This window comes from Hyaena hyaena, unplaced genomic scaffold (genome assembly GCF_003009895.1).
Source record: "Hyaena hyaena isolate Hyena2069 unplaced genomic scaffold, ASM300989v1 scaffold_96, whole genome shotgun sequence".
Lineage (NCBI taxonomy): Eukaryota > Metazoa > Chordata > Mammalia > Carnivora > Hyaenidae > Hyaena > Hyaena hyaena.
This window is the reverse complement of record NW_024080729.1, coordinates 3,698,700-3,811,789: the sequence shown is the minus strand read 5'-3', so window position 1 is coordinate 3,811,789 and position 113,090 is coordinate 3,698,700. Positions and strand designations below refer to the sequence as shown.

At 51.8% G+C, this 113,090-nt stretch overlaps 5 protein-coding genes across 8 annotated transcripts; 3 read left to right on the top strand and 2 right to left on the bottom strand.

The window, feature by feature from the left end:
* Positions 1-12,570: 12,570 nt before the first annotated feature.
* Positions 12,571-17,499, top strand: LOC120233820 (probable E3 ubiquitin-protein ligase makorin-1). Its single transcript, XM_039235294.1, has 6 exons — positions 12,571-12,682; positions 14,665-14,768; positions 14,939-15,111; positions 15,197-15,307; positions 17,000-17,144; positions 17,362-17,499. The coding sequence occupies exons 1-6, from the start codon at positions 12,571-12,573 to the stop codon at positions 17,497-17,499; spliced, it is 783 nt and encodes a 260-aa protein (XP_039091225.1).
* A 1,393-nt stretch (positions 17,500-18,892) lies between these two features.
* On the top strand, positions 18,893-31,116 carry FANCE (FA complementation group E). Of its 2 annotated transcripts, none has more exons than XM_039235252.1 (10): positions 18,893-18,968; positions 22,966-23,608; positions 24,158-24,202; positions 24,493-24,552; positions 24,847-24,990; positions 25,556-25,679; positions 25,859-25,937; positions 27,228-27,294; positions 28,528-28,653; positions 30,606-31,116. In XM_039235252.1, exons 2-10 carry the CDS (start codon positions 23,012-23,014, stop codon positions 30,705-30,707), a joined length of 1,344 nt encoding a protein of 447 aa, XP_039091183.1. In that variant the 5' UTR covers positions 18,893-18,968; positions 22,966-23,011; the 3' UTR covers positions 30,708-31,116. The 2 variants fall into 2 exon arrangements, with proteins under 2 accessions (XP_039091183.1, XP_039091182.1); XM_039235251.1 differs by lacking the exon at positions 18,893-18,968 and adding an exon at positions 20,021-20,441.
* Positions 31,117-32,050: 934 nt separating this feature from the next.
* RPL10A (ribosomal protein L10a) lies at positions 32,051-34,613 on the top strand. Its single transcript, XM_039235328.1, has 6 exons — positions 32,051-32,153; positions 32,524-32,598; positions 32,690-32,770; positions 33,126-33,274; positions 33,909-34,081; positions 34,409-34,613. The coding sequence occupies exons 1-6, from the start codon at positions 32,149-32,151 to the stop codon at positions 34,577-34,579; spliced, it is 654 nt and encodes a 217-aa protein (XP_039091259.1). The 5' UTR covers positions 32,051-32,148; the 3' UTR covers positions 34,580-34,613.
* A 4,316-nt stretch (positions 34,614-38,929) lies between these two features.
* On the bottom strand, positions 38,930-60,543 carry TEAD3 (TEA domain transcription factor 3). Of its 2 annotated transcripts, none has more exons than XM_039235315.1 (13): positions 60,312-60,543; positions 52,194-52,445; positions 50,349-50,413; positions 45,015-45,077; positions 43,972-43,983; positions 43,241-43,378; positions 43,079-43,128; positions 42,428-42,489; positions 41,579-41,712; positions 41,245-41,418; positions 40,889-41,029; positions 40,657-40,809; positions 38,930-40,477 (listed from the first exon to the last, which is right to left on the bottom strand). In XM_039235315.1, the coding sequence occupies exons 1-13, from the start codon at positions 60,325-60,327 to the stop codon at positions 40,364-40,366; spliced, it is 1,374 nt and encodes a 457-aa protein (XP_039091246.1). In that variant the 5' UTR covers positions 60,328-60,543; the 3' UTR covers positions 38,930-40,363. The 2 variants fall into 2 exon arrangements, with proteins under 2 accessions (XP_039091246.1, XP_039091247.1); XM_039235316.1 differs by having other exon boundaries at positions 41,579-41,682; positions 60,312-60,542.
* Positions 60,544-63,153: 2,610 nt separating this feature from the next.
* On the bottom strand, positions 63,154-76,815 carry TULP1 (TUB like protein 1). Of its 2 annotated transcripts, XM_039235254.1 has the most exons (15): positions 76,769-76,815; positions 76,604-76,649; positions 76,109-76,202; positions 75,706-75,854; positions 74,871-75,027; positions 73,997-74,098; positions 73,803-73,922; positions 73,404-73,522; positions 70,104-70,109; positions 69,832-70,002; positions 69,537-69,649; positions 67,886-68,000; positions 67,711-67,809; positions 65,428-65,599; positions 63,154-63,833 (listed from the first exon to the last, which is right to left on the bottom strand). In XM_039235254.1, the coding sequence occupies exons 1-15, from the start codon at positions 76,813-76,815 to the stop codon at positions 63,700-63,702; spliced, it is 1,644 nt and encodes a 547-aa protein (XP_039091185.1). In that variant the 3' UTR covers positions 63,154-63,699. The 2 variants fall into 2 exon arrangements, with proteins under 2 accessions (XP_039091185.1, XP_039091186.1); XM_039235255.1 differs by lacking the exon at positions 75,706-75,854 and having other exon boundaries at positions 74,871-75,032.
* Between the last annotated feature and the right edge of the window lie 36,275 nt (positions 76,816-113,090).

Sequence of the window (113,090 nt, the reverse complement as noted above, 5' to 3'; positions counted from 1 at the left end):
CTTGCTGACCCCAGCGACCAGAACTCTGTCAGGTCCCGTGAGGTTCATCTCAGCCAGGAGCGTGACCCCCCCCAGGCATCAGGAGGAAGTGAGGAGCAGGAAGAGGAATGCTTGGGACAGGGGCATCTCTGACATTGATAGCCTTGTGACGATGGAGTCTGATCTGCTTCGTTTCTTTTTCTCACCTCCCTCTCCTTTCCCACACATCGGGCAGTAGAAAAAGAGTTAGCTGTTAAAGGCCGGTCCTCTTCCCAGTGCTAAAGAGGTAGGACAGGGGCGCCTGGGGGGCTCAGTTGGTTGAGCGTCCGACTTCAGCTCAGGTCATGATCTCACGGTTCGTGGGTTCAGGCCCCGCACCGGGATCTGTGCTGCCAGCTCAGAGCCTGCTTCAGATTCTGTATCTCCCTCTCTCTCTGACCCTCCCCTGCTCACGCTGTCTCTCTCTCTCTCAGAAAGAAATAAAAAACATTAAATAAAAATTTTTAAAAAAATAAAGAGGTAAGGACAGAGGAGACCAAATAACTCAATAACACTTGGTTCAGGGAAGAGAAGGTAAGTCTCTGTACCGGTTTTCTTTATTTTTGTAAGATTTTATTTATTTCTAATGTACTCTCCACACCCAATGCGGGTCTCAAACTCACACCCCCCCGAGATCAAGAGTCGCATATTCTACCAACGGAGCCAAGCAGGTGCCCCACGAGCTTTCTGTTGTTACCTGCCTTCTGGTGCTGCAAATAGATAGCATCACTCTTTGCTCTGGCACCTTATTATTACTACCACTTTATTAAGCACCTATGTTGAGCTAGGCATTCTATAGACATCTCCACCTAATTGTTACCACTACCCTAAGGTAAATATTATCACCTGCTATTTTATAGGTGAGGCACAATGAGACATTAGCAAGTGTGGAGGAGGGGGGTCACTGGGAAACAGGCACGCTGCCCTTAGGCCTTCTGCTTTGGACCCGTGAGCAAAATAGGGAGCAGTAGTAGTCGCCTGGTCTCCTTTTATTGATGCTCAGGGCAAGTGAATCAACTATTTAGACTAAAGGAGAAGAAAGCAAACTTAAGAGAATTAGAAAATGACTATACTTGTGATAATGCTTTAAAACTTCTGAAATAAGTTCACTTTCTTAAAAAGAAAGAAAGGGGTGCTTGGGTGGCTCAGCCAACGAAGCTCTTGATTTTGGCTGTGTACATGATCTCGTGGTTCCTGGGATCGAGGCCCATGTTAGGGGCTCTTGCCCTGACAGTGTGGAGCCTGCTTGGGATTCTCTCTCTCTTCCTGTCTCTCTGCCCCTCTCCTCTGTCTCCTTCTCTGTCTCAAAAATAAGTAAACATTAAAAAAAAAAAAAAAGTTTAAAAAGAAAATACCTGGAACTTCCAGAAAAAAAAAAAAGAATGAGTTAAAAAAACAACAGGTTAGACACCATCAAAGAGATCATTTTTGCACCTTAAGAAGGACCAATGGAAATACCCCAGAATTTAGTATGGAAAACCAAGATTGAAAATGTCAATAGAGGGGGCACCTGGGTGGCTCAGTGGGTTGAGCTTCTGACTTGGGCTCAGGTCATGATCTCACAGTTCATGCATTCGGGCCCCGCATCGGGCTCTGTGTTGACAGCTCAGAGCCTGGAGCCTGTTTCAGATTCTGTGTCTCCCACTCTCTCTGACCCTCCTCTGCTCACGCGGTCTCTCTCTCTCTCTCAGAAATAAAACATTAAAAAAATTAAAAAGAAAATGTCAATAGAAAAAATAGCAGTACAAATTCTTACATACTGGGGACTGAGCAGAAATTGGTATAGTCCAGTTGAAAAACAACTTGGCAAAACCTAGAAGAGCTGGAGGCCCCCAGGTGGCTTAGTCACTTGAACAGCTGACTTCAGCCCCGGTCATGGTCTCCTGGTTCATGGGTTCGAGCCCGGCGTCGGGCTCTGTGCTGACAGCTCGGAGCCTGGATCCTGCTTTGGATCCTCTGTTCTCCTTCTCCCCCCACCCCCTCAACAACAACGACAACTAGAAAAGCTAAAATGTGCTGAAGACTGTGAGGCATCCAAGAGGCTCCATCCCCCAGAACCCAGGCACTGGTTTCCATGCCCGCTGGGCTCACAGCTGACTTCCTCTTAGGAAAGTGCTCTGGCTGAAAGGAGCTGCCTTACCCCGGATAAGCACATCCCCAGGGGCAGCCCGTAGCCAACACCAGGCTAAGAGGCAAGCTACCCTGAACTAGTTTTTTTTTTTTTTAATGTTTATTTTTGAGAGAAAGAGAGAAAGACAGAGCACGAGCAGGGGAGGGGCAGAGAGAGAGGGAGACACTGAATCCGAAGCAGGCTCCAGGCTCCGAGCTGTCAGCACAGAGCCCGACACATGGCTCGAACTCAGGAATGGCAAGATCATGACCTGAGCTGAAGTTGGACGCTTAACCGACTGAGTCCCCCAGGCGCCCCTACCCTGAACTAGTTGGGGACAGCTTGAAGAATCACCCCCACTCCAGATTTGAGGCTTCTGTTGTAACTACAGTGCAGTTTAACTTCTCTCCTTATCAAATCCTGCTTCCTTCCCATTCCCTACAGCTGTTGTTCCAAAGAGCACTCCCTAGTGAGTGTCCTGCAAGTAAGCGTCCTCATGTATTTACTGGAGAAGCCAACCCGACACACACCCTGGAGTGGGACCCGCTACGTTATACAGAGACTCCTACGCCTTTTCACCGCAGCAATAACAAAAACTTGGAAACAAAATAGGGTTCATCAACAGGAAAACGGATATACTTGATATATTTATACAATGTTTAAAAAAAAAAAAAGAAAGAACTCGGTACGCCTGAGTGTCTCACTCGGTTAAGGGTCCGACTTCTTCGGCTCAGGTCATGATCTCATAGTTCGTGGGTTCGAGCCCAGCGTCAGGCTCTGTGCTGACAGCTCAAGGCCTGGGGCCTGCTTCTGATTCTGTCTCTCTGTCTCTCTGCCCCTCCCCCACTCACTCTCAGACTCTCTCACTCTCAAAAATGAAAGAACTTAAAAAAAATGTTTTTAAAGAACTAGAAGAAACACATGGGGAAAGATTTTTATATAATCTTAAAATGGATAGATAAACCAAAGTATTGTATACATAAAGCTTTCTAATTTTCGGGGCGCCTGGGTGGCTTAGTCTATTAAGTGTCCGACTTTCGCTTAGGTCATGATCTCGCGGTTCGTAGGTTCGAGCCCCGCGTCGGGCTCTGTGCTGACTGCTAGCTCAGAGCCTGGAGCCTGTTTCAGAGTCTGTGACTCCCTCTCTCTCTGACCCTCCCCTGCTCACGCTGTCTCTCTCTCTCTCTCTCTCTCCTAGAAATAAAACATTTTTTAAAAAAAATTAGAAACTTTCTAATTTTCATGCAGTATATACAAAACTTAAAATCTATCAAATAAGAAATGAAAAATCTTACTATATATGCATCTTAAAATTTTCTTCGTGAGGCAAAAACCATAAAACAGTTTAAGTCAACCATGTGAAAAAAGGTGTGAAATAATCAAAGAATTAATTTCCTTAATATATAAAGAACACCTATAAATCAATGAGTAAAAGGTCAACACCCTGTTAGAAAAATAGGCAAAGGAAATGAATAGAGAAAGAAAGGGCTCTGAAACGTATGAAGAGTTACTAGGAGGCGCCTGGCTGGCTCAGTTGGTGGAGTGTATGCCTCTTGATCTCTGGATCGTGAGTTCAAGCCCCATGCTGGGTGTAGAGATTACTTTAAAAACAAACATATGAAAAGATGCTTAATTTGATTCATAGAGAAATCCAAATTCAAACTAAGTGAGATATTGCTTTTTTAAATTACCAAACTAACAAATACTAACAGGTTTGATAGCATTGTGTTGGCAAGGGTATAGAAAAACAGGTACTCTATATTATTGGTAGGAGTATTAATGGACAGACACAGCCTCCAGAGAGGGAAGATTGGCAGCACCTATAAAACATTTTTAAAGTTTTACTTATTTATTTAAAGAAAGAGAGAGAATGGGAGAGGAGCAGAGAGAGAGAGGAGAGAAACCCAAGCAGGCTCCTCGTTGTTAGCTCAGAGCCCTGTGTGGGGCTCAATCCCATGAACCCTGAGATCATGACCTGAGCGGACACCAAGAGTTGATGCTTAACCAATTAAGCTGCCCAAGCAACCCCCCAAATTTTTAAAAATTTTGATCCATTTGCAACAATGTGGATGAAGCTAGGCAAAATAAGTCAGTCAGAGAAAGACAAATACCACACAATCTCACTCATATATGGAATTCAAGAAACAAAGGAACAAAGAGAAAAAAAGAGACAAACCAAGAAGCAGACTCTTAATTATAGAGAAGAAACTGACGGTTACTGGAGGGGAGGGGAGTGGGGAGATGGGTGAAACAGATGATGGGAATTAAGGAGGCCGCTTGTAATGAGTGAGGTACGGAAGTGTTGAATCATTATATTGTACACCTGAAACTAATATGGTATGCTAACTAAATGGAATTAAAATTAAAAAATAATAATTTTGATCCAAAATGGGCTCCATAGCTCAGTGCTTAGAGCAGTGGTCTTATAAATAATTTTGATCAGCAAAAGTAAAAGAAATGTTTAAAATTTCTCCTTTAACTTTTAAAATATGTTTACTTACTTATTTTGAGAGAGAGTGAGCAGGGGAAGGGCAGAGAGAAGGGAGAGAGAGAGAACCTCCAGCAGATTCTGTGCTGTCAGTGGGGCTCGAACCGACGAACTGTGACCTGAGCAGAAATGAGCAGAACATGACCTGAGCAGAAATCAAGAGTCAGATGCTCAACTTTCTGAGCCACCCAGGCACCCCTCTCCTTTAACTTTTAAGTGCATTCCTCTCGTTTGGTCTTTTTAAACTTCTCTTCCACCCAGGGCAGTGCAGGATAGTGGAGAGAGCACAGGCTTTACAGGAGTTAAGGGGGTATCAGATGGGACTTGGAAGTAGAATCGGGGGTGCCTGGGTGGCTCAGGGTTCATGGGTTTGAGCCCCGTGTTGGGTTCACTGCTGTCCGGGCAGAGCCCACTTTGGATCCTCCGTCCCCCTCTCTTTCTGCCCCACCCACTTTCTCTCTCAAAAATAAGTAAACATTTAAAAATTTAAGAAAAGAAGAAAGAAATAGAACCAGAGGGGCGCCTGGCTGGCTCAGTCAGTGAGACATGCAACTCTTGATCTTGGGGTTTGAGTTCAAGCCCCACGTTGGGTGTACGGATTACTTTGAAAAAATGAAAAAATAGAGTTGGAAGGGAAAGACTCTTAAAGCTCATGGTCCCCCTTCCCCTATTTCCCCATCATCAATGGGCCCAGCCCCCCTTTCTCCCCTCTGCAAGCTGTGAACCCACCAGGGCTTTATACTGCCCAAGAGAGAGGCTCCGCTTGGCCGATTTACTATCATCCAGTCCAGGGTGTCCTCATTGGATAAAGCCTTGGGCAAGCCCCCTCCTGTCCACCTCTCATGGGAGCCCTTTCTGAGGCACCTTCTAATTTCTTATGATCAGGATAGCAAACTGGCTTCGATGGAAACAGACCAGACTACGGTGACTTTTTGTAGATAGAACATCTTGGTCCTGGAAGCAGGTCCCCAGAGCCGCTTGGATCTGTCCAGTACCTACCCCTCGGGAACAGACCTCCCTGCACCCCATGCCTGGCTTACACCGTCTCCTGAAGCCTCCAGAGGCTTCCAGCCAACCCTGATTTCTCTACCAACCTGAGCTCCACGTGTGGTTTATGTCGTCCGGAGTCGGGGGAAGCCCCACGTTGGCCTCAGTTATAAACTCCCCTCCCACAAGTGAGTTCCTCAGCCCCAAAACTCCCAGCATCCCAGGGCTTTGGTCCTGGGTCCCAGGTCCTTACATCTCCTCCCAAGTCACCCTGCCTTCCTGGACCCTTAACGTTTTAACCCATTCCCCAGTTTCCTTCAGTGATCACCTAGGGATCCCTGAGGCTCCTCGTGCCCCTCCCCACTCGCATCCTGGAGCCTGGACTGGGCGCCCCCTCCCCAGCCTCCCCACCATCCCGCCTCAGCCCTCCAGCCCACCAGCCCTCCTTCCTGCAGGCCTGAAGCCCCTCCTCCTTTGGGCCCTGCCCGGAGAAGGAGGGATAAAGGGGCACGGGAGCAGGCCTGCTTTATGCTCACTAGTGGCTACAGCTGGAATGGACAGACAGTCAGATGGCAGCGGCCATGGTAGAGAGAGCAGCCCCCACTCCCAGCGGCCATGCAGGTAGGGGTATGGGCCTCAGGGGTACCCAGGGAAGGTGGGAGAAAAGCCTTTGCGGTTCGGCCTGGCCCTTGAAAGCCCAGTCTTTAAGAATTTGGGGTGCATCAGGAAGAGGAGGGGTTTCCTTGCACCCACCCCAGTGTTGGAATGGTCGAGAGATCATTCCCATGCCCTCGTAGTCCAGAGGAGACTGAGACCAGAGAGGAGAAAAGACATACCAAGGCCGCACAGCTGAGTCAGGGCTAACTCAGGGTCTGATCATTTAGAACAGGTTTTCCCCCACTTGCCTTCTTTTCCACCCAGCAAAGGTTTCTCTGCCAAGGAATACCCAGTAGCTCCCTGCGGGTGGGATCCAATGCCCTGGTCACCTCTCTAGCCCCAGAACTTAGCATGAAGCCAGGCGTTCATAAACATGTAAATGGAAACACAGCAGACTGAACATTACACCATTAGAGAGTCATTTTTTGGGGCATGCTCGCTCAAACGTTCATACCTTAGCATAACTTCATTTTACCAATAGTTTGAAGAGATCGGTTCCCCCAGAGAGAACTGAAATCTGGGTAAGGATGGGATGCTTGTAGCCCTTAGGGTCTCAGAGGGAAGTCGTTTTCCCAGGCTAGGAAGAAAGGCAGCTAGGTAGCAAGAGGGAGGCACTGATGTTTACCGAAGATTATCCGTTGTTCCTTCCTGAGCTTTGGGCAGGGCCAGGACGATGGCAGCCTAGACTAAGTTTGGGCCCTCGGGTTTTAAAAACCCCAGTCAGGGGGCACCTTACACTCCTTCGTCCCTCCCCCTGCACCCAGCCCCCCCACAGGGCAGTCCTGATTGCCCAGGCTAACGGCTCAGGGGTCCCTGGGGCTGCCTCCCCAGGCCTGGATTACCTATGGCCTTCTGCTGCTCCCTTCCTCCCTCCTTCTTGGCCTCAGAACTTGACCTGGGACATTTCCCAAAGCAGGCGGCCCTCACCCCCGACAAGTCAATCTTGGTTACTTAGAGAATAATTGGGCTGAATGAGGGCACCTGGGTTACAGGATCCTGGCCCTTTTTCCAAGGCCCAGGCCAGTTACTTTACTTCTCTGAGGCTCAGCTTTCGAAAACAAACAAACCAAAAGAAAATGACTCCTCACTTTTAAGGCTTGTTTTGAGGATTCAGTGAACTAATATGACGTTTCCACAAACAAAAAGGTGTTTCATCGGTGTTTAGAGTGTGGGGGTGGAGGCCTAAACAAATAACAATACAAACAGGTTTAAGCAATGCTGGGTTAAATCCAACAGGTTCCTTTGCGGGGCTTCCCAGGGCCTTTAATACATTCACACACACAGGGGTGCCTGGCTGGCTCAGTCGGTTAAGCATCCGACTTCAATTAACCGACTTCAACTCGGGGCATGATCTCACGGTTAGTGGGTTCGAGCCCCACATCGGGCTCTGTGCTGACAGCGCAGAGCCTGGAGCCTGCTTCAGATTCTGTGTCTCCCTCTCTCCCTGCCCCTTCCCCCTTCCCCCTTACTCTCTGTCTCTCAGAAATAAATAAATGTTAAAAAAAAATTTTTTTAAAATACGTTCACACACAGTAAGCGATATACAACAGGACCCTGAAAAAATCTAGAAGAGCTACTCAAATGGGATTGATCACAAAGCCCCTAGCCCCCCTCTTCTTGCGGCTCATCAAAGGGGCTGAGCCCCCCGTGGACGTGCTTGGAGACCTCTTGTCACTGAGCCTCTCAGAAGGAGTTCGTTGGGTGGCCCCGGTCTCCGCAGTCCTGGAGGTTGGCCTCCCTGGTGCTCTTCAGGGAAAGGCAGAACTTTCCCAGCACCTCTCCCCTTCTGGAGGCTTCCATTGTTGAAGAGGAGACCTGCAAGCCCTTCCTCTGAGGGCTACTGGCTCCTGCTCTAGGATCACCCCCTTTCCGTGGCGATTCTCCTTTCCACCTCTGCCCTCCCCAACCCTGCTGAACTTTGGTTATCACCCACTGGTCTGGTCCCTGCACCCGCCCAGCCTTTTTGTGTTTACTCCCCGAACATTGTAACTGGGAGCAGAAACATAGCAGACTAGGCACCACTCCACACACTTCCTAAGAGAAATTTGGAAAATCGCTTGTCCCTCCACACTTCAAGTTACCTACTGGTTTATGTCATAATATAAATTGTTGCAAAAGATTATCTTCTCTTAAGTATTACAAATAGTCCCACTTTAAAATAAAACAAAATAGGGGCATCTGGGTGGCTCAGTCGGTTAAGTATCCAACTTTAGCTCAGGTCGTGATCTTGTGGTTTATGAGTTCGAGCCCCGCATCAGGCTCTGTGCTGACGGCTCAGAGCCTGGAGCCTGCTTCCAATTCTGTGTCTCCCTCCCTCTCTCTAACCCTCCCCCACTTGCACTCTGTCTCTCTGTCTCTCTCAAAAATAAATAAAAAACATTTTTAAAAACTTAAAAAAATGAAACAATTACTTTAAAAAAATTCAAGAAGAGCTTTTTAAGAGATGTCTTCAGAGAGAAGTTACATCACTAAATCAAATGCGATTTGTCATTTCTGAATCTTTCTTTTCCAAGGCTGGCGCTTCAGGCAAGATTTTGAGGGATGTGTTCCAAGCCCACAAGAACTTGCCCTCAATCTTCCTGCAGCAGCTTCTCATGTTTCCAAGCCAGGCAGTGAGAACGATTATAAGGCACCACAGAGCACTGGGCTGGGGCAGGTTGTCCCTCTGGGTAGAAATTTCAATCCTGCCAGTGAACTTGCTGTGTAGGCAGGCAGCTGACCAAGAAGGCAGGTGAGCGGGGCAGGCGTAAGTCCATTCTTTTCTCCATGTATCCAGTGGCATCGAAATACCAGAGAGATTTGACACATAATGTCATCCATCTAAAAAAAAAAAAAATTCATTTTTTTCCCTTGCATGCCTCCTCCGTTTCACTTCCCCCCCAAAATTTATCCTAACATATTTTTATTCCCAGATTCTGTCTTTTGCTCACCACAATGTTATATATGTTCCTGCAACAAAGATACTTGTGAAACAAAATTAGGTTTTTTCCTCTGGATTTAGTTATCGGTACTACTCAATTGATCAAAACAACCTGAAGAGTTAATTACTAAATAGCAAAAAATTTTCTTCAGAGAATTCTCTCCTGAGGTGGATAGGACAGTTGCTTTTTTTTTTTTCTTCTCCCCAAAGAGCTCATGTATCCATGGATATAAGTATTACTTATTGGTAGAATAAGCCAAAGTTCAACATCAATTTCTTTTAAATTTTTTAAAATGCTTATTTTTGAGAGCGAGAGAGAGAAAAAAACTTGTGGGAATGGGGGAAGGTGGGGAGCGGGTAGCAGAGAGAGAGGGAGACACAGAATCTGAAGCAGGCTCCAGGCTCTGAGCTGTCAACACAGAACCCGATGCGGGGCTTGAACCCACGGACCTCGAGATCATGACCTGAGCCGAAGTCAGACTTAACTGACTGAGCCACCCAGGTGCCCCAACATCAGTTTCTATTTTTAATTTTTGTTAAAGGAAGCACTGTGAAATCTTGTTCACGTAAATAAGTGGATGGGAATGAAAGGTGATTTGTTATGCGGGGGCACTCGATTCTTTGCCTTTCCTCTGAATTAAATGGCAAAAATTACACAATGGCCTATCACCAAAACCTACTGTTTAGTGATCTTTAACATTACAGTCCAGGGCCTCACAATAGCTTCCATGAAAATAACAACCAGTATTATTATTAGAAGTATACTGTTATATAATAATATAATAACCACCACTGTGGTCACGATTGCACGGTTACACTACCACCTTCTCAAAGGCCTTCTGACCACCCTCTTGAGTCCCCACCTTGCCAACCATTTCTTTCTGTCTAGCCCTTTCCGCGGTCTGCATGGACGGAGTGGGTGGAGGCAAATAGTTTGTGTGGGGTTGAACTCTCCCTTTGTTTTAAAGGTGGATAGTTCGTTTGCTGAGGATTTTTTTTTTTGCATTAATTTTGATCTTTAAAATATTTCTTTTATTGGTGAGGTGTTTGTTTGTTTTGGCGCCCCCTGAGATGCTCCGTGTGAGGGGAGTGTCCCAACGCCCCTCCTGCTAGTCTTGACCCTGGTGCCTAGGTTCTCTGCTCTGTCACCGCAGCAGGAGCGCCGCAGGCAGGTTCTCATCCAGGGGCTCCCCACCACTGTTGTAGATGCAGGACCGCGTGCCCCACTATCCAGAACCCTCACCCACAAGTCCTGTGGCTTGTCTTCCCTCCCTCGGCCTGCTTCTCTGCCGGGACCGGTCACCATTGGACACTCTTGAGGGAGTGGTGCTGACCAGTCTATGGCAGACCCTTAGCTCGGGACTAGAATAAGGCCTCTGTCCCCATCCCTGATGCCCTGGCCACCTCAGGTGTGGCCTCATTTGCTCTCCAGGCAAGGAAGCACATGACAAGAGAGGACCACTGTCCCAGAGCCCTGGCCCCGGGCCTGAGCCTGTAGTAGATTAATAAATCCACTCCAACCCAGCCTCCTCCTTCCTTTCTCCATCTCCAACCTTGACCCTCAAAACTCCCTGTAGTTAGTGATGATGAGGAAGACGGCAGCTATTATTTATTGAAGACTTGCTATGGGCCAGGTGTCTCACGTATATTAGCTCATTTACATTTGACATCACCTTGGGAAATAGGTACTAATATTATCCCCATTTTACAGATGAAGGAACTGAGGCACCTCCAAGACGTAGCTGTATCAGGCAGAGCAGGCTATGTAATTTGTGGGCCCCCATTCAAAATCAACATCACGGCCCTTGTTAAAAAATGTAATCATTTCAGGTGGGCAACAGCAGGTCATTAAAGCAAGCGTGGGGCCCCTGTGTGACTGCACATGTCCACGCCGTGAAGCTGGCCCTAGTACCAGAGTTTGAACCAGAGTTCTGACTCCAGAACCCACAAGACTCTACTTGGAGAACAGAATAGTAATCACTGTGATTAACTGAGCATTCACTCAGTGTGTCGTGCAAACTGTTAAAAAAAAAAAAAAAAACACACACACACAAACTCTTGCAGGGCGTCTGGGTGGCTCAGTTGGTTAAGGGTCTGACTTCAGGTCATGATCGTACAGTTCATGGGTTCAAGCCCCATTTTGGGTTCAGTGCTGACAGCTTAGAGCCTGGAGCCTGCTTCACGTTCTGTGTCTCTGCCTCTCTCTGCCCCTCCCCCACTCACACTAGGTCTCTCTCTCTTAAAAATAAACAAACATTTAAAAAAATTTTTTAAACCCTCGCAACAACTCTGAGGTAACAAAGCATTGTTAACCTTCTTTTTTTTTAATGTTTGTTTATTTTGAAAGAGAGAGAGAGGGTGTGTGTGTGTGTGTGTAAGCACTGGAGAGGCAGAGAGAGAATCCCAAGCAGCTTCCCCTCTGTCAACACAGGGCTCAATCTCATGAACTGTGAAATCACTACCTGAGCTGAAATCAAGAGTCAGATGCTTAACTGACAAAGCTACCCAGGTGCCCCATGAACCTTAAGAGTGAGAAAACCAAGGGGTGATTGGGGGGCTGTTAGTTAAGCATCTGACTTCAGCTCAAGTCATGATCTCCTGTTTCGTGGGTTCGAGCCCCACATTGGGCTCAGTGCTGACAGCTCAGAGCCTGAGGCCTGCTTCGGGTTCTGTATCTCCCTCTCTCTCTTTGTCCCTCCCCCACTCACACTCTCTCTCTCTCTGTCTCTCAAAAAATGAGTAAGTGTTTTAAAAATTAAAAAAAAAAAAAAAAGAGTGAGGAAACCAAGCTTTAAGAGAGTTTGAGGTATCCACCCAGGGCTCCCCAGAGGGGCAGGATTTGAACACAGGACCCACTCCAGAGCCTGTGTTCAGCTATCCTGCAGCCTTTCTCTCTAAGGATCACAAAGGCAGGAACTGAAACGGGGGGCTGAGCATGACTCAGACAATCTCTTAGGACATTTGCCCGAGGGGCCTGTCGCTGGGGGTTGAGCTGCTACTTCGCTCAAGACAGGAAGGCGTCCCAGGTCTGCAGATACTTCCAGCGAGGCTTCTGTCTCCATGGGGATCAGTGCAGGTAAGCAGCCCTTGTCCTTGAACGGGGAGTAGGGTGGGGGGCACAGGAAGGTCATCCCTTCCTGGACTGCGCATCTTCCCAAAGCCCCTTCTCCCCTCTCCGTTCCAAGTTCTAGGCTGAGCTGGCCCCGAGCCCTGGCGGGTCTGTCTGCGTCTCCTTACTCTTCTCTTTCCCTCTGCAGCTATCGGCACCCTCAGCCCCCTGGCCACCTGGAATGGGGCCGGCGCCATTCGGAGCCACGTGTCACCCTGCCAAGACCCCGGCTGGGGCTGACCCGCAGGGGCTCCGAGCCTGCCTACCTGCCATCTGGGGCTATGGGCTGGGACTGGCCGGGGCCCTGCTGGGGCACGGAGCCTGGCTTGGTGGGGTTGGCCGGCAAGGCCGAGGAGGTTGGTGGCAGTTCCTGGAAGTCCCTGTCACCATCATGTGAGTCATCAGGTGGGCCCACGTGGGGTCTGAGACCAGGCTTCCTGTGCGGTCTCTGAGCAAGGTTTATATCTCCTTTTACCTTTTTCCCGCCTCAAGATCCCCAGCTAGAGGGAAACTTTCCTCCAGCTCTGTTGTCTGTGTTCTAGAAACAGAATGTCATGGTGCCTGTGGAGTCAAACCACCTAGTTTCAAATGCCAGCTCTGCCACTTAGTGGCTGTGTGATTTTGGATAAGTCGCTTAACCTCTCTGGACCTCTGGGTCCTCAGTGATAACAGTTCCTGCCTCACGGGGTCCTGTGAGAGTACAGTGAGTTCATAAATGTGATGTGCTTAGCACACATTACGCAGCACAGAATAAACACGAAACGTTAGTTATTTTTCAAATGCTTGACCTAATTCAGTGCTGTCCAGCGGAAACACAAGTCACCTATATATAATTTTTTAACAGCTTTAGTGAGATATAATTCACAAATTCTCCAAAAACGTGCCCTGAAGGGGCACCTGTGTGGCTCATTGGTTAAGCGATGTTCTAGACATATAATGTTCTAGACATTCATATAAACAGAATCCCACCATACAACCCTTCGTGCCTGGCTCCTTGGACGTAGCATCACATTTTCTAGGTTCATCCATTGTTGTAGCACGGATCAGTACTTCATTCTTTTTTATGGCTGAATACTATTCTGTTATATGAAAATACTGCCCTTTATTTTATTAATTCATCAGTTGATGGACCTTTGGGTTGTTTTGTTTTTTGGCTTTTACGAATAATGTTGCTGTAAGCAGGCACGTATGGATGTGGATTTGTGTGGATGTGCGTTTCATTTCTTGGGTATATACGTACGAGTAGAATTGGAGTAGAATTGCTGGATTGTGTGCTAACTCCATGTTTAATATTTTGAGAAAGTGCCCAGCTGTTTCCAAAGTGGTTGCAATTCACCTATGCAATTTACATTTTTTATTTAAAATTGTTTTTTCAATGTTTGTTTATTTTGAGATAGAGGGAGAGATAGAGAGAGAGAGAGAGAGGATCCCAAGCAGAATCTATCAGCACAGACCTTGATGCAGGGCTCAAATTCACGAACCCGTGAAATCATGACCTGAGCTGAAATCAAGAGTCGGAATGCCTAACTGACTGAGCCATCCAGGTGCCCTGCAATTTACATTTTTCTAGGAGCCACATTAAAAAAGTAAAAAGCAACAGATGAAATTTATGTTTAATACTCTATTTAGCCCAATATATCAAAAATTATATACCCAAAATCATCCCAACATGTAATCAATATAAAAAGTTATTAATGGAATATTTTAGAGTCTTTTCTGGTACTGAGCTTCAAAATCTCAGTTCACACTAGCTGCATTTCAGGTGCTCCATAACCTACATGTGGCCAGCGGCTGCTGTGTTAGACAGCAGAGTTATAAATGGTTGTATTAGAGACTTACACTCCTTTTTTTTTTTCTTTTTTCTATAATTTATTTATTTTTAATTTATTTCTAGGAGAGAGAGAGAGACAGCGTGAGCAGGGGAAGGTCAGAGAGAGAGGGAGATACAGACTCTGAAACAGGCTCCAGGCTCTGAGCCGGCAGTCAGCACAGAGCCCAATGTGGGGCCCGAACCCACGAACCGCGAGATCATGACCTAAGCGAAAGTCGGACGCTCAACCGACTAAGCCACCCAGGCGCCCCTAATTCATTTATTTTTTATAATTTACATCCAAGTTAGTTAGCACATGGTGCAACGGTGACTTCAGGAGTAGCTTCCTTAAGCCCCTTACCCTTTTAGCCCATTCTCCCTCCCACAACCCCTCCAGCACCCCTCTGTTCTCTATATTTAAGTGTTAGAGACTTACACTTCTGACCGGATTCAAGCTACTTGGGGGCAGGACCTTGTGAGCCCATAGAGCCCTGTGTGCAGTGGACACTCAGTAGATGCTGCACGAATGAGTAAATGAATGAACGGATCCAGTTTTCTCCAACAGCTGCTGAAGACGATCACAGCTACCCCCGGGAGCCTCAGCTTAAGTCAGACCCTGTCCGGGAGCTCACGGCCCCGCTTCAGAGCCTGGACCTGGAGCTGCAGCAGGTAGCAGGGGAGGGGCAGGGCAGAGGATGCCAATGCTGGACCCCTGAGATGCCCAGGCCAGCTGGAGGAGGGCTCTGGTCTCCAGGCTGTATTTGGGACGGCGGTGTATATGTGTGTGTCAGGGGTGGGGGGTGGACATGGATGTGCCCCGACCCTGTGTGTGGCTGCAGAGGGAGCAAGACAGTCGGGACATCGTGTGTGGCATCTGCATGGACAAGGTGTGGGACAAGCCAGAGGCCGAGCGGATCTTCGGCATCCTGCCCAACTGCACCCACGCCCACTGCCTGGGCTGCCTGCGCACCTGGCGGAAAAGCCAGCACAACTTCCCGCTGGCCGTTATCAAGTCAGTGGCAGCGGGGAGCCGACAGGGAGGGAGGGAAACCCCTCAGAGAAGTGAGGGCTGGTGACTATTCTCCCCCCTTCGGCAGGGCCTGTCCCCAGTGCCGGGTCCATTCCAGCTACATCATTCCCCACAAGTTCTGGGTGAGCAAGGGGGCTGAGAAGGAGCAACTCATCAGGAACTTCAAGGCTCGGACCAGGTGAGGCTGGCCCAGGGACCGAGACCCAGGTTAGGGAAGGGGGAGGATGGTCTCTGCTCCGTTCCGGCCCAGCCTTGGATCCCAGCCTTCCCCCAAATCCTAGAAGTTCAGAGTGATTGAGGTGGCAGACGAGGATGTGAGCAACAACTTCAGAAAGCCCAGGAAATGATGATGAGTGACCAAGACAACAGCAGCAGATCAAGCCCACGTTTCTCCTCCAGCCTGGCTCAAGGTCAATGCAGGGCACCTCTGGTTTTCTCAGCGCCATGAGAAACCCTGCTTGGCTTTTACTTCTGATTTTTTTTTTTTTTTTTTAAACAAGAAGGTGAATGGATATGAATGTTGTTTGTGTAGATCATCTTTTACAATGTGAGGTCTCTGAGAAAGAGACCAAAAGGCAGCCCACGGAGACAGGGAAAAGGTCAGGAGGTTTTACTCTCTTGTGGAGGGTGGGCACATATCCAGATCTGGAATTAACTACAATTCCAGGTTCTTAATTTCACCTTCCTGAAGGGTTTATTGTATGCCACCTATGCAAAGTCTATTTGGATAAAGGGTGGGATAAAAAAAGATCTTGTCTCTACTTGTGAGACATTCCACCTTCTTGCGAAGGCACCTGGATTTTGCTGGGAACTGTTAAGAGCTGGATCAACAAAGTGGGGAAAAGCTCTTGGGTGAGTCTCACAGAGGAAGAAGTATTTGAGCTGTGTGTCGGAAGAGAAGTAGGGGGCTCCTTGAGAGGAGAAAAATGAGAGCGCTCCAGGCAGAGACAGGTCAAAGTGGGGAGATACTGGCATCTGCGGTTCCGGTCGGGAGTCATTAGAAATCGTCTAAGCCAGAAGGGAGCACCCAGGCCCAGATAGGAGAGGAGACGATGTAGGTGAAGGGCTTATTACATATGACAGACTTTGCACATTATAAACTCTGCAAAGTAAGGCGCCTTACGATCCTCACGCTGCAGAAGAAGAAACTGAGGCATGATCTGTATGACTCAAGTGAGAAAGGGATTTGAAGGCAGGCATTCCAACTCCTGGTGCATACTGGAAGGCATGGGGGTGGGCACTGAGAGGAAGTGGCCAACCGACCATGAGGATAGAAGGAAGATTTAAGATGCCTAATATTTGCAGCATAGGAGACCCCAGGACTGTCACTGTCACATGAGGGCGAAAAAAGGGAAGCCGATGGGGATGTAGATAGGTTGCGTGTGGGGTTTTTGTAGGCTATCCGGGTGGAAGGGGTCCTGATGCCACGTTTGGGTAAATAGGAGGAGGAAGAAAAAGGGCATCAATTTCATTTCATTAGCCAGCAATTGCCCAGTCATAAGCCCAGTCCTCAGAACTGTTCTAACTTGTTTACAGAGACACATTTTAGGATTATCTCTTTTGGTGGTATTGTTGAAACTTCGTTCAAAGAAGGAAAAGAGATGCCCAGGGTCACTGCGAGCCCCAATGGACTTTGTGAGGCTCTGAGTAAAGGTACCCACCTTAGGACACTTGACTGCCATCTGCCGGAATGTAGTTGTAATAACTGTAAAATCTACACTGTCTATGATGCCAGTGGTGGCTGCGTACAAGTAGTGCCTTTGTGCTGTTTGCGACCTGCCCAGCCTTACACGTCAGCCTTGAGAGCTCCTTGTTCCTGGTGCAACAGGGCTTGAAGGCAATGGTCTTCTCTCCTTCTGTCCTCTCCTAGCCAGATCCGATGTCGGTTCTTCGTGCAGGGGAATGGCCGCTGCCCCTTCAAGTCTGATTGTATTTATCTGCACCAGCTACCGGATAAAGCCCTGTCCTCTGATTCTCCCTGGACTGAGAGTATGCAGCTGACCTCTGGGAGTGAGGTGGTAACAGCAGGAATATGGGACAGGGAGGCTACTTGTCCTGTTTATAACAAATATCTGATAAATGTAAGACATATACATGATGTCCATGAGGATAATGGTGCCTGCTTGGATGGGGCAACCTACCCAACCTTATGGGTCAGCCTTGATTTTCTTGTACTTGGGGCAAGTGGGTTGAAGCTGATGGGTTTTCATTGATTTCATTCTCTACTCCCAGGTGCCGGGCCCAACAGGGTACCCAGGGGGCATCGAGCCGAAGGACGAAGCATTCCTCGTGGACTGTGCCCTGGCCATGGCCTTCTGGGGTTCAGAACTCTTACCGGATCCCAATAATTCCTGCCTTGGCCTGTTGTGACCAGGATCAACATGTGGGGGACGGGGTCGAGGGGCACGCTGTTGCTAGGTGGTAGGTCTTTTCCCTTTCTGGACTTGATGGGGGGGGGGGTGAAAGTGGCAAGCCCTCCATGCCCCAGGAGGCTAGTACTGACACAGCAAGGGGAAGAGGGGGAGGGCTCTCGGCAGAGAGGAAGTGTTCACTCTCTTGCCAGGGACTTGGTTTTTAACGTTGCTTTTTGTAGGATTCTGGATGAAACTAATAAAATGCACCTAAGCCGTTACCGCTGGTGTCTGAGGAATGTCTGCTCCTAGTCTGGATGCCCTCCCCCTAAACCAGCGGGGGTTTCTGCATTCATTCTGTTGCAATATCACCCATCACTTAGCCTCTGGAAAACTTCACTTTATGCTCATTAGAATAAGAGACTGGAAAGGGCAAGTAACATCTTAGTATTATAAAAATAGTAATGACTTCGTGGGTCCCATGAAAGTTCTTGAACCGCGCTGAGAACGTTCCTCTCCACTCTCCTTCCCATGGGCTAGCATGCAGACCTTGTGGGCATGAGCCAGAGCCACAGCCACAGGGTAATGCTGGTAGTTGAGGGTCGGCAAGTCACTGAAGGCTCTTTAGCATTCCTGACCCTACCCACTACTTGTCAGGGCCAGTCCCTCCACCAGCCGGTCATTTGAAGACCAAAAACATCCCCTATGAAGTTAGAACAGCTGACCTGAGACAGAGATCTCTGTGCAAAACTCTTGCTGCTGTGGTGTCTGCAAAGCCGTCACTATCCAAGTGATACTCCTTAGTGTTTCTCAACAGCTCCCTTGAAATTATTTTGGAAAAAACCAAAAATTTGGCTCCAATGAAAATCAGATCCAGCTCAGAACATTCCTATGGCTTACCATACCATTACCACGCCCGCCTAACCAGCTCAGGTGGTGGAACGTACAACCCTTGATCTCAAGGCCATGAGTTCAAGCCCCATATTGGGTGTAGAGATTACTTAAGAAACAAACAAACCAAATATTCCTATGCTTACCATGCTACTTTGAGTGAAAACCGAAGTCCTCTCTCTGATCTCAAGGCCACACAAGATCTGGCCCAGTTACCTCTCTGATCTCTTCTCTGATTATTCTCCAAGTACATTCTGCTGCAGCCATGCTTATGCCTTGGGGCCTTTGCACATGCTGCTCCTTCTGCATGAAATGATCTGCCCACAGATCTCTACCTGGCTTGCTCCCTTAACTTCTTCAGATTCATCTTGCCTGACTACCTATTTAAGTTTACCTCCCTGTCCTCTTGCTTCCCTGCTATATATTTTCTTGAAAGTACTCACCACAGTCAAACATTCTAATGTTTACTTATTAGTTGTCTCTCCTCACTGGAGGAGGAGGGGTTTGTTTTGTTCCCTGAAGCCCCAGCCCTAGGTGCTCAGCACAGATTTATTGAATGAATGGATATTGTGTGTAACCGCAGAAACTGGAAGAATGGTAAGTACTAACTGGAACCCCAAGTGGCGGTAGTGGGGTGCTGTAGACCTCTTCTCCCCTCTCTTTAGTCTTATCCTCTGTAGTGATTCCTCCTCGCCCCCTAGTTCTCTAGAACCCTGCCTCCTCCAGCAAATTTCCTTAAAACTGAAACCTTGGGGCGTGAAGCCACTCCCTGGTCCTTGTAAACAACCAGAGCAAGTCCGCTTCTAGGACTTTGTGAGGATGTTCACAGCAAGGCCTTTGGCCAAATAGTGTTAGGTTTTACTACGACCCCATTCTAGGGGATAGTTGTGCATCAAATATTTCTAGAGGACTGAAACCCTAATAATGGTAACTGATGGCCTGTGGAAGAGGTGACATCAACGTGCGTTGGTAAACAGTGATCAAATCCTATCATAGTTTCTGATCTACACATAACATGGACACCAGATAAAATTAAATGATGCTTGGATCCTGAAGAACAATAGGATTCCAGGGGGCTCAGTCAGTCAAGCTTTGGGCTTCAGTTCAGGTCATGATCTCATGATTCGTAGGTTCAAGCCCCGCGTTGGGGAGTTGTGTGACAGCCTGGAGCCTGCCTCAGATTCTTTGTCTCCCTGTCTCTCTGTCCCTCCCTTGCTCCCGCTCTATCTTCCTCTAAACATTTAAAAATATATATATTTAAAAAAAAAACAACACGATCCCTGACATCCAATCAGCACCCCATCTTCCGCCCTCCTACTTCAGGGAGCATAAGGAGGGCGGAGGAAGAAAGGTGTAGGTCAGCAGGCAAGGATCCACCCCTCCACCAAGCCCCGCCCCCCTCCGCTCCCTCCGGCGTGACCCCTCCTACGAGCGAATTCCCACCTCGTGGCCCTACCCTCACTGCGGTCCCGCCCCACCCGCGGATCTCACGGGGCCTTCCTCCCGCCCCCTTACTCCGTTCCCCGACTCTCCGGCCCGGACCATTGCTAGCCCCGCCCCTTCCGGCCTGCCGCGGCCCCTCGCTCCACGTCCGGCCCCGCCCCTAGCCACACCCCACTCAGTACCTTTCTAACTTCGCGCGCGAATCTCGCCGGCTACGGCCCGCGGGGCTCAGTGTGCGTCTCCGAGCGCCGAGCGGGGCAAGTGGCAGGTGCGGGCGGGGGCTCGCCGCGACGTCGGGGCAGGCGCCAGGGTCCTCCTGCCTTTCCCCAGTTATCTAGGCCGAGGCCAACCAGATCGGCAGCCGGCGCGGCACCCGGGCATGGCAGCCTCGGAGGCTGCACCCGCCGTGGCTGAGGGCTCGGGGGAGGCGCCCTGGGCGCACCTGGAGGCCCCCGCCCGGCTCCTGCTGCAGGCGCTGCAGGCGGGGCCGGATGGGGCGCGGCGCGGCCTGGGCCTGCTGCGGGCGCTGGGCAGTCGCGGCGGGGAGCCCTTCGGCTGGGGCCACGTCCTCGAGGCGCTGTGCCAGGAGGAGCCCGTCGTGGAGGGCCCGGACTGTCGCCTTGAGCTGTAAGTCGTCTGGTCGAGGGGCGCGGCGTTTCATCCTCCGAGGTGGTGTGAGGCAGGGGCTGGCATCCGCCCACTTTTCTAAACGAAGAGACCGAATCCCGGAGAGGTTAATTAGTTCCCCGCGGCCGCGCACCCTGTAGGTCTGGGGGTCCGACAGACCTTTACTGAGAACCTGCCTGGAAGACATACGTCTTCGGCTGAGTGTAAATGAATAATTAGAAGCCGGTGGGCTCGGGGCGCCTGGCTGGCTCAGCTGGGTTTGCGTCCCGCTTCGGCTCAGGTCAGGTCCTGATCTAGTGGTGGCTTCTGAGTTCTAGTCCCGCCTCGGGCTCTGTGCTGACAGCTCAGAGCCTGGAGCCTGCTTCGGATTCTGTGTCTCCCTCTCTCTCTCTGCCCCTCTCTGGCTCATGCTCTCTTCCTCTCAAAAAAAAAACAAAAAAAACCCCACAATTTTTTTTAAAAAGCCAGTGGACTCAAATAGATTCTGATCGCAGACTCCCATCTCTAAAGAAATGGAACTCCTACCTCCAGCATAGGGATACTTAGGTATAACAAAGTGTACATAAGTGTAAAAATAATGCCCAAGGGGTGCCTGGGTGGCTCAGTTCAGCCTCTGACTCGAATTGGACTCAAGTCATGGTCTCAAGTCACGGTCTCGTGGTTTATGGGATCCAACCCCCTGTCGCACTCGGTGCTGACTTAGTGGAGCCTGCTTGGGGTTCTCTCCCCCTCTCTGCCCACCACTCCCCTCCAAATAAATAAAACTTTTTAAAAAGTAACTCATAAAGTATACAAAAATTTAAAACGTGGTGACAGAAGGGACATCTGTTGGCGTGGCTTTAGAATGTCAAATTTTCAAAGCGCAGTGTACATTCTAGGGCAAAATCACTTTCCTTAAGGATGGTGTTCTTGATAGTTTATGGTCTTTGGGATGACTTTGAACTTTTTTTTATGTGGCAATTTCTGCCAGAAGGGTCAGCTCTGCCAAAGGTGTGCATCCTTTACTGGTATTCAGTTTCTTTTCAGTCATCCTTATAAGCCGTGTGTCCATTTAGTGAGGTTGGTGTTGTTAAAAAAACAATACTGTATTCATAAACTCCTCTGATTATCATAATTAAAGTACACAGAAAGTTTAAAAAGTGACTGATGTGCCTCCTTCAGCCTCTAGGGGGCTCTGCACTCTTGGATACCCCTCTCTCAAAATTGGGCTGGAGACTTGAAGATGAAGGGACATTCCATTCATTAAATATTTGTGATACTTAAATTCTTGTGTTTTAGATAAGTAGAAATATAAGTTCTAATGTTGTCTTCCCACACCACACTTAAATTTCTTTCAAGAAATGAGTCAGGAGAACTTTCTGCATCCCCAAATTGGAGGTCAGAGAAATGTTTGTCCAGCTGTCTGGCTTTTTCTGGACAGAATAAGAGGAGGGGGTCTTAATCTAAAGTCCCTGGGTACAACTTTACTTCAGTATAATTGATTTCTTTCATAATGTCATGTGTTTTATTTTGTGCATTTAACACTTCTTTTGATAAGGGGGTTCATGCACACAAAAATGTTAAAAGCTCTTGAAGTAGGGTCTTCCTGACCTCTACTTCTAAACATCCTCGACCACAAATTGACCATCTTTTAAAAAAAATTTTTTTAATGTTTATTTTTGAGAGAGAGACCGAGCACGAGGGGAGAGAGAGGGGCAGAAAGAGAGACACAGAATCTGAAGCCGACTCCAGACTCTGAGCTGTCAGCACAGAGCCTGACATGGGGCTCGAACACATGAACCATGAGATCATGACGTAAGCTGAAGTCAGTCGCTTAACCGACTGAGCCACCCAGGCGCCCCAGATTGACCACCTTTTTAACTTTTACTTTAGTTTTCTCTCTCAGTTAATGTTTGTTTTTCACAAAGAAATAAAAGTCAGACTTTTTCCTCTTTCACACATCCCAGGTGCCCGGCGTGTACGGTGATAAGCGGTCCTGCAAAGTCCCATAGAGAGTTGGGTGTAGACTTAAATAAATACATAAATGAAATCTTTTTACAAAATTAAAAAAAAAAAGAGTCCCCTGCTCTGCTGCCTGAGTCAGCCAGACGCGCCTGACGTATTATTTTTATGTAAAGTTTGGGAAGGGACTTTTTTTTGTTATGTAAAACAAGGATAGATCTTTTCTAGAGTAGGTTTCAACATGAATTTTGAGCTGAACTAGATGTCAAAGAGCAGAGCCTAGCATAGAATACGTGAATCCATGCTCAATTTTTTAAAATATTGCATTGTTCCGAGAACTTCTGGCTGTTTCGTAATAGTAAAATGAACTCAAGCCGGCTTAACAGCAGCAGCAACGTAAAAGACACGCTCAGTGAATGCGTGTTGAATGGCTGTCACGCCGTCCCCCTCCATCCACATGGACTCGCAGGTGCTGCCTCCCAGCCACCCTGTCTGTCCGTCGCCATCTAGCCTGTAGCTCTTTGCTGTCTGTCCTGTGCTCCTTACGGCAAGACTCCTGACTGCTTGTCCTTCTGCTGCCCAGGAAACCGCTGCTGCTGCGATTGCCCCGGTTATGCCAGAGGAACCTGATGTCCCTGCTGATGGCTGTTTGGCCGTCGCTGCCTGAAAGCGGACTGCTGTCTGTGCTGCGGATTGCGCGGCAAGACCAAAGCTCTGACCCTGACGCCTGGCTCCGGGCCCTGGGGGAATTGCTGCAAAGGGATCTGGACGTTGGGGTGTCGATTGCTGCGGGGACATCCCCGCTGTCTGAAAGCTGCCGGGGACAGCTCCAAGGCCTGTGTAGGCGGCTGGGCCCAGGGGGCAGGAGGCTGAAGTCGCCCCAGGCTCTGGATCCTGGAGAGGAGGAAGAGGAGGAGGACCTCCAGCGGCCTGGGAAACGCAGAAAGGAGCCAGAGGAAGAGCCTGCCCGGCCCGAGGGAGAGAGGGCTCCCAAAAGGTTCCGATATGTAGAAAGGGAGGAAGAAGGTAACGAGGAGGAGGGACACGAACCTGAATCTTTGGAATCCCTGGCAGATGGAAAAGGTGCATCGCCCAGTAAGAACCAGCCTGTCGGGGCTGAGCCCAGTGTGGCTGAGCCCAGTGTGGCTGAGCCCAGTGCGTCTGGTCAGAGGCTGGAGGATGCCAAGGGCCTCGCTGAGAATATGGAGCTGCCCAAAGCTATCCAGGTACTAGAGCGGGGAGACTGGGTTTAGAGGGATCCTCCAAGAGCGGGGGGTGTTATCCGGGGTGAAAGCTGGTTGGGAGACTATTTCCCAACTGGGACAGCTGTGGTCCATGGAGCAAGGGGTTTGGGGGTGGGGTCCACAGACTCTGAGGACAAGGTAGGAAGGGAGTTATTGCAGGTGGGGAACCTTTGGCCTAATAATGTACAGTGTGAGGTTAAATGGTGCCGGGCCAAAAGAGAAGCTCCAGAACTATCCGATGGAGAGGGGGTGGGACTGTGCCAGCCTGTCCTCCCAACCCAAGGCCTGGGTCTACCCCATTAGGGTGGGTGCAGAGAGGTCAAGTCTAGACAGCTGGATTTCCATGGGCCTTGTCTGCTTTGAGTTCTTAAGTACTTTTCAAGGCTAGGCTTTTTGTTCTTGGTCCTCATAAATCATCTTCGCCCCCTATCTCCCTCTGACCCAGGGCCTTCTCGGGAGAGGAAACTAGGGCTGGGCTAAGGGCCTGCTGGGCTGGTAGGGACTCGGCAGTGATCGGGTTCTCCTCTGCAGGACCGGGTTCCCAGGCTGCAGCAGCTGCTCAAGACCTTCAGGGAGGTAACTGGGCCCTGCTCCCCATTGCCCTTCTACCACCTTCTGCCTGGACCTGAGCCATGCCCAGGAGAGCACAGGCTGTTTGGGCGACGAGGGTCAGAGTGAAGGTCTGAGGACCGTCACCACAAGGGCTCTCCTCGACCCAAGTACAGCGACGTCGTCTAACCCCAGAGCAGTCCCTCCCCTCTGGTAGCATCCAGGGCCCTCACCCACCTGCCGTGCCAGACAAAGGGGTGGTCTCTGACTTGTCACCCGGGGCCCCGCCAGCCCTAACACTGGATTTGTCTTTCCAGGGCTTGGAGGGCGCCCCTCCAGTGGAGCTGCAGCTTCTCCATGAATGCAGTCCGAGCCAGGTGAGTCCAGGAAGACGGCCTGGCCCCGAGGGTACGCACCCTCGCCCCAGCCTTCTTCCATGTAAGTTTGTTTCCTGGCCTCGTGTGGGAATTCAGGGAGGCGATTTTATTGGGTTTTTTGGTCTCTTGGGCAGGGGTCACCCCATGTGCTTCCTTTTAGCCCTTGGCTCCTCACCATGGGGCCGCTCTCCCAGCCTTGTCTTCGCTCGGCATGTCCTTGCCCCCCCATTCTGCTGCCCAGCTGGCTTGAGACGGCCTAGCAGAGGGTGTTTCTGTTTCCCTCCTACCCGCCAGCTGGAGCTGCTGTGTGCCCAGCTGCAGCTGCCACAGCTCCCGGACACAGCTCTCCTGCAGTTCTGCACCTGGCTTCTGTCCCTCTCACCAGATCTTAGCCTCAGCAGTGCCACCATTCTGACCAAGAGCCTCTTTCTTAGACGGGTAGGTGCACCGGGGTACACTTGGCATGCTGGCAACAGTGGGGGAGAGAATGTGAGCCCGCGGAAGGGTGTGCTTGGGAGAGGGGGTTCCCAGGGGGCACGGGAAGGGCCTGGACCTCCAGGCCATCTCTCCACATGGCATCTCAGGCCTCCCTCGCGGGCCCCACACCCTTCCAGAAGCTGAAGGGATTTGGGAGCTGGGGAAGGGAGCTTTGTGTCTTCCCATGTGAGTTCCAGATAAAAGAACTTTTGTTTTTTCTTTGTAATGTCTATCACCATCTAAATACGTGTCTGGGGGCGCCTGGGTGGCTCAGTCGGTTAAGTGTCCGACTTCGGCTCAGGTCATGATCTCACAGTTCGGGAGTTTGAGCCCTGTGTCGGGCTCTGTGCTGCCAGCTCAGAGCCTGGAGACTGCTTTGGATTCGGTGACTCCTTCTCTCACTGTCTCTCTCTCAAAAATAAACAAACATAAAAAAATAAAAAATAAATAAATACATGTCTGATGAGCATTTATTACAGGGAAGACGAAAGGAATGAATGAACATTTTCCTTCCCTCTGGCTGTAGATTCTGTCCCTGACCTCCTCAGCCTCCCGCCTGCTCCTGACGGCGCTGACCTCCTTCTGTGCCAAGTATGCCTACGCTGTCTGCAGAACCCTTCTTGGCCCCGTGCTCCAGGCCCCAGGAACTGGTAATTCTGGAACCAGCCCCAGCCCAGTGGCTCTCCCCTCTGTTCCCAGCACCCTTCCCTCCAGGGTGGCCCCAGCAGTTGCGTATTCAGTCCGTAAAGTTACCTGCTGCTTCCCTGACGATGCCCCCTGTAATGAGCCAGGCCTTCTGTTCCATCCTCTCCTGCTGTCCCCTACCCAGGTCCAGCTCAAACAGAGTTACTCTGCGGCCTTATGAAGGACGAGGCCCTGGAGCCAGACACACGGGTTCTAATGCTGGGGTGAGTGTGCGGGCCTCCGCCCCCTCCCACTGGCCAAGCCGGCTCCCTGCATGCCGGGGCTGGAGCTGGAGCTGGCTGGGTACCGGCGCTGTGCCTGAAAGACACGCAGCTGCACAGTGGTGCCCCTCTCGCTGCTGCCTCCCTCCCGTGGGTGCCCATTGCCATCCCGTGAACCTTCCCAAGGCCAATGTTTCAGCCTTCCATGCCGGGTGCCTTGGAGAAGGCAGAGAAGAGGCCGGTGGTCCCTGCTCCTGAATAGTGCACCGTGGAGTCGGAGCACGGCACTGTGGTTAAGAGCCCTGGGGTCGGACAGACAGCACATCTCCACGTTGCCTTGGCTGCATCCAAACAGGTCATCCCATCTCTCTGAGCCTCTGTTTCCGCATATGAAAAATGGAGATGATACTCGCTCCGTGGGATTTTTCTAGCTATCAAATGTGATGATGCACATAGAGCTCGGCATAGGACTTGGCCCCTAGTTAGTGCTCAAACGTTGTTAGTAAATTGGCGTCAGGTTTGGGTATTAAACCTGCGGAGTCCCGATCCAGACGTGTAGGAACAATGGGTAGCTAAGACCCCATTGGACATGAATGTGAACTATAAAACGCTAACTGTAACATGAGAAGGGGGCAGCCCGAAAACAACGTTGGCCACCACTTATCCAGTACGTTCTCTGTGCTTTAGATTCCTTATCTCAGTCTTCATGCAGTCCTGTGAGGTAAGTGCTCTTGCCGCCGTAGAGATGGAAAAACCGACGCTCAGAGTAGTTCAGGGACGTGGCCAGAGGTCACCCAGCCAGCTGGTGATAAAGCCTGGGATCCGACTCAAGACCGTGCACCCATGAAGCCACACTGTTTCCATGTGACGCGCTGCCTTTGCACGCAAGCAGGGGACTGCTCAGTAGGACAGGCACACAGGGGGTGGACCTCACCGTGGGACACGCTCCGCTGGGCAGGCCACCCTCTCTAGAAAGCCTCATGGGTGTCATCTCACTGCATCCCTGCGTCACCCGCACCTTTTGTTCCCGGGGTGCACTCTCCACTCCTGCTTATTTTTCAGGGAACCTTTTACCCCTTGCACCACATCCTTCACCATCCCTTCCAGAAGTCTCAGGCTGTAGTCTTCCCGGCACCAAGTATGGGCTGGCGACCGAACGGCTGCTGGCAGCGGGGGCTCTGAGTCCTTCTCAGTTGGCTGGGGTCTTGGCTGTCTCCAGGGCCTGGCCCTGCCTTGTAGGAGCAGTGGATTCCCAGGCTTGGCCGGGCTCACCAGGGCCTGTGCTTTTTGCAGACAGATCTTGGAGCTGCCCTGGAAAGAGGAAGTGTTCCTGGTGTTGCAGTCTCTCCTGGAGCGGCAGGTGAGCCAGCTGCCTGGGGAAGGGTGGACGCAGAAGTGCTGCAGCGCTGTGGGGGGGGGGGGGGGGAGGGGCTCCTGGGTTTCCGATCCCTCCAGTGGGGGGGGGGCAAGCAGAACGGGTGTCTCCCTGACAGTGGGGGAGACCTGGGGCCGGAAAGGCTGGTAGCAGAGAGCCGACTGCCTGGTAAGTCCCAGCCCTGTCTCTTCCTAGCTGTGTGGCCTTGGGGAGGGACTTTCTGATGTGTTTATGTGTACATTTAATTTTATTTTTGAATAGGTTATAGATTCATTTATTTGCAAATAAAAAAAATTGTAATCTTTATTTTTGAGACAGAGACAGAGCACAAGCGGGGGAGGGGCAGAGAGAGAGGGAGACACAGAATCTGAAACAGGCTCCAGGCTCTGAGCTGTCAGCACAGAACCCAATGCGGGTCTCAAACTCACAAACCGTGAGATGACCCGAGCTGAAGTCAGATGCTTAACCGACTGAGCCACCCAGGTGCTCCATTTGTTCACAAATTTTAAAGATCAAAGGATATGGTGAAAATTATTTCCCCAGCCATCCAGATTCCCTTCTCCAGAGCTAGTCACGGTTGCCAGTTCTGGGGGAACCCTCCCAGCACTGTCCTTCTACGTAGGGGACATGATGAAGTGCACTTTTCCCCTGCTTTTTATATAGATGGTAACACACCAAGCTCAGTTCTCTGTACTTTGCTTTTTTAACCTGACAGTATATTTTGGCGACTTTTCCATATCACTGCCTGAAGTTCTCCCTCATTTGTTTATAACTTAGGGAGTTGACCTGACCTCTTTGTGCCTCAGTTTCCCTATCTACAAAATGAAAGTGATGACAGTACCTACACCCAAAGCCGGAGTGAGGTTGAAACGGATAATTGGTGTAAAGTGCTCAGAACAGTGCCTGATGCATAATAAGGATTGATCACATTATTACTGAGAGCTGTTGTTATTACGCTGGCCACACCCCTGGGGACTCCTCACTCCTTTATACCTGCAACCGCCAAGCCAAGGCCTGTGTGCCAGGCTTTATGTTCGTTGTCTCATTTAATCTTCTTAACCGTCTTTAGCGTTAGATATCATGAACCTCATTTTACAGATGCAGAAGTGGAGGCTTTGGTTAAGTCACCTGCCCAGGGTTACCTAGTTAGGAAATGGTAGAGTTGGGAATTGAATCCGGGGCCCCTTCTGATTATGTCCCGTCCCCCCATGTGTGCAGGTGGAGATGACCCCTGAGAAGTTCAGTGTGTTGATGGAGAAGCTCTGTAAAGAGGGGCCAGCGGCTGCCACGTCCGTGGCCTATGCCAAGCTCACGCTGACAGTGATGACCAAGTATCAGGCCGATGTGAGTATCGGGAGGGCCACGAAGGCTGGTCCTGATGCCGCAAGATGTCTGTCGGGGAAGACACCCTGAGTGTTAGCCAGGGAAACTATGAGTTCAAGCCTAGGACTGGGAAGTGAGACTGCTTAGGAGTTCATCCAGCAACACCACTGTGGGCCAGATGTTACACGGGGCCGTGGGGAATGAATAGTGACCAGGACGCAGTCCCTGTCCTTGACACTCTCCACTGGTGCCAGGCTAGTGAGGCAGGAGAGAGGTGATAACCAGATCACTGTAATATCTGGGAGGAGCCAGGGGGGAGGTGTTTGTGCCGGGCATTGGGTAGCAGAGGAAGGGCAACCAAACCTGTTTGTGGTTGGGAAATGGGACAGTCTTCTCAACTCTGAAAGGCTGAGTGGTGGGCAGGGGCCAACCCCGAGGAAAGGGCATTTCAGGCCATTGAAACAGTTTAAGCAGTGAGTGTCCAAAGGGTCTACAGGTGGTTCGCTGTAGCTGCAGCCTAAAAACACAACAGTGGATGGTGGTCGGGTGAGGTTCGAGGCTAGAGTTAAACTACTGAGAGCTAATACTGCGTAGCCCCTGCTCCGTCTTAGGCACTGCTCTAAGCCCTTTGCTTATGTTAACTTGCTAGTTTAGTCCCTGTGTTAGTGCATTGAGAAGGTACCATTATTAGCTCCATTTTATAGATGAGGAAATTGAGACCCACATTGCCAGGCCAGGCTAGCATCTTATGGAAGACCCTGTAAGTTATGATGAGGAGCATGGAGTTATTTATCTTGAAGGCCAGGCATCCTTGGCTGTTGGCTCTTTAGCTTTTTGGGGTAGTCACAGGCCCATCTGATGACTTGATGAAAGCTATCGATCCTCCCCGGAAATGAACACATGAACACACATCTTGTGCACAGTTTCAGGGGCCTCCTGGACCCATTGGAGATCCTGGGTAGATCCTGGAAGGAGGACCTCCAATGCGAGGCATCAGAGTTATCCCAGGCCTTCAGCTGCAGTGACTTGGTCAGATGTACATTTTGTAAAGAAGCCTCAGACATCTGTAAGGAGTGGGGATTCGACAGAAGACAGGCCAGAGACCTGTCAGGAAGTTGTAGCAACAGGTCAGGGAAGAAATAGCCCAGGAGGAATGTGGCGGCCACACTGGAGTATCTCTGACCCTCAGTTTTCTCTTTTGTAAAATAGGAGGGTTATACAGATTTTATGAAGTCATGGTTATAAAGCATTCCAACACAGAAAGCACCCAAAAAGTGTCAACTGTTATTAACGTGGCTGACTTAGGCGGCTGCCTGGGTTGCTCACTCATCTAAGCACCTGACTCTTGATTTCGGCTCAGGTCATGATCTCAGTTCCTGAGTTCGAGCCCCGCATCAGGTTCTGTACTGTCAGATTTTTTCTGTCTCCTGTCTCCCTCTCTTTGCCCCTTCCCTGCTCGAGTGCATATGCACACACACACTCAAAAATAAATACATAAACCTTTTAAAAAAACTTTTTTTAAATGTTTTTATTTATTTTTGAGAGAGAGTGACAGAGTGCAAGCAGGGGAGGGGCAGAGAGAGAGGGAGACACAGAATCAGAAGGAGGCTCCACGCTCAAGCTGTCAGGACAGAGCCTGACGTGGGGCTTGAACTCACAAACCGCGAGATCATGACCTGAGCTGAAGTCGGACGCTTAATCGACTGAGCCGCCCAGGCGCCCCTAAACATTTTTCTTTCTTTCTTTCTTTCTTTTTTTTTTTTTTTTTTAACATGTGGCTGACTTAGTAAGCTGTTCAGTTAACATTTGACCCCTGGTCCACTGGAACCCGAAGACCTTGCTTAAGTGGGTTTAGATATCTCCTCCATTGTCTTGTGTGCTAGATTCCTTTCTCCTTCGTAAACAGTGCCAGGGGGCAGAGGGGGAAGAGATCAGCTGCTGGAGTCCTGATCATGATTCCTCCTTCTCCCCAGATCACTGAGATCCAGAGGCTGGGCCTGGCCACAGCGCTAGAGCTCAATACCACTTTCCTAAGGAAGTCCCTGCAAGCTGCCCTGAGACGTCTGGCTCCCTGACCATCCACCAAGGGACTGTATTCCTGAGGCTCCCTCACCAGCTTCCTGAAGGACGTTTCTGCCCTCAGAACCTCTCCCAGACCCCTTGCCTGGGGGAAAAGGCTGAGCCTGGCCATCACTGCTCTGGGATACAGAGAGGCCATCTTGGCCTTCCAGCCAGCAGGCAGGGTCCTGGGCTCGAGGGGTTGGATGGGCTCACTCCTTGTCGCTTTTACTTCAGGCTGCAGGGACAGAAACTTTCTGATAGGCCTCAGTAGGGTCAAAGCAGACCCAGAATAGATGAATGATGTTTCAGGAGCCCTGGCGTGCCCTGTGTGCTCAGCACACATATCTTACACTCAAGTGTATGTTACGACTCTCTGTGTTCTTTCTGACTTGGATAATAATTTATTAAAAAGCGGGTATTTCATCAGAAGCAGGAAGTTTACTGTCTTATTTGAAGCAGTGTCTGCCTTCCTATTGACTCTGGGTGTTTGTTGGAAACTAACACGCCCCGCAGCCACCCACCTACTCAGTGACAAGGGGCATCCTTCTGGTGAAATATTCTGTGAGGGGAAGGTGACAGAGTTCTCAAGTTCATTGATTCACGTTCTGTGCGATAAGGTGTGATGCCACTCACCTCAGCCCTATGAAGAGCTGTCTGTCGAGAAGGTGAAGGGCACCGGAGAATGGGGCCGTGAAGGTGGGGGCAGCTCCGTCTGGAGGTGGAGAAGGCTTTTGAAGAGTCTGTAGGGCTCCTGGGGTTTCTGTGGGCAGAGAAGAGGATGGGGGCCGGTTGGACAGAGGAAAGGGTAGAAGGGGGTGTGCAATGCTGGGCGCGTTTGTCCTAGTAGCTAAGGAGGCACCTGTCCATAGTCAATGTTCTGATGACATTGAAACAGCTATCAAGTGAAAGTTCATTACAGCCCCTTCGCAGCTCTGCCCCACCGCAGGCTTTGAGGGGCCAGGAACTGAAATTTCGTGACATTTCCCTTCTCAACAACGTCCTCTGAAGCCCTGAGCCCCAGAGCAAGATGGTGAGGGAGAGGTCAGGGGCAAAGCCTGCTTTTGAGACCTGAAGCAGGTGCTGACGGCAGGAGGAAGAGGGCAGAAAAAGCCGGAGGGACAAACGCGGGGCAACTGCACGCTCTCAGCGGCCAGTACGGTGCGGTGCCCAGTACCAGCCTCTTAAGGGTCTGGCAGTAGCTGGCACGAACGAGAATATTTTTCGGGGGCCACGGGGCGCCCAGGACCGCGGAATCTCTCGGTGTTCGAGCCAGTCTAGCTGTGCAGCGCGCGGCAGCGCCCTCCAGCGGCCGCAGACGGCAGCGCTCCCCGGGATTGCGAGTCTCGGCCGCTGCGCTTGAGGAGGAAAGCTGCATCTCGCGAGACCAGGAGCCTTATTTGAGCGCATGCGCGAGCCAAATTGCTCTCTTTTCCTGCTTTTGCGTTGTGAGGCACCATGAGGTGAGTGGCACTTAAGGAGCCATCCACGCTCATCCGCGCCACCTTGGTACCCTGGTGTTGAGGAACTTGCGGGCTGCATCGGGGGGGATCTTTGCCTCCGCTTCGCTGAGGGGCATGTCTTGCCGGATGCCGCCCTGCAGGCCTGGCGTTCGATTTCGCGCGCCCGGCCCGGCCGCTAGGAGGGTAGCTCTTCTCCCCGGCTTCCATCTTTATCGCACCCAAAGCTCCCGATTTGGTGTCCGAAATCCCCTGGGCGTACGTCGTGAACCATTCCCCCCCCAACTCGACCCCGGAGGCTTTGGGCTACGCCGAGGGCGTTGAAAGGCGCCTCCCGGGTCCTGAGCGCCTGTTTTGCTTCTCTCTCTTGCAGCAGCAAAGTCTCCCGCGACACCCTGTACGAGGCGGTGCGGGAAGTCCTGCACGGGAACCAGCGCAAGCGCAGGAAGTAAGCGCGCGTGGCCGCGGGGAGGGCAGGCCCGGAGCGCGGTGGCTTTGGCAGTCGCGGGCGGCTGGCTAACTCGGTTTCCTTTTCTAAGGTTTTTGGAGACCGTGGAGCTGCAGATCAGTTTGAAGAACTATGACCCTCAGAAGGACAAACGCTTCTCGGGCACCGTCAGGTTGGCACCGTTCTGATCCCACCCAGCCCTCCGTGTCCCCGTGTCCGTCGCTTGCCTTCGGGCTCCCGATTGAGCTTGAGGCGGCGGGCAAGTGCGGCACTGACACGCTTGGGTAGTTCAGACCCCCTGCTCCGGGCAGGCGTGGCTGGACGGACCCTTACCCTGGGTCTTAAAATAAGAGGGGAGGCGTGGGGAGGCCTTGGCCGAACCCGCCGGCTAGTTTGAGAAGCCAGACTAGCTGTTGGTGAATGTGGACCTTCTGGGTAAGGCTCCGTGGCTGCAGCGATCCCAGACCCCTTCACCTGCCCTTGGACGCCCAGGCTGGGTTTGACCTGTTCTGTCCCCCAAAACGCAGGCTTAAGTCCACTCCCCGCCCCAAGTTCTCCGTATGTGTCCTGGGGGACCAGCAGCACTGTGACGAAGCCAAGGCTGTGGATATTCCCCACATGGACATTGAGGCACTGAAGAAACTCAACAAGAATAAAAAACTAGTGAAGAAGCTGGGTGAGTGAGCTTTGGTGGGGTTTTGTGTTCCTAAAGTGGTATTTCCATTTGTTTTTTATAATGTTTAGTTTTGAGAGCAAACGGAGCATAGGGGAAGCCCAGAAAGAGGGAAGATCCAAAATGAGCTCTGCTCACAGCAGAGCCTGATGTGGGGCTTGAACTCTATATTTTATATTTGTTTTGAGGATTCTTTCTAATTGGGTGAGCTCCCCCAAGTGACTAGTAGGTGCTGATATGTTTTGAATAGGGATTTCTATCTAAAGCTCTGATTTCTTTTTCATCTTTATCCAATGTGGTGTAAGCATTTTACACATAGGAAATCGATGCTGTACTTCCCGTGTAACTAGAAAGGCGGAAGGCAGGATTTGAACTGGTTCTTAACGAGCATGTGCATTTTTTCTATTGGAACATAATGGGTCAGCCTCGGCTTCTGACCAGGTTTCATGTGAATGTTGGAGCAGTAAAAGTCCCAACAGGATAGAAAGTTGAGTGAAAGGATTAAAAAGACTTGGTATATATGGAGAGGGCTAGAGGGGGTGGTAAGAGGCCACTTCTGTGGTTGGTTGACAGAGCCCTGGTTGGCCATTGCCTTCAGGGGCCAGATCCTAAGCATCCAATTTCTTCTCTTTACCAGCCAAGAAGTATGATGCCTTTTTGGCTTCCGAATCTCTGATCAAGCAGATCCCACGAATCCTGGGCCCTGGCCTGAATAAGGCTGGCAAGTTCCCTTCCTTGCTGACCCACAATGAGAACATGGTGGCCAAAGTGGATGAAGTGAAGTCCACGATTAAATTCCAGATGAAGAAGGTAAGGAGGTCTGGTTGGGCTGCGGTAGGTTATGCCCTGGTGAGGGTGGCACCACCAGTCCCGAAGTCCTCTAATAAGTTTTCATTTGTTTTATCTGAACTCTGAATTCTCTAAATGGGAGCCCTGGTTTGCTTTTCTGCGAATACTTCGGGCATGTGACAGTCACTGAGCAGGGTTGAAACTTTTCTCACATAGCCCCGGGTCTTCCTGGCCTGGGGTCAGGCTGTTAGTGACTGGAGGGCAAATCAGACCATCTGGCTTGTAGCTGTGCCTACTCTTCCTCTGTTGCTCTAGCCACCAACCTGATTGACTTTACTCTTTACACAGGTGCTGTGTCTGGCAGTGGCTGTTGGCCACGTGAAGATGACAGATGATGAGCTTGTGTACAACATCCACTTAGCTGTCAACTTCCTGGTGTCACTGCTCAAGAAGAATTGGCAGAATGTCCGGGCTTTATACATCAAGAGCACCATGGGCAAGCCCCAGCGCCTGTACTAAGGCACAGCTTAATAAACCCTAGTGCTACCTACCACTACCTGTCTGCCTATGACTAGGGGAGGGGGGTGCTCTGTGAGCTGACATTACGCCAGAGCGCCGTTCTAATGTTTCAGCTCCTGGCACCCAGTGATGACCAGTCAGTTCTCCATACTGCCCACCAGGAAGTGCATTCTGTCTACCTTCAAAACCGTGGAGTCTTAGTCGGTAGATCACTTGGATACTTAACAACCTGTGACAGTAGGGCTCCTAACCAGGACTAGAGCTTTTCTGTACCGAGAGGGGCAGACCTGGGTTAGGATTCCAGCCTGCAGTGATTCTGGTTAGGACCTTCACATGGAGGACAATCACTCTGTCCTTGGTAGCGAGCTCAACCTGTGGCCTGAAGTTCCTTCCCTTTTACACCATTGGTTTCTTTTTGTGGGCTTTTTGTTTAATTCCTCTAAATGGTGTGTTTAGGCTCAGTCTATAGGGATCACAAGGAATGTTACTAGTGGGGATTAGATTTCCTGGATTCTGGTCTGTAACCCTGATCTATCTAGTATTTGCTTGTATGACCCCAAGTTGAATACTGTATATTCAGGGGTAGTAATTTATTGGGTAGAATCAGGCTCTGTAAACTTTCAGGCCCTTTGTACTGGGTAGACTGCTGCCACCTGACCCAAAGTAGGCAGTTCCCTGTAATTGCCTCCAGCACCCAGTCCAGGAATGTTGGTTTTTGGTATGGGAAACACCTATGATTTAACATTAGCCTTGAACCTGCTTCAGGTAACTTTGTTAAGTAGGTTCATCCCTCCATCTCTTAATACAGCTGAAAGGCTAATCCAAAGCATAAATTAAAATGCCTTCTTGAAACAAACTTGTACCATGAACAATAGAAGGTTTTCACCAAAGATCTTAGGTTTTTTTGAGCATTTAAGTTAGTAACTGTTAAGTAGCTTTGCTTACAGGTAAAATAGCTGTGGTCTGGTCTTGTGATGAGCCCCGAATATGGGTTCTCAAGGTTAACAGGCCTAGATTGCTCCTTACTCTGGTCTGTTACTATAGTATTAGGAGTGATAAAATACTCTAGGCATGTCTGTTCTCTATAGGTGAGGCGAGAAAAGAGCTGGTGTAATGAACTAGCTGTGACCTGCCTATGCATGGTAAAGGTGATTAAAAGTTTACCTAACAGTGTTATGCCATGTTTAATTCCGGAAGTAAAATGGTTATCAGATTTCCTGGAGTTCAGTAATCTTTGTGACCAGAAGAAAAAAGGCAATACTAACGGTGAGAAAGTTTGATACTTTGATGACTAGAGGAATGTGATTGAAAATTACAAGTGTAAGTACATTGGGGTGCCTGGGTGGCTTAGTCGGTTAAGTGTCTGACTTCTGCTTAGGTTATGATCTCGCGGTTCGTGGGTTCGAGCCCCGCGTCGGGCTCGGTGCTGACTGCCAGCTCAGAGCCTGGAGCCTGTTTCAGTCTGTGACTCCCTCTCTCTCTGACCCTCCCCTGCTCACGCTGTCTCTTCTCTCTCTCTCTCCTAGAAATAAATTTAAAAAAAAAAAAGTGTAAGTACATCTCCACACTGGGCCTCACACTGCTGTGTGTCAGGCACTGAATACAGCAACCCAAAAGGCAGAGGCATAAAACAAGTCCTGCCTGGAGTTGGCCAAGATGGGTCCCAGCTGCGTCTCTAGTGGTCAGTCCCAAGGGCCCCGGTGGGCAGGGCTTCTAAGAACTGCAAACCACCCCAGAGCCTAAGACCAGAGGGACCTTTCTGTACCTGCCAGCAGTGGCCCGGGCGTAAGCAATGTCCGAGGGTTTTAGAGGCAGCCCGTGCGTTCAACCATTAGTTGGGCATAAGGAGACCAGCTATGTGATTGCCTGTGGGCAGAGCCCGCTCCCCTCCCCTCCCTTCTCAGGTCACCTGAGTTCCAGTCCCAGGTCTACCAACCAGGAGGCATGTGAGCTTGAGCAAGTCTGTTCTCTTTAAGTGATTTCTCATCTGACGTTGCAGACGATGTACCAGCCTAAAAGGCAGGGGTGCCCACTTAAAAGCATGACATGCTTTGCACGGGGCCAGGCACTTAGTATAAAACGGCAGTTGTTAAATGGCGATCACGTGCAGCTACCTACATAAAGGTTCCAGACCTAGTGCGTAAAATCTGCTTATCTAGCTCCGTTGGATTTAGATGCTGACAAACGGGAAGAACAAGGTGGCTTCAGAGGTAGCCACACCATCCTTTTTGAAATGAGCCAAGGATTAAGAAATTTTTTGGAAGTTTGGAAACTAGGGAAAGGCAAATGGGTATTTTAGAAATGCTTAGGGACTTGATCCTTCCTGGGTTGATCTGAATCACCTGGATTTAAATCAAACCCATTTGATAAGCCTTATTGGGGTAGGAATCTGTAAAAACCAACATACTAAACAAATGTTGACCCACTACTGGGCAGTGGGGAACCTGTTTAGAGCCATGGGGCCTGCTCTCAAGAGGCCCATGGCACAATAAAGAGCAGGCAGCAGAAGGGAAAGCAAATGGAAAGCAGGTGTGGAGTCAGACAGCTTCCGTTGTGAAAGAAAGTTGAGCTCTTCTCATCAAATTCCAGCCTCTGGGATGATCAGTGTAAAGCTTAGTGTGCACCTGAGAATTCAGGGTTCAGCTATCTGGGGAGCCCCAGTTCTCCAGCATTAGGGCTACAGGGGAATAAAGAGCCCCTAAGAAACCTCAGAGTGGCTCCTAGGTCTTGACTGTGGAATTGACAAAAGATGGCATTCCTCCCTTAGGAACATCAGAACAGAAACGGGCAGGAAAGGCAGAATTACGGTCCCAGGTCCCAGTCTGAGGGCCAGCCATCCTGGCCCTTTACGGTTTCACACAGGACCCTGAGCAGGTAAGAGCCACTCCCAGGAGAGAGTCCTGGGCTTCAGGCTCACAAGACTCCCCTTATCTGATTCCTGCCTTACTTAGGGACCTCTAGATCTGTTACATTTGCATGTGGGGGCAAGGAGATGGGGAGATGGCGGGGCAGGGGAGACAGGCAAGGAGTCTAGCCGTATCTCTCTCGAACTTTCTGCAGGAGACCTACATGATTTTAAGTCACCCCGAGGCTGTTTACTCTGGGAGAGGGAAGGCAGCAACACAGGTGATGATGCCTCAAGCATCCAATAGATAGAATGACCTATTAAGCCCAGAGATAGGCTTTTGCATCCAGTCCTCGGCAGGGCACATGGTGGGTCCTTCATAAACCAATTTTTATTTTTATGTTTTTTTATGTTTTATTTTTGAGAGAGAAAGAGGCAGCGTGAGCAGGGGAGGGTCAGAGAGAGAGGGAGACACAGAATCTGAAGACAGGCTCTGAGCTAGCGGTCAGCACAGAGCCTGAAGCAGGGCTCGAACCCACGAACCGTGAGATGATGACCTGAGCCAAAGTCGGATGCTTTACTGACTGAGCCACCCAGGCGCCCCCTTCATAAACCAATTTCTGACTCTAGGATCCTCAACCACCTGGCTGGGGCTCCAGGCACCCTCCCCATCCTGCAAGTGACTGTCTGGGCCGGCCGGCCAATGCTATGGACTAAGACAAAAAGCTACCAGATTATTTAAATAGTCTACCAGGTGCATGGTCTTGGAGTCAGGCCGACCACATTCAAATCTCGGTGTTGCCCCTGACTGGCTAAGTGGAGAGAGCACTTAACTTCAGTGTTTCCCCATCTGCAAATTTGGAGGTTGGAACAGAATGGATCTAGAAGATAAGACTCTAGAGCAGGGTCGCCAGATTGAGCACATGAAAATACAGGATGCTTATTTAAATCTGAATTTCAGATAAACAGTGCATATCCATTGAGGATACCATCTCCTCACCATCCCCGCTCTGGTCCCTGCTGTATGAGCACAAGATGGTTCAGCGGGGAGAGCAGGGCTTTCCCAGGCAGACGAGAACGGGTTGGAATCTGGCTTCCCCTGCTAGCAGCCATCCACTTGGGAGAGCACTGCTCCTCCCTGAGAAGCCTCTGGTGTAAAGTGAGGACAGGACAGAGAACCAGCGGTGGCCACCGCGAAGACTGGGGATTTAGCAGGGGGCCCATCTCAGCAGTTGTGTGACCTTGGGCAGGTCACTTCAAAGAGACAAAGCAACAGCAGAACCTAGGCCAGCACGGGGCACATTTCAGCACTCGACTCCTGGCAGGAGGAGGCGGGGAGAAAGGGAGTCTGCAAAACTTTCACGGGACCTTGGCTTGGGGGCCCCCCAGCAGAGACGGAGTAGGGTAGGGTGACCCAGCAGGAGCTAACCCAGCAGGAGCACCCACTGGAAGCTTATCCAACCCAGAGAAGTCTAGCACACACTGGTCACAAACCAACCCACAAATAACTTTAATTTTTTTTTGGCGGGGGGGGGGAAACAGTGGCTGGGCCTTGAGGGCCCCTGCCCCCACCCCACGTTTATGATATAACCCATCACAGCTGGATTTAAAAAATACACAAAAAAATATAATATACATTATAAAACCTAGGTTGGGTTTGGAAGTGGCCTGAGCGATATGCAAATTGTGAGGACCTTCAGGAAGCTCGGGCGGGCGGTGTAAGGAAGGGAAGGGGCACAGTACTTCATATGAAACTCATGGATGCCCAGAGGCGGCTGGTAGACAGGCCAAGCTGGCGGAGGGGCCTGGGTGTTGGGAAGGGCCAGCAGGGGAAGGGTTAACCTTCGGTCCCAGAACTGATTCTGGGGGGCTGCTGTCCCAGGCCTGGGAGACTGAGATGGAGAAAAACATAAGGGAGTGCCGCCCACCGAGGGTTCACCAAACCCAAGTCTTGGGCTTTAGAAAATACCAAAGCCTTTCTGCTACCCTTTGTCCCCGGGACACCGGTCTGCCCAGAGGCTGGGACTCCCATCTTCCTACCTGACCCTCCAAGCTATTTTGGAGACTGCCCCCGGGGGGCCTTCTCCCATCAGGAAGCTGCCGACTTCAGGCAGCTGGACCTGGGCTCAGGCACTGGACCTGGGCCACGGCAGCTTGGGGGAGGTCAGCACAGGGACCTACAGAGGGCACCTAACAGGTGCCAAGTACCCGCTGCTCCTCTTTTCCTTTCTGGCCAGAAGCAGCTGCTCCCTGGGAGGGGGCTCCCAACCTGGCTGGCCCCAGCCCCCAGTACAGACCCTCTTTCCCACCCCCTCCAGGGAGGTAGTGTAAACCTGGGTTCTGGGGACAGGCAGCCCCGGGGGAGAATTCCAACTCTGCTCCCACCCTGCTCGGGTGGCTCAAGTTTAAGTCTCAGCACATCATGAGACACCGAGACCCACGACCCACGCTCGCCTCACACAGTCTGAGAATGGCACTGGGTACGCATGGGCCTAGCACCGGGCCTGGCACACAGCAGGTGCAAGAAAGCGTGGGGCCCTCTCTCTTCTCAACTTTAACCCCTACTCGACACTCTCCTTCCTGGGGCCTCTGCAGTCTGACTCCCTCGGTCTCCGTCCCACCCTCCCCTGCCGGCCACACGTGCCTGAGCCCAGAGGGGTCCTCCCATTCACCGGAGGCCGGGCAGAGCTGTGCGAAGTTCAGCATCACAGGTGGGCTGCCCCACCACTGAGCCCCCCTCTCCCCTCCCACAATTAAAGCGCAGAACAGTGGCAGGAGGCGTGTGTGCTGGGGGTGGGTGGGGAGGCCTCCTGGGTCCTGGGCCTGAGGCCTGGCAGGCGGGGAGTCCTCAATCCCAGACTTCCAGGGGGGGGGCCAGGCAGGTGTGTGGAACAGATGCTTGTCCTGGATCCTGGTGGGGTGGGGGGGCAGAGGGCAGCCTAGTCTTTGACGAGCTTGTAGACATGGTGCTGGGCCCCGTGCTCGCTGGTGGAGACTTCGAAGACGAAAGCAATGACAAGCAGGGTCTCCTGGGAGTCCCGGCTCGTGACCACCTGGGGGCCAGGCAGGAGGATTCAAGGGGTCAGGAGGCATAGGGCCCCAGGGCATAGGGGCCGAGGAGACCTCCCTTCTGGATAGCAGTCTCCTCGCCTGAGCGATGGGTCTGGCTACCCCCGCTTTGAGGCCCCTGTGTTCCCCCCCCCCCCTACAGTCCCCCGCCCCCCCCCCCCACCTGCAGGATGGTGAAGTTCTCCAGGACGCTGTTCATCATGTACTTCTCCGGCATGTGCTTCAGCTTGTGGATGAAGTTGATCATGTACTCGCACATGGGGGAGCGGTGGATGCGGTACACGAAACGCCCGTTCTCCAGCCTGGCGTACTCCGTCTGCGGGAGGCCAGCGGTGGGGGCGTCACCCAGCGCGTCTGCCCCCGGCCCCACCGTGCCGCCCCAGGCCCTCACTCACCTCCACCTTCTCCACCACTTGCTTGCCAAAGGAGCACACCTTGGTGGAGACGCTGATGGTCATGCTGTCGGCCGAGCTGTACTGGGAGCTGACCCCATAGAAGGCTCCCGGGCCCTCCTGGATGGTGCTGTTGAGGTCGGCCTAGATGGGGGGGAGGCAAGCGTGGTGTCCGGTTGGGGCGGAGGCCAGGCGGAGGCTTCCGGGCGGGCCACAGCGGCGTTTCCCCCAAGGACCCGTCCCCAGCGGTCTGCCCACAGGCCACAGGGAGAGAGGGCAGGGGTCAATGGGCGGGGGAGACCCAGGGGCACTGCACATCTGGGGGGAGGGAGTGGTCGGGAGCAGAGAGGGGGGCTCACCCAGAACTTGACAAGGAAGAAGGCATTAGGGGGCCCTTTCTCATAGAGTTCCTTCAGTCCCCCCTTCTTCTCTGGGAACTTGTCATAGATCTGACGCACGTCGACGGCCTCCAGAGGCGGGTCCGAAAAGGCAGGGTTCGTCTGGCCGATGTGCACAAATAGGTGTTTGCTGTACTGTGGGGAGGGCCCAGCACTGGGTCAGGGGGTACTCGAGTGTGCAGGCCTGAGAGCCGCACGGCACCGGGGCGCCCCGTGGCTTCCCTGCCCCGGGTCCTGAGCTGGGACCCCGGACCACGACTGCACTACCCCCCACCCCCACCCCCAGCCACATTACCGTGTCGGGGTCTCGCTGCACCTCCATGAAGGCAGAGTACTCGAGGAGCCGCAGCCGGGAGGAAGCGATGGTGCGGTCCTGCCACACGGGCACAGAGGCAGCAGCTGGGGGGAGCGGGGTCAGGGGCTCGTAACCTGGGAGGGCGAGACGGACCCTCATCTGCATGGCTGTGTGTGCATGGCTACACACAGAGCTGCCCCCGGCTGCACAGAGTGCTGTGCAAACTGGAAAATGGCATCCCTTTCGGGTAGGAACCCGGGTTGGATTTTGAGTCCCCTGCCACGGCTTCTTGCACAGTGTACGACCTGCACAACTGTTGGCAGTGGCCCAGGAGTACACATCAGTGGGAGTTTTATATCACTATTAATGTGTGTTCAAACAGAAAATATAGGCAAGTAATAAGGGGCTCAGAAGAGCATGTGACTCTTGATCTCGAGGTCATGGGTTTGAGCCCCACGTAGGATGTGGAGATAAATGAATACTTTTTTAAAAAAAAGGGGGGGTAGTAAAAACTACCCAGAACCCCAACACCTAGAGAGTGAAATTCTGTTAAGATTTTGGTGTATTTCCACACAAGAATTTTATAAACACACACTCATATACATGTAGTATTTTTGCTGGTACTAGTGTACTACTAGAACTCTGCTGTGTACTAGTAGCAGAGTTCTGGAAGCTACACTGTAGAAGGTAAGGGGCCTCTTCCCCACCTGCCCCAATCCCCTATAGACACCACCCCCTCCTCCCTCCCAGCGCAAACACATGCACAGCCCCGGCCCCACTCTCCTCAGCAGACGGGCAGGTGCCCAGGGGCGGAGGGGACTCTGCGGCAGTCTGGCGTGGGGCACTTACTGCTGAGCGTTGGCGGCAGGGGCGGCTGGATGGGGTAGGCTGGTTGTGCAAAGGGCTTGATGCTGCAGACAGGAGCACAGCCTGGTTAGAGGGTCACCCCTGAACCCCACCTTCCACCTGGTCCAGTCACTTGGAGTCTCATCTGGTCTCAATAGGGAGCCACCCGGCCTTTATGCAAAGGCCCAGAAATGCACACTGACAAGCTAACTCACCAGCTTTTTGTTTTCTCCACATTTTAGTGTTCACAAAATCCTGCTGCATCTGACAGCTGATGTGCACATTTAATGTAGCCCTTCGACCTCACCCTGAGAGCTGCTTGTTACACTGAGGGTGTGTCTGAGGCTGAAAGTCCTCTTAGAATTGAGGGAACCAAGCTCACTCGACTACCCAACATGCTGACCTGGGGACCAACCGGGAGAGCAAGTGAATGAGAAAGAACTGAAGGGCAGGCGACAGGCGGGGGAGGGGGTGGATGATGAGTGCACACACACAGGAATGAGCAGACAGATGCACTGCTCTCTTGCTGGCGCTCTCCAGCCTCTAGTTTTGCATTAAAACTTTGCTCCGCTGCTGCTGGAACCCGGATCAGAGGGGAAGTCCCACGTGGCCGCCAGGGACGAGGGTGTGGGAAGAATGTGCCACAATACTCACTCCTGAGAGGGTCCAGGCTGCTGTCCCAGGAGAGGGGGGCTGCTCCAGAACTGCAGAGATGGGACAAAACCCAGGGGCCCCTCAGCATCCACGACCCCCACCACGGCCCCGCCCCAAAGGCACGCCCTCACCTCAGCCCCAGCCCGGGAGGGCCCCCTGTACCCGGGAGGAAGTGGAGAAGACGGCCTGGGGCAGAGGGGAGGGAGGGCTGAACTTGTTCTGGAGGACACTGGCTGAGACGATCTGGGCGGATGACATGGATGCCATGCTCTGGAGGGCTTTGTCCTTGGAGACCTGGTCCTGGGAGGGGAGAGGCAGTGTGAGGCTGGGCCAGGCCAGAGACAGGGTTGGGGGTTGTCTCGGGGCCCCTCCCCGGCCCTCGGGGCTCAGCTATGGGTGCTCAGGGGAGTCCCAGCCCCGACCTGGGCCTGTCTCCTAAGTATGTACCACCCCTCTGAGCACAATCCTTGAGGGGAAATGATTTTATTTTGTTCTGTAACCCAGTGTATACCCAAACACTTCCCCTTATGCTGTGTGTCACGCACTCGTATTTTCTATTCTTTCACCAGCGGTTCTCAAAGTGTGGTCTGTGGACCAACAGCACCAGCATCACCTGGAAGCTTGTTAGAAATGCAAATTCTCAGGCCCCGGCCCAGACCCACTGAATCAGAGACTCTGAGGGTGAAGCCCGGAAGTCTGTCTTCGACCAGCCCTCCAGATGAGTCTGCTGCGTGCTGAAGTCTGAGAACCACTACAAGTGTTCGTTTCCAAAACATGCTGGGTGCAAACCTAGTAAGCTGGTGGCACAATTCATCATTTGAAAATCCTGTATTAGGTGCTCCCCCCCCCGATTCTACCCCACCCCCCGCCCTAGGGAGGGGCAGGCTACTTACCAGGTTCATGGCCTGTGAAAGAGAGGGAGGTGGATTAGAAGAGGCGCACATGAGGGCGATGCAGGGTGGGGACGTGTCTCCTCACCCTCTCACCTGCCTCTCGGGTCTGAGGAACCAAGGGGGCTCGGGGGCCACTGTGGACCCTCACCCCACCCCACTGCTACCCAGAACAAGAGCTTGCTAGCTGGGCGTGCCCTGGAGAGGACACGCTGGAGACCTAGAGGGTGGACCAAGCTGGTGCCCCTGGGGGCTGCCCAAGTCCTCTGGAACTGTGATATGGGCACGGGGCCTAGAGTGACAGGCTCAGCCTGTTGGGGGCTATGAAGCAGGGAGAAGCCTACAGGGGCCCAAAGCCCTATGCTCTGGGATCCTGGGCTGTAGGGCTGTCAGCACTGAGCGTCCAATGCAAGTAACAGCCATGCCCAGCACAACAGCTCTGCCAGCTGATGCCCCCCACCCCACCCGTCTCCCCCGCCCACCGAAGACCCCATGCAATTAACAAGCAGCAATCAGGAGGAAGGAGAAAAAGGAAAATGAAGAAGAGTGGTGGGCCTCAGTGGCCCCCAGATGGTCTCTCTCTCCCTCGTTGTAGGGCTGGCTGTCCCCCTGGGCTTCTGCCTAGTTTCCAGGGCTGTGGCCCTCTGCAGCCTGAAGAGGCCTTTAGACTTCATGCTGCTGCTGGTGTTTCTGAGACACCCTCCACCCATCCATACTCTTCAGCCACCTGTCGTCTGCCCTGGGCTGGGCTCAGAAAACAGCAGGGCCAGGCCAAGAGGCGGGGGACGCCCTACCTTCAGCTTGGACTGAATCTCTCGAGATTTCCGCCTGGCTAGAACCTGCAAGTGGCTAGAGACCTGTAGAAAGAGAAAGAAAAGAGAGAAAAAGAGCAGAAAGGGCAGAAGAAGAGGCAAGAACAGAGCTTCAGCCAGAAAGGAGGCACAGTGGGGCCAGAGGGCCGGCTGAGGCAGAGGCCTGAGCTGTGCAGAGATAGCGGTGGAGGCGCCGAGGAGGGACTGGAGGCCCTGGTCAGGCGCCCAACATACCTTGATGCCAACCTGGTATTCCCGCACCTTCTTCCGAGCTAGAACCTGTATGTGGCTGGACACCTAGGGGCCGCCCCGCGCCCCGCCAGAGAGGAAAACACAGAGAGTGAGGAGGCACGGCAGGGACAGCTGTGGGCAAGGAGCATCCCAGCCCTGTCTCTGGGACCAAATGGAAGTTGGGGGGGCTATGGGGCCTTTGTGAGCAGACAGGGCCCCTGGGGCCCTGAGCCCTGCCAGTTCTTTGCTCTCTTCTTGGCCCTGTTTTGATTAAGAGCCTATGGTAGCCTCCAGGACCACCATGTACAGTTGTATAGGTTGTTCACTGCACAAGAGGACCTAAATCAGCAAGGATTCGGGGCGCCTGGGTGGCTCAGTCAGTTAAGTGTCCGACTTCGGCTCAGGCCATGATCTCACAGTTGTAGGTTCAAGCCCCACATCAGGCCAGATGTGTGCTGACAGCTTGGAGCCTGGAGCCTGCTTCTGATTCTGTCTCCCTCTCCTTTGCCCCTCCCCCATTCATGCTCTCTCTCTCTCTCTCTCTCTCTCTCTCTCTCAAAAAATAAATTTAAAAAATTTTTTAAAACTTTTAAAATAAATGAATAATCAATCGATCAATCAATCAATCAGCAAGGACTAAAATGCAGCCCAAGATCTGTTGCTCAAGTTATGTGCCCTGGAGCAGGGCTGCCTCTAACCCAGTATCTTTTCCAAAACAGGGTGACTTTTTCTCTCTGATATCCTCAGAGGAGACACTTTTTCTCTTTCTTTTTTTTTAAATGTTTATTTGTTTTTGAGGGAGAGTGGAAGACAGCAGGGGAGGGGCAGGGAGAGAGGGAGACAGAGGATCCAAAGCAGCTCTGCACTGTCAGCACAGAGCCCTATTGATGTAGGGCTTGAACTCACGAACTGTGAGATCATGACCTGAGTCAAAGTCAGATGCTTAACTGACTGAGCCCCTCAGGTGCCCCTCTCTCTCTCTTTTTAAAATAGATGTATGTATATATGTATACATACATATGTATTTGTGTACGTATATGTGTGTATGTATGTATATGTGTGTGTATGTATGTATGTATGTATGTATATATATATATATGTATGTAAGTAATCTCAACACTCAGTGTGGGGCTTGAACTCATGACCTGACTGAGATTAAGTCACATGCTCTACCGACTGAACCAGCCAGGTGCCCTGAGACTTGTTTCTGACTGGCATCACCAATGGCCGTAATGCTCCTCCTGGCCATCAGATTATACATCGAGGCCACATCCTCTATGAGAGATCTCCCCTGTACCCCCGCCGAAGTCCCGTGTCAACCCCAACAGCTTGCCAGCCTCGAGAACCAGCCTGACCCCGCTCCTGCCCCGCTCATTCAGCTTCCTCCCCCAGCACGCCTTCCTTCTCCTTGGACAAATATGTCTGTACACAGTAGGTGCCCTTAATAGCATCTCTTCTCCAGCGTATTTCCAAGGGTCTGCCCCTAAGCCTGAGAGAACCTAAATGTCACTGCTTCCCCACAAAACACAAGGGGACACATGGATCCTTCCAGGTGGCTTCACGCAGGCCTTAGCAGCAATGGCTGCCGGCTTTCTCTGCAAGTTGTTTTCATCCCCCCAAAGAAACGGTTTCTATTTCTTTTTAATCATATACCGCAAGTTACTATGTCAGTGATGCCAGGCCGCCCCCTGCTACTGGGTTAGGACCCAGGCTGGGTGCTCCTCATACTGTCTCACTGGGCACAGGAACCAGACACGTGTCTGGCAAGATTACCGATCACTTCATATCACGACAATGAAAATAAGTGATGTTTACCGGACACCGCGATTATTGCTCTCAGCCTTTTACACGCCCCTCCTCTGACCTTCACAACGACGCTGAGAAGTCAGTATTCGCATTATCCCTCGAGTTACAGACGATGAAACCAAAGCACAGAGAGATGAAGCAGCTTATCTGAGGTCACACAGCGGGGGCTAGCACTGGGATTTGAACCAGGGTGGCCTGACTCCAGAGCCCACTGGCTCCACCACTGAGCTATGGTGCCAGGCTTCTTTGGACCCTCAGCATAGAGGACACTGCCAAACGGTCAACTCGGTGACAGCTGAGAGTCACATGGAACTTGATCCTAATATGATAGTCAGCCGTTTTTTCAACGGGGAGGCATTGTACTTACTATTAATTGCCGTATGTATCTGTAAAAACCCTAAAACTGCATTTTTTAACCAAAAGTAAAATAAAAACCACCAAAGAAAACCCCCTGCCTGTCATCTCGTTGCTCTCTGCAACACAGAAAGACGTGCTTTGTCCTCAAAACCATAGGCTGGCTTGTCTGTCTTATCTATCTGTCCATCCATACATCTATTTTGTTAACATTTTTTTAATTTTATTTTAAAGTCCATTTACTGGGGCGCCTGGGTGGCTCAGTCGGTTAAGCGTCCGACTTTGGCTCAGGTCAAAATGATCTCACAGTTTGTGAGTTCAAGCCCTACATCGGGTTCTGTGCTGACAGCTCAGAGCCTGGAGCCTGCTTCGGATTCTGTGTCTCCCTCTCTCTCTGACCCTCCCCTGCTCACACTGCCTCTCTCTCTTTCAGAAATAAATAAAACATTTTAAAAACTTATAAAAAAAATAAATAAATACAATAAAGTCTATTTATCTTGTGTGCGCACGTGCAGAGAGAGGGGGAGAGAGAATTCCAAGCCGGCTCAGCGTAGAGCCTGACACGGAGCTCGAACCCATGACCTCAGCCAAAATCAAGGGTCATGTGCTCAACTGACTGGGCCACCCAGGCAACCTAAATTTTATTTTTTTCACGTAATCTCCATGCCCAACGTGGGGCTCCAACTCATAACTCTGAGACCAAGAGTCGCACGTTCTTCCAACTGAGCCGGCCAGGCGTTCCAGGATGGATCCTCTTTTAAGGAGATATTAGACATCAGAGGTCTAAGAAAGAATAAAAGTAGAGGACCGCCATCCCTGCAACACGGCCGAATTTTTAAATTCCGAGCTTGCCACCGGCCGGCCTGTAACATGGCATTGCACGCCAGCCTTCTTGGGCCACCCGGCCAGGAGCAGGTATAATGTTCCTCTGAATCGAGAGCCTCTGCTACCCTCCCGACATCTCAGGTCAAAGCGACTAAGCTTAAAGGCCCCTTGACCCCTTCCCGCTCTGACAAACACATTCCTATAAACATTCCTTTCACGTGAAGCAGGAGACGGTGCCCTTCTCCTGTGTCTGAGATAACTTTCTGTTTAGTCTCTTTTTTTTTTTAAATTCAGTAAGCTCTACACCCTACATGGGACCTAAAGTCGTGACCTGAGATCAAGAGTCACAAGCTCCTGGGGCGCCCAAGTGGCTCAGGCGGTTAAACGTCCGACTTCAGATCAGGTCATGATCTCGTGGTTCACGGGCTCGAGTCCTGCATCCAGCTCTCTGCTGTCAGCACAAAGTCCGCTTGGGATCCTCGGTCCCCTCTCTCTCCGCCCTTCCTCTGCTTGTGCGCTCTCGCGCTCTCTCTCTCACTCTCTCTCTCTCTCTCAAAAATGAATGAGTGACACGCTCCTCCAAATGAGCCAGTCAGGAGCCCTGACTTTCCGCTTATAAAGACAGAATAGCAATAGCAGCAGCAATTCCTCCACAGCACCCACTCTGTTCTAAGTGTCTTCACATATTCGCTAATTTAATGGGAGTGGAACAGAGCCTGAGAGGCAAAGCACCCCTTCCCTGCAGGTAGTGGTGAGGGTATCTGAACCTGGGGCCATGGTTAGTCAGCGCCTCTGATAGAACAGGGACCTTATCTGTCTGGTTCCCTGCTGTATCCCTAATGCCTAGAACATAGTAGTAGCTCACTAATTCGCTGAATGAGTAAATGTGGTACAGTATGAACTGGCCCAGGGAGAGTGGTTACTAAATCCCTGAATGGGGCGCCTGGCTGGCTCAGTTGGTTAAGTGTCCAACTTCTGCTCCGGTCACGGTCTCAAAGTTCATGAGTTCAAGTCCCGTGTCAGGCTCTGTGCCGACAGCTCAGACCCTGGAGCCTGCTTCTGGTTCTGTGTCTCCCTCTCTCTCTGCCCCCTCCCCACTCATGCTCTGTCTCTCTCTCTCAAAAATAAACATTAAAAAAAAATTAAGAGAGGGAGGTTCCTGCTCCCACACTGAGGGGGTGGACTCAGAGCCTTCCTTTGAGACAAAGGGATGGGACAGGTCGGCTCTGTCACAAGCACATGGGGATCTGAGGAGGTGGGTGCGAGGTCCAAACCCCACCAGCCAGGGAGGTGAGCAGAGGCGCTTCCAGATCCCCCGCCCCCACTGTCCCTGCGCCCAGCCTGCCTCTCTCCCCGTGCCCCACACCCCCCCCACCCCAACCAGCTCCCTTTCAGGGCTCCTGTCGGCACACGGCTGCCCTCCCTGGCCCGGGCGCCACCCAATCATCTCTCCATGCTGCCACCACTACCCTCACCATCGCCATTATCCAGGCCACCATCACCGCGGCTCGAGGTCCCTGCCTCTGCCTGGCCCTCCCAGATCCACCGCCCCAGCTGCTCCAGGGCCAACATTCCTTGACAGCTGCCACCTGCCACTCCCTGTTCTAGTCCCTTCCTTGGACCCAGCTGCCTGGAGGGGAAACCTGTCCCTCAGGCCTCCAGCCAACCTCACACCATTCTCAGCTCTCCCCACCCCTCTCTCCACCCACCATGCTGCTGACTGATGGCTCTTTCCCACCCAGTGGGTTGCGTTCCGGATCCACCCGCTACCAGCCACGTGACCTTGAGGAAGTTACTTAACTTCCCCATGTCTCAGTTTTCTCATCTGTGAAATGGAGAGAATTACTATACCTACCTCATAAGGTTACTGTGAGGAATAAATACATTAATATAGAATAAGCCCTGTATGGGTTCACAATTATTACATGTGTATCCAGCTTCCTCAGCCTAGAGGAATCCTTTCCCCTTTTTATACCTGGCTAAATCCCAAATTCCTTCTTAAAAATGCAGCTTGGGTGATACCTCCTCCAGAAAGCCTGGTGGCCCCTCCACCCCACCCCTGCCCGGTCCAGGTCAGACCATTGTCGGACCGCACACGCTCTTCTGTTGGCCACGCTGCCCTGCTCCGCACTAGTCTGTCACCGCAGCCGTCTGTGCCGCTGACTGCCCAGTGAGCCACTCAGGGCAGCAACTTTGCACTGCAGCGGCTGCCCCGCAGGCTTCTCAAGGGTCACTCAGGCGGGGTAGTGGCGGCCGGCCAGAGAGGACAGTGCCCCTTTCTCTAGGACAGCGGGAAGAGCGGCCTGGGGAGTGCGTGTACACAGAGGGGATGTGGCAGTCCCGCCTCCCTACCTGTTTTCTCGTCCGCGTCTTCCCCGTCCTCAATTTAATGTAGCGTGCAATCAACTCATTTCGACCTGGATCAGGGCGAGAGAAAAATGAAGAGGGGCCAAGACCCTCCCTTCCCCGCCCCAAGCTGGGAACCCCACAGGCCTCCCCCTTCCCCCCCACTGACACTGCTCTCTGCTCCCTCCCCGACCCTCTTCATTCCGACTGACCCCAAGGGGCACCCCAAGTGCACAAGCCGGGCACAAGCCGGCCAGATGAAGGGTCGGGGAGTCCCAGGTGCTCCCTTGCTGCCCGGGACCCAGGGGGCTGCTCCCGGGGGGCTGCTCGCTCCGGGCCCTGTGGCCAGGGGGCAGCAGAGTGGGAGGAGGGAAAGTGGGGCAGGGGCAGGCCGCCTGACAGCCGGGCCGCTCTCTCCTAGCTCACTCCTAGCCCTGGCGCTTCCATCCTCCTGGTGACAGTCACCAGTGTTCACGTGTGAGGCCTGCCATAGGTGGCCTGCGTCCCCATGGGCGTCTGACCGAGCTCTGGATGGGCTCCGGTCCTAGCGGTCCTTGCCATGAGGACGGACCCCAGACAAGTCCCTTCCCTTCGCTGGTGAAACAGGCAGGAAGGACCCGGTGGTCTCCACCACACCTTCCGCACTGACAGCCTGTGTCAAGATGTCACCGAGCACATAGCTGTGTCCTTGAGCCTGTCACCCCCATGTCACGGGTCACCAGTGCCTCTCCTGCCTTGCTGAGATGCTGGTGGATGCTTGGCCAATACCTTTTATGCCCCAAATCCAGGCTCCCTGGCCCCCAACCCCATCAACTCCCCAGAAGGGCCACATTCTCCAAATTCCTCTTCCATGACAGAACTGGCCCCACCGCCCCTCCCTTCCTGCCTGCCCCTCTCCACCCCACTCCCTCCGCCCTGTCTAAAAATACCCCGTGGGGCTGCCCCAGCCGTCTGGGAGGTGGCAGCAGGGACAGGCAGCCCCCGCCCCGCGAGTGGGCTTGGGGCTAGGGTGAGCATGGCACAGAGGGTGGGGACAAGGGACTCGGCAGCCCTTAGCCCCCGGGCCAGCTGTCTCCTTCCCGGCCCCCGCCAAGGCCACGGATGCCAGGAGGGGAGGCTAAGGGCTTGCCCCACTCAGGGGCAAGGGAGGCTCTCAGGGAGGGTTGGAGGGAGCTGGCGGGGAGCCAGGCCCAGAAGGGTTGAGTTATCCTACAAATGCAGCTCTGGGAGAGCCCTCTCAGGGCTGGACAAGAGGGGACACTCCTTTCTGGAGGCGAGGGATGGGCAAGGTGGCAGAGAGTGGGCCCAGAGAGCAGGAGAGACCTGGGAGGCGGGTGGATGATTAAAGGTGCCCCCCGCTCCCCCCCCCTCCGGTCTATCCAACTTCCTAGCCCAGGCCCTTGTTGCCACGCGGCCAGTTCCCATCTCGCACCCAGGAACTGGAGGGAACTGGCCAGTAGGACACCCCAGGTCTCGCCCTGGGGCCTCCCCACACCGTCTGTGGGGAGGGACCTTGTCCCGGGCCTAGCCTGGAGCACATTGGACTGACCCAGTTTCCTGTGTCCACTGAGTCACCCTGAAACCCGCAGGCCAGCAGGGGGAGGGGAGGAGGAGCCGACAGGGTGGGTGGGTGTCAAGGTGTGGGCCTCGCTCAGGCCTGGCTTGTTTATGAGGAGGATCCAGACACACAGGCTCACACGCCCAGACTCGCCCGTGGCGGGCCTGCGGCCTCACAGGCCTTCGCCAAACCGGTCGGGTGAGGGGGCAGAGAGCAGAGGGAGGGGCCGGGAGGGCCGGGCCACCTCTCCAGCGTCGTCCTGTCCAGTGTCCCCCGTGCCTTCCCACACGCACCGTACATCTTGCCCTCGTCCGACAGGATGATCTTGCGGCGGCCGCAGGGCGGGTAGATGGCCAGGGCCTCCTGGAAGCTCTGCTCGATGTCGGGGCTCCACACGCCCTCCGCGTCGTTGTCCAGCCCCTTGTCCAGGCCCTCAGGCCCATCCTCCCGGGCCTCCCCGGGGCTGCTGCTGGCATTCCAGCTGTTGGACGCTATTGTGCTGGTTGCTCTGGGCTCTGGGCCTGAGCCCGCTGGGCGGCCGGAGCCTGTGGGGCAGACACACAGGGGTTAGGGCCAGGCTTCTCCCAGGTCACAGCAATCTCCCGCCGCCCAGGGGGCAGGCGCCATGGGGCAGGGCGGGGGTGGGGGGAGCCAGGGGTTAGGCGCTGTGTGACCTTGAAGGAGCTACATCACCTCTCTGAGCGGTGGTCCTATAAGACAGTCCTATAAGGCAGGAAAAGGTCTCCTTGAGGTTGTGAGGGAAATGAGATCATGACAAAGTACCAACCCCCAGGGCCTGACTCATATCACTCAGACGCAGTACTGGTGGTGATCGATGGATAATAATGGCTGATATCTACATGGCACTTTTGTGGGGAAGAAACACAGTCACATTCATTCAAGCCTCAACACTAAGGCAGGGAGGGCAAGGACTGGTGCCCATTATTCACATGAGAGACTGAGGCTCCCAAGGTCATGCAGCTGCCAAGGGCATTGTGATGAGCAAAGAGAGGAGACACAGGAGCGGGGCCTGCCATGTCTGCAGCTCTCAGAGGGGCTGCTCGCCTCTGACTCTGCCTGCTCCTCCTCGGGTCTTGAGCATCCCCAACCAGGGACCCCCCCTCTTCAATCTTCCCCACCCCGCCCCCACCCCACACCAGTGGAACCCTGCTGAAGACCCACTGTGTGGGATGAGGAGGGTCCCAGACCCAGGAAGGGTGTGGTTTCGACTTCCCTAAAAGATAACTCACAAGGAACCTAAACATGGGGGCAGGGACTGTCCCGGGCTTTGTGAGGAGGGAGGGAGGCTGGCTGGCGAGGGAACAGCTGAGAAGGTGCCTGGCCAACAGCCTTGCTCAACCCCACCGGCTCCTCCATCCCACTTCCTGTTCCTGCACCTCCCAGCCCCACAGCAGCCCATAAACCACCCACACGCCTGCCCCTGCCCTGGCCCACATCGCAGATGGGCCAGGGCTCTGTAAACTCTGAGCTCCCCGCACACGCCAGGCTGGGTTATTAACTTAGACCACACCCGGCAGTCCCCCCCCCCCCCCCCCCCCCCCCCCCCCCCCCCCCCCCCCCCCCCCCCCCCCCCCCCCCCCCCCCCCCCCCCAGCATGCACGGCTCCAAGGCTCATCCCCAGCCCCCTTCAGCCTCAGGCTCTGCATGGCCACATCTATCAGGGTCCTGGGAGCCTTGGAGCCCAAGACGGCTACATTCAAGGCTTTTGCTCTGGGCTGCGAGGAAAGCGAGGGGCATGTAGGGTAGGGTAAAGATGTGGGAGATGCCTCCGAGGTCTGGGAAGGGAATTCTTTCCCCTCAGACAAGAATTCCAGATCCTGCCAAATGGGTAGGGGGTCCTCTCTGTGGGGCCACCTGTTTAGGGAGGCTTGAAGAGGGTCACCAGTGGCAAGAGATGGGGAGGGCCTAGGAGGCCTGAATGTCAGAAGGATAGAGAAGTAAGACTACTACTGAGGTGCGTGAGGGCTCCATCAGTTCAGCGTCCGACTTCGGCTCAGGTCATGATCTCATGATCCGTGAGTTCGAGCCCCAGGTCGGGCTCTGTGCTGACAGCTCAGAGCCGGGAGCCTGCTTTGGATTCTGTGTCTCCCTTTCGCTCTCTCTGCTGCTTTTCCGGCTTGTGCTCTGTCTCTCTCTCTCTCAAAAATAAATAAACATTAAAATTTACCAAAAAAGGCTACTAATGACAGCACCTACTGTATGGAGGCACCATTCTGGGACTTTATACACATTGAATCATTTAATCCTCAAAATAACCTATGGGGTAGAGGCACCTGAGTGGCTGAGTTCATTAAGCGTCCAACTTCGGCTCAGGTCATGATCTCACAATCCGTGAGTCTGAGCCCCAATGTCGGGCTCTGTGCTGACAGCTCAGAGCCTGGAGCCTGCTTCAGATTCTGTGTCTTCCTCTCTCTCTGTCCCTCCCCTGCTCACACTCTGTCTCTCTCTCTCTCTCAAAAATAAATAAAGATTTAAAAATTAAAAATAAAATAACCTATGGGGTAGAGACTATTTCTAGTCCCACTTTACAGATGAGGAAACCAAAGAACAGAGAGGTTAAGCAACTTGGCAGACACACAGCTAGTATGTGCTAGAGCTGGGTTCTGAGCGCGGGCCATCTGGCTTCAGTCCCTCAACCGAGGGGATGAAGCTGAGAAACCTCGCCACCTTGCACGAGAAAGGAGGCCCAGCTGTCCTGGCCAACCGCCCTGAGCCCACCCAGAGGGGTCCAGACCAGCCCCCACCCCACCCCCAGCCCAAGTAGCTGGGGCACCTTCAAGGACGCCCACATTGCTGCAGCCCTTTCTGTGAGGCCTCCAAGACCACGAGGAATAGCTCTCCCACACCAGAGGGGCGGCCAGGGAGACAGGAAGGAAGCCATGCTCCTGACCAGTGAGAGGGCCACACTCCTCTACTCCCAGCCTGTCTCTCCCCACCGGAAGCTATGCCCCCCGTCCCCTCCTTAACTCCTGAAGCCGCGTTCTTGGTTCTTGGAATAAAAATGTGAGAGGGCAGAGACTCTGGGGACCCAGTGACTCCCATACTGAGGTTGTTGAGATGCAGGGCCTCCTCCCAGATCCAACACTGCCACAGGCTATCAGAGGGGAGGCAGAAGAGGGGCTACAGGGCCCTAAGACCCCTCCTGACAGACTCCTCAACCCATTTCCCCCCAAGTCCTTTCCTGAGGCCTCCCGCAGAGCAGCAGGGGCCCAGCGCATGGGGGGCCCTGGCAGCCCCAGACTTTTCACAGCAACTTTCCTGCCTCCCCCAAGTCTCTGCCCGCCTCCCCTCTTCCAGGCGGTGGCCCCCCCCTTCTCAGGGTGATGTCAGCCCCGCCCCGCCCCCCGCAGGAGCACTGTGGCCAAATATGGCGAACACAGCAGTGCTTGGGAGCTGGGACAGACTGGGGGGGCGGGGCGGCGGCCCCTGGCTGGGACCGCTGGCAGCTGGTGAGGGGGAGGGGAGCCCAGGGGGCGGCTGCAAGGACGAGTCAAGGAGCCGGTGGGACCCCCGTCCCTCCCGCTGGCTCACAGGCACAGGGGAGGCTCACTTTCTAGGAACACTCCTGGGGGCGCAGGCGGCAACACAGGGGCCCACAGGTGACCCCTACCCCACACGGCCGGGCACGGGAGCACACGGGTGCAGGTGTGCTGCGTGGCCGCCTGCACTGACATGCAAATAAGAATTTCTGTACCCCCAGGCTGGGGCACACCCGTGGGCCATGGCGAGCGGCAGCCGTGCTGGGCAGGGGGCAGAGCTGGGGTCTTCCCCGAGTTACTGCTGGGGGATGTGGACCGAGCCTCAGACCCTCACCCCACTGGGCACCCAGCTCCGGGGCTGGCTGCTCTTGGTACGGCTGCAGGCTGGAGTCCAGCATGTGGGGCTCTGGCACAGGGCAGGGAGGAAGGGAGCCGAAGGGAGCCAGTGCAGGGAGGAAGGGAGACGGTGCAGGGTGAAGGGAGATGGGTGCCCTGGGGTGAGAGGCGGTCCAGGGCAGGGTCTCATCCCCCCAGCTGCTTGTGGGGGCTCACCCAGCTGCCCGGGCCACCAGGAGGGGTGGGAGACAGTGAGGAGGACACGCGGGGCAAGGGGGTGGAGCCTGGGAAGAGTCTGGGGGTGGGGTAAAGCAGAGGGAGCCAGACCCCCGACAGACAGACAAGAAAGCAGGCAAGGGAGACAGGAGAGTCCCAGAGAATAAGAGACAGAAGCCCCACAAAAGCTTGGAGGGAGACCCAGAGAAGGAGAGATCCAGAGAGAGGCAGGCCGACAGGCCAGGGAGGGTGCCAGAGAGAGAGAGAGAGCTGGACCCAGAGACAGTGACCAAAAGACCAAGACAGGCAGAAACCAAGATCCAAGGAGACGGAGACGGACGCGCAGCGCCGAGGGGGCTGCAAGGGGCAGGAAGGGGCAGTATCAATAAACTCAGACACCGTGGGGCAGCGGGGGACAGGAGGGAGCCGCAGCAGGAAGACCCAGAGCTCGGGACAGACCTGGAAGGCAGGGTGGCGGGGAAGCCACAACAGGGCCATGCCCGTGGCATCCCACTCCTGTCCCACTTGCTCCGTCACTCTCAGAGACCACCTCCTAGCTCCCCTGCCCTCCCTGCAGTGGCCCATTACTGCCAAAGGCCGAGGTCCGCTCTGCCTCAGTCTGACCAGCTGCTCTTGCTTCCATTCTTTCAGGGCCCTCAGCCTTCCGAGGTCAGAGGTGCCTCTGGGCGGTGGCAGGGATGGGAGCTAGGCGGCTGGGTGAGCAGGCTTCGGGGCCCTGGGGGAGATAAGGGGCACCCTGCTGCCCACTCCCCACCCTGGGGCCAGACTGCTGGAATAACCGGCTGGACAGCTCCCAGGACGGACAGGAGGCCAGAGGCGGACAGGAGGCCAGAGGCGGGCAGCCCTAGGCCCCCACCCCCACGGGGCCAGCGGCCTCCAAACCAGCCAGCCCCACACCTCCCTTTCAAGGGAGGAGAGGAGAGAGCTCCCCCAGAACTCCGCCCTGACTGGGGATTCAGACAAGGCCAGTCGAGGCAAGTGGGCATTGTCCCCACGTCCCCTTGCCCCCCTCCCTTCCACAACAGCCCCCCACTGGGAGGACAAACTAGCTCAGGGACCTGACTGGGTCTAGGGGCCCGCTGCTGTCCACTCCCGAAGGGACCACGGGCCTATCACTTGGGAGTCGGAACACTGTTGCAAGGGCAGCGAGAGTAGTGAAACCAGCACTGGCATCCCCAACCTCCCACCCCCAAACCTGGGCCGGGCTGACCCCCACCAGGGGGTTGAGGATGGGGAGGGCAGTCACAGAGGGTTAAGGGAGCCTCCCCGCCCCCTCTGCCTTTCCCTTCTTCCTTCTCACCCGCCCCCACAGCGGGGCCAGCTGTTCTCCAGCTGCCAGAAGGTCCCACCCTAGAAGTAGCCGGGCTCCGGCTGGGACCGCAGAGGGGGCAGGAGGGGGGATGGTGTCTGCCTCCCCCACCTCCAGCACGGGGACCCCTGAGGGACCCGGCCAAGTGGCCACACCCTGCCAGCCTGGGGAGGGAGTACCCTCCTCCCTGGAGCAGGGTAGAGATTTTTACAGGAGGAAGCAATTTGCAGAGCCCACTAGGAGGGAGGTGGGGAGAACTCCTCCCCTCTCTCCAGCTTATTAATGTGCTTCCAATTTGGGAACCAGGACTCTCTGCACCCACCCCCTACGCTTCCTGGGTAGCAGAGGGGGCAGGCAGCCCCCCAGGCTTCCTCCTCCAAAGGTGCATCCTTACTGTCCCCGCACCGCCCCCCCAACCCATGTAGGAGAGCGGGAGGTAAAGTCTCAGCGCCCTCAAACCTCCGCAGAGAAGGGACCCAGTGCCCATTCCTCCCTTCGCCCCTACTCTGAGACTCTGTCCTGTCTCTTTTTTTTTAAACTGAGTAATCTCTACGCCCAATGTGGGACTTGAACCCATAACCCCGAGATCAAGAGTTGCCGTCTCCACTGACTGAGCCAGCCAGGCATCCCTGGCTCCTCATCTTGTCCCACTGCATCGAAAACAGGTATCCAGCGGGGCGGGGGGGGGGGGGGGCGTGCGCAGGGAGGCAGCCAATGAGTAGTTTGGGCAAGTGGGTTTCCCAGTGCTCCACCTGGTACCCTGTGTCACATCAAGACATGCACCGCACTGCCACCAGTCCCTCGGTCAACCCCCCCACCATGAGAGTCACAGTGTCCTCTATAAACACACACAGGCTTCCTCTTAGCCCTCCTCCCTCACACACACACTTGTCCCTCGGCCGGCCATCGTCCGGCACAGTCACTGTTACCTGCGTCTCCAGCCTTTGTTTCTTTTTAAACTTTCTACGTGGTCACCCATACAGAACACCACATTCACCACCTTAACCATCTTTAGGCACACCAGTCAGTGGCATTTGTGGACTTTCCTTCCTTGTTTTTTGTTTTAAAATTTTTTATGTCTTTATTTTATTTTGAGAGACAGAGACAGAGAGCCAGCGGGGGAGGGGCAGAGAGAGAGGGAGACTCTGAATCTGAAACAGGCTCCAGGCTCTGAGCTGTTAGCACAGAGCCTGACGTGGGGCTCGAACCCATGGACTGTGAGATCATGATCTGAACCCAAGACACCCAGGCGCCTCTCCTTCTTTGTTTTTAACGGCTAGTTTTTTCATGCTCCTCCACGTGGCCGCTCCCCCCCACTCCCCCGAATCGGGGTCCCAGGCCTGCAAATTTGTCACACGTGGTCTCCGGAGCGTGCCTGGCACAGCCCTGACGGTTGTCACCCACACTGTCCCATGGTCCCCAGCAATCTCAGAGAGTGCCGGATCACAGAGGCCGCCCCAGTCACGCCCCGTCCCATGTGGCACTGCCCAGGCAGGGTCTGGAGCTCGGGTTCACCTACACCCCTACTTTCCACTCCGCGTAGCACAACGGCCGCTCGGCACCGTGGCAGGATGGCCTCTACTCACACACACCGCGCGCGTCCTGTCCTCGTTTTTTCTCCTAGTGGCACACATACTGGCACACACATCCCATCAGAGTTCCTACAAACCTGAGGCTCCCTCACATGCTGTTCACACCCACACACACGTAGTCACACCACTGCACCGCACGTCACACCGAATGTGGTGCGCGCGCGCATGCTACATCAAACAATCGCAGTGTCCCGATGCATTCTGGGCATCAGGACCCCATCCGGTGTCAGACACTGGCTCCCACCGTTGGGTCTTCCATAAAACGCGTCCCCGGTGATGACCACTCACACAGAGACCGAGTGCGTGTCTCTCCTTCACACGCACGCTGAGCGTGTCGTTCATGGTGGCTCCCACGTACACACCGTATCAGTCACGCACGCGAGTGTTACAGAGTCACAGGCAATGTCACAGCTTCCCTCGCGTACAAGTCCGGCCTCACAGGCAGTCACGCAAAATGGTTTTAGCCGGTTCCCTCACGGGCGCACCCCCCGCACACTTGGTGTCACCCACACAGAGTGTCCCACTCAGCCTCCCTCTCTCACACACGTCCAGCGTCACACACGGTTGCGCTCTCATTTCCCTCAATCACTTCCTGTCCTTTCGGGCCTGGCACGGAGCACAGGAAGCAATCAGCACTCTAGGAAACCTCAAGGGCTGAGGCTTTAGGGAGACCAGAGGCACGGCGGGCCTCTCTGGCCTCCAGCCTCCTGTGGGACCCTTCGAGGACAGGGTCCTTCCCCGTCTCGGGGCCTCCTCTGAGGGGCAGCACCTCTCCTGCAGACAAGCCCAGGCTGGCACAACACCAGCAGAGAGGTGAGGCTAGGGCAAGGCCTTGAGGACAGGCCTGAATGTGATCTGTTGACCTCTGAGCAGAGAAGCTTCCACCACAGTCCCAGGGCTGCGCCACCGGTCCATGGAGACCTGGTTCCTCAAGGCCACCCCTCGGGCCCCCCAGCTTCTGCAGCCCCCACATGGGAGGTGGAGACTGCCACCTCCTAGCTCCCTCCATACAAAGCTGCAGTGTCAAGGGCCCACATGGCTCCCCGGCTCCTTGGGGTCTGACGCCCCAGATCCCTTTCCCTCTCCTCACGGTGGCGGGAGCCCTCAGCTCCTCATCCCTTCCTAAGTGAAGAGGTAGGGGGCACTGATAGCTTCCGCTCCCTTCCAGCTTCTGCTCCACGCCCCTAGGGGGGCGGTCTGGGAGTCAGGCTGAGGGGCAGGCCATCCAAGCGACCTCTCAACACTATTCGCCCCCACTGGCCTTCCCAGACCCCAGGGTCTCTTCAGAGGACAAGTTCCCTCAGCTCCGCCTGGCTTCCTTGTCCCTTGCCCCTTGCTGCCCGCAACCCCTTCAGCCACACTCGCCTGGTTCACAGACTTCTCAGTCACCTTCTTCCTTTGGCCCCTGGGTCACCCACTCACCTCTCCAGAACTCACCAGGTTCAAGATCCATAATGGAAGGAGAAGGCAGGCCAGCTGACTAGACGACTGAGACTTTGGAAGGTGCTCAGAGATAAGGGACCTGAGAAGTCATTTGTTCTGAGCGGGGAAACTGAGGCCCAAGATGACACAGGTTGTTAAAGGCCCAGATGGGACAGATCTCCAGTTCCTTAACCTCCTCTTTTGAGATATCTCTGCTCATTTTAATATTCCCTCAACTGGCAGAATGCACAGGGTGTACAAACCTGAGGGTGAGGGTGGGAGCACAGACCAGGTGCAGAGAGAGAAACACACACACACACACACACACACACACACACACACACACACACACAGCTCTGTCCTGCCAATCACTGACCATCCCACTGAGCCAATCCCCAGTCCAAATGCACTAATTAGCATTAATTAATGTTCCCTCCCTTAGGGGGGTGGGGGAAGACTCATGACGTTGGGAATCCAATTGGCTCTTAGCCTCTCCCTGAAGAGGGGACATCCAAGGCCCCTGAAGTCACCCTCCCCTAACAGCCTATTCCTAGAAGATACACCACAGGGTGATCCAGAAGATGAGTGACACCCTCCTTGGGGGGGGGGGGGAGGCAGGGAGCAGGTCTTGGAAAAGGAGCTACAAGAATCTGGAAGGGAGGAGAACATGATTCTCCCAGATCTCCAACTTCGGGGGGACTTTGGATATCCTCCTTGCCCCAGGCTGCCCCCGACATGCTAACCAGGGAGGTGTCCTTGCCCCCCCCCCCCCGCACTGGGGTGGAACATGCACACAAGGAACCAGGCCACAAGAGATGGGATAGGACAGAGCCGCCCTGGGCCCCAGCCCCTAGAGCTGTGTCCAGTCCCTACCCCCATCCCCTGCTTTCGCGGACTACAAGTCCAGGCCTGAGCTGGTTCTGCCTCTACCTGGAGAGAGAAAAGCACAGAGGGAGGTGCCCCCCCTGAGAAGCCCTCCCTCAAGGCCTCATTCCCTCTTGTCCGATAAGAATCTTTGAGCCCGGGATCAGGGCCTCGCTCCCAAAAAGGTGACGGAGTGGGGTCTCAATGACACTTCCCCAGGGCCTGGCTAGCTGAAAACCAAATGCAGACAGGCACTCCTGGCCTTTCCTCCCCAGGCAGGAGTAAAGGGCATGACAGACAATGGTGGTGGGGACAAGCCTCCTTCAAACCCTCTAAAGTCTAAACAAGGGCTCTGAGGAAGTAAATAAGGCCCCAAAACCTGCCCCCTTTGGAGCCAGGCACTTAGAGCCCTGGTCTGGGACTCCGAACCTCCTCCACCCACGGCGGCAGAACTGGACACGGAGCTTGAGCCCCTGCCTCTCAGGGGGCACACGCCCAGGGCGCGTAGCTCTGCTCCCGGTCACCCTCCACAATCCAGCGCAGCCACAGGCACCGCGCGCAGGAGCCGGCCTGGACCCCGGGAGGCCGGGCCCGAGGCCTGCGTGGAGCTGGAGCCGGGCGGGCTCCGAGAGAGCGCGAGCCGGGAGTCCAAAGGGCGGCCGGGGCCCGGGACTGGGAGTCTTGGGTACGATCTCCCCGGTGGCAGGGCCCCCAAACCGTGCGCCCCCGAGACCCCTGCCTCGGCACCCCAAACTCGGACGGTGGGATAGACGATGGCACCCGGGACAATCTCCCGACTCCCCGACCTCCCCCGACCAACTCGTCCGGGTCGCGCGGGGGGGGGTGGGGGGGTAGGAGGGGTGGGCGGGGCTTCCCGGAGAGCTTTTTCCCCCCCCCTTCCCTCTAAACTTCCCGGCACCCAGATCGGGGGCTCAGGCTCTAGCTGGACAATAGCTCGGGGATCTAGCCCCCCGCGAGTGCCCCCCCCCCAAGCCAGAACCAGCCAACCAAACCACCTCTCCCAGCAGGGCCTCCTCCCGGCGTCCGCCCGGCTTACCTGGTCCGAGCTCGGGGGGGCGCTCCGGCCGGGCCGCTCCGCCGGGCCCGAAAGAGCTGAGAGGGGGGCCAGGGAAGGGGGGTCTTGGGGAGGGGGCTGGCCGGAATGTGCGGAATGAGCCGGGCCGGAGCGGGAGGCGCCGGGCGCGGAGGAGGGAGCGAGCGGGACGGAAAGTTTGTGTTGAGGAGCCGGGGCGGGGGGTGGGGGCTGCGGGGAAGGAGGGGGCGGGGCGCGCAGGGGGGCGGGCACCGGCCGGGAGGGGCGGAGCCGCGCGGGGCCACCCCCAGTCGGCGCTCGGGCTGCCCAGCCCGCGACTTCGCGACCTGTGGCTGCTCCCGGCCTTCCCGCGCCTAGGCGCTCCGCTTCCCCGCCTGCCTTTGCCACGCTCCCAACTTCTCCCTGCACGCCTGGACTTACCCCACCTCCCCAGGACCCCACCGCAACTCGGGGCTCCGGCCTGGGCGGGGCCGAGGGCGGAGCTCCCGCCTAGCCCGCTGGACTCCCGTCGGGGTGCCGCGTCACGAAGAGCCCGGGGGAGCCGGAGCGCACGGGCCTCGGGGCTCCCTACCCACCCACCCCCCACACTCCACCCCCACCCCACGAGTCCCAACCGCCGAGGCGGAGCGCCCTCTTCAGCCCGAGAGCCCGCCCCCAATTCCCGGGGCCCCAGACCCCGCCCCACCCTGGCGACTGCGCCCTCCATGCCCGGACCCGGTTTGTCTGGTTCTCCCCGAGAGGCTTGTTTCTCGAATTTCTCCCTTTCCCCCTCTTCCCGGACCTCCGGGGCCCTCCCTCTCGGCCCGGGGCCCCCGCGGGGGGCGTCTCGACATTAGGAGCCCGCCGAGTTTCGGTAGGACCGGCGCTGGGCGCGGGGGAGGGACGCGGGAGCGCCCCGGGCCTGGGCGGGAGCGGGTAGGGGGGTTGGGGGGAGGGAGGCCTCCAGCCCGCCCTCCGGACCTCTCCCGCGCTCCGGACCCCTCCCGCCGCCTAGTTCTCGGCACGCGCTGAAGAACCACTGCTCGCCGGGCCTGGGACGCGGCTTTACTGGGGATGTGGGTACCCGGTCTTCGTCCCCCATCACCTGCCCCCTCCTCCGAACCCGCCCCGCTCCGCGGAGCCCTAGTGCGATTCCGGAGGGGGTTAAAATAACACTGACTACTGCTCCCGGACAGGAAGTGACTGGGGCGCGGGGCGGGGAAGGGGGGCGGCTGGTGAAGCAGCGCAGGCTAGCTCCGCGACCAGATGTGTGGCTCCCAACTCCAGATGTTCTTCATCTCTGTCGGACCGCCGTCTGCGCTCCTCCCCCGCCTCGGCCTGGGCCAAACAGGGGAGTGGCCGGAGGTCACTCGGAGACAGTGAGGGGTCAGCCCCCGACAAGAGAGGAGTCTTCAGTGGGGGCTTTGGTGAATAGACCCTGCAACCCTCCACCGAATCCTTTCCCCCACCCTCGGAGGGCTCTGGGGGTGCTGGGGGCTGCTGGGGTCACTCGCAGGCCAGCTTCCCGTCGAAACTGGAGAGGGCGATGGCGAAGGCCTGCAGGGCGCACAGCGGGTACCGGTAGTCTAGGGTGAAGGCGTCCTCGGCCACGCGGCCGAACTGCAGTACAATGTAGTCAGCTGTGGACACAGACAGGGGTGGGGGTGGCCCCCGACCTCCTGGGTCCCCATTCCTGGCAGACAGCCCCCTCCACATTGCGAACAGTTCCCCTCCCTTGTATTGGGCCCCTAACCCTCAGCCATCCATCCTCCACCCAGCCACCCCTTCTCATCTGGCCCAATCAGTCCCACCTGCAGGTTTCCCAGACTTCTGACTGACTGTAAGCCCCTGAGGGCAGGGACCTCGCCTTATCTTCTGCCACCTAGGGCTATGTGTATGACAGGCACTTAAATATAGGAACCTGTCACACTTCCCCAAGCCTAGAATCCTGTTCTTTCCAGTGTCTCTGGGCCTCATTCCTTCTTCCCATCCCCAGATATCAAGTAGCATCTTAGACTGCCAGGCTCTATCTCTTAACTACCCGCCTCCAATCCTTCCTTATCCAGTGGCTCCACTCAACCCCATCCCATATCTGGTCCAGGTTCCCAACCCTAATCCCAACACCTCCCCCCAGCATCCATAGGGACAGGAAGTTGCTAAAAATAGCCCTGATCTCTGCAGACCAGGCTCCACCAGAAATGTGATCTGGAGAGCAGTTTTCCAAGGCCTTGGGACAGGTGACACTGGGGAGACATCCCTAGGATGGAGTGGGGGATGGAGGAGTTGCTCGGTGTTAGCCAATCCTGGGAACCTGGAGTCCCATGGGAGAGATCTTTCCATCCCCAAATTTCCTCAACCCGAGTGGGAACCTCTCTCCCAGGCTTGTGACAGGGACATTTTTACTTAATTGTGTTTTCTGGGCATATCTTTTCCCCCTAACTCCTTGAGGCCAGGCCTTTGACCTTATTTGAGAGAGCACAAGAGATTAGACGTTCAGAAATGCTTGCTTAATATTCCCTACCCATACAAGGCAGCTACCCTGAAGGCGTCAGGAGCTGGGGCTCTGGAGCCAGACCACCTGCGTTTTCTAGCCAATTCTCCCCCTCAGTTGCTGTATGACCTTGGGGAAGTAACTTCTCTGTGCCTCCGTTTTCTCATCTGCCAAATAGGGACAGTAACAATGCCTTGCTCACAGGATTCTTGAAAAGATTTAATGGTTCAGTGTCTGCAAAGTCCAGAGAACAGTGCCTAGCACGTAGGAAGCCCTGTGTACGTGTTTTGCAAATAAATTTCGACGGCCAGCGGAACCCCCTGGAGTTGCTGACTTTGAGGAAGGCCCTGCCCTCTCGGAGCCTCAGCACCTTCTTTGACCACATAGAGGTTGCGCTATCAGCGGGTTTTCAAGCTCCAGCAGATTAATTCTCCCTTCAACACCGTTTTTCTTACCCAGGGTGGTATCCCAGGATCCACCCCAGGCTCTGGTCAATGCTAGCAAGAAGGCCTGAAGCAATGAGCCCCAAGACACCTGCTTGGAATATCTGAGGCTTCTGGGAGCATAGTGTCAATGGCCTTGCAGGAGGGAGTGACTTTCCTGGGTGTTCTGGCTCTAGCAATAAAGGACAGCTCTGCACATGTGTGTGTGTGAGAGAGAGAGCACTCAGGAGAGATGGTGGGGAAAGGCCTGAGTGAGGGCTGGGGTTCTGGCAGTGGTGGCTCAGGGCCTCCAATACTCACGGTCATCGGCGTGAACAATCTGGAAGTTCTTGACCGAGGCTTGTGTGACGCGGCCTTGGAAGTTGAGGGTGTAGGATCCGCTGTCTTCATTCCAGACAGGGGGTTTGTTGTGCAGCTCGATGAGGCTCTCCAGCGTCTTGTTCTGCCAGCGCACCAGCAACCCATCGCTGGCCTGGGGTGGGGGGAATCAGAGGACAGTTAAGAGGGGGCCGGGATGTCTCAGGACTGAGGGGAAGGGGCCTGGGGACCTGGGCGTGCCTTTGCATATCTGCTAGCGTGCAGCCTGGATACAGACATCTGTTCAGGGGATCCTGGAGAGCGCGATTGGTCTCTGCGGGGTCCTTGTGGGCATGGGGCGCCCCTGTGAGAACGGGATTTTGCAGTGGGATGCCGAAGCGGAGGGTTGGAAAATGGAATGTAGCATCTGGCACACAGTAGGTGCTCTGTGCCGTTGGTACCCAAGGGGTCTTAGGAATGGCCACGTGCTGGTGCCTGAATGCAAGGATGAACTAGACATTCTAGGATCTACAAGGAGCTCGGTTTTCACGCTTGGGGAGATGAGTAAACAGTTAAAATAAGACGTCCTGAAAGAGAGTTTTTTGAAGGAAGGAATGGTGTCTATATGCAAGGGCTCTAGAGATATTTCTTTCCTGAGTTTCCTGAGTCACATTCATGGCTTAGAGGGAGTCCACTCACGATCACATCCTCCCAGACGCCTTCCTGACCCCATGTCTGATTTAGATGTCTTAGCTCTGAGTCTCTGTAACACCTTACTCTTACGGTTTCTCCCATTGCGCGCTAATGGACAGCATTAGATATTCTAAGCCCAGGTATAATCATTTGTTCATGTCCCCATGCCTCCGTTGCCCTCACAACAGAGTGTTGTGAGGATTAAATAAGTTAATAGTGCATGGAATGTTATTCAGATCAGTTCCTGGCACAGAGTAAATGCTCAATAAATAGCATTGTTCTGATGGTAACTATTGTGTTGATTTGGGATCCTCAGTGCCTGGCTTTAATGAATGAATGTAGAATGAATGAGCAGCAAAATGATACAGAGTTACCTGAAGCAGCACTGGGTGGCTCTTACAGAAGCCCAAACGTGCCCAGGATGCATTGCCTCTGGAGCATTTGTGTGTTTATTCCAGGGAGGGAAGGAGCGACTGTGGGACCCTACGTGCCTCATGCCCCATGGGCCGGCCTGGCCTCTGAATGCGGTGTGACTTTCCAGCAGGGAGGGAGGCATGATCAGCTGACCGCTGTGCTTTTTCATGGTAAATGAGTAAAGCGACTTCACTGGGAGTATGGAGCATGCCAGTCCACCTGTCTCTGAGATCTCTGAGATCTCGGGCTCACTGACCTGCAGCTGAGCAAGGGACTGACACTGAAGGAGGCCACCTCTCCCCAGGACAGCTCTCCATCGTACCCTGTACCTCACACACACACACACATACACACACATAAGCAACCTTTGCTTTTTAAAATAAAAGTCAAATAGTGACACTCCTGAAAGCCCTGCTGTGGCTTCCTGTTTCTCCCAGAGTGAAAACCAGTTATATAGGTCCAATCTGCCCTTCACTCTCGCCTCTCACCTCAAGCCCACCAGGCACCACCCTGCCTCAGGGCCTTTGCACGGGCTCTTCCCACTGCCTGGCTGCTCTTTCCCCAGATATCCTAAAACTTGCTCCCTCACCTGCTTCAGGTCTTTGCTCACATGTCACCTGCTCAGTGAGGCCCGCTCTGACCACCGTATTTAATACGGAACGCGCACACACTTCCCGTCTTCCTTCTCCTGTTTGACTTCTTCTTTTTTTTTGGTACCACTTAATCGCCTTCTAACGTACTACACAGTTTATTTACTTATCGCAATTATTGTCTACTGTCTGTCGCCTCCACTACAATGCCAGCTTCATGAGGGCAGCTCTTTGTTTTATTGACGGATACCTTCCAGTTTCCTAGAATCATACTCAGCGCTCAGGATACATGTGTTGGATGAATATATGAATGGGTGATCTGGGGTAACTGGGGAAAAAAAACCAAAACCCAACCCTCATTGTGTTTGTTGCTGTGAATTCCATGACAGAATCCCCAAAATTCATTCCACCAGTTTCCAGAATGAATTTGTGACTCCAGAATGAATTTGTGACACAGGGTGATGGGTGTGCTCCGGAAGTTGGGTATGGACAACTGAGCCCCTACCCCAGCTCCCCAGGAGGGGGTCATGAGTGGGTCACGTGGGAGCAGGACCCTCAGGGAGGGGTGTCAGGGAGGTGCTGCGCTCACGTTTCGCGGCCGGATGGGGACCCTCTGGTCCTCCGTATTCATGCCAGGAATGATGACCGTCATGCGCCGGGGACCTCGGAAGCCCAACACGTTGGTTTCCTGGGAGGAAGACACCTGTTAGGTCGGCGCCTGCAAAGGGGAGGGCGCTGCCAGGGGGCGCAGGCCGGGTTCTCACGTAGATCACAGCTGCCAGCTCCTGCCGAAGGTGCCCCACATCCGTGCCGCCTCCTCCGCGGTGCGGGTTCTGCCCGTTGTCATAGACCGTGAAGCGGTTGCCCAGGAGGTTGGACCTGCGAGCAGGGTGGGGCTGGGGGCGGGGCCGAGGGGACTCCATACCCCTCCTCCAAGACCCCTGCTCCCAGCCAGGAGAGCTTCCTTGGCCAAGGGTGTGGGTGTCTTAGGACAGAGCAATTCATGTCCTCTGCCCCACGCTTCCCTCAGGAGATCTTCTCTATTTCTTTTTTAATATTTTTAATGTTTATTTTTGAGAGAGAGAGACAGACAGAGAGTTGGGGGTGGGGAGGAGCAGAGAGAGAGAGAGAGAGAGAGAGAGAGAGACAAAATCCGAAGCAGGTCTCAGGCTCTGAGCTGTCAGCACAGAGCCCTACCTGCGGCTCGAACCCACAGACGGTGAGATCATGACCTGAGCCAAAGCCGGATTCTGAATCGACTGAGCCCCCCAGGCGCCCCTCAGGAGATCTTCTTTGAACCTGGATCTGAAGGGACACTGGGCAGCCTTCAGATTTCAACTCCATCTCTTACTGTGTGACCCTAGGCAAGCTAAACTCTCTGAGCCTCAACTGCCCGCTCTGTAAAATGGGCATAATAACAGTATTTTCCTCATTTGGTCAATGAAAGGATTAAATGGATTAATCTTTGGAAATTAGAACTATGCCTGACATATAGGTAGGGCTTAATTTACATAAGTGTTTATTAGCTGCATAAATAAAAGAAATAAGGCCTGACTCAGGGATTCACCTTACCCTTTACGTCTCAGATTTGCAGTGAGGTAAGATGAGATATCTGGGGAGACACGGCACAGGGTAGGTGCTGGATATTTGTTTATTCATTCACTTAGTAAATGTTTATTGAGTAGCTACTACGTACCAGGTGCTAGGAATTCAACCATGAACAAGACAGGCCTGATCATTGCCCTCCCAGACCTTATGAACTATTCCAAGTGAGGTCTGTGGTCCAGGAACATGGGCATCACCTGGGTGCTATTAGAAATGAAGAAGGGCACCTGGGCGGCACAGCTTGGTTTGGTCATGATTTCGCAGCTTGTGACTTTGAGCCCCACATCGGGCTCTGTGCTGATAGCATGGAGCATGCTTGGAATTCTCTCTCTCTCTCTCTCTCTCTTTCTCTCTCTCTCCCTCTCCCTCTCCCCAAATGAATAAATAAACTCAAAAAAAAAAAAAAGAAATGAATCTTGGGAGCACCTGGGCGGCTCAGTCGGTTAAACATCCAACTCTTGATCTCAGCTCAGGTCATAATCTCACAGTTTGTGAGACTGAGCCTCACATCAGGCTCCGTGCTGACAGCCCAGAGGCTGCTTGAGATTCTCTCTGTCCCTCCCCTACTTGCCCTCTCTTTCTCTCACAAAATAAAGAAACTTAAAAAAAAGTGAAGAATCTTGCCCCAAACCCGGACCCACTGAGCCATTTTAACAACACTTCCGAGTGACCTGTACATATTAACATGTGGGAACCCCTGAGTCAGAGGACGTTTCCAGAGTGTCCAATGTGGGGGACACTGCCAGGCACAGGGAGACGAGAAAGTGACTCGCCACGGCGCCCTTGCCGCCCTGGGCCTCCCAGCCCCACCTCAGCTTCCCAATGAAATTCTCGCCTCCTCGGGACAGATTGGTCGGGTCGCTGGAGATGAGGTAATTGGCCGTCTTGCTCCGTTTCCGCTTCCTGCCAGCCAAGAGGAACACCTGGGGAGGGGGGAGACCAGTGAGAGAGGAGGGGAGAAGATGGGTGAAGGAATGAGATGGGTGGGGGGAGAGAGAAGGTCTATTTGCCCTGTAGCCACTGCCTCCCCCCCATTTGGCTCTAGCCCCACCCTCAGCCTCAGCCTGAGTCCTGCCCCCTGCTCTCTCACCTCTCCCCTACCCACCTTCTTCTCTGTGTCCAGGTGCAGGAAGTAGGAGGGATATAGGCCCCGATCCATGCCCTTCTTGTCGCGGGTCAGCCTGCAGCGAACCGTGCGGCCCTGGGGGGCAGGCCGAAGCACAAACTCCCGGGGCTCATCCACTTCCACGGGTGGAGATGGGGCTCTCTCCTCCTTCTGGGTCGGAGCACAGCATGTGTGAGCCTCGAGCCCTGGCTCCTCCGCCCTCAGCAGGTCCCCGGAGCTGGGACACAGGCAGGGCGGGCCGGTCAACTCACCGCTTTCTGTGTGGGAAGAGAACAGACAGGCCAGCTAGGGGGGGCTGGGCCCCTCACCTCCCCCGGCAGCTTGGCAGGCCGTGTTAGGAGGCTCTGGGGAGCTGGTGCTTTATTATTATTTTGTGTAGCTTGTGATTGAGAGCCTGGGCTCTGGAACCAGACAGCTTGGGTTCACATCCTGATTCCACCACTATCTCTTTACCCAGTTTTTTTTTTTTTTTTAATGTTTACTTATTTTTGAGAGAGAGAGAGCATCAGCAGAGGAGGGGCAGAGAGAAGGAAACAGAATCCAAAGCAGGCTCTAGGCGCTGAGCTGTCAGCACGGAGCCTGATGCAGGGCTTGAACTCCCAAACTGCGAGATCATGACCCGAGCCGAAGTCGGACGCTTAACCGACTGAGCCACCCAGGCGCCCCTAAACTCTGCTTTAAAATGGGTTTTTGGGGCCCCTGGGTGGTGCAGTCGGTTAAGCATCCAACTTCGGCTTAGGTCATAATCTTGCGGTTTGTGGTTTTAAGCCCTGCATCAGGCTCTGAGCTGATGCTCTGATAACTCGCTAAACTGACCAAGCCAGCCAGGCACCCCAACTCTTTACCCAGTTTAACTGTGACTCAGTGTTTTCATCGGAGAAATGCAGAAGTTGGGGCTGGATACCTGGGACAGATCTTACTTAACTGATATATTTAACAAGCACTCCTGTAAAGCCTACCAACGCGCCAGGCATCATCCTAAGGATCTTCCAAACATTGCATAGTTTAATTCTCTTCTCAGTAACCACTGAAGTAGCTGTCCCATTTTACTGATGAAGGAGCTGAGGCTCAGAGAGATGGAGCAACTTGCCCAAGTTCACACCGCTAGTAGGAAGTATAACTAGGCTTTAAATGCTGCCTAGCCTCCTGTTAGGGCCAGGGCCTTAGAAAGACCTTCCCTCACGTGGACACGATGTCAAGGGGTGAACTGAGGTGGGGCTGAAGGTATGAATTGCTGTGCTCTAAGCCCATAGTGTTATAGAAGAATTAGCTACTGCTATTATTATAGTGTATAGTGAATACTCACTGGATGTAGTACCCACCCCCCAAGCTGAGCCCCAGTGGTCCCTGCCTCCTGGAATTTACACCTTGTATCCAGGTCAGTGTTTCTAATGGACGGAATATAGCAGAAGTGGTTGGGGGCGGGGTTTGTCACTTCTAAGGCTAGGTCATAAAAGATATTGTGGGGGCACCTGCGTGGCTCAGTCGGTTAAGTGTCTGACTTTGGCTCAGATCATGATCTCACGGTTCATGGGTTTGAGCCCCGCGTCAGGCTCTGTGCTGACAGCTCAGAGCCTGGAGCCTGCTTCAGATTCTGTGTCTCCCTCTCTCTCTGCCCCTCCCCTGCTTGCTCTCTGTCTCTCAAAATAAAATTAAAGCTAAACACATAAAAAAAATTAAAAAAAATAAAGACATGTGGCTTCTCCTTGCGATCTCTTGTGGGCCGCTCTTGAGCCCTGACAGGAGTTGGCTGCCCTATGGAGAGGGCTCCAGCCAACAGCTGTGACAGTGAACCATTCTAGAAGCGGATGCTCTATTTCCAGTCAGGCTTTCAGAGTGACCGCAGACCCAGTCGACACCTTGACTGCAATCCCATGTGAGACCCCGAGCCGGCAGTGCCTGCCTCACTTCGCCACTCCTAGATTCCCGACTTAACAGAGATGAAGGAAATAGATGGCTGTTGTTTTAAGGCACTTCGTTTTGGGGTGGTTTGTTACACAGCAATACAGAGGTAAGACGACGGATGAATACACAAGCTTATTTTTCTCCTGGAAAAACTCCTCATGGTGGTTTGTTTGCATCAAACCCGAGGGCGGCCGCAGCTGTCCCTGTGGTGGCCACAAAGCTGGTGCCCTCTGCCCTTCATGTTTTGTCCATCACAAGAGGGGAAGCTGATATTGTCATGCCTGCTTCCCGGTAGGGGACAGGCAGGACTGCCAGCCTGGGTGTGTGCTGTACGAGAGCCACTGAGAATCCCTGATATGTGGAGTTGGTCGTTTTGGCTGAGGGCAGGTTCAGACTGTGTGTGAGGTGAGGCTGGTGTCAGCAAGCAGGCCCTTAGCCTGCGGCCAAACGAGCATCTTCTCCACTCTGGGGTGCCCCAGAAGAAATGTGGAAACACAAGACGATGTCTGGAATGTGAAGTGGAGAAAGCCAGAGCGTATCCAAACATTTCCACAGCTGTGAATTTCTAGAGCCTGCTGTGCCGCAGTTATATTCCCCGTGGGAGAGAATAAACTGGCCTTTCGGTTTCTATGTCCGTATCTGGTGAGGTGGGCTCAAGAGAATCAGTCCCCCAAGACCTGACCACTCCTGAGCAAACTCCTAAGCCCACAAGGTCGAGACCCTGGCCCTGCCCTCACAGTGATCTCTCCACTCGAGGAAATCAATTTCTCAAAGAATTTCAGCACGTTCTCTCTCCAGTTGGCCCTCTCTCCTGCTTCGTCCAGCCTGTGCATGTTTCTGCCCATGGAGAATGGAATGGACGCTGGTGGGCCTAGGGGAGGGCTCTGGAGGCTCCTAGCTGCCAGTGTTAACCCTTCCGTTGCTGGAAGGTGGGGTGGTCCCAGGTCGGGTAGCAGAAAGCACTTGGAGAAGAGCTTAGAGCAGCAGCGTGAAAATATTCTAACGATGCCTACAGTCAGCCAGTGCGCCCGAGGGTGAGTACATATGTCCCCATCTGCCTGTGAGTTCTACCTCCTGGGGACAGAAGATGAGTGTCTCAGGGCGCCTGGGTGGCTCGGTTGGTTAGGCGTCCAGCTTCAGTTCGGGTCATGATCTCATGGTTTGTGAGTTAGAGCCCTGCATCTGGCTCTGTGCTGACAGCTCAGAGCCTGGAGCCTGTTTCAGATTCTGTGTTTCCCATCCCCTGGTCGTGCTCTGTCTCTCTCTCTCTCTCTCAAAAATAAAATAAAACATTAAAAAAAAAGAAAAAGAAAACGTGTCTCTTCATGTGGGGGCTGTGTGAGCTTCTCTGACCAAGTCTGATGTTAGGCCACAGAGGGGAGGGCTTAGAGCCCAGATAGCATCAGGCCCCCAGGGCGCCAATCCCAGCCCAGTGACCCCACAACGGCCTTTTCTTTTCTCCCAAGCCTGGAGCCCTTTGTCCTCCTATCCAGTCAGCAGAGAGGGAGTCATGATTCTAACCCCAAGTGACTTCATGGCCCCAGCCCCCCAACGAGTTCCGAGGTTCCACACTCCAGTCCTCTAAGCCCAGGGCCCCGCCGCTGCTCCCTGAGGACCTCAGCCCCCTTCCCCCTCTGGGCCCCAACCTTTTTGCCTTTTCCTTTTGCTTTGCCCTTCTGATTGCTGTTCTTTGTCACTGCAGCTGCGACTTCTCCCTCCTCTTCCTCTTCCTCCTTCCTCTCCTCTTCTGAGCCTTTGGGAGCGCCTGGGCGTGGACGGGGAACAAGCCTGTTAACCCCTTACCCTGCGGAGCACTTCATGGTTTGCAAAGCACTTCTAACACCCGAGTCTCACTTAGACCCTCCCCACAACCCCAAGAGGAGAATCCCATATTACTGTTATCAGGGCCTCAGAAAGGCTACGATGCCTGCCTTTTGGCCACATAGCTATTAAAATGGAGATCAAGATGGGCCCCAAGTCTTCTGAGTCCAGACCCCCCAGGACTGCCTCCAAATGTCCTGACACCAGAGGCCCCTGCCACCCACCTTTCTTCTTCGGAGCTTTCTCCACTGGGACATCTTCCCCAACCAGAAACATGGCCGCCGGGCTCTTCTTTCTCACTTCAGCCGGGCTCAGTGATGGGTCCTTGTCAGCCTCCCCAGACCCTGTGTGTGAGGGTGTGAAGGAGTCACCCTCCACCACACCCAGAGTCCCCTGTTCCTCCAGAGGCCAGTCTCACCTTTCTTCTTTGTCTTTCTCATCTTGGTCCCCTCCCCCGCTGGTGCCTCCTTCTTCTTGATGCGAAGAGGTTTGGCTGGGGGGACCGGGCTTCCCAGGTCCCCTGGAAATGGAGGTAGGGGTGAGACAAAGAAGAGCCTGTTGGGGCTGGGGCTGAAGGCCACCTTCCAACCCACTCATCATGGTCTGAGGAGGGTTCAGAGTCTGTCTTCTGCTCATCAAGTTTTAATCCTGAGTCCATAAAGGGCTGGACAAACACCAGGCACTTAATAGTGTGTTACAGAATACATGAATGAATGAATGAATGAATGAATGAACGAAAGAACACATGCGAGGCCTTACAACTGAGCCTCTGAATCCCAGCTCCCGTGTCTTCTCCCCCAGAAAACCCCCTCTGGCGGGTGAAACAGAGAGGGCTCTCTCCCTCTCACAGAGGCCCAAGGTCCCAGCTTCTTGTCCACATTTAGACCAGACTGGGGCACCTATAGGGTGAGGTGCCCAGGCCAGAGGGCCATCACAGTATGTCTTCACTGACGGAGTTTTACAGTAATCACTTTGATACTGTTATGGAAATTATAACAATAATTCATATCGAGTTTAGGGGAAAAAAGGCTAAAAAAAATCACAGAGAAAACGAGAACCCTCTGCGGTCCCTGGCTCACAGAGCCCCCAGGCGGGCAGCGGCGGGGACATGCACAGATCCATCTCTGTACTCAAAGACCATCGCGGGGAAGACACCGCCAGGGAGAGAAACTCTTGCGTCCAGGCTCTGGGTAACTTTCTGATGTGTGAACTCTGGCGTGTCAGCCCGAGCCGCTGAAGGGCAGGGCTCGTTTCACAGGGCGGCGGGCTCCCTCTTTACCCTCAGCACTCACCCTTCTGGCCCCGGGCCTTGGCCCTCCTCTCCTTGACACCTGCAGAAGTCTTCTCTTTAGGAGGCTTCTTGGAAGGCAGAGGGATTTTCTCTTTCTTTTCCTCCTCCTCCTCCTCTTCATCTTCATGATCCTCCTCTTCTTCCTCCTCCTCCTCCTCCTCCTCTGTAGGCAGAAACTCCTCATAATGGGGGCTGGGATGGGTCCCATCAGCTGGGAGCTCAGTCCCCCCACATTGCCGGGAAATGAGAGCCAGGGGTGGGAGGCTCTCCTGGACGGGGGACTGGAGGGAACAGGAAGGGGAAGGGAGTGAGCCCAGGCTGCCTGGGGGAGTGGGCTGGGCTTGGGGGGAAGGCTAGGGGCCAGGCAATCCTGTTCTGGGGAGATGTCCTTGTCTGGAGCGCCTTCCCCCGTCTCCCTCTCTCCGGGACCCTCACCTCCTCACACACTCCTTGTCTTCCAGTCTGACCCTTCTCTGTCCCTGTCACCGCACCTGTGCAGTTTCTCGCTGTTTCTCGCTGTTTCTGTCGCTTAGCTTCTCCCTGTCCTGGCCTGTTTCTGACCTCCAGCCAGACCCATCTGGGCTACCTCTGGCCCCTAGCTGTAGTTGATGACCAAACTCTCTTAACCCCTCCGTGCCTCAGTTTCCCCATCCGGAAAATGGACTAAAGAACAAGAGCATAAAGTTTGTTTCTGGCTCAAAGAGAAGGCCGGAGAAGGGGAGGCCGTTTTCCCGAGTTTTTCTCCTCTCTGTGGCTGTTCCTGTCCAGCCCCTTGCCTACTTCTCTCCAGCGCCCCCCCTCTCCCGCCCTTCCCGCCGACCCCTCTCACCGTCCACTGCGTCCGGGGCTCGCGCTACCAGGAAGGTTTCCCGCGGGTCGCGTTTGGCCTCAGGGTCCCTGAGGAACTTGGTGTAGACGGTCTGCGGCGCCCGGGCCTCGGGCGGCTGCGGGGCGGACTCCTCCCGCGGCTTCCCCCTCCGCCCGGCTGAGCCGAGAGGCCGGGGGTCAGGCAGGGCCAGACCCCCTCCTCCATTGGCGCCCGAGCCCTGGAGGCTGCCCCCTGCGGCCTCTCACCCCGGGGAGGCCTCCCTTGGCTTTCATTCATTCCCCCAGCCCCCACGCACTTCTACCCCGGTCGGCTCCCACTCCTCTGCACCCCCTCGAGGCTCCAGGACTCGGCCGCACCCCTCCCTCGTCCCTCACCCTTGGGGGCGCCCCCGGGCTCTGCCCCCCGCCCGCCTCCAGGTTTCCTCCGGGGCTTGGATCCCTCGGGGCTGGGGGACTCAGGGGCCTCTGTCTTCTTCTTCCTCAACTTCTGCCCCTTGGCGGGTCGCTGCGGAGTGGGGGTCAGGAAGAGGGAGAGGAAAGAAAGGGAGGCTCTGAGGGCTGCCCATGACCCTCTAATCTCTTGAGCCGCCAGAAATAACCGCGGATTACCGGGAGGGGAACAGCAGCCTGCTTCTTGGGGTGGGGAACCGTGACCCCTCCCATGCATCATGGCCACCCCCAAGGCCCCAAAGCCCCATTTCCTCCCCTGGACATCCCATGTCCCCAAACACCCCTTTTCTCACATACACACACACACACACACACACACACACACACACACACACACACCCTGCAGGCAAGCAACCGCCAGCCTCTGCTGAGGGGGAATGCATCCCACTCCCAGATCCCCTACTCTGAGGTGGGGGGGGGGTCTCCCTGCCTCCTTTCCAAGCAGGGGCGACATACCTGCTTGGGGCGCTGCCGGACCTCCAAGTCTTCCTCCTCATGTCCGCTGAGGGTAGCAAAGGCATCAGACTGTCTTCCTCCCCTTTCCTGCCCCTCCCCAACCCCTCCACCTGGGCCCCCCAGGGTTCAGGTAGGTCGAGGTGAGGGGGGGGCGCACTTCCGGACCTGTCTGAGGCCCACACCTCTCGGAGGGTGTCGTCCTGCAGGGGCATGGTGCATTCGCCTATCCGCACCCCCTGCTCCGCATTCGCCTATCCGCACCCCCTGCTCCGGCCACCTGCAGCTCTAGGAGCCTCCGGTCCTCCCCGGCTAATCCGGGCTCAGCTTCACCCCGCCCCCCCGCTGGCTCAAGGCCTGGCAGCACGGGGGGGGGGGGGGGGGGGGTGGTGCTCCTGCCCACGGACCATCACCCACTATCCAGCCAGGGAAGGAGGAGGCCAACTTGCAAGTCTTTCTCAGACCACCCGCAGCCCCAAAGATGCCATCACTGTGCCAGCCCCCACCCCCCAGCTTTGGGTCAGAGGTGCTGATTTGTAATTCGTTGGGGGTCAGTGGGGTGTGGGAAGAAAAGATTAGATCAGATCCTGTATTTATCTTTATTTTTCATGAAAAATAAGAACTAGGATTTACTAATAGCTAATATATATGGATCAACAGAAGCCTGGGTACATATGGTACTTTACTGAGAAATACGCCTAATTGTGGGTAACTTTTTTTTACAGATAGGGAACATGCTTTTATAAAAGTTTAGAGACCAGAGATATAGTAGTGTGTGTAGGTAATCTCTGTGCCCAAGGTGGAGCTCAAAGTCAGGACCCTACTCACGACACAGAGATCAAGAGTCACCTGCTCTACCGACTGAGCCAGCCAGGCGCCCCACAAGGATATAGCGTTGATGTGATTAATATTATAGGAGGAGTTCGGTGAAATGCTGAGGAAGGCCAGAGGAGGGGTTCCAATCAGGTGTTCTGGAGGCTTCCTGCAGTCTGATCTAAAATTTAAAAGTTGAGAAGGGGCACCTGAGTGGCTCAGTCAGTTAAGTGACCAGCTCTTGATCTTGGCTCAGGTTGTGATCTCGCAGTTTGAGCCCTGCATCAGGCTCCACACTGACAGCCTGGAGCCTGCTTGGGATTCTCTCTCTCCCTCCCTCTCTCTACCTCTCCCCTGCTCATGTTCTTTCTGTCTCTCTCTCTCTTTCTTTAAGTAAACAAATAAACTTACAAAAAATTTTAAAGATGAGGAATAGGAGTTCTACAGGTTAAAAAAAAAAAAAAAGGTGGGATGAGTTACCTGGAAAGGGACAAGGTAAAGGCCTAGAGGTTGGAAATAGCCAGATATGTTCAAAGGTTTAGTGCTAGGAGGTAGGCAGTCCTTTGATGAAGGGGTCAGCCCTGGGCTCTGCCACGTAAGGGCTGAACATCCTTGGGTGACTTACCTAATCTCTCTGAGCCTCCCTTCCTCATTTATAAAATGGCCTTGACCTGGTAAGGACATTGTTCAGATTCAGTGAGATGGGCAGGTGGAAAGGGGCATACGGTGAGCACTCAGTAATTGGTAATATTATGTACCCCTTTTCAGTGCACTTGCATTCCATCTCTTTCTCCTTAGTTCTTACAACACAACTTGACCCACGATTGGGGTTCATTTTTTGAATGAGTTAATGAGTGTATTTTTAATTTCATTTGATTCTCACAAGAGTCCAGTGAGATAGGCAGGGTAGGGATTATGATCTCCATTTTATAGATGGACAAACTGAGGCTTGAGGAGGAGAAGTGAGGGCTCGGGGAGTGCCCAGGGTCAGCCAGATCCTAAAGTTGCTTCGTTGGGGCTTGAATCCAGATAGGACTACTGTCAGAGCTTTTGCCCCTAACCCTTGCATGTTTCATTCAGTCACAAGGATTAGAGATGAGATTTAAAAAATTTTTTTAATATTTATTTTTGAGGGAGAGAGAGAGAGAGAGAGTCAGAGAGTGAGCAGGGGAGGAGCAGAGAGAGAGGCAGACACAGAATTCAAAACAGGCTCCAGGCTCTGAGCTGTCAACACAGAGCCTGGCGCGAGGCCCAAATTCACAAACCAGAAGATCATGCCCTGAGCCGAAGTTGGACACTTAGCTGACTGAGCCACCCAGGCGCCCCTAGAGATGAGACTTAAATGAAGCAGTCACGCTTGTTTTTCACTTCCTTAGTCCACCTGATCCAGATTTGCCATATTCAGTCTTCCTAAAATACCACTCCTTCAGTTGACACCTTTGCTCAAAAATATTCATCAGCTCCCTACTGCCTAAGGATCAAGTTTAAACGTGCAGGGTTGGCATTCAAGGCTCTCCCTAGTCTGGCCCCAATCTGTCTTTCTAACTGCAGGGCTATCCCAAACCATACGATTCATCCAGCCACGTAGGTTTCGGTAGAGCCTTCGTATTTTCTCTCCTCCAAGCCTTTGCTTCAGCTGTTCCCACCTGGAATGCCCTCTTGATTTTAGGAAACCCTTGCAACTCTTAGTCCTCAAGCCCCCACCTCCAGACTCCTCAGTCCTCACTCGCCTCTAAATGCATGGTCATAATAATAATAATAGCATTTATTGACCACCTACTGTGTGTCGTTTCCATGCTCCCATTCTTTCTTCACCCTCACAATAACATTTACGAGGCAGACATTAACACCCTGATATCAAAGGGGAGGAAACTGGGGCTGAGAACTGGCCAACAAATATTTCCTGAGCACAACTTTGTGCCAAAGAGTATGCTAAGCCCTGGTCATACAGTGATGGACAAAAAGATGTGGTCCCTGCCCTCATGGAGGTTGCATTCTTGTGAGGAAGACAGAGAGTAAAGACATACATACGCCAGTAAGTTATTAACAGCCTCGCTGCTATAATTGTAGTAAACGTCAAGAAGGAAAAGAACGGGGTTCCAGGAGAATAGCAGGCGGCACCCGGGCTGGATTTAGAGGACACACAGCAAGCTGTCTGAGAACGAGAGTTTTTACACGGAGCCCTGAAGAGGCGCCTGCTTGGCTCAGCGGTAGAGCATGCCACCCTTGATCACAACGCATGCCACCCTTGATCTCAGGGTTGTGAGTTCAAGTCCCCTGTTGGGGGTAGAATTTACTTAATAAATAATAAAATAAGGTGAGACCTAAAGGCTTTCAGAGATGAGAAATGAGAACCTTCCAGGCATAAGTCATGGCTTATGTAAAAATTCCCAGGCAGCAAAGAGCAGGGGTCTCCCCTGGGACCAGGGCCCCAAGACCAAACCCCCAGACAAATACATGACTGAGAACCAGAGGGCCCCTGGGGCTCAGCGCCGACCTGGTGACCTATTCTGACAGCCTGCAGGGAACGCTTCCTGTCTGGCCCCCTGTTCTCAAACCACAGGTGCCCGCGCTGGTGGGCTAGAGAGGTGCAAGAAGGGCGGCCCATGTCAGGGGACATTGCTTCAGAGCGTGGCCGATGTGAATGCAGAAGCTCTTCAGTGAAAGCAAAGATAAATTAATTTCTCAGACCTCTCCTCTCAGGTTGCATGGATGTGATAGATATTTGCATAATAAAATATCCATTTTTCTTGCTTCTTTTCGTGTTCTGAAGGTTCTCATGAATTAGCACTGATATTTTTTTAAGTGGTCACTTAAAAACTTTGTTATGTTTATTTTTGGGATAGAGGGAGAGACAGAACATGAATGGGGAAGGGGAAGAGAAGACACAGAATCCAAAGCAGGCTTCAGGCTCTGAGCTGTCAGCACAAAGCTCGACGCGGGGCTCGAACCCACAAACCGTGAGATCATGACCTGAGCCGTAGTTGGGCACTTAACCAACTGAGCCACCCCAGCGCTCCTGCAATTGTATTTTTAAAAAAGTCCTTTGAGAAGTAATGCCGGTCCAGATCATGATAGGAAGAGAAAAGTAGAATTCAGAAAAGAATAAAAAGGAACTTCAGGGTCTTGGAGAGCATGTGTGGGGAATTTAGAGACAATATAATGTTCAGATTTGGGTCAGGGATGGATTTAGGATCGAGCATCAAGATTTTGGTTAAAATAAAGGTCAGTTTAGGAATAAGAATCAGATCAGGAGCACAGATAACCTCTAATACCGTCTGATCCGTCACCAGTTTTTCTCCAAAGAAAACCAGGCTCCATAATTACACCTTGTTTTGGTCTAAAAATGACATTTCTCAGTTGATCACTGGTATTAGTCACCAGATTGAATTCCACACGAACTTTAGCTGTTTTCTAAAATTAAATCTGGGGCACCTGAGTGGCTCAGTCAATTGAGAGTCTGACTTTGGCTCAGGTCATGATTTCATGATCTCATGATCTCATGGTTCATGGGTTCGAGCCTCGTGTCAGGCTTTGCACGGACAGGAATGAGCCTGCTTCATATTTCTCTCTCTCTCTCTCTGCCCCTCGCCTGCTTGTGTTCTTTCTCTCTCAAAAATAAATAGACATTAAAAAAAACTGTTTAAAATTTTAAATTAAATCTACTTTCAGAGGACAAAGTTCGCTACCACCAACAAATATGATGCTGATAAATAATAACTCCTACCGGGGTACCTGAGTGGTTCAGTTTGTTTGTTGGGCGTCCAACTTCAGCTCAGGTCACGATATCATAGTTGGTGGGTTCTAGCCCCACGCTGGGCTCTGTGCTGACGGCTCGGAGCCTGGAGCCTGCTGCAGATTCTGTGTCACCCCCTCTCTCTGCCCCTCCCTGACTTGCGTTCTCTGTCTCTCAAAAATAAATAAAAATGTTTTAAAATAATAATAATAACCCCTACCATGTGCCAGACACTGTGCTTTTAGTTTATTCTCAGAGCAGATTTGCACGTCTGAAGCTCAGAGAAGTAAAGTGCCTAAGTCACTCGAGCCATACCATTGACCACTTAAGCACCCACACTACCTGTCCGGGATTCCCTTGTGTTATCTCTAGTCCCTGCGGAAAATTTGAAAGGCAGGTGGGCTCATTGTTTCCACCTCTGTATGGCCCTGTTTTCTAGCCAGAAAAGTGGTGCCAATAATTGTACCTGATGTTAGGGAAGTGTCGAGAATTGAGTGGATTGATACGTGTAAGAGCTTAGCGTGGTGCAGAGCACAGAGCAAGTGTCCTATGGATATGATGTCAGCTACATGTCGTTTTACCTTTATTTCACAGATGGGGAAACTGAGGCCCAAGTCTTGAAGAGACCCGAAGCCAGGTCCCTCTGACTCAGCTTACGTGGTGAGTAAGAGGGAACCTTGGGAGAGTGTGAGGCAGTGGTTAAAAGCTAGAGATTTTGCCCAGAAAACAGATCCAAGTGTCCTGCTTCACCACATCCCATGTGGGCGACCTCGGGCAAGCTGTCCCTTTTGCTTAAAGTATCTTGCCCTGTGGGGCGCCTGGGTGGCTCAGGTGGTTAAGCGTCCAGCTTCAGCTCAGGTCATGATCTCATAGTTGGTGGGTTTAAGCCCCTTCCCTGCTCGTGCTCTGTCTCTCTCTGGAAAATAAATAAACATTTAAAAAAAAAAAAGGATCTTGCCCTCAACTTCAATTTCTCAAGCTGATAAAATAGATTTGCGTCACAAAAGGACCCCTTCAGGTGGGCTTATCAGAAATCTAGCAATTCCACTGCCCGAAGGTGTGTCCAGGCTTCTGCAAATTCGAAAACGGGTCTGAGCTTTGAAATGGCCAGTTTCTGCCAGCTTTATTTTGTTGTCTGGGGCTTTCTGTTATCATCAGGGTTCTGATGGTGTCACATGGCTCCTGGCAGACTGTTCTAAAAGGGAGTTTCTCTTCTTGAACCCTAGATTTCCAGTGCCAGGGTCCGGGCTTTATCCTTGCTTCTCGGATAAGGAAATGGAGGCTCAGAGAGGTTAAGTCACTGTCCGGGGGTCTCACGGGGGACTGCGAATGAGCAGGATGCAGACCAGCTGTCTGAGCTCAGAGCACCACGGTGGTCCGCCAAGGGGCTTTTGGATTGTTTGCTGAATGAAGCTCTGGGCGCCTACTGGGTGCTAGCTGCAGCGGCTGGGAATGGGAATCGAACTCAGTTTGCATCTTCATGGAGCTCACAGCCTGGGGGATGAGGGTTGGTTGTGGGGGGCACTGATGTCTCCTCTGGGTAGCGGGACAATTGATGCTATTGGTGGACTTCGTGGCTTTTCACAGCACCAGCGGGGGTCTGAGCTGGAAGGGCTCTGCGGGCCATGCAATGCGAGCCCTCCAGCAGAATCGGGGGTCCTCTCCATATCCACGCGGTCTCCAGCTTTTGCACACACACGCGGGGGCACGGGAGGCTCACTGCCTTCCAGAGCCGTCTCGCCACCCGGGGACAGGAGACCAGGTCCGCTCCTGCCCCCGCAGCCGCCTGCACCAGGTGCGGGAGAGCCGTCAGAGCACGGGACTGACGGACACGGAGCCGGGTGAGGGCTGGAGTCGGAGGGCTGGGTAGCAGGGCTCTGAATGAGGGCTCATTCAGTGACTTCACGGAGCCCGTACTGTGTGCCAGGCATTGTTCTGGGCCCTCGCCGTCCGGCCACATGAACAAAATGGACTAAAGTCCCTGCCCTTGGGACACTGATATTCTAATCTGCCCTGCAGTGTGTTAAAAGGCAATACGTACTGTGCAGAAAAGGAGGAAAAAGTGTAAAAGTGTGAGGCAACAGAGGGTTGCATGTTACAGCAGAGGGACCAGGAAAGGTATCATTGGGAAGGTGACATCCGAATAAAGATTTGAAGAGGTGAGACGTGAGCGGCATCAATATCCAGGGGCGGAGCATTCCAGGTGGATGAAACAGCACGTTCAAAGGCCCTGAGGGAGGAACGTGCTCAGCCACATTTGAGGAAGAGCAAGGCTGGAACAGAGTGGGTGAAGAGGAGAGCAATAGACGAGGTCATGGAGAAACTAGGGGTGTAATGGGGGCTGGGGAGCAAGGGAATTAAGGTAACATTGGGTTCTAGTTGGTGAGAACCGGGAAACTGGAGGGTTTTGAGCAAATTTTAAGGTGGAGAGCAGATTCAGAAGGGCTGGAGAGGCAAAAAGGTTGGCACTTCTCCAGGCAGTGACCAGGTGAGAAGGCGGGGGACATGGTGCACTGTGTTTGGGGTTAAGGAGTCAGGGTGACAGCTGGGCTTTGGCCTGAGCAACTGGGGGGATGGAGGTTCCATTAACTGGGATGAGAAGGACCTTGAAGAATCATGTGTGAGAGGTCAGGGCCTAGTGATGGACATGTTCAGTTAATTTATTTATTTAAAAAAATTTAATGTTTATTTATTTTTGATAGAGAGAGAAAGAGACAGAGTGTGAGCAGGGGAAGGGCAGAGGGGGAGACACAGAATCCGAAGCAGGCTCCAGGCTTTGAGCTGTCAGCACAGAGCCTGACCTGGGGCTCAAACCCACAAACTGCAAGATCATGATCTGAGCTGAAGTTGGATGCTTAACCAACTGAGTCACCCAGGCTCCCCTATTTATTTATTTTTAAAAGCCATTTATGGGGCGCCTGGGTGGCTTAGTCGGTTAAGCGTCCGACTTTCGCTTGGGTCATGATCTCGCGGTTCGTGGGTTCGAGTCCCGCGTCGGGCACTGTGCTGACTGCCAGCTCGGAGCCTGGAGCCTGTTTCAGTCTGTGTCTCCCTCTCTCTGACCCTCCCCTGCTCACTCTGTCTCTCTGTCTCTCTCTCTCTCTCCTAGAAATAAATAAAACATTTAAAAAAAAAGCCATTTATTTATTTTTGAGAGAGCACAAGCTGGGGAGGGGCAGAGAGAGGAGGATAGATCTGAAGTGGGCTCTGCACTGACAGCTCTGAGCCTAACTCAAGGCTCGAACTCACAAACCATGAGATCATGACCTAAACTGATGTCAGACGCTCAACCCACTGATCCACCCACGTGGCCCCTGAACATGTTCAGTTAACGTGCCAGTTGAGGGGCACCTGGCTGGCTCAGTTGGAAGAGCATGTGACTCTTGATCTCAGAGGTGTTTGAGCCCCACGTTGGGTGAAGGGATTACTTAAATGAATAAATAAAAACTTAAAAAAAATAAAGTGCCAATTGAACATCTATGTGGGATGTTATAAGGGCAGCTGGGTACACGGTCTGGGCTACAGATGTAACATTAGGAGTCACCAGCCCGTACATCATAGTTATAGGCGAGCACTCGGCTGAGATGGTTGAGGGAGTGAGTGGAGATAGAGCAGAGGAGCAATTGAGGACAGAGGCCTGGGAGCACCATGATGTTAGAAGATCCTGGGAGGTGAGGGGGGAGAAGCCAGGGAGGGAAAGAGGAAGAAAGGCCAGACTGTGGGAGGAGGAGAGCAAGCAACTGTATCAGACGCTGCTGACGGAGAGGCGGCGGGTGCAATTTATTGTCCAAGCCCAGACATTTGGGAGAGAAGGGGGATTCTATCCAAAATCTCACCAGAGCGGGTGCCTGGGTGGCTCCGTGGGTTAAGCATCTGACTCTTGGTTTCAGCTCAGGTCATGATCTCACGGTTTGTGAGTTATGTAGTTCCTGGTGGGGCTGAAAGGTGGTGGGGGTTGGGGGGCCAGAGGGGTTGGGTCAGAGAGTGGGAGGGATGAAACGGAGATCTGAGGGGTCCACTGTGACGAGGCAGTGATAGAATCTAGTGGCAGAGGGCAGATTGAGCACAAGATCAGAGAGGAAAGGGTCAGAGGACAGGATTAGAGAGGACCGAGAGGCTGGGCACTGGAAAGGTTGACTTGGCTATGGAAACCACCAGGAATTCGCACAGGGGCGTGCAGGAGAGTCAGTGAGGCCAGACCAAATCTTCAAAGGATGGTGTAGCCAGATGATATGAGTCAAAACTGAGGTCCTTCTTCGGGGGAGGGAGGGGCGGATAATGGTCTGGCAGCAGAATCTACTTGACTTTTGATAGATCTTCTTCGCTAATAATAAACTCCGAATTTGTAGCTAAGCATAAGGACACCCAGAACAATACATTTTCCAGCTTTCCTTGCAGCCATGTAGCCCCATGGCCAAATTCTGGCCATTGGGATATAGGTAGAAGTGTGCATGCCACTTCTGAGAAATGTTCTTTACAGCGTGGGGGTGGGGGGTAATACCCTTTTTGGTTACTTTTTCCTTCCTTTCTACTGGCTGGCAAAAGGACCTAATGGCTGGAACTCTTGCAGCCATATTGGACCATGAGGTAACTTTGGGAAAGTGAGCTGAGACTGTGGAGCAACCAGTTGGGAGCCTTGATTTGAGAGAGAGAGACAGAGAGAGAGAAGAAAAGAAACCCATCTTCTTTAAGTCACTGTGATATGGAGATTTTCCATGACTTGTAATCAAAACCTGACGCTAATGGCTACAAGTGGAAAGTTATGTTTGGGTCCTACAGAAAACGATATTTAATGCTAGTGGGTATTGGCGGGTGCTAAGAAGCCTTTGAAAGTTGTGGAACAGGATATGAGCTGACAGGAACTGTACATTCAGAAAGGCCGTGGAGAATAAGTAGAAAGCATGCAGGAGACAGCTGAAGTGAGGACGTATAGTTAAGCCTTGGGTCAATGACAGCATCTGAAGGACTGGGTCTGGACGTGAGATTTTAGGAAGGCTATGAGGTCAGCATTCAATTTAACCAACTGTTCAGGAACTTGATCGTGGTTAGAGTCAGGCTGGGGTGAGGTTGAGGGCTGAAGTTTACGCTAGAGTTGGATTTCAGGTCAGAAACAAGAAGAGTGCAAGGGTGGGATTAGGTGTCACGGCAGGTTTCTGGCATATTCAGAAACGGACAATTAAGGGGTGCCTAGGTGGCTCAGTGAGTTGATTGTCTGGCTTCGACCTCGGTTATGATCTCGTGGTTGGTGGGTTTGAGCCCCACTTCGGGCTCACTGCTGTCAGCAAAAAGCCCGCTTCGGATCCTCTCTCCCTCTCTTTCTCTGCCCTTCCCCCTCTTGCAGTCTGTCTGTCTCTCTCTAAAAAATAAACATTAAAAAAAAAGAAAAAAGAAATGGGGGCACCTGGGGGCTCTGTCAGTTGGGTCCGACTTCGGTTTAGGTCACTGATCTCATGGATGGTTCATGGGTTCGAGCCCCGCATCAGGCTCTGTGCCTACAGCTCAGAGCCTGGAACCTGCTTCAGATTCTGTATCTCCCTCTCTCTCTGCCCCTCCCCCACTCGCTCTCCGTCTCTCTCGCTCTCAAAAATAAATAAACATTAGAAAAAATGGACATTTAAGGGTTCTGGAATGTGGCTGTTGCTTAGGGTTAGTGGTTTTATTTTTTAAATTTTTAATGTTTATTTTTGAGAGAGAGACAGAGAGACAGAACATGAGCAGGGGAGCGGCAGAGAGAGAGAGGGAGACACAGACTGTGAAGCAGGCTCTAGGCTCCGAACTGTCAGCACAGAGCCTGACACGGGGCCTGAATTCACGAACCGTGAGATCATGACCTGAGCAGAAGTCAGACACTTAACCGACTGAGCCACCCAGGAGCCCCTTAGGGTTAGTGTTTGATGCAGTGGCTCTCAGCAGGGCACTGGGAAATGTTGGGGGTGTTTTAAGTTGTCACAAAGACTGGGAGGGGGGTTGCTCATCGTGTTCACAGGCAGGAGCTGGAGTTGTCCTGTAATGTGGGAAGCAGGCACAGAGGTCCTGCCCCAAATGTCACGTACTCCCAGGAAACGCTGAGGCAGGTAAGGCAGCTTAGGGGAGAAAGGGGACCCTGAACAACATTGGGCTTGAATCTGCTCTGCCATGTTCTCCCCTGGGTGGACGGAGGCCCTCAGTTTCCCCATCTATCAAATGGGATGATTTGTGATGCGGTGACAAAGTTCGCAGATGGCCTAGCACAGGCTGGCCCAAGGGGCAATCAGCTGAGATGGATGGATAGCCTTAGAGCTCCGGGCCAAACTGAAGGTAAGTCTGGGAAAAACTGAAGTTCAGTCTGGGTTTGGGTTACTTTGGGGCTGTGGTACCCCACCACGGCTGTGAATTGGAATAACTGGGGAGGGTATTCTTTTTTTAAGTGTATTTTCTTTTTAGTAATCTCTACACTCAACCTGGGGCTCGAACTCACGACCCTGAGACCAAGAGTCTCATGCTCTTGTGACTGAGCCAGCCAGGTGCCCCCATTCAGGGTTGTTTTTTGTTTTTTGTTTTTTTAAATGCCAATGTCTTATCTCCCAGAATTTCCCAGTTAATTAGTATGCGACGGGGCTTCGGCAGTCGGAGTTTTAAACGTTCCTTAGACAATCCGAGCCTTCCACGGTGCCTGAAATTCTTGGTCTCGGCAAAGTAGCAGTTCTCAAAGTGGGGTCCCCGGAAGCAGTATCAGCATCACCTGGGAACGTGCCTGAAATGCACATTCTCAGACTTCACCACTGACCATCAGCAGCTCTGGGGTGGTAGGGGGAGGCTAGCCATCAGCATTTTAGCACCCCTCGGGGGATCCGAATGCCCGCTCAAATTTGAGAACCACCGCAATATATAGCAATATAGCAGCTGTCTCCCGGAGTCCTTCAAGAAGAGACTGATCTTGCTTCACTCTTGGTAGTTCTCCACACTTCTGTGAATAAGGGAGCCACGTCACACGAGCTGTGGATGGCAGGCTCCATGAGCTAAGGGACTCTGAACATCCTGTTCACAGCTGTCCATCCAGAGCCTGGCACAGAGCCGGGGTGAGTAACTGAAGGAGGAGAGACAGAGAGAACTATCTGTGAACAGGGAGGGCAGACCCTGCCTTTCTCTCATTCTCTTGGTACCACAAACAGTCTTGTTTCCTGTGTTTACAGATACCAATTTCTGGCACAAATGGGTCCTTAAATGCCTGCCTGTCTGCCTGGCGCTCAGGGGCAGAGACAGGGACATTCCGGCACTGGTGGGACCCCGCCTGCAGCCCTTGTCCCTGGTCGCTAGCCTGTCTCCAGGGTGGTGCATGAGTGTGTCCTGGGTGCCACACTTGACGGGCAATTCATGAGACTTTGCCCTTTTTAGTTTGCAATTTCAAACGTACCCATAGGTTGCCGGACTAGCCTCATGAGCTCTGCAGTAGCCTTGGCCAAGGCCCCCATTTGTCTTTTGCTAACTGTCCGAATAAAAACGGTTTTTACGGGCCCAGGACCAAGCTTTGCATGGGTCCTCTTCAATCTGTGCGGGGCTGCCCAAGGGGAAAGCGCTACGTGCGATGTTCACTTGCAGGCAGTGTGATTTGAGCGTTGCCTTTGGGACTCAACCTTCGTGCGAGAAGCCACTTCCTGGCACATCATCTCAGCTGAATCCCCAGTGGCCTCAGGGACAAGCAGGGACTATGAACCAACCTAAAGGACTCTGCTTGACTGGCCCCTTACCTGGGCCGGCTGGGAGCACTCTCAGGTGCGCCGAACAGCACCCAGAGGCTCAAAAGGGGTCCTCAAGTCTCTCACCCTCTTCACTTTCCTCTGTGGTGGTGGGAAAGGTGGCCTCTGGCGACTTCCGAATCCTATCCATCCGTCGCCCGCCCCCCGGCCCCCACAAACGGGGCCTGAGTGGCTCCACTCGGATCACGTGCGTCCCTTGGATTACTCAGTTTAGTCCAAGAGGGAGGGGGTAGCCGATTGGCCAGTTCGAGTCTTGGGCCCGCCTATGGGCGGGGCTCCCTGTAATTGCTAGCCGTCCCCACCCCCAGGGAGAATGGTAGCACTAAAAGGGGAGAGAGGGGTTCTGCTACTTCTCATCAGTTGGTGAGTAGTCAGGCCACAGGGCCAGCCATTGTCAGAGTCAGGAATAATAATAATAATAATACCATCGGTGTTATAGCTGCTGGTGTGGTAGCACCGCGTGTCTTGAGAGTTCGGTGTTCCCCGCCCTGCTCTAAGTGCTTTATCTGTTAGCTCGTTTAATACCCTCAAGCACTTTATGTGATAGATGCTACTTTTATACATGTTGTATATACGAGGCAACTTCACAGAGAGGCACAGTCCGCTCCCCAAGGCCACACAGCCAGTATGCAGCGGAACGGGCCTCGCTCCAGAGGTTGCTGGCTTCCACGGGAGCACTCCCTCCCTCCTCCAAGCTCGGGGCGGTAGAACCAGGTTTCCTGCTCCAGGCTGGGGACTGTCCCATGGCTCACTCGCCCTCCAGAGCACCTGGGAGACCGGGGGGGGGGGGGGGGGGGGGGGGGGAAGGCAGAAGGAGAAAAGAGGGGGGAGCAGCACGTCTCCAAGCAGGTTGCTTATAGGTTTGCCATGACGCCCAGAGCCTAGAGGAAAGCCCCAGGGAGAGAAAACAGAATGGGTGAGTTTACAGAAGTGGTCCACACCCTGGCTGCCCCCAAGAATACTTGCCTGGGTTTTACAAAACCCGGGTGGTCAAGCCATACCCCAGACTGATTAACCAGAATGTCTGAGGTGGGGCCCAGGCTTCAGTATTCTTTGTTGTTTTGTTTTGTTTTGTTTTTAAGTTTATTTATTTATTTTGAGAGAGAGAGCACGAGCAGAGGAGGGACAGAGAGGGAGAGAAAGTCCCAGTTAGGCTTTGTGTTGTCAGCATACAGCTCAAATTCACACACCCTGAGATCATGAACCTGAGCCCAATCAAGAGCCGGATGCCACTGAGTCGCCCCTGAGCTTCAGTGTTCTTTAAGATTTCCCTGGTGAATTCAATGTCCAGCCAAGGTGGAAAACCACTAGTTTAGAGGCTTTCTGGCTTAGTGGAAATAGCTGTGGGTTAAGACCTACCTGGGTTTGAGATTTGGCCGTATCATTGCAAGCTATGTGAGTTTGTGCCGGCTACCTGACTTCTCTGAGCTTCAGTTTCCTCGTGCATGGAAGATCTGTGGAAAAGCCAACGTAGGGATTGTCAGGCTGATTGAGATGCCTGTAAGTCCCGTCGCACAGAGCTGGCATTCAGCTCCATCTTTACTGTTTAAGGAGGGGGCAGAACAGACCAAGCCCTAGTCTCTTGCAGGATCAAGCCAATGCAGGGCCACCCAGAAAGGAAGAGGGACGCCAGTGACTCACCATCATTAAGGTGAGGCTGTGGAATAGACTTTAGGGACTGTTGGGACCCTGGGACCCCAGGCTTTCCTACCTTGAGTTTCTACCCTCGCTGAGGGGCTTGATACTATCCAAGCTTGAGATGGAATGGGCCAGGCCGAGTTGGGGCAGGGTGGGGTGGGAAAAGAGGAAGGGCCTATGGGAGTGCACTGACTTATCCCGGCCACCAGGTGGCGACAGGAACCCACCCGCTGCGGGAGGACAACCCGGTCTTAAGGAGAGGAAGACTTGGGAATAGCAAAAAGTTAGAGGACTTTTTTTGGGGGGTGGGGGTCCTAAGTATATGCTAAAGTCTCATTTCCTTTCATTTCTATTTGCTTTGTGCACCAGTCCTGTGGTGGGCATCATTATCCTCCTTTAGCGGGTGAGGAAATTCAGGTGGTCTTGACAACCGACAACTAGGAATTAAACCCAGTCTGTCTGACTCCAGATACTAGTCTCTTAACCACTGAGGTCGTAAAAGGTCAGAGCTTCAAGGGCCTTTGGAAATTCTTGTGATTCCTAAACTTGTTTGATGATAAAAATCACCTGAGGCTCCTTCAGAAAAATTTGAAATTCCTGGGGCCCAGGCCAGGCACTGAATTAGAATGTCCCAGGAAAACAGGCCTGGGAATGTGTGTGGTTAACAACAGTCCCTGCCTGGAAACATGGATCTGTTGTCAGGGAAAAAAGAAAGATGACCACAGTCTATGCCTAGCCCTGCGATAGTGATGAGTAGTGAGAAGATAAGTATGATGTCCTTTATCTTTTTTTATGTTATTTATTTAAAGTAACCTCTATACCCAATATGGGGGGCTTAAATGGAGGATCCTGAGATCAAGAGTCACATGCTCTTCTGCCTGAGCCAGCCAGATGCCCTGATTTCCTTTATCTTTTTTAAAATCTTTTTTAAATGTTTCTTTATATTTGAGAAAGAGAAAGAGAGACAGAGCGTGAGCAGGGGAGGGGCAGAGAGAGAGGGAGACACAGAATCAGAAACAGGCTCCAGGCTCTGAGCTGTCAGCACAGAGCCCGACGTAGGGCTTGAACCCACAAACTGAGATCATGACCTGAGCCGAAGTTAGATGCTTAACCTACTGAACCTCCCAGGCGCCCCTCCTTTACCTTTTGAATGGTTTTGTGAATAAATATTATATGGAAATTGAGGGATACTGTCAAATCACCTCTCTAAAAAGGTTGTACTATAAATATATTTTTCCCATAAATGTCACCAACTTTCAGTTTTATCATTTTACTTTTTTTCTGTTTAATGGATGGGAGATGATACTTCATTATTGTTTAACTTTGTGTTAAAACTTATTAGATAAAAAGTGGAAGGTCCAAAATGTACTAGTGTCGTTGACAGCCTCGGAATGATTTTCCCCGAAATGTTATTGCCAATTTATTATACTAAATGAAACAAATCCATGTTTATTGTTAAAGTGAATCAGAAAACTACTGCATCTGTTCTTGAGGGGGAAAGTAGCTCCTGCTTTGACTTTTCCTGATTATCCAGGAATTGCCGGTTCTCATATGGAGGCTCTCAATGCAGAGGGACGGAGTTGGGGACCACAAACGTAAAAATTCCTGTTCATTTCCCGGAGCCACGGGCTCCCAGGGGCTGTTACTTTGTAGCATCTTGGTCACACCTCCTGTGGTGGGACAATGGTGTGTGAGAGGCTGGGCAAGGGGTGTTGGCCTCTCCCCTTACCCACGAGAGTCCTGTAATTCCCAGTCCATTTTCTCCCTCTCTCTTCCCTTCCTAAAGAAGACTGATTTCTCTGTGTGGAAAAAGTGGCTAAAAAATCTGAGTATGGGGGCGCCCGGGCGGCTTAGTGGGTTAAGTGTCCGACTTTTGCTTAGGTCATGATCTCGCGGTTCGTGGGTTCGAGCCCCGCGTCGGGCTCTGTGCTGACTGCCAGCTCAGAGCCTGGAGCCTGTTTCAGAGTCTGTATCTCCCTCTCTCTCTGACCCTTCCCTGATCGCGCTGTCTCTCTCTCTCTCTCTCTCCTAGAAATAAATAAAAATATTTTTAGAAAATCTGAATATGGAAGAGGAGCTTTAATTTATTACGATGATTAATTATTATTATTATTTGGTGGGAGATAGAAATGAGCAACCTAGAGTAGCTTCAGGGCATGAGGAATGAGGGAAGGGAAGAAAGAGGTTGTTAATAAGGGTGGCTGTGAATTGTGTATCTGAAGCCCTTTGAAAAGGTGACCGAAGGGGCACCTGGGTGGCTCAGTCGGTTGAGCTTGAGCCTCTGACTTTGACTCAGGTCATCATCTCACAGTTCTTGAATTTGAGCCCTGCATCAGGCTCTCTGCTGTCAGCACAGAGCCCGCTTCAGATCCTCTGTCCCCCCCCCCCACCTCTGTTTCTCCCCCTCTCAGGCTCTGCCTCTCTGTTTTTCTTTTTTTTTTCTTTTTTTAACTTTTTAAAATGTTTTGTTTATTTCTGAGAGAGAGAGAGAGAGAGAGCATGAACAGGGGAAGGTCAGAGAGAGAGGGAGACACAGAATCTGAAACAGGCTCCAGGCTCTGAGCTGGCTGTCAGCAGAGCCCGACGCGGGGCTCGAACCCACGAACCGTGAGATCATGACCTGAGCCGAAGTCAGATGCTCAACCGACTGAGCCACCCAGGCATCCCATGCCTCTCTCTTTTTCAAAAATAAACATTAAAAAACAAAGAAGCCTGACTAAAGAATGAACTTGCTTGTTAATTACTTTAGGCTATTGGTTGTGTATCTCGGGTCAGATCCCGGTCTCGGACGGAACCACATGGAACCGTGTTTTATCAGGGTTCCTCCCTTACTCATGAAGATGGGGGCACGTGCTCTTGAGCCTCCAGCACCCTGACCGTCCTGCCACCCACTGCTGGGGCCACACCCTGGACCCTGTCATCACCCGAAACTGCTCCACCCCTGAAATTACAATTCAGACATCCCACTCCGATGAGAGTCCTCCCACACCCCACCTGCCACCCTTTGCTCACTTTCCTCCGCCACACCTCTGCTTTGACCCCATTGGGATTTCCAGTGCATCCATCCCAATTCTGCCCCGCCGCCTTTCTCTTTCCTCTTGGTGATGGCACCTACTTTTTCCTTGGAGGGAAATTCCTTTTTTTTTCCATCCCCATGTGGATAATATGATTCGACTGGGGCTGTCTCTACTCGCCTCAACTCCAGGGACCAGCACCTCTGGGTGATCATATTTCACACTCCTGGCCAATAGCAGTTGATCCTGTGATACTGGTCAATCCAGGGAGAGACAACCTCAGGGCTGTTGCTGAGATTCCAGGGAAGGGGGTAGTCTCTTTCTTTCTTTTCTTTTCTTTTTTTTTTTTTTTTTTGAAGTTTCTTCTTCTATCTTCTTTTTTCTTTTAATGTTTTTATTTATTTCTGAGAGCGAGTGAGAGAGACTGTGTGAGCAGGGGAGGGGCAGAGAGAGAGGGAGACACAGAATCTGAAACAGGCTCCAGGCTCCGAGCTGTCAGCACAGAGCCCAACACGGGGCTCATACTCATGAACTAGGAGATCATGACCTGAGCCAAAGTCAGACACTTAATGAACTGAGCCACCCAGGCACCGCGAACATTGTTAGACTCTAAAAGCCTCGGCCCCTTCCTCCCGTTCACAGGAAGCACTACCCTGACTTCTATGGCAATCACCTCCTTGCTTCCTGTAGTCATTTACAGCCTGAGCATGCTTCCTGTTGGAGGAGGTAAGCAAGGGGACATGACTGTTGGTTGGCCCTTGAGCTTGACTCAGGTAATCGGAGGCTCCTCACCCGCCCCCTCCGTCCTCGGAATGTATGTTCTACCCACCATTCCCATGGTGGGAGCCATTTTCAAGGACACGGTCTGAGAGAATAAGGTGGTGTTGAGACTATCTGAATATGTACATGACTGCACTTTTGACATTTGGCAGGCAGGCGTGGACACCTACTCCTAATGGCTGTTCGAGACAAGCCATGTGGCCGAGGGTGGCCTGCCCCTTTCTTGAGTCTCTCCTTGCCCTCCATATACAGGGGTCAGTTTTCAAACTAACACCTCCCCAACCACTGTGGTATAGTTCTACCTAGAGTGTTCTGTAAATGGGATTATTTATTACTCTTAATGAAGCCAAATTTGTCAGACTTTTCCTTTAAGACTGGTGCTTTTTTGTCTTGAAAAGAAATCTGTCCCCACCCTGAGGTTTTCATCCTAATTATTTTCTTTTGCCCTCTACCATCTTTTATAATCTCTATTGTTCAGCCCTCCATATTTAGGACAATGACCCACCTGGGGTTGGTTTACGGTGTGAGGTAAGGGTCAAGTTGAACAAGTTGAACACTTATGAACACTCAGTCCATTTACTGAAAAGGCTCATCATTCCCTGTGCTCTTCAATGTCACATGAGTCACAACCCAAGTGTCCATGTTGATGTCAGTTTCTAGTCTTTTCCTAGTGTATCTGTTCTTGCAGAAATACCACCTTCTCCTAATCACTGTACTTTTATAAGAAGTCTTGACATTCAGTAGAGCAATATTTCCATATTGTTCTTCTTTAGGAAACTATTCTTGGCTCTTTAATTTCCATATGTATTTTATCTATTTTTTTAAAGTTTATTTATTTATTTTGAGAGCGAGAGCAAGCAAGCAGGGGAGGGGCAGAGAGAGTGAGGGAGAGAGAGAATCCCAAGCAGGCTCCACCTGTCAGCACAGAGCCTAGCGCAGGGCTTGAACTCATGAACTGCAAGATCATGACCTAAGCAGAAACCAAGAGTCAGATGCTTAATCAACTTGAGCCACCCAGGAGCTCCTCCATATGTATTTTAGAATCAGTCTGTCATGTTCTAAAAACAAAACCAAATAAAAAACCCAGTGAGGTTTTTTATTTGATTGGATTGAGTCTATAGATCAATACCTTGTTCAACATTGAGCCTTCCAATCTTTGTTTTCTTTTTTTTAAATTTAAAATTTTTATTTTTGAGAGATACACACACACACACACACACACACACACAGCATGAACTGGGGCAGAGAGAGAGGGAGACACAGAACCTGAAGCAGGCTCCAGGCTCTGAGCTGTCAGCACAGAACCTGATGCAGGGCTCAAACCCACGAACCATGAGATCATGACCTGAGCTGAAGTCGGATGTCCAACTGACTAAGCCACCCAGGCGCCCCTTTGTTTCCTTTTTTTTTAAATTTTTAAAAATTTTTTAATTTTTTAATTTTTAATTTTATTTATTTATTTATTTTTATTTCTAGGAGAGAGAGAGACAGCGTGAGCAGGGGAGGGTCAGAGAGAGAGGGAGTCACAGACTGAAACAGGCTCCAGGCTCTGGGCTGGCAGTCAGCACAGAGCCCGACGCGGGGCTCGAACCCACGAACCGCGAGATCATGACGTAAGCAAAAGTCAGATGCTCAACCGACTAAGCCACCCAGGCGCCCCCTTTTGTTTCCTTTTTAAGATGCATATAATAAGAGAAAATATAGGATGGGACTCCTAAAATAATTTATGTGTTTTGTCCAGATTTATTGAGATGTAATTGAAATATAACACTGATTGCATAAGTTTAAGATGCACAGGTGTTGATTTGATGCATTTATATATTGCAAGATGATTACTCCTATAAATTAGCTGATACATCCATCCTGTCACATAATTACCATTCCTTTTTGTGGTGACACCATTTAAGATCTACTCATTAACAACTTTTTTAATTTTTAAATTTTTTTATTACAAAAAAATTTTTTTAATGTTTTATTTATTTCTGAGAGAGAGAGAGAGACAGCGTGAGCAGGGGAGGATCAGAGAGAGAAGGAGATACAGAATCTGAAACAGGATCCAGGCTCTGAGCTGTCAGCACAGAGCCCAATACAGGCCTCGAATCCATGAACCGCGAGATCATGACCTGAGCTGAAGTCAGACACTTAACAGACTGAGCCACCCAGGCACTCCTAAGCAACTTTTTAAAAAGATTTTATTTTTAAGAAATCTCTACACCCAACATGGGGCTCAAACTTACAACCCCGAGATCAAGAGTCACATGTTCTATGACTGAGCCAGCCAGGTGCCCCCAACTTTTAAATACATTATACAGTATTATTAGCTATAATCACCATGCTGTACCTTAGATCCCTGGAATTTGTTAATCATACAACTGGATGTCTGTATCCTGGAAATGTATACATTAAATCTTATTAATATGTATTAAATATATATGTTCAAATGTTTATTTATCTTGAGAGAGAGAGAATGGCAAGGGAGAGGCAGAGGGAGAGAGAGAGAGAGGGAGAGAGAGAATCCGAAGCAGGGTCTGCACTCAGCATGGAGTGTGCAGGGCTCCATCTCACATCCCTGGGATCATGACCTGACCCAAAATCAAGAGTCAAACGCTTAATCAACAGAGCCACCCAGACACCCCGAACATGGTTTATATTTATACGTGTGCGTATGTGACTCATGTGGGTACTCTCACACATATGGTTTAGAGAATTTTAAATTATTTTCTCTATAATGCTGTTTTTGACCCATCTTTTTAGCTTTATCTCTAGATAATTGCTGTATTTTTAAACACTATTCAAGAGGCTTATTTAAAAGTCACATTCTTTGGGGTGCCTGGACGGCTCAGTCGGTTAAGCATCGGACTTTGGCTCAGGTCATGATCTCATGATCGGTGGGTTTGAGCCCCACATCCAGGTCTCTGCGCACAGCGCAGAGCCCGCTTAGAATCCTGTCTTCCCCTCTCTCTGCCCCTCCCCCTCTCAAAAAACAAGTAAATAAAGTTCACATTCTTTGACTTAATTTTTGGAGAGTCTGAGTGAATAATTCCAGGGTGGGGGAGGGAGGGGGGGGCCCAGATGTGAATTTTGGAAAAGCTGCCCAGGTGCTTCTGATGTGAAGCCAGGCTTGGGAACAGGGCCATCTCCTGGGCTCCACTCACGACCTCTTTTCATTCCTGTTCAGCCATCCCCCCACCCCCTGCCCCCAGTGGCCTGGTCCCATAAGCCTATGCATGTGCACAAGTCTCTATCTTGGAGTAACCCCCAAGCCCCTGCGGGTCCCGCCACCTCCCTTTTCCCCCATTCAGAGCCACACTTTCAGAAGGGATTGTCTTCACTCGTGATTTCAACTTTTTAAGCTTGCATACTCCTTTATTTTTTTATTGTATTTTTTTATTAAACATTTTTTAATGCTTATTTATTTTTGAGAGAGACAGACTGATAGAGTGTGAGCTGGGGCAGGGCAGAGAGAGAGAGACACAGAATCAGAAGCAAGCTCCAGGCTCTGAGCCATCAGCACAGAGCCTGAACCATGAGATCATGACCTGAGCCAAAGTCAGACGCTTAACTGACTGAGCCACCCAGGTGCCCCATATTTTTTTTTTAAGTTTATCTATTTATTTGGAGAGACAGAGAGAGAGAGAGAGAGCAAGTGGGGAAGGGGCAGAAAGAGGGAGAGACAGAATCGCAAGCAGGCTCTGCACTGACAGAGCCCCATGTGGGGCTTGAACTCACAGAACTGTGAGATCATGACCTGAGCTGAGATCAAGAGTCGGATGCTTATCTGACTGAGCCACCCAGGTGCCCTAGACTTTTTATTAATTTAAGCTTGCATACTCCTTTAAAGAAATTTGAAAACCCGTGTAGTCCTTCACACATGTTTAAAATGACATCAAATTCAAACTGTCCTTACCCACCTCTGCGCCTTTCTGGTCTACCCGGCAGGCTCCCCTTTCCACCCTCTCTTTCTCCTCTACCCCCTGCAAGGTGGCTTCAAGTGCCTGCATGCCACTAAAGCTGCTCTACTCAAGGTCTTTAGACCTCCATGTCACTCAGTCATGGGGACAGTTTGACAGTTTCGGTTGTCTTACCTGCCTTCTCTGCAGCATTGGAGGCTCTTGGCACTCCCTATTTTTTTTAATGTTTATTTATTTTTGAAAGGGGGGGGAGAGAGAATGAGTGGGGGAAGGGCAGAGAGAGAGGGAGACAGAATCTGAAGCAGGCTCCAGGCTCAGAGCTGTCAGTACAGAGCCAGATATGGGGCTTGAACTCATGAACTGTGAAATCATGACCTGAGCCAAAGTCAGAAGCTCAACTGACTGAGCCACCCAGGCGCCCCAACAATTTTCAGTTTTTTTTATAATTTTTTTAAATGTTTTATTTATTTCTAGGAGAGAGAGAGAGACATCGTGAGCAGGGGAGGGTCAGAGAGAGAGGGAGTCACAGACTGAAACAGGCTCCAGGCTCTGAGCTGGCAGTCAGCACAGAGCCCGACGCGGGGCTCGAACCCACGAACCGTGAGATCATGACCCGAGTGAAAGTCGGACGCTTAACCGACTAAGCCACCCGGGCGCCCCAACAATTTTCAGTTTTTATGTGATTAATTGTGTCTTTGGGATGCCTGGGTGGCTCAATTCAGTTAAGTGTCCGACTCTTGGTTTCAGCTCAGGTCATGATCTCACACTTTGTGAGTTCGAGCCCTGCATCAGGCTCTGTGCTGACAGTGCAGAGCCTGCTTAGGATTCTTTCTCTCTTTCTCTCTCTCTGCCTCTCCCCTGCTCATGTTCTCTCTGTCTCTCCCTTCCTCCCTCCCTCCCTCTCCCTCTCTTGCAAATAAACTTTAAAAAACTCTTTAAATATGTCTACACTTTCTCTCATGGCTTTTGGCTCTCTGGTCTGGTTTAAAAGATCTTTTGGAATATATATTTTATATATTGTTTACATGTACGTGTTTAACCCATCTGAAATTTATGTTCTATCTGGCTGTGGTGAGAGGTAGGGCTTCGAACTCATTTTCCTCCTGGTGGCAAAGCCAGCTGGGTCAGCATCCCTTAGTAAATAAAGTATCACTCTTTTCTCACTGAATTGAAATCCGCCCCCCCACCATTGTTAAATATTAAACCAAATCTATATTGGGATCTGTTCTTGGGCTCCCTTCTGTTTCGCTGAATTTTTCATCATTTTCTTGGCCATACGCAGAAAGATGTTGGCAGGAGTCAGAGTTCTGGGAAAGCACATACAGGATTGTTTCTGCATTGAGTGTTTCTCTACACGTCTCTGCCCCCTGCTTTTCTCCCCGACAGCCACGCAGCCCGCCGACTCTGCAGACGCCAGGACTAATCTCATTACGCCCTTATCCCTGTTGACGTCCTGGTCAGCCTCCTCCCTGAATCTAATCCCCATCTGGCTCTGCTCCCTACTTCCTTCCCATCCTGTCTCCCACCCCCTCGCTGCTGAAAGCTTCTCCCCAGCTCCCTTGAACTCAGGCATGGGAAGGGCCCTAGGATTTGTCTTCTGCGAAGAGTTCTTTCGCCTCTTAACTCTTCCAGAAAGCAGGCTCTCCCTGAGGACACTGCTTCCCCTCCCTCTAGCTCCGATGGGGGCTGTTTTCTCTCCCTTGTTCCTCCTTCTCCTGGGCCAGGAGGCAGGGTCAGTGACCAACTTGCTCCTCTTCCAGAATATGACCCTTTTGTCTCCCCCTAAAACTTCCAGCTTTCGATCTCATGCTACTTGACTACCCTGTTGTCGCAGACATCTGCTGAGCCCTGCTCACTCAGGTTCTTTCCTCGAGGAAGTTAGCTCTGACGTGCTGCCCTTCTCTCTAACACCACTGCCGCGTAATTCTTTTTTTTTTTAAATATGTTTTTTAAAAGTTTATTTTTGAGAGGGACAGAGACAGCATGAGCAGGGAAGGGTCAGAGAGAGAGGGAGACACAGAATCTGAAGCAGGCTCCAGGCCCTGAGCTAGCTGTCAGCACAGACCCCGACGCGGGGCTCGAACCCACAAACTGTGAGATCATGACCTGAGCTGAAGTCAGACGCCCCCTGCCGCCGTAATTCTTGACGCGGTCAGCGTCCACACAGAGGCGCTCTCCCCGATGGTCATCCATGAGCCTTTGCTGTCATAACCCATAGTGTCTCCGCCTACTTCTTCCCCTCCCCTTCTACTCTTCCCCTCCCCCGCTTTGGGCTGCCCCTGTGCCCAGTTTGCGGTTTGCAGTTTTAGCTGTGCCCCCGTTTCGTCAGCCATGGCCTTTCTGTTACAGCCCTGGACTCATCAACCTGAGATCCCTGACCAGACACTCTGGGTGGGACGTGTGCCCCAGTTATCTATTGCCGTCCGCCTTAGTGACCTGAAACAACAACCTGCCTGTGATTCTGTGGGTCGGCGATTTGACTGCTCAACCGGGCGGTTCTTTTGCTGGTCGCACCTGGGGTCATTCATGCGGTGGTAGTCACCTGCTGGGTTGGCCGGGCCGGGATGAATGGCCCAAGACGGCTGGCCTTTGGTACTGGCCATCAGTGGGGGCTGTCCCCCTGGAGGTCCGCTCTGGCTCCTCGCCCCTGGCGGTCCAGAGCAGCAAGAGAAGGGGAGTGGAAGCTGCGAGCCTCTGGGCGGGGGGACCTGGCCTCAGAACACCCACAAAACCGCGTCTGCCATTTTCTGTTGAGCACGGCACGTCACAAGGCCAATCCGGATTTGATGGAGTGGAGAAATGGATCCCACCTTGTGATGGGAATTGCAGTAGAGTCACATTGCAAAGCGGGGGGGTGGGGGGGGGTGGTGAGGGGGGATACACAGAGAGGGGAGGGATATGTGGCCATTTTGTTTTGCAATGGACCACACTACGGTAGCTCGTGCAGCCGGGAGAAGCGTTAGCCGTTTGCTTGGTTGCCTGACTAAACCTTGCACTCCATGGTGGCCTCTGTTCAGTGAGGCTGAGGTGCGAGCACTTCCCTGGAATGATGTAGAAGGAATCTGAAAGTGCAGGAAGCGAGACAAGTGAAGTGGATTTGTCACACGTGGCCTGCACTTCCCCTCCTCACCGCATCTCCTGAGAAGTCCCGGAGGGCACACCCACCATGACGATGCCGGAAATATGAAGCAGAGGAAGGACCAGAATTCTCGCGGAGTCCCGTGCTGGCTGTCTCCTGTAGGCCGGGAGCAGTGGGGGCGAGACGCCCCTGAGACCTTCCCACGTGACAGTAGGAAAGCTGGAGCCCCGAGGGAGAGGCCAATGGGCAGCAAGTGATATTTTCTCCATAACATCTGCAAAGATTACCCGAATGGTTTGATATCACCAGTCCTGTCTGACCATAAACCTTCACAGCCTTGCCTCAGGGCTCTGTCAACTCTCCTGTGCTCTCATAAGCCAGGCTGCAGAGATTTTAATTATTCTAGTCTCCCACCTAACACTGCTGCCTTGATGGTGTTATTCTGATTGGACCTAATGAGCAGATCATAACAAGGATGTTGGGTTCCTTAGTGAGGTTCGAAGAAGCCAGAGGGTGGGAGACAAAGGCCATACAAATGTAGGGACTTGATATCTCAACAAAATTTCAGGGGGTCCAGTGGTTTGGAGCAACTTGGATTCTTTTCTTTTTAAACATTTATTTATGTTAGAGAGAGGGAAGGAGGGAGAGAGAGAGAATCCCAAGTAGGCTCCCCTTCATCAGCACAGAGCCTGATGTGGGGCTCAAATCCACAAACCGTGAGATCAATGACTTGAGCCCAAGTCAGATGCTTAACCAACTGAGCCACCGGGGCGCCCCAAGATGGGTTTTTTTTCTTTCTTTCTTTCTGTTCTTTCCTTCTAGTTTATTTATTTTGAGAGAGAGAGAGAGAAAGAGAACATAAGTAGGGGAAGGGCAAAGAGACAGGGAGAGACAGAATCCCAAGCTGGATTCTCGCTGCCAGTACAGCCCCCCGATGGGGGGCTCAAACTAATGAACTGCGAGATCATGACCTGAGCTGAAACCAAGAATTGGATGCTTAACCGACCGAGCCACCCCAGGCGCCCCAAGTTGGGTTATTTTCTTAAAGGTGAATGTTGTACCTTGTATTACCCATGCCTAAAAGAGGGGCCCAGTGTTTTGCGGGTCTTTTTGGATTGGGGAGGCATTATGGTTTGAATGGCACTTCCCAAAAAGATAGGTTGATGTTCTAACCCCCAATACCTCAGAATGTGATCTCATTTGGAAATAGGGTCTTTGCAGATGTAGTGAAGTTAAAATGAAGTCATTAGGGTGGGCCCTAATCTAACATGACTGGTGTTTTTATAAGAGGAAAATGTCATGTGAAAACACAGACACACAGAGAGAACACTATGTTCCGGCAGAGGCAGAGGTTTTAGTGATATGTCTATAAGCCAAGGAACACAAAGGTTTGCTGGCAACCCCCAGGAGCTGAGAGAAAGGCTCGGGATAGATCCTTGCCTAGACACTTTGAGAGAGTATGGCTCCATGATGCTTCGATTTCAGACTTCCACCCTCTAGAACTGTAAGAATATACAATTCTGTTGTTTTAAGTCATTCATGTTTATGGTAATCTGTTCTAGCAGCTTCAGGGAATGAATACAGAAGGTAATGTGCAACTCTGACCCTTTTACTGAGTTCTGAGTGAGGTCCGTGGCGGGGCAGTGCAAATGGCTCCACCACTTGGGCCTTATGATCCAACAGGTCAAATGACAGTTGAAGTATTTATGACAAATAGGAAGCGCTGGCAAGCCCTCATGGAGAGTCACAGCACACACATCAGCTTTGGGGAGCAGTCCCATGCCCTCTTTTTTTTTTTTTTGGTGTGTTTTTTTAACTAGTTTATTGTCAAGTTGGTTTCCATATAACACCCAGTGCTCATCCCCACAAGTGCCCTCCTCCATGCCCATCACCCCCTTTCCCCTCTCCCCCATCCCCATCAGCCCTCAGTTTGTTCTCAGCATTCAAGAGTCTCTCATGGTTTGCCTCCTTCCCTCTCTCCAACTATTTTCCCCCCTTCTCCTCCCCCACAGTCCTTCATTAAGTTCCTCCTAATCCTCCTATACACGCAAACATATGGTATCTGTCCTTCTCTGCCTGACTTACTCCGCTCAGCATAACACCCTCAAGGTCCATCCATGTTGCTACACATGGCCAGTTTTCTTTGTTTCTCATTGCCATGTAGTATTCCATGGTATAGATAAACCACGTCTTCTTGATCCATTCATCTGTTGATGGACACTTAGGCTCTTTCCATGTTTTGGCTATTGTTGAGAGTGCTGCTATGAACAGTGGGATACATGTGCCCCTGTGCATCAGCACTCCTGTATCCCTTGGGTAGATTCCTAGCAGTGCTATTGCTGGGTCATAGGGGAGCTCTGTTATTAATTTTTTGAGGAACCTCCACACTGTTTTCCAGAGGGGCTGCACCAGTTTACATTCCACCTTCTACAGGGAACTCCTTTCTTTTTCATTTAGCTCTGAGCTTGTTGCTAGGCATTGGTAGAGACTGAATGCTTGACCATGGGACATCAAGTGGCCATGTGATCTGAGGTACATATTAGGTACTGGATATTATCCATCCCACCAAGTTATAAGGCAGACAATATCTTAAAATATTGGGGTCCATCTTATGCTTTGAATTTGCTTCCTATTCCTGCAAATCTGAACTCTGCTAATTTATTTTTGTTGTTGTTTTGCTTTTTGTCTTTCATTTATTTCTGAGAGAGAGAGAGAGAGAGAGAGAGAGGCAGCGTGAGCAGGGGAGGGTCAGAGAGAGAGGGAGATACAGAATCCAAAGCAGGCTCCAGGCTCTGAACTAGTTGTCAGCACAGAGCCCGACATGGGGTTTGAACCCACGAACCGTGAGATCATGACCTGAGACAAAGTCAGACGCTTAATGGACTGAGCCACCCAGGTGCCCCTGAACTCTGCTAGTTTAAAGGTCATGGTTTCCAGAAGAAGAATACTTCCACCACGGGCACAAGTTTGATTTCATTGACCTGAAAGCTGACACTGCCTGGCCATCTGGGGCTCCTCATGTCCCTGAACCAACAGACTTAGGAAGTGGTTACTCTACTTGCTGGAATGATCAAACCTGATAACCAAGGAAAAATAGGGTCACTGTTACATGAGATCAGAACTATGTCTAGAATCTAGGGTCTTCTCTGGGGTGTCTCTTAGTACTGGTACATTCGTAAGTAAAGCTAATGGAAAACAATAGCATCCAACAAAAGACAGGGGCACTGAGAATTCATATCCTTCGGGAATTATATAAAATGTTACTCCATCAAATAAAGAATTCAACCAGCTGAGGTGCTAGCTAAGGGCAAAGGGAACACAGAATGGAAGGTAGAAGAAAGAAGTGATTAACATCAACTATGGTCCTGTAGCGAATTACAAAAATAAAAATGGACCAGTTAGGGACATTTTCTTGCTTTTGCTTGTTACGTGCACAAATACTCACATACACACAATCGGGTTTCTAGGGCTCCCACGACAGAGCTATGGGCTGGTTGGCTTAAAAAAAAAAACAATAGAAATATATTCTCTCACAGTTTGGGAGATGGAAGTCTGAAACTGAGGTGTGGGCAGGATCACGTTCTCTCTAAAGACCCTTGGGAAGGACCGTTTCTTGCCTCTTTCAGTTCTGGGTGGTTCCCGGCAGTTTTTGGTGTTCCTTGGCTTGTAGACACATGACTTCAATCTCTGCCTCCATCAGAACATGGTGTTATTCTCCCTGGGTCTGTATCCTCACGTGCCATTTTCCTCTTCTAAAAACACCAGTCATATTAGATTGGGTCTCATCCTAAATAATCTCATCTTAATTTGATGACACTTGTAAAGACGACATTTCTTTTTCTTTTTTAAATTTTTTTTTAATGTTTTGTTTATTTCTTTTTTTAATTTTTTTTTAATGTTTTATTTATTTCTAGGAGAGAGAGAGAGACAGCGTGAGCAGGGGAGGGTCAGAGAGAGAGGGAGNAGTCAGCACAGAGCCCGACGCGGGGCTCGAACCCACGAACCGCGAGATCACGACCTAAGCGAAAGTCGGACGCTTAACCGACTAAGCCACCCAGGCGCCCCTAATGTTTTGTTTATTTCTGAGAGAGAGAGAGAGAGAGAGACAGACAGACAGCGTGAGCAGAGGAGGGTCAGAGAGAGAGGGAGACACAGAATCCGAAGACAAGCTCCAGGCTCTGAGCTGTCAGCACAGACCCCAACGCGGGGCTCGAACCCACAAACCGTGAGATCATGACCTAAGCTGCAGTTGGACGCTTAACCCACTGAGCCACCCAGGTGCCCCTATTTTTTTAAAATTATGTTTATTTATTTTGAGAGAGAGAGTGAGCGCCAGGGAGGGACAGAGAAAAGAGGGAGAGAGAAATCCCAAGCAGGCTCTGCGCTTTCAGCGCAGAGCCCAACGCGGGGCTCGAACCCACGAACTGTGAGGTCTCAACCTGAACTTAATCGACTCACCCACCTAGGGGCCCCTGTAGAGACCACATTTCTAAATGAGGTCCCATTCTAAGATACTAGGGGTTAGGACTTCGACCTATCTCTTTGGGAGACACAACTCTACCCATTAGACATATACACACGTACACATACATGCATCCGTATAAAGAAATGTATATATTTCTTTTTCCCTCTTTTTCAACTGCCCTGTTTAGTTTATATAAAAATTGTTTAAAAAATAAATACATTTAAAGTAAATAAAATAAATTTTAAAATAAAATAAAAAATACATATAATACAATTTTAAAAATTGTAGGTGGTTAGTATTACAGTTTAGTCTGTAGATTTACAGAACAGTCAGCTAGAGAGGCGATTGAATCTAGGAGTAATTAACGTCATTTAGAGATGGCTGTAGAGACTTTGTGTATCCCCTTTAGGGGAAAGGGTGAGATATCTTCACTGTTTGAAGGATAGTTGTGTCTATCTTGTTAGGCAGGAGCCTAAGGCTGTTTTGCTGTTACACTGCCGCTCTATATAGGTAGGGGAGGGGCTACGGATGCTGAGTAGGTGAAGGAGTGGGTCTTGTGGATTGTTACTGTCTCTCAGCTCCCCATCGACCCTTCTGTATTTCTCTCTGACGTTGGAGCAGGAGCTCTTCTGGGTTTCTCCTCGGTCAGTTGGCTTCCTGCGTGCTTCTGCCAGGAGGGGGCGCTAGAGGGAGCCCTGAGGGCCTGAGCTGGGACTTGGCCTGTGCCCTTGGGGGGCCCATGGGCGGCGCTGGGCACATCACCCCAGGCAGCAACAGTTGGCTTCTGCCTCTAGCTGGTTTGGGGAGTTCCAGCTCCAGCCACACTAAGCCCTTGATATACACACCCCAGTGACACAGCGGAGGCCTGAACCCAGTTCTGGGAGGCCCCTCCTCGGGGCTAGCAGGGGGGGACACTGCTCCTCCTCCGAGGTCAGCCCCTCCTCTCTCCCCACCCCCCTCCAAGCTTTCAGAATCTTCCTTTTGCTCCCTCAGCCCTTCCAACCGCCATTGCTTTACTGGAGCAGTGGAGTAGCACGTATCTCTGTGTGACCTCAGTGTTCCATTTTTGCTTTTCTAGCTCCTGTTTAACTAATGTCCTCCCTTATATTCTCTCCCTTAAAATAGCTAGTGAGGTATTTATTTTCTTGACTGGACTTTGATAGGGATAATTTCTAGACAAGGAGGGGGAGGCACGAACTTTACTGTATTAAAATCGAAAGTCAAGGACCCTGTTTTGTAAGTTTTTGCATGCCTACAGCCTGAATGAGGACCCTTACAAATATGCAGTAAATGGTGAAATAATGAACATTGGATGACTCAATGCGTCCATAAAATATATCCATGTCCTAAATTGTGGTACCTGTGTTTCCTTATACAGGGAAAAAAGGGGGAGGGTCTTCGCAGATGTGGTGATTAAAGATTTTGAACTGGGGAGATTATCCTTGAGTATCGGGGTTGTTCTAAATGCAAACACATATTTTCTTTTTTGAGAGAGAGAGAGTGTGTGTGAGCAGGGGAGGGCCAGAGAGAGAGAGAGAGGGAGACACAGAATCTGAAACAGGCTCCAGGCTCTGAGCTGTCAGCACAGAGCCCGACACCGGGGCTTGAACCCACGAACTGTGAGATCATGACCTGAGCCAAAGTCGGACGCTTGAGTGACTGAGCCACCCAGGCACCCCTAAAATTTTTTAAAAATTAAGTTCATTTATTTTGAGAGAGAGAGAGAGAGAGAAATAGTGAAGTGGAGGAGAGGCAGAGAAAGAGGGAGTGAGAGGGAGGCAGAGCCCAAAGTGGGGCTTGAACCCAGGAAACCGCAAGATCATGACCTGAGCTGAAACCAAGATTCAGACTCTTAACTGACTGAGCCACCCAGGCGCCCTAGGTTTCTGTTGTTTTCAGCCATCAAGTTTGTGACAATTTGTTACAATTGTCAGCAGCCACAGGAAACGAATACATGAATATTGGATTGGATCAAATTGTTCTTTGCAAAAGGCCACAACCAAGGCATTTCAAGCAAGGAGGAAAGAAGAGGGAGAAAGACAGAACCACAGAATGACGTGGGAGATAACTTTCCTAAGGAAAATCGTTCTTCTGGTATCACACGCCAGTGGCTTAACGCGGCAGGTCAGTGTCCTGTCCATTTTGGTTCCATTTGGGCCTCTCATTTCCAACTCTCTGATTTATTTCATATTACAACCCACATTCTACCTAAAAGGATTTGAAGTGGTTTTATTAAAGGACAGCTCTAAGTAAACATAAAATGAGAAGAACTAAAGTTACATAATAGTAGTCATCATCTAGCCGTCCATCCATCCATTCATTCATTCATTCATCAATCTTGCACTTCTGTGATATGTCATTTAAAAAATATCTCATTTTAAATATTCTACACACCAGGGGCACCTGGATGGTTCAGTCGGTTGAGTATTGGACTCTGGATTTCAGCTCAGGTCATGATCTCATGGTTTGTGAGCTCAAGCCTCATGTGGGCTCTGGGCTAACAGCACTGAACCTGCTTGAGATTCTCCCTCTCTCTCTGCCCTGCCCTCTGCTTAAAATAAATACACTAAAAAAAAAAAATCTACACACCAAATTGATATTCCCAGCACTGTACTCAGTTTTCCAAAGATGCTTCTTCTGACGCAGGATTGAGAGGTACAGAAATTATGAAACTAGAATGAGCCAAAGCAGCTTGGTGCTTGGGCTCAGCATGGCCAAGAAATAGGGAGACTGGCCAAACACCAACTTGCCTGTGTTCTAGTCCCCACTCTGCTACCTGCCTTGCCACTGAGCCTCAGTTTCCTCCAACAGCCTGTGCACCTGAACGACTATATGGAAGAAGGCTGTCCACCTCCTTAGTACGATTACATAACGCACAAAGAAATTTCTTTCTTTTTTTATTGTCAAGTTAACTCACATACAGTGTAGTCTTGGCTTCAGGAGTAGATTCTCGTGATTGTGAGTCATCACTTACATACACCACCCAGTGCTCATCCCAACAAGTGCCCTCCTCAATGCCCATCTCCCAACTCCCCACCCTCCAACCACCCACCCCCATCAACACTCAGTTTGTTCTCTGTATTTAAGAGTCCCTCGTAGTTTGCCTCCCTCTCTGTTTGTATCTTGTTTTTCCTTCCCTTCCCCTATGGTCATCTGTTAAGTTTCTCAAATTCCACATATGAGTCAAATCATATGATATCTGTCTTTCTCTGCCTGGTTTATTTCGCTTAGCATAATACCCTCTAGTTCCACCCATGTTGTTGCAAATGACAAGATTTCATTCTTTTTCATTGCCACGTAATACTCCATTGTATATATATATACCACATGTTCTTTATCCATTCATCAGTTGATGGACATTTGGGCTCTTTCCATAGCACTGCTATAAACATTGAGGTACATGTGCCCCTATGAATCAGCACTCCTGTATCCTTTGGATAAATTCCTAGTAGTGCAATTGCTGGGTCATAGAGTAATTTTATTTTTAACTTTTTGAGGAACCTTCACACTGTTTTCCAGAGTGGCTGTGCCTGTTTGCATTCCCACCAACAGTGCGAGAGGGTCCCCTTTTTCCACATCCTTGCCAACATCTGTTGTTTCCGGAGTTGTTAATTTTAGCCACTCTGACCAGTGTGAGATGGTATCTCAATGTGGTTTTGACTTGTATTTCCCTGATAATAAGCGATAATAAACATCTTTTCATGTGTCTGTTTGCCATCTGGATGTCTTCTTTGGAAAAGTGTCTATTCATGTCTTTTCCCCATTTCTTCACTGGATTATTTATTTTTTGGGTGTTGAGTTTGGTAAGTGCTTTGTAGATTTTGGATACTAACCCTTTATCTAATATGTAATTTGCAACTATCTTCTCCCATTCTGTTGGTTGCCTTTTAGTTTTGTAGATTATTTCCTTTGCTTTTTTTTTTTTTTTAATCTTGAGGTCCCAAACGTTCATTTTTGCTTTTATTTCCCTTGCCTTCAGAGACATGTCAAGTAAGAAGTTGCTGTGGCCAAGGTCCAAGAGTTTGCTTCCTGTTTTCTCCTGTAGGATTTTGATGGTTTTCTGTCTCACATTTAGGTCTTTCATCCATTTTGAATTTATTTTTGTGTGTGGTGTAAGGAAGTGGTCTAGTTTCATTCTGCATGTTGCTGTCCAGTTTCCCAGAACCTTTTGCTAAAGAGACTGTCTTTTTTCTACTGGATACTCTTTCCTGCTTTGTCAAAGATTAGTTGGCCATATATTTGTGGGTCCAATTCTGGGTTCTTTATTCTATTCCATCAGTCAATGTTATGTGTCTCTTTTTCTGCCAATACCATACTGTCTTGATGATAACAGCATTGTAATACAGACTAAAGCCCAGGATTGTGATACCTCCAGCTTTGGTTTTATTTTTTAACATTACTTTAGCTCTTCGGGGTCTTTTGTGGTTTCATACAAACTTTTAGGATTTTTTGTTCAAGCTCTGAGACAAACTCTAGTGTTATTTTGATAAGGATTGCGCTGAATATGTACATGGCTTTGGGTAGTATTGATATTTTAACAATATTTGTTCTTCTGAGCCAAGAGCACGGGATGTTTTTCCATTCCATGCTCTTCTTCAACTTCTTTCATAAGCTTTCTATGGTTTTCAGTGTACAGAGCTTTTACCTCTTTGGTTAGGGTTTATTCCTAGGTATTTTATGTTTCATGGTGCAATTATAAATCATCTCGATTCCTTGATATCTTTCTGTTGCTTTGTGCATTATTGGTGTACAGAAATGCAACTGATTTCTGTACATTGATTTTATATCCTGCGACTTTGCTGAATTCATGTATCAGCTCTAGCAGTTTTTTGGCGGAGTTTTTCGGGTTTTCCATGTAGAGTATCATGTCATCTGTGAAGAGTGAAAGTTTGACTTTTTCTTTGCCAATTTGGGTGTCTTTTATTTCGTTTTGTTGTCTGATTGATGAACCTAGGACTTCCAACACTATGTTAAACAACAGTGGTGAGAGTGGACATACCTGTCATCACACAAAGAGATTTCTATTGGGGGGCGACTGAGTGGCTCAGTTAGTTAAGTGACCGACTTCAGCTCAGGTCATGATCTCGCGGTCTGTGAGTTTGAGCCCCACATCTGTACTGACAGCTCAGAGCCTGGAGCCTGCTTCCAATTCTGTGTCTCCCTCTCTTTCTGCCCCTCCCCTGCTTGCTCTATGTCTCTCTTTCTCAAAAATAATGAACATTTTAGGAACGCCTGGTGACTCAGTTGGGTGAGTATCTGACTTCAGCTCAGGTAATGATCTTGCGGTTTCTGAGTTTAAGCCCCGCATCAGGCTTTATGCTGACTCAAAAATCTCAGAGCCTGGAGCACTTCAGATTCTGTGTCTCCCTCTCTCTCTGCCCCTCCCCCATTCATGCTCTGTCTCTCCATCTCTCTCAAATATAGATAAACATTTAAAAATTTAAAAAATAATAAACATTTAAAAAAATTTTTAAAGAAATTTCTATTGTGTATAAGCCTTACATATTTTGAGGTCTGTCTTTTTTTTTTTTTTTAATCTTTAAGGTTTATTTTGAGAGGGAGATGGAGACAGAGTGAGCATGAGTGGGGGAGGGGCAGAGAGAGGGGGAGAGACAGAATCCCAAGCAGGCTCCATGCTGTCAGCTCAGAGCCCCACATAGGGCTTTAACTCACAAACTGAGAGATCATGACCTGAACTGAGATCAAGAGTCAGACATTTAACTGACTGAGCCACCCGCCCCTTAAGGTCCGTTTGTGGTAGCAGCTGGCCTGTCTTATTAATACAACTTCTAGGGCAATAGATTCATCAATTATTGGGGATAGGACACACAGCCAATGGAGTCTGTGATACTGTGACATAAGAAATGTGTATTTGATTTTCCTCCTGTTGCTGGTACAGAGCGCCTAACACTTTTGGAATTTCCTAAGACACAAGAGCAATTGGAGCATCATCATTCATTATGATATTTAGTTTTTTGTCCTTGGTTCCCTGAAACAGCTCCAGAGCCATAAAGGCAACAGGAGTGTCTTATTATTCCTAACAAACCCCTTCAATCACACCCGACTTTATGTTAAGGTGGTGACTTTTGGAGAGCCCCTAAGGATGGGGGGCTGGTGGCCAGGGGAACCCACCACTGATTAGAGGGTTGGAACTTTCAGTCCCACCCCCTTGACCTTGGGGGAGAGGAGAGAGGGGCCAGAGATGGAGTTCAATCACTTATGGCCAATGATTTAATCAATCACATGCCTCCATTAAAACCCAAAAGGAGGGGGGTTCCGAGAGCTTCTGGGTTCGTGAAGGCATTGGAGGTGCTAGGAGAGAGGCGCTCTGAGAGCACGTGGAAGTCCCTCACCCCTTCCCACTGGCTTTGCCCTGTGCATCTCTCCATCAGGCTGTTCCTGAGTCAGATCCTTTTATAATAAACCGGTGAGCTCGTAAGTACATGCTTTCCTGACTCTATGGGCCACTTTAGCAAATTAATTGAGGCTGAGGAGGGGGCCATTGGAACTTCCGATTTACAGTCCATTGGTCAGAACACAAATAAAAACTTGGACTTTCGGTTGGCATCTGAAGTTGGGGTGGGGAGTAACCTTGTACACTGAGCCCTTAACCTGTGGGATGTGATGCTATCTCTAGATAGAGTCAGAATTGAGTTGAACTCTAGGGCACTCAGCTGATGTCACAGAATTGCCTGATGTGTGGAAAACACCCACACATCTGCCGTCCGAAGCCAAATAAAGTAGTAGTAGTGTGGTGTGAGTAATAGAGGAAACACAGGAGGAAGTGAGTTTTTCCTTTATATTGAATCGTTTGGACTTAGAGCGAGGCTAGACCCTTGAGCCAAATCTGGCCTGCCATCTGTTTTTTTGTTTCTTTAAAGTTTATTTTATTTTATTTTATTTTATTATTATTTTTTTTTAGTAATCTCTCTGCCCAATGTGGGGCTCGAACTCATGACCCTGAGATCAAGAGTTGCATTCTCTTCTGATTGAACCAGCCAGGCACTCTCTTTTTGTTTCTTTTACATTAAATTGCATTTTTTGAATAGATATTATAAGCACATGGTAGAACATTCAAAGGGTAAAAATACATATGCCTTTGAAAGTAATTTCCTCTTTTCCCATCCCCAGCTACCCACTTTTCCTCCTTAGATGCAGCCACTCTTCCCAGGCAACTCCTGTTATCTTCTAGAAATGTGGAGATTTTGTGCATCTAAGTAAGTTTTGCCTAATCCAAGGCCATTATGATTTACCAACATGTTTCCATCTATAACTCCTAGTTCCAGAGTTTTAGCTGTTGTGTTTAGGTCTTTGATCC

What these genes read in the sequence shown, in the direction of transcription:
- LOC120233820 (XM_039235294.1), top strand. Translation starts at nt 12,571, where the DNA reads ATGGGCTGGGACTGGCCGGGGCCCTGCTGGGGCACGGAGCCTGGCTTG. An exon ending in TTCCCGCTGGCCGTTATCAA is followed by an intron (nt 15,112 to 15,196) that starts GTCAGTGGCAGC and finishes CCCCTTCGGCAG; the next exon opens with GGCCTGTCCCCAGTGCCGGG. An exon ending in AGCTGACCTCTGGGAGTGAG is followed by an intron (nt 17,145 to 17,361) that starts GTGGTAACAGCA and finishes CTCTACTCCCAG; the next exon opens with GTGCCGGGCCCAACAGGGTA.
- FANCE (XM_039235251.1), top strand. Translation starts at nt 20,194, where the DNA reads ATGGCAGCCTCGGAGGCTGCACCCGCCGTGGCTGAGGGCTCGGGGGAG. An exon ending in TGCTCAAGACCTTCAGGGAG is followed by an intron (nt 24,203 to 24,492) that starts GTAACTGGGCCC and finishes TTGTCTTTCCAG; the next exon opens with GGCTTGGAGGGCGCCCCTCC. An exon ending in ACACGGGTTCTAATGCTGGG is followed by an intron (nt 25,938 to 27,227) that starts GTGAGTGTGCGG and finishes TGCTTTTTGCAG; the next exon opens with ACAGATCTTGGAGCTGCCCT.
- RPL10A (XM_039235328.1), top strand. An exon ending in AACCAGCGCAAGCGCAGGAA is followed by an intron (nt 32,599 to 32,689) that starts GTAAGCGCGCGT and finishes TCCTTTTCTAAG; the next exon opens with GTTTTTGGAGACCGTGGAGC. An exon ending in AAAACTAGTGAAGAAGCTGG is followed by an intron (nt 33,275 to 33,908) that starts GTGAGTGAGCTT and finishes TCTCTTTACCAG; the next exon opens with CCAAGAAGTATGATGCCTTT.
- TEAD3 (XM_039235315.1), bottom strand. An exon ending in TCTTCTCCACTTCCTCCCGG is followed by an intron (nt 43,129 to 43,240) that starts GTACAGGGGGCC and finishes CCATCTCTGCAG; the next exon opens with TTCTGGAGCAGCCCCCCTCT. An exon ending in AAGTGGTGGAGAAGGTGGAG is followed by an intron (nt 40,810 to 40,888) that starts GTGAGTGAGGGC and finishes GGCCTCCCGCAG; the next exon opens with ACGGAGTACGCCAGGCTGGA.
- TULP1 (XM_039235254.1), bottom strand. Translation starts at nt 76,815, where the DNA reads ATGCCCCTGCAGGACGACACCCTCCGAGAGGTGTGGGCCTCAGACAG. An exon ending in GCCCCGGAGGAAACCTGGAG is followed by an intron (nt 75,855 to 76,108) that starts GCGGGCGGGGGG and finishes CTCTCGGCTCAG; the next exon opens with CCGGGCGGAGGGGGAAGCCG. An exon ending in AATTTCATTGGGAAGCTGAG is followed by an intron (nt 68,001 to 69,536) that starts GTGGGGCTGGGA and finishes CCCTGCTCGCAG; the next exon opens with GTCCAACCTCCTGGGCAACC.